The following is a 141350-nucleotide window of genomic DNA, read 5'->3' on the forward strand; positions in this document are numbered from 1 at the left end:
TCCAGGCCGCGCACTACAGTCAAAGAACCCCCCTTTGCATTAAACCCGGTCCCACGCGTGCTCGGCCATGTCGCGCGCCACCAGTGGTTACTGGCAGTGCAGTGCGCGTCTTGGACACGGCGCCGCGCTCTCTGCGCTCACGTATGAAAACACCCCGCCCGCCCTCTCTCCCAAAGAGAGAGAGAGAGAGAGAGGGAGGGAAAAATAGAGGGGGGCGTCCACCCGCGTCTTTCATAGTAACCGAGGCGCGCCGCTCCCTGCCAGACTTCTCAGCCAGGGGCACCGGCGTCTCGCAGCGATCAGCGCCGGAGGTGCGTGCCGCTCACCCCCGCCGCTACGCCGCTCCTTGCAGGCTCCGGTCCGATCGCTTCCACCCTCCACGCCGCCCGCTTTCCGGAGCACAAGGATCTTCCCTGGAAGCTGGATGAATTATTGGAGAGTTGTGAACAAGTGCGAGAAGAAAGCCGAGGCTCGGGATCCGCCTCCGCGCTCCGTCCAGGGCAGAGACGCACAAGTGGACGATAATGGAGGGGACGTCCCTGTACCTCCCTGTGGTTATTATACTGGTGCAATGTAAGTGAGTGTTGGAGTGTTGGATGGACACTATCGATTAGGAACAAGTGACCGTGTCTGTCGTTTGCCTTTTACAACTTCTCTCTAAGGGACGCGGCTTGGGACGAAGATTAGTTAAGTGCTTCCTAATTATTAATTTGATTCCAACCGGATTTCCTGCAATTTATACCAAGCTAATTTAATTAAGGTCTTTCGCTTCGAATGCTTTTAACAAGTTTCATCAAGAGGCTATTATTTAAAATGTTGCTCCATTTTCTAAATAGTGGTCTTAAGATTTCCTTTCATTAAAAACAAATGACCATCTTTTCCCTGAAATCTGAATCTGCAGATTTTTCAAGGTAAATATGCAAAACGTGAAGAAAACCCTTCATTTATTTTTGTCGTGGTGTCTGGTGTTATTCCGCAGTCCCCCGGGCCTACGGTTGAAGCCCTGCTGGGGGAGTGGGCCGTGGCGACTGTGCTGCCAAACGCCCGGCCCCTGCAAGTTGGCCCCTGAAAGTTGTGTTTGGCAGCGTTCCAGCCGGAGGGTGTGGGTGGCACGGTGGTGGCAGGCTTGCGCCCCCCCTTCCTTGCTGGTTTTGGCAATGGAGGTGGCGTATCCGTGCGTGAGGTCAGCGGTTGGATCGCCACCAGAAACTTCCAACTGTTCTCTTTTTTTTGCTCGTGACGAGTTGTTTGTCTGTGACCTGGAGAGTGAAAAAGGTTGGCAACCTGGACACGAGAAAAAAAAAATGTTTTCCTTAAAAAGAATGCAGAGAGGACCCCACCCCTCGAGGACAAGGTGAAATGGGAAGCAGTGCGAGTGTGTTCTCCTGGAGAGCAGCAGCAGCAGTGTGAGATGGATGTGATGAGACGGTGAGAGTGATGCAGATTTCACTCTGTTGTCCACATTTTGCCATGTGTCAGGTCACAAGTTCAGAGGTGTGTGTGTGTGTGTGTGTGTGTGTTGGCTGTGGACAACCTAACACTGATCACTCATTGTCTGGCACACTGATGGGTGTCAACAGAGCAGCTTCTACTCTGCCTCAGCTTTATGCTGGACCCCCTGCGGAGTGTATTGTTTCAAAAAAAGCAAACCAGGAGGAAATGTTTTGGGTGCGTCTGTCTGAAACCCACCACTCCCCCCCCCCCCCCCCCCCATTGCAACCTCCCACTTGCACATCGCGTCTGCCCGGGACAGCTGTTGCTCACAGGGTTACAGTCATACAGAGAGGCTTTGTTTCAAATGGAGAACACACACACACACACACACACATAGAGTGAGAGTCCTCCCTGTTTTGAATTTTTCCTTCTGTACCCCCACAGCCTTGAAATGTCCACATGCCCCCTTATCTATATCACACAGCCACACCGGATATGTCTTCTGGAACCCTCCCCTTCATTTTTTTTATTGTTAATTTGAATAAGTGCCTCTATCAATACCGCCGCCGCGCTTTTGACCTCGACACAGTCCCCGCCCAACCTAGCCCCCCCCCCCTCCCTCCGCTCGCCTAACGAGAGAGAAAAGGCTCCGTGCCAAGAAGCGAAAGCGTGCCATCTCTTTATTCCTTCCACTCAGGCGAGAGGGTGGCTGTCCCTCTGAGTTTGAGCGGTCCCAGTCATTGGTTGATGTCGACGCCATGCACAGCGTGCGCGCGCGTTTGTCTGTTTCGGCGCTTTTGTCTGGACGCTTGCGTGCTTCAGAGCCACAACAGGCCCTTCGCCAGAGCACTTGGAGTCCTTTGGCGGTAATTTCAAGTGACACCAGACCCCTGAAGCACCGGAGCACGCACGTTTTTTTACGAAAGTCCACAAAAAGCAATTATCCGACACCTCGTTCAGGGTGGCATGCGTAACGCTGGTTCCCTCAAACGCCGGGCGAACAGTCCTGGGCTTCGTCCCCGTTCCGCTAACTGGCCCCGGTCCAAACGGGCGCACTTTGCAGGCTACGGGCCAGATCGCGGTCCGGTCTAGAAGCGGAGCGCCTCCGACCCCCTCGGGCCACTTTATCACACGCGGCTTTTGCTGGCTGTACTCGGGTGGCAGGAAATGGGGGCAAATCGATTGGGAGGCGATCTACTCAGCATGGCACATAGCGCTTGATTACTTATCCAGGCCAGAAACTCTGAAGAGACGTCCAGCACGCACTTGATCAACTTCTGCCCCCCCAACCCCTTAAAAAAAAAACCTGTCTTTGAGGAGGCCTCGGACCAATGGCCTCTGTTTGTCTTCAATTTAGCGAACCACACCCGTTAACGCCACCCCGCCATGCAGTTGTGACATGATCCGAGCGGGCCATGTGCTCGTAGTCCGCCTCAACGCCTTCGCCCGTTAATTGAGGCCATCGAAGGCGACAGCGTTTGGTGGTAGCGGAGCGCAGTGAGGACCTCACACCCGGAGCTCCTCTTCGCTCACGCCCCCCCCCCCCCACACTTCCCCGCATTTCCTCTCCCCTCGAAGAGAGCACCCTTCAAGTCGGCGGCAGGCCCCGTCTCACACTATGTGACAAGAGCATCTCCCATTCACGGGCAACACTGTCGCCGAGGATCTCCCTCGCCTTCAATCCCACTCTCTTATTCATACTTCTGCCCCCCCCCCCCCCCCCCTCTCCCTTCAGCCAACCGCCACCCCCAGCCTCACCCTGCACCACTCCACTTCATTTGTATTCTATTCTTAGGACCGCTCATCTCTCCTTTGTCGCTCGTCCCCCCCCGTCCCCGTCCCTTTTCTTTTAATCGAATTGTGTCGTCCTTCTTCGTCTCGTGGCTCATCTTTTAGTGAGACGATGCTCCTCGGAGGGTGACGGGGGTACGGGAGCCAAGGCCGGGACGATAATCCCGTTACACTGTCGCAAGTCAACACGCACCGGGGGGGGGAAGCGAATGGGGAAGCGGGAGCGTCTGGAGGGATAAGTGGGCCGCTTTAATTCACTTAGCTGAAAGTAAGTGAGGCTGGTGTAAATTGAGCCAACTTCAGGCAAGAAGCTTTTTTGGGGGAAAAAAAACAAAACAACTTGTGAATGCTTTATGCCGCATTTGGCAGATGACATTATTATTGTATACGCTGTTTTTTTATTTAAAGGCCCTTAAAATAGCCGTAAATACGAGCAAGTTGGTTCTTTTCCCCACTTCCTGCCCTTTGTCTCGGCTCGCCCTTCATCCTCCTGTTTGACCCCCCCCCCCCCCTCACGGGAAACCGAAAAGCTTTTGCAGCGGATCGTAATCCAGTGACAATCACAGGAAGGGACTGACGGACAGGAAACTGCTCAGTCATTTCTCAATGCGTGTCTTTAAAGTGTACATCTGGGACATTTTAATCTGTATGCGTCACGCTATTGGACAATGACAGGAAACGAGTGTGCGTTTGTCTTTTCATGCAGGTTTTTTTTTTCCAGGAATATGTCGAGGTGAAATCTTCGGTGGACTAAATTACATGTTTTTCACTGAATTAGAACCCTGGAGGCCAGTTTCACATTCATTATGTAATTTTAGAAATGCATGGCCTTCACTCTAAGAATCCTTTCCCCCTTTTTACCAAAGTCTCAGACTTGTGGGAGATGTTCTAGATGGAGAGAGGGCCGGTTGCATGTCTCCAGCCCAGGTAATCCTCACCCTCGTTTGAACGTCAAAACCTGTATTCAGCAACGGGATGACCAGGGAATAAGCCGTCCCGTAAACCAATCAGGCACCGCTTCCTCTTCGGACGCCGGGCCTCGGGCGCCGCGGGGGGAAACAAACAGGGGGGACGGTGCGCTGCCGGCCCTCTCGGCTAATACTCCTCATTCATCGGGTTAATCTGGGTGACCTTGTCCCAACTTGGTAAACATGCGACGTGCTGCTCCTTAACCCCCACTGGATTAATGCGGAGGAGGCAATAATCCTACCCGTACACCTTAGGGCTTGCGGAGAAAGACTCCGGCTTCCTCGGAGAGGTCGACCAAAAGGCAGCCGTGGAGCCCCCCCCGCCCCGTCGCAGTTGGGCGGGCGATGTGCCGCGCTCTACCCGCTTCACCTTGCCCCCTATTGGGCGACTAGCGGTATTGCTCTGTGAAATGCTCTGACCCCTCTCTGACTCCCTCTTCTTCTTCTTCTTCTTCTACTTCTTCTTCTTCTCCCACCTCCAGGTTCCCCCTCCTTTCCCGTTACCGTGTCGACCGACAGACACAAGGTGGAGGTGCACGAGTTCTTAGGTGAGACCCCCAGGAGCCTGCAGCTTCATCACAGTCTTTCTGATGGAATAAACCATGAGGCTAAAGATAGCAGTTCAAAATGCCACTGACTGACAGCTTCGCTATCGCGTCATAAATATCTCATCGGTTCCCCCCCTTTTTTTTCTTTTTTTTGTCTCCACCAGACGCGGTGCTGTCCTGCACGTTCCGCACGGAGAAGGACCAGAACCCGCGCATCGAGTGGAAGAAGAAGGGGAAGGACGTGTCTTTTGTCTACTTTGAAGGACACTTCAGAGGTGAGAAAGTGGCCTCTTACTTCCCCCCCCCCCCCCAAGTGACGAAGAGGGCATTTGCTGTAATCAGCTCGCGGTAGCAGCTGAAAAGCACCAGCTGGACACTGTGAGATGGGAGCAATAAACTCTAAGAGATTTTTAAGCTGTTCCATGTGTCGATAGTGTCGAGGCATACAATGCCCCCGTCCTTGATCCCTGGATGTGGGCTTACTGGCTTACAATAAATAATAAAACGTACAATTATCTCCTGCCTCCCAGCAGACGTTTCTAGGCTCTGTCCCGAGATGTAAATGTACCCTGAAGCCTCCAAGTTCTGTTCACTGCAGCGTAAAGGTTCCCTGGGGTCCGGGTTCTGGGATGCAGGGCGCTTTGAGGGTCCTAACCGAGGAACTTCTTCGCTAAATGAAAACATTAACATCCCACATGACAATACTTGAGTTTCCATCACAAAAACCAAAATCTTCTATTTTCTTGAACAAGAATATGAGTGTTGTTTAGAAAAAGCCGTCGTAATGATCTTATATAAACCCTTTTCCCCCACCCCTCACAGGTCCCTTCGAGGACCGCGCTACCATCGAGGGGGCCACCGTCACGCTGAAGAGGGTGACCCAGGACGACGCCGGGGAGTACCGCTGTGAGATCAGCGCCCCCCTCGATGCCGTCAACCTGGGCGAGACCAACGTCACCCTCAAAGTCCTGGGTAGGACGGAAGGAGAGCCGCAGGGCCCCGTCGGTTCGGCTCTCCCTGCCTTTTCGCTGACGCTGTCTCTGATTCCCGTCCCGTCCCCCCAGTGCCCCCACAAACCCCGTCCTGCGAAATCCCCAGCGCGGCGGTGACGGGCTCAGTTGTGCAGCTGCTCTGCAGGGACCAGAAGAGCATCCCGCCCGCCACGTACTCCTGGTTCAAGGACAACCTGCCCATCTACCAGCCTCGCCACGCCAACGCCACCTACCTGATCGACTCCCACACAGGAGTCCTGGTGAGGGGGCGTGGAGAGCGCGTGTGTGTGTGTGTGTGTGTGTGTGTGTGTGTGTGTGTGTGTGTGTGTGTGTGTGTGTGTGTGTAGCGAAGAAAGTATTCCATTGGAGGAGTATAATTCAGCTCAATCATGCTCTCTTCTTCTTCCCTCTTCTGCAGGAGTTCAAGGCCGTGGTCAAAGAGGACACCGGCCGATACAGCTGCCTGGCCTCGAACGGAGTGGGATCGCCCAAGATGTGCGAGGGCAAGCACATGACGATAGGTGTGTGTGTGTGTGTGTGTGTGTGCGTGTACATCTCGCTGCCTCTTTCCCACACGGAGGAAGTCAGTGTGTTCGGTGGGGAGGGAAGGCCGAGGTCGTAAAAGCAACACCTTTCATCTCAATCTTTGTCTCCACCCCCCCCCCCTCCCCAGAGGACGTCAACGTCTCGGCTGTGGTGGCGGCGGTGCTGGTGGTCTGCCTGGTCGTGGTGGTCTGCGGATGCGGGGGGTACCTCTTGCACCGCAGTGGTTTCTTCAGCCGTGAGTGTCTTTTCAAAATGTTTTGATTTGTTTTTTGTATTTTTTAAATTTGTATCAACGCGTGCACGGTCCGTGCATCAACTCGTCCCAACCCGTGACATTCTGTGCGTTCTCTCCCACATGCTCCTCCCTCATCCATCGGCAGGCCACAGGGGAAGGTAAGAGCTGCGTGATTGTGTTAACATTGATGTGATCAAACACAAGCTAATACCCGACACTCTTCAGATTGAGGAGGAGGAGGAGGAGGAGGAGGGCGGCGGCCTTATTGTCTTTGTGCTGAGTCAGGGCTGTGCAGGGTGACAGCTGTGTGTGTGTGTGTATTTCAACTCTTTCAACTCACATGGTGATTTTGGTGCCTGCAGAAAAAAAAAACACCTGAAACGTTTTTTTTCCTGTTGTTTCTTTTTTTCATTTCATTTCTTCTTGTATCTTTTTTATTGATCACCTCTCCCCGCCAGATGTACATCTGTTTTAATCATGTCAAAACAGAGAGACAGAGGATCTCAAAATGCAGAGACTTGAATGGAGGGGGGGGGGATAATTGGTGCAACGTAATTATGGATTCATTACAGCAGGGGGGTATATTGGCAGTGGGAATAATTTAATGCAATTAAACTGATTGGGTAGTCGGACACGGATCATTGAGGCGCCGTTGCATTCACACACCGGAGCGGGCCGGAGGGCGCTTTGACGGTTGACCGGTTTATCGTCAAAGGCAGAAGACCGCAGAGACGTGCGCGCGCGCGCGTCCTCGTACGACTGGCCCTAATTCGCTGGACTCGCGTGTTACACTTGATTACCGCGCGCGTTGTTTTGCTGGCGAGACATCGCGGGGCTTCTGTCCTCGGAGCTGATGCAAAAGCTCTTTGTCTCGGGTTAAAGTCTGACGCTTATCCCGCTGAGCTAACTGGAGCTGTCAGTGACTACTTTCCTATTTATAGAGCCGGCTCCTTCACGAAGACCCAAAGGCGATATGACACGAGATCGGATGCGCCCGATAGTTAACAAAACCACTCATGGCTGCCTTCTTTACAGAACAATGCTGAGACAGTTTTTAAAGGATCTAAAACCACAGTGACAATTTCCCTTAAAAGCTACTCAGTTATGGAGTTATCGCGAGATGTGTGGAAGAAAGCACCGATTAGGCATGTCTCCCCTTAGTAAACAAGGGTTTTGGCTCTTGTTTGCCTCCACAGCTGTGAGAGAGGTTGTGGAGTCACGTGACTGGCTCACCACTTGACCCTTGAACCTCCCCTGCATCCCGATTGGTCGCATGCCAGTGTGAGGTTTTTTTTTGTCGCCATGACACAGAGTTGTGTGCATCATTTCTGTATGCCGAATGTCTCCATACAGGACAACATAAAAACATGCAACAACTCCAAATGTATTTGTATATTTGGTTCACCTGTCTTTCCCTAACCGGATACTAGCTCATGAATAGACACAGACATCAATACAGAAATGATGTGCACAAGCACTTTGCACAGGAGTTGTGCATGGTGTGCAGTGTCAATCCAAAATGCACCCCCCTATTGTTAACCCTGTTTAAAGCCAATACGCCGCCCCCCCCCTCGCAGGTCATTTTGGATCTCCCAGTGTCACGGTGCAGCCCACATCAGCAGCCAAACCCTGCACAGAACCGAGGACACGTGAGTGCGACACGCACTGAAGCAACAAATAGCCGCCATCATTCAAATCGTATACGCGCCTGGGTAACCTGCTAAGTGGGGGGCGAAAACTTTGATACTTGGACCGATACCATATAAAAATACCTCTTTTGGAACAAATGCATATAAAGTGTTTTGTGAGCTATAAACTGATTAACGGGTACCTTGATGAGTGCATTGTTCATTCTGAAGTCTGAGTTTCACCAGTTGAATAGGAAAAAGCGCATTGATTTGAAGCTCATTCCTCAAACCTTCTCACCACTCTGGAGAATCCAGATTGTTGTCAATTCACAATATTTCCGAATTAATGAATTCCGCAACATGCAACTTGTAAATGGAAAAACGCATCCCTCTAAGTCCCTTTTCCGAAGAAAAATGTCACGCTGTTCCTTTACAGTTTTAGCAGTTACATTTTACAATAAGCTTTGTTTTGTTTCTTTGTAACATTCAAATTATTTTAGCTCCATAAGCAGACCAGCATGCCGCCTCACCGAACGACATGTCACGCCGTGTCCTCTCTCCTCCTCGCTTCATACAAACCCAGGAATTCAGAGTCCCCCCCCCCGGGAGGTTTGCCATGTACTGTACGAAGTGCATTATTCATGCGGGGCAAGAAATGACTCAGGATGCAGCTGTCCGCCTCCAGTGTCTCCTCTTCTCTGTGACTGTGTCAACCTGTCCAGTGTGCTTACCCCGTGTCTCTGTCTTTCAGATCCAATGTCAACTACGTCCCTCCGCCCCAAGAAGTAAGTGTTTCTCCACCCCCCACCCCCCCCCCCCCCATATTATACTCTGAGTAGTCACATGAGCAAAGCGCGGGCTGTTCATACTTACCTAATCGATGATGCTCTGTTCATGATTGAAATATCAAGGGGAGGGGGGGGGGGGGGGCATAATGCTGAAACCAGTGAAGTCCACACTAATACTACGTGTGTGTGTGTGTGTGTGTGTGTGTGTGTGTGTGTGTGTGTGTGTGTGTGTGTGTGTGTGTGTGTGTGTGTGTGTGTGTGTGTGTGTGTGTGTGTGTGTGTGTGTGTGTGTGTGTGTGTGTGTGTGTCCCTCCCTCAGCCACAGGATTTCAAACACACCCAGTCCTTCATGCTCTGAGAAGCCGGCCTTCCTTCGAGAATACTTCGACAAGGCGCCAAAAGTGGGACCCTCTCATATTTTTGGTTTTTATCTCTGGACTCTGAGTGAGCTTTCGATCTTGCAACACGCTTTCACCCCCCCCCCCCCCCAACCCCCCTGTGAGTCCCCTTTGACTGAGGGAAGGCGCCTCCTTACTCTGTCAGTGATGTGTTCTTGCTCTTTTGAGATGGAGCTCATTTTCACCGGTGTTCTGCTCCCCTCTGGTGGTCAGATGTTGAAAATCCAATCAATGTGTTAATGAATGATGCAGGGACTAGTGGAGTTTTCTGCTCCCCCCCCACCCCCCATCGTCCTCACAACCTTTAGTTTTCTTTTACCAAAGACCGACTGTTTAATTTAAGGGATTTAGAACATTAATACCACTCAAATATTTACCTCAGCATCTGCCAATGTTTTGTGACCCAACCCCCCCCCCCCCAGTGATCCATACGGCAACATAAAACCATTGATGTATTATGTATTACATTCATTGAAAGCATTCCGAGAGGAAGCCACTCCAGCCAATTCTATTGAGACCAACCCCATTCCACCCTAATGTGCCTGCATGGTCTTTTATACACACACACACACACGCACACACATATATATACATATATATATATATATACCTTGTGCCTTTTTAATTTGTCATATTTATCTATGGATCACACTTTTTTGTAAAGAATTGCCTTACTTTGTCTCTGTCTTTCTATTTTTGTGCCACTGTTTATTAATGTTAATCAAACTGGAAAGTCTGTTTCTCGACACTGTGTGAATGGGTTGTTCAGAGTTTTATTTGAATGGTGTATATGTAATAAAATGTTTTTCTATTCTACAACCTACTGGCTGTTATTGTACTTAGTAGGATATTATTGTTGTACCTAGAATTGAGTCTTTCTAACCCCCCAAAACTCTTTCCTACCTCATCCAAACTCCCCAGTCCTCCTCTCCCCTTCTTCCAGGGGACTTTGTCAACTATTTAACCAAAAAAATAGCTGACATATGCTCCTCTTTCTCAAACCCATCTCCTACTACTTGTGTCCCACCGACTTCACCTCCATCGCCCTCGCTTCCCTCTTTCACCCCCCTGTCTCCTAACCAAGTTCTTACCTTAGTAACCTCTGCCCGTCCGACCCCCTGCTCTCTTGACCCCATTCAATCCCATATTCTACAGTCTCTCCTGACCTTCTTCCTTTCCTCACCTGTCTCAATAACAACCCTCCGTTATCTGGCTTTAACCCACTCCTGAAGAAACCCATCTGAAGAAAACAACTACAGATTGTCTCTCTTCCCCTTTTGCCCAAAACTCTCCAACCTGCTCTCTTTAACCAACTGATCTTCTTGGTGTCTCAGAGCAACTCCACACTGCCAGAGCCGCCTCTCTCTCCTCTGTCCTCATCCTCCTGGACCTTTCTGCTGAATTTGACACAGGAAGCCACCAGATCCTTATTTCTTCTCTTCAGGATATTGGTGTCACAGGCTCTGCTCTCTCCCTTCTCTCATCCTAACTTGGAAACGGTCTGTGTCGGAACCTTGTCCTCTTACTACTGGAGTTCCTCAGAGCTCCCACCTGGGCCCCCTCCTCTCTCTACACCAACTTTCTCGGCTCTGTCATTCGCTCACATGGTTTCTCCTACCACAGCTATGCCGATGGCACCCAACTAATTCTCTCCTTCCTTCACTCGGACACTCAGGTGGCAGCAGGGATCTCTGCCTGTCTGACTGACATCTCTCAGTGGATGTTTGCTCACAATCTGAAAATAGACTGAAATAATTCTCTTTCCGGGGGAAAGATTCTCCAACCCATGACCTGACTGTTAACTTTGGCAACTCTGTGTTAACGCCCACTCTTACTGCTATAGGAACCTCGGCGTGACACTCAGACAGCCAACTCTCCCTGACTGCCAACATCACAGCGACAATACGATCCTGTAGGTCCACGCTCTACAACATCAGGAGAATACGAGCCCTTCTCACTCGGAAGGAGGCGCAGGTACTGATTCAGGCTCTTGTTATCTCCTGCCTTGACAAATGTAACTCTCTCCTGGCAGGTCTCCCTGCTGCCGCCATTCGACCTCTGCAGCTCATTGGTGCTCACGTACCATGCTGTGAATGGATCGCGTCCAGGCTACATCCAGGACATGGTGAAACCCTACATCCCAACCCGCACTCTCTGCTCTGCATCTGCCAAGCTGCTTGTTCCTCCCTCACTGAGAGAAAAGCACTCGGCAAGATCGCAACTCTTTGCTGTCCTGGCTCCTAAATGGTGGAATGAGCTCTCTGATGACATCAGGACGACAGAGAGCCTTTACATCTTCCACCGCAAACTAAAGACACACATCTTCAGACAAAAATCACTAACAAATCGTAGGACTTAAATTGAACTTATGGCTCTTTTTTATAGCAAGTTGTAAATCTGCTTATTTGGTGAAATTGCACTTGTTTCTTGTTCTTTTGAGTTTGTATCCCTATGATTGAAATGCACTTATTGTAAATGTGAATGACATGTAATTTGATCTTTTGTATCTACACAGTGTTGTTGAATGTGAAGACAGGTGCTTGTATTTGTCTCATTTTTTTTAGATGTGTGGCTTCGATGAATGAATCTGGGAAAAAGTTCTAAAAGACAAACAGAATCTCTGAGGAAGGATATTTTTTCCATGACCAGGTACTTTTTAATTTTGAATATTGAAAGCATACAATAATACTTTCCAAATGATGTGGCGTCTACCTCCACTATGCACAAAATGTATGATACTATAGGATATGGTCAATATGGCCTTTTACTCTGAAAACACTTTGTCAAAAGAGCTCATTTTCCTCTACGCAGATGGAACCTGCAACAGTCAAATGACGGACTGTAATTTAGTTTTTCTGTGTCACGGTCCTCTTATAGAGAAGAATGTGTGGCTGCCACAGGGAGGCTCAAGCATGAGTATGATTAAGCATTAATTGTGTAGTATTTTTGAAAAAATGTTCAATGTGGAGTATGGAGCATGTTGAAAAAAGTTGTTAAAAAATGCCATAGTATATATATATGATATATTATATTATATATATATTGACCTTACATATATTTTTTAATAATAATTTTTTACCTATTATTTAAAAAAAATCTTTTCTTTTTTGACCCTACATATTTTGACTTTTTTCACAATATTTTTTTCCCATGACATGACTGGAATGATCTTAGATGGAGCAACCTACACGTCCCTGTCACTAATGCCAAATGCCCCAAATTTCTGTACTTTAAACCTTATCTGGTTTCAACCCTCAAGGGACATGGTGGCTCTTCCTAAATCCTTTTTTAGTTTTGGGTAACTGACATTTATAAAAAATCATAATGGGATATTGCCCCAGAGACGGATTGGTGCATCTTGGAGGATCAACCATGTACTCATCCTTCCTGCATTGGTAAAGGCACAATTGAGTTGAACTTTAACTTTAACAGAGAATTGGAGGGTGGATGCACTAAAAAGGCCAGACCTGTGGACAACTTTAAGGTTGGCTACGTAGCATGGCTAATAAGTGCTAAAAGGCTAAAGCAAAGCAATTAACATCAAATTCAATTAATCATCATTCAAAAGATTCTTCATCATTCTTGACAATGCCATCATAACCAAGTGAACACGCCTTGTGTTTCTGCATAACCCCCAGGGTACACTTCTCTGAAACAACCAGTGGGGACAATGCCCCCACTACTACCTCCGCGGTAGTGTGCTCAAGACTTGGCAGGAGCGGGATTTGAACCCACTGGCGGTGCGCACAGAGGCTTCTGGGCTCTAGCTTGCACCCCTACACTACCAGTCCTGGTCACATTTTGGCAACTTTGATTCTCCTATTTAACCTTGAGCGTGTGAGTTAAACCTCAAAATTCTTTTTAAATGCTATTTCCACATCTGGGCTTGAACCCACAACCTTCAAGTGCAGTGCAGGGGCTTATGTCAGCAGCTCTTCCGCTGCACTACTTCACCACACACTAACCAACCCTCTGTTTGTTGTATTTAACCTTGAGATTGCTACTCAAACCTGAAGTAAAGCCAAAGGCTCAAACCCAAGACTGGGCTTGAACCCACAACCTACAGGGTAAGGACAGTAGCTCCTCTGCTCTTGTGCTGCACTACCTCACCATACACAAATTACATTTTTGTTTCTCGTATTTAACCTTGAGACTGCTACTTAAACCTCAAAACTCTTTCAAAGCAGAAGTGATGTCTGCATGAAGGGGCATGAACCCACAACCTCAGAGAGCAGGTTGGAGCCTGCAGCCCTTCAGTTGTTCCCTTGTGCTATTCAAGCACATGCCTCATTGTGTCCATTTCTCATATTAGACCTTGGGATTGTTTACTAAACCTCAAAACTGTTTCAAAGTTTACAGTTTGAAGCCCTGACTGCAACCAAACCCTCCTTCTGAGAGAGCAGGTTTGAACTGAGGATCCTCCACACTTCAGCCTTCCTGCTATCTCCCTGCACTGTTCCACCACACACCTGTTGGTGCTTTTGAATCCAACCTCAATTCTCATAGATTCTCAGGCTGGAATCCACAACCGTTCCATACCGTTATAATAGAATTGCAGGTCAAGTAAAGTCATATAATGGCATTTCTAATAAAGCCCTAGTTGATTTCACTACTTTTATGCTGTGATGCCCGCGTGTGAATTGAGAGGATCCATACTGACCAGTCTGAGGGTCCTCCTCAGCTGAGTGGAGAATAAATCCCAGAAGAAATAAACACATTTGACACACGGCACCTTGAGGAGAGAGAATCAAATCCCAAATGTGGATCAGGAAGGTCAGCTTTGATTCCACTAGAGACACCAGAACTCACGATGATTCACAGTGTCACCGTTTGTTTAATTTAAAATTAGGGCCGGGACTTTAGCGCGTTAATTACGATTGATTAATTACAATGTGAATTAAGATTAATTAATTACACAAAAAATAACACATTAAACATTTTTTACACTTATTTTTTGCACCGTGGAACATTTCTCACTGGATGAGTTTCGGAGGACAGATTATACTGGAGCACCAACTAGCGTTCATGACTTCAGACAACAAACCACAGTGAACATGAACGAAGAAGCTGACGAGACTGTGTCGGTTGGCCTCGTGAATGGGACATTTTATTAAAAAAAAAAACGGATGGAAGCGTCGATAAGAGCGTGGTTGTGTGCAAGCTATGCAACAAGGAATTTACATTGAGCCTCACTGCACCACTGCACCAGATGACTTGTTTAAGGACCAGGGGAACTAAGACCACGTCTGAAAAAATAACCAATGTTCTGAATGTACTTGAAAGTATTGGTCTAGTTTACAGAAGGTCTACTTACCTATAGGCTACCTGAATTTCTGAAAGTACTATATTTCTAAATATGCTATTGCTACACTGGAATTGGTTGAACAAAAATAAAAATCCATGTGAAAAAAATGACTTCACTGTTCTCAGGTCAAATATTTATGCAATTAAAATGCGATTAATTTCAATTAATTAATTACAAAGCCTCTAATTAGATTAATATTTTTAATCGAGTCCCGGCCCTACTAAATATCCTTATATTATGCAGAATTTGGGAAAACCTGAAGACTCCTCCATAGTTCCCACATATCAAGTCAGAGAAGGTGTGTACTGTAATCAGAGCTTCACCTCGCTTTATTGACATTTTGTTGTTGCCTTCAATGCATTTCCACCGCTCCATACAGCGCTCATCCAACAGCATGCAACTTACTACTGCTAATGACAGCCTGTATATCGTGGTTTAATCCATTAGCTTTTTATTAAATACAACATATTTGTGACATGTAGGAGATATACAACATGGACAGCATTCACTTGGCCAGTTCCTCAAATTTGGGCTCTGGAAAAAACACAAAAAGTGAACCGTTGGTGATAGTTGGTCATTTCATGAGAACAGAAACATAACGGCAGTACGAGACAATACCATAACGTGACATTAGATACAACAATCTAAACTACAGCAGTAAAGTAGCAACTACTGAGATCTAGATTCAATAATACAGAAAAACTGCTTCCAGAACCAATATCAAAAACAGAATGGAAAAAAACACCCTGCTTTGACAAGTGTCACTATCCATGCACTATTTATAGACACAGACAATGCCCCTCTCTAGTGGAAAAGGAATACATATACATATTCATGAGCGAGAACTGTTCTATCGTGTGTAAGCAAAAAATCTCAGTTACGTCCAATTAAGCACATTATTATTTATTATTATCTCAATTCCAAAGCTGTGCCAGATCACTATTCAGGCTATTAAATGCAAACTCTTTTATTATCCATCAGTCTGCATTATAACAGTTAGTGAACACACTGTCTGGGTCACAAGAACACACAGTACACACTAAAACTGACCTGTGAATTTAATATCAGGAAACTTGGCCATGTCTCCCCCGCCGTAGAGCCTCTGCAGCTTGGTTACCTCATCAGACAGGTTCTTCTGGTAATCTGCTCCGCCATCCACAATGCCCCCGGAAGACCTGTGGAGCAAAGGCACCAAATTATAACAAATGATGAGATGAGTGATATGATATGATATGATAGTGAGATGCGAATCCGAAAGCATTAAGGACTGCAATCCAATTGCATGCCGAAAAGTAGCTTTTGTTATTGCTTGAGGCTATTTGAAGTTAATAACCCACAGAAGACTAAACTCTGGGGCATCTATCTTGTAAGGATGCAGGTATTTTAAAATTCTGGGCAGATACCAATATCTAAAATGTTTGTACAATGCAAATTATTATTTTTAGTTTTTGTTGTTGTTCATGTTTGGTTGGTCAACTGACTGCAGCTCGAGCTGCACGGTAAGAAGGGAAATCTGAGTGCAGCATCATCCCTTGCTAGAACAGTGCATGGCAACCGTTGTCATGCAGGAGTCTCCAGCTAGTGGCTTCTCTGATGAATCAGCAGCTGGTTGCTGCTGACCAAGACCAGCAGCAAATTACCAACACAAAAGATAAAATCGGCCACTGGGGGATAGGGCCATGATAGCCAACATAGCAAACATTAGCCAAGATATGTTCGACATGCACAATGACAGTTGGGAAATTTCACATTGGTGACGTTCAACGGAAAAAAAGTGTTTTGTTTCATATCATCGACTGACTTGCTCTTAGTTGTGTAGTCCCGAATCTTGTCCAGGAACAGTTTCTGGACCGGGTCGAGCTCCTTGGTCCGGTTGAAAAGGACCGCAGACAGGCCGATGTTCCTGCGCAGGGTCACGCTCACGGCGGAGCGGAGCACAGAGGACAGCTGGAATAAACGATGGAGTGCCATCTGAAAGGAGATTTTAAGAAAAAAAAGCCCACCGGGGAAAAGAAAACGGTTAGCTAACGTTAGCTACATTAGGAAATACCTGCCAGCATAGCATGTGAAGGGAGGGGGTGAAAACTAAAGTTATACAGTAAGACAATCATTTTAATGAGCGAAATTAATCCTACAAGGCAGACATTCCCTATTAAACGTCTACCGTCACACAATAGGACGTTGGTTAGCTGGAGCAATTCAACATTAGCACTAGCATTGCTAACGTTCGATAGCTGCTGTCGTACCTAGCTAGTTGGCGGAATGACTTTGAATTGGCTATCAACGTCACATTACTTATCAAGTACCCTCTTGTATTGTTACTTATAACATTTGTACAACTACTGAGTTGTCGCAACACCATATTTCAAAGTCGTTTTGCAGTGAAGCTACTAGCTAAAGCTGAGTGCTGATAGCTTCGATTACGCTTGACGGTAGGTCAACTCACGTTAACGCTAAGCACATGCTAATGCTAACAGACTAAGAAAGCTTTAGTGTTCAAGTGTCCTGCGGTGTCCATAGTGCTGCAGAAAGTCATGGAAACGTAATACTCAGTAAAGATAACGACATCTTTTCGTCAGTATGTGCAGTTCTGACAAACGGGGCAGAGTTAAACGTCTAATAGCATTTAAAACACTGAGACGTTACTCACCTTGGGTTTGACACTTTCAGTACAGGATCCAAATGTGGATTACCGCGGTGGATTGTGGGAAAGTTGTAGTGTTCGCGGACGTCAACATGGTGCCCCTTTGCGCAGCACTGCGCATATTTAGGTTGACCTTACATTTCACCAAACGATCCCAAATCGATCAATGTAAAATATACCGATTAACATCTTTAAATTAAATAGGTTTACATCATCTGTTGCTGTTTGACTTGAGATAACCAGAAGGGCTTTATTTATTGGGGCTTTATTAAACAGTGAAAAGCATAATTTCCCTTTTATAAAGCAATTGTTATAATTATCTCAGACCTGTTACTTCTACCGTGTGTCATTTCCTTTGTGCCTTGCTCAGGGGCAGGAGGCGATAGTAAAGTAGATTGCAGTCCTTTCCCCTGATCAGAAGAAGGGGGGCGTGGGCCATCTCAAACATGTGTTGGGGGGGGGGGGGGGGGGGGGGGGGGGGGACAGGGGTCAGACATGTGTTTGGGGGGTGGGGACAGGGGGAGGTCAGACAAACATGGGTCAGAAAGCTCTCTGATGTGTCATTGAGCAATACACTAAATACTTGCCAGTGTGCAGTTTCTATCAAAGACTGACTGAAAATGTTCCTTTAAAAAAAGTGTCCCATTAATATATTTAGTTATTTATAACCAGGAATCAAGACACAAAATTAACAAATAAAACCAGATGCACAAAAATAGAACGTTTCTATTGGCCATACCACAAAGACAGCATTTGTATGTACATTCAAAACTTTATTATGGAATACAGTGTAGAAAGCGTTTTCCAGTCAATGCAAATGGCCTGCACAATAGTACACAATGGAAAACAAAACCAATATTTAACCCACAGAAAAAAAAGATAGAAAGAAAATCCTGCTTCCTCTTCTACTCTACTGCCCTCTGTTGGGCTTCTAATGAGCACAATCTGAAAACCAAGGACCCACCCCACTGTAGCCTCCATATGACCACCATTTCATCACAGATGTTAATGTATTAACAGAGTGGGAGGCGACTGTATGATGATGTCATGTTGAGCTGGCAACAAACCTTGAACTTGAGCTGACTGAATGAAGACGAACGGGAGACCAACATTTCCTCCCTGCTCTCACATTCTTGCCTCCGACCTGCTCTCTAGCTCTCTTCACGGTGAAAGCCTACCATCTACATACATGCGACGGTGCATTGCCTCTGAGGAGTCAAGTGTGCGTCGATGGCGGAGAGGTGAGCAGCATGCCTGGAAGGTAAGGAAGGCAAAAGGAGGGAGGGGAAAGGAGGTGCTCGGGAGTGAAAATCCATTATAAACACAAGCTGGCTGGCCATCCGTCCGGAACTGCAAGTCATTCCTCTCTACCTTGCCTTCTTTCTTTCTTTCCTCCTCATCCTCCTCTTATGGCTCCACTCGCTTTACCAGCAAAATGATTGCCAAACCCCAAAAAATAGACTGCGTCGGCTTACAACTGGACTAACCACCAGACTGAAAAAATGACAGAGCACACACACGCAAAAATAACTCAAACCCATCCCCCATGTCTGATACCTTTCTTCTCTTTAGCCATCGCGCTCCCTGTAACCGTCACCCCACCAACATGCCCCTTTCCAGAACACAAAGTATAATAAAATCAACAAAAAGCATAAAGTAATATATTTATATATAAGGGGTTGATTTCGGATAGCCCCTGTGCATGAGGATTTTTAACACAATATATTTCAGTGGATGAGAATATACACAAACAGATGAAGCCAGCCCCCCTTGTGTAGCTCCTGATTAAAATGTAAAGAAAAGACATGAGAAACACACTTAAATTCCAAAATCACAGATCTCTTTTAAATGTGTATTTTACATGATATCAAAGCAGAGCCCGTTCATCTAGATTTATATATATTTTTCATTGTTTGAAGTCACGTGATCACGAGAAGATACTAAATGTACAATCTTGCTAGAATGACAATCGATACGTGGGAGGTTCTCAAGAGAGAGCAGAGTTAAGATCTTTGTTTTTTGTATTTTTTTTCCAAATCCTGTTGTCATTGATGTCATGCACTACATAGGAACAGCTAAGACTTCAGCATTACTTGAGTAACATTACACGCAATTTAAAAAAAGGACTTTACATCGGTTTCATTTTTTTTTCTTCTTCTCGGTTTTCATTCTTTTTTGAAAAACAAAACTGGAAACGAAAAGAGAAAAAACAACTCAAATAAAAAACAGCTCATTCAGAATACATAATTATCATCGTTGTCGTCATCAACATATTCATTATCATCAGCTTCTCCACATATCCTTAGGAGCTGTTTGTGACTTAACACATTCCAGCCATCGTAAAAATGCATAAAGAAAGAGGATGGAGGAGATGGAGGAAGAGGAGGAGGAGAGGAGAGAGGGGAGGAGGAGGGGATACTCCAGTGTAGACTGTCGAGTGAGTGCAGTAGCGGGGCAGTTAGTGGGGAAACACTGCACCTCATTTAGAACGATGATGATATTGCCCGATTTGATTTTAAATGCTAATTCTCAACCACTTTTTCTAAACGAGGCCCAGGGTCGCCTAAAATCTCACTGATCAGTGGTCAGATTTTTCTTCACAAATCCACACCTAAAACCGTCCCACGTCAAAAAGACAAAAAAAAACCTGGTAATACACTGGCCCTGAATCAGCGTGGAGAGAAAGCGTGCCCCCCCCCCCCCCCCCCCTCCCCAAAGAGAGGGCTGGTTTTGGTGCGCAGGGCGGGGCCTTTACGCTTTCCATTCAACAGCGGCCACCAGGCGGAGCGACGTGCAAACACATCTTTCTTTTAATCATATCAATGCGTGTGGCTCCGGTAAACTGAACGGGCAGGGTGCAAGCGGGCTCGACCACGGCGTGACCGCCCAGGCAGAAATGAAAGAAAACCACGGCTACAGTCGCTCAATGATCTAAGCCCCACTGGCTTTGTGGAGACGGGGGGGGTGGGGAGGGATCAGGGGGGTTTGGGGAAGAAAAGGGAGGGGAGGTGTCTGATGTGTGGGAGCGAATGTCTGTGTGTGCGTGCGTGTGTGTCTCTTCTATGTGTGCCGTGTACACGAGACATTCCTCTCAGTTCTGCATCTGCTCGAAGAACTTGTAGGTCGGGTTCTCGTAACCGTTCTGCTGCATCTTGGACAGGTGGCGCTCCTCTGGGGTGACGGCAGCGTCCACCTGGAGGGGAGCCAGAGAGAGGGTTGGGGGGGGGGGGGTTAAACACACACGCACACGCCACCCATGTGGTGTTCCCATATGTAAAGACAATCTACATTTTACGACCCTTTTTAATGCTTGATTGATAAATTGATAATTGATCAAAATAAAGAAACACTGCTGCCATAACCACTGTATTCTTTTCAATCAAACTGCCAATGAAATTTCTGGATTGATAAATTAGTTCATTAAGTTCCCTGGCATTAATCCGATCACATTTACTTGGCTACTTGCAGAGTGTACAGCACCATGTCAGCCTGACATTTTAAAGCCCTCTTTCAGACTTTGAGAACTCCTACACACCCGATGCATACCTCACGAATGCACACATTCAATACTGAAAGGCAGCTTGCACTGACAAGTGCATGAATGTGCACAGCATCACCCCCACACACCAGATTGACTGGCGTCTGGAACAGATTGCTCACAGCGCACGAACCAACACAAAACACACAGGTCAGCTGCTCCTCACCTCGATGACTCCGTGGTGGATGGAGGTGTACTGCTTCTTCCTCAGCATGACCAAGGTGATGACGATCACGGTCGCTATGACGACGCCCCCAACCATCAGGCCGATGATGGCGCCCTTGTTGGAGCCCACGTCCTCCGCGAAAAAGACCTGCAGGGAGTTGAAGGACAGATCGTTTCGCAACTCGGTCACATGGACACCATGTGCTATTGTGTCGTTGGGTATCACTGGAGGAGGAGAACGCTGCTGGCATTCAGTTACAGCCCGTTCATGTCAACTCAAACCATTTTTGGGGTGCGCGCTGTGCATAATTACCAGTACATTTCCTAACATGTACCTGTTGTGAAGGGGGCACTAATGCTGGAAAAGAACGGCTGGGGAACAAAGATGGAACACATTAACATGACCTAGGGGTCATTTCCTGCTGCTGCATTTTGCACGCCACAAAGCAACTAGGATGCAGTGTGACTCTGCTCCGACCCAATACCAAGACACTTCAAGATTGAAAAATCAAATGAAGGCTTTAGCTCCTCCGTCACTCATTACGCTGCTCCATGGAAATCGTTTGTTTCACGCAGGTCCAAAATGAAATAGAGAAGCAAACAGCTTCATGAAAGAGGAAAAAAACTCCTGATTATCCCCACCTTTGCTGACGCCAGCGACGGAAACCTGAACCACCACTAAACTGCAGATAATCTTTGAAAAACAACTCTCGACTTGGAAACACTGTCACCGCTGATCGTGTCAAACACTGCAGTGAGTGTGGACTTAATTTCAAGCTGGAGCGTCTCCTCCAGATAAACCCTGCGGAACGCTGATTGTGGTTACGTGTATATCAAATTTCAGGAGTTGACTCAAGGAGGCAGCCTCACACACTGGCTGCTCGTTGTTAATGCAATAAACGTGATATGTAATAAAATGTAGGGATTAAAGAGATTACGGCGTTTAGGTAAGAGGAATAAGGTACGCGGATTTGGATTTGACAGAAGACGGATTGAGGTTTTTGTGCTGGTATTACAATGCTGGATGGGATTAATGGATGAATGCAGAACTGGGTTAAAGATCAGGGATTTCTCAGCACCTGTGGGCACCCAGAAAAATACACACACACACACACACACCTAACTTTGATCACAGGACATTGGAATTCAGGGAGGAGCAGAAGTGTGACGCACGCATTATCGCGGTTGTCTCCATGGACCCATGTCTCCATGGCGACAACCTTGGGAGTTTACCCCGAGGACAAAGCTGACACATTTACCAGACGGTGCCGGTGTCTGTACTTTTGGCAAAAAGAGGGCAGGGTGCAAGCTTGCGAGGGTCAGTAAATTCCCCTTCATGCGTGTATGTCTCGCTCTCGGTTTAGTCTGCAGATACAAGTGGATCAGTGGATGTCAAATGAGCTGCTCTCGGGGGTTTCTCTACCAGTTTCTGGTGGTGAACTTCGTATTCGGTGCTCTGCCTGTTCTCGGTCTCCATCCGCAGCTTAGGTACGGCGTCCATCTTCATTCCGGTCACTGGCAAGGAGAGGAAAGAGGCCATCTATTATGGATGGTGGTGACACTCTGCTGCTTTCTACTTCTCAAACTTTAACAGCGACATGAGTTGAATACAGCACAAATATCGCACGGCTTCAACAGCACGGCGCTCGTGTACCTTCGAGTCAAACAACCACTGCCGGCGACTTAATGGAGGTCAAGTAGAGTTTGCCATGTGCAAACAATGGCGGAGAGATGGAATAAAAATACTGTGATGGTATAAGTATACTTATAACATGTTCCCATGATTGTTAGTAGCCCAGAAAATGATTTATTTACTTAAGAGTTAATAATTAAAAATCACCTTTCAGTGCATTTATAAGCCATCAAGCAGCAACACCCTCCATGGGCATTCCTGAATACATATATATTGATTTGTCGTTGATATGATGATGATGAGGTGATATTCTGGAACGTTTTGGACAATAGTACCAACCTGGCCGTGTAGGAATGCCTCTGTCAAGACTGGGGCGAGAGTCCACTGGCTCAACTGGAGAGAAAGAGAGCGAGAGAGAAAGTGGAAAAAAAATAAAAAAATCAGTGTTGTTTTTTTTTAATCCCCTTTTGACCCAAATGTAAGCGACAACCCGGTGCTCCAGTAAGTACCCTGGTTCTCAGTGTTGGGCTGGTTGAAGCTCTCGGGGTGGATGAAGCCAACTCCTCCCAGGCCGAGTGTGTCCTCGCGGGGCAGCAGGTCAGTCTGGCCGTCCCCAAACTCCTGGTTGGGCATCAGGGCGTCGTTGCCGTAGCTCACTCTCACATCCGTCTGAAGGTTGGCCAGCTGCTGGGCCATCTCTGTCTGCTCCCTCTGCAGAAGCTCTGGACGGGGGCAGGGAGGAAGGAAGGGAGGAGGGGGGGGGGGATCAGCGAGCATTTCAGAAATGAAAATGGAAAGAGGCAAGGAAGGAAGTTTCACTTCATTTGCCAAACATCTTTCACCTTGTTACTTTTGACATAACATGCTCCTAAAAAACACGTTAAACAAAAGAATCATTTCTATGAGTGTTTTCTTTTTCTCTATAAAAGAACCCAATGAACTGTTACTTTATCGGGAGCGACAGACAGCCTCAAAGAAATGTTATGGAACACTGTGCTTTTTCTTCTGTGTGTGTTTTGCCGGAGCAGCAGACTGAAAGTCTCCGAGACAGAGACACAGATGGCTGCGTGACGCACGCAACTCCAACAACCTGAAAACCCACGGAAACCATAGCAAAGGCTGGCACACGAGGGAGGGACGGAGGGGCTTTATCCACCCGGAAAACACTTCTTTTGACTCTGAATAGAAGAATAAGGCCAGATCGCTCCAACGCCCTTATCAACACACACACACATTTCTGGGGGAGTTGGAATTTAGAGCATTCAATGTGTCCTTCTCACGCCAGGGTCAACAGTAACATTGATCTCCTCCACACCTCTAACACAACCTTTCCCTCTTTCTCAGTTGCACTTAAGTTTCCGCTATATATCGGATTCTATGTTTGCGCAACGCGTTTGAGTGAAAGCCGAGGCAAACTCACCGACTTGGTCCTGGATGTCGTCGGCCACACCAGGCACCTTGTAGAGAAGTCCCAGGGACTGGTTCATGCGCTCCTCGATGACACGCAGGTGGGTCAGCACCTTTTATAAAATGCACAAAGTAAATACAAAAGCTGCATCCGCCTCTCTGCAAGGCACCAGCCCGCAAAATGACGTAATTCCCGAGTGAAATGTTGTTGCTACCTGAGGTCTGATCTGCGCGGCCTTCTTGGGATCCACCATGCGCACATGTTCAAAGTGTTTGAGGGTGTGCTGCCGGTCCTTCTGCTCTGCACGCACGTACTTCTTCAACAGGCTGAAGACGTGGCGGGGCTGCAAGAGACGATGACAGAGGGTTATGAGCCAAGGAAGGTTACTTAGTCAAGTTACTCCATACATTATTACCGTCTAGAGAGACCATTGTTTACACAGCGGCACAACAAAGGACAAACTAAACGGAACACAAACCTAATATTTAGGTTGTTTGTTTTTAAGCAAGTCAGATTCTAGAGAAATATCTCCCTCAAACTCAAAACCCCTCTGATCATCTGCATCGGCTACGGGAGAGGAAGCCACAGCTGAAGCTTGTGGTCAGCGTACCCTGGGGAGGTCCTGCTGCAGCGCCGTCAGGTAGCTCTCCAGAGCCAGGCGGCGGCGGTCGTTCAGCAGAGCCTCCACCCGAGCCATGTGGGTCTCCACCAGCTGCTGCCGCTCGCTGGCCGCCTCCTGTTCCAGGGCCTCCACCTTCTCCTGGAAACGCTGCGCACATTGCAATATAATGGGTATGTAACAAAAAACTAAAACTAAAACTAAAAGAAAAGGGGCACAGACCACGGTAGACACATCTCCTGTGGGCGGACCTCTTACCTGGATGACGGCCTTCTTGTCAGCACGGGGAAGGTTCTTAGCTTCCCTCTCGGCCTCCTCCCACTCTCTCATCACCTGGGTGCAACAAGGTAAGTGCAACGGGTCAATTTATGTTAACCGTTGCACAACAGGCGATGTTACACAATCCGTAGCTCTTTGTGGCGCGAGTGTTTTCAGAGCTGTCTAAATAAAAAAGGCCCTTCCGGTTTTTGGAGAAAAATAACTTTTTTTTTTATTGAGAGTGTTGAAATAGGAGCGTGTCTGCTTTTTGAATCACGGGGGGAATCACGCCGTGAGTCAAAATGCAGTGTGATAAAAAAGTCCCGAATTAACAGTTTCTGTTCCTTGTTTTGATCAGCTTTGTCCTTTCTGACTCACTGGGTAAATTCCTCAGTTCAACCTGGAGCTTTACCAAACACACATGACCAAGACAAGATGCGTAAGGATGAGGTCAACGGTGTGAGGTCAGATGATGCTGTGGCTGTTGCTACCCGCAAATAAAGAGAAGAGCAGTGCACAAAAAGCTAGCGCTCTATCGCCACTAGGTTCTTATTGCTCCTTATTGTTTCTACTTGACACACCGTCTCTCCTTTCCATATTCAAGTCATGAGGGGAAAACATCTTTGTTCTCACTCTCAACAAGAAACTTTTTTTCCTTTGTTCTCCCTCGTTAGCATCCGTTTCTGTAACGGCTGTGACTGCTGATGAGCTTTCAGTGTACTGAATCTATTCCCTTCCCCCTCTCCGTCAATACCTGGGACATCCTCTCGCGGTGCTTGGCCTCCAGGCTCTCTTTGGCCTTCTGGAAGTGGGCGTGTTCATTTTCATCAGCAGGCGTCTCCAGGTAGTGGTCCACGGCGTCGGGGGAGCTGGGCTTGGCTGTGGGTACTGCATGAAAAGGGAGAGAAAGGGGGAGGCCAGAGGATGAAAAGGCTTCCTCTTTTTGCTACGCAGGGCTCAAACGGGGTTAACTGGGTTAGCGTGAGATCGGGGCAGAAGGAAGACAAGATAGCAGCTGTAGCTGGAAGCCAGCACCCTTCAAAAAGCAGACAAATGAAGCCACAGTCTTTTGTGGAAGAGGGACAAAACCCATCTCTCACTTATGTAACTTCATTCAGAGCGTGACGCGGCTTTCATGCCAAGAACACCGGGCCCGGAATGTATCCTCTGGGCCCAAAAGCACAGACTGGATTTTAGTCGACTTACCAGCCGCAAAATAGAAAATGGACCACATAAAGCGTGAAACCTGGATTCAAATCCGTGGAAAGTTGATTAGCTTCCACAAGTATGCTATCAAAAGTGGTAGGTGCTATATGTGATTCTGTGTGTGTGTGCGTGCGCGCTTGCATGCGTGAAGGTCGCACGTCCGTGGAAATCGGTTATGTCTGAGCGCATGACCGCACAAGACACAAAAACAACGGAGACATGTTATTCTCTCTGACCCGAGCAGAGAGCTTTGTAAGCCTCTTGAAAGCCTTTAAAAAAGGATCCGTTCTCCCCAATTAAGATTTCTCACTCTACCTCTGGTGGGATCATGCATAGCGTTTGGGTTTCATCATTGTGTATTTAGAGATGTCTGTGTCTACTTTAGTTAGTTTAGTTCACTACTCTTGTCCTCGTCTCTCCGGACAATCCCCTTAACACACTGTAAATTGTTTTTCATTAAGACCTAATTCTCTGGCGTAAAGTAATAAAAATTGACAGAGATAGCGGAGAGTTACGCTAATGGGAAAAACGCTGCTTTAATTCTGCAAACTGTACTTAAACCTATAATTCATGCGTTCCTTTCAGCAGGACTTTCCCCGAAGGCCACCTCTAAGAATAGTGATCGCTCTCATTAAAGAGAAGAAACACTCGATCAAACTCTTGTAGACAAACCAAGACACAACATCTCTTCCCAAATGAAGATGACTTTGATTATTACTATAATTATAATAAGCGTTTTGTTCACCAATTTAAAACAATACCAATGGCACTGAGGCTGTGAATGACACCGGCAAGCTCAAAGTGTGAGTGGGTGTTTGTTTTTTGGGGGGCTGGTGTTATGTCGCGGGGGAAAATGAGACTCTGCGGCACTTTCTCGCCTCCGTTTCACTCAGCAGAGCAGAAATCCCACACCGAAACGCACACTGTCCCGCCTAAACACGCACCGTGGATAAAATTAGATCACAATACAGGGAGATGGAGATAACATGACTCCATTTTGCTGCAGGGTAAATGCCGTACTTCCCTACTGAGACGCACACATATATAACACAAGGTCACTGAACCTTACGCAACACTAAAATCAGCATCAGAGCCAAATACTCAACCTGCCTTCTGCTCTCCATCCACAACACACAACCCCCCCCCCCCCCCCCCCCCAATGCACGCACGCACAGACTCACTGCCATAACATTTAAAAATCCAGATAAAACATAGGTCGCCAATCCAAGACGGAGCAATAACTTTAGGTCTAATCTCTTTACTTTGGACCGAACGATCACGTCTTACTCATCAGTGAGAGGCGAGAAATACTATTTTTATTTGTCTTTGAGAAATACCTAAAGGCCAAATACAGCAACACGGTGTGAAAACACTCATTTTCAGCACCACTGCAGATAATCAATCAACACAGTGATGTAGACGGCAGGTATGCAGCACCGTGGGGAAGCATCCGTGTATTTTCCTTGGCGCTTCCTTGAAGGTTTTGCATTTTTTAAATTGCTTCAGGGTAATTTGACATCTGACTGAAGTGAATGTAATAAATTAACCAGAACCTATATTTCTGAAGTAACAGTGCTTACATTATGTAAGAAAGCCTGCAGCACGTCAGAGATGAAAGGGACTATGTGCAGCGAGGTGAGGATTATCGCCAAATAATTCCCGCCTGGTTGGGTTTAAAGCTCCTATTCAAGTTAAAGAAATATTAAAATGCATGCCCATGAAATGACTGTAATCATCGAAATGACATGCGGATGCTGCAGGACAACAACGGTGTTCGCATGGCTAGAAAAATCTTTGACTCTTTAAAGCAAACGGTCCATGAAAATGAATCCTCAGTATCAAAGCGCTGTAGTCGCAGTGTAGAGCTTTCACAAATATGTTCTAATAGAAATCAATCAATTCAATTCACTCTCAAATATCAAAACCTCGTCACTGAGGATTAATGGGAAGCCACGTTTGAGCTAAAGGGATTAAAAAGAAGTCCTGTATCCAAACATGTCTCTGACGCTCTAAACAGATGTAGGTCGAGTGGTCCAAAGTGAAATGCATTCCCAAAGAGAAGGATAGAAGGATACCAGCAACAAGCCGAGCAGAGTGTGACAGTGAAGGAGAAAAGGCAAAGTACAGAGGATCATGTTGGAGACTTTTAAGAGATCTACAAGGGATTAGTCTGTTTTTAGTGCAAAGACATTTACATTTAGGTTGTAGACACAGAGAGGCGGGGAAAAGGTTAGCCGGGAATGAAGCCGACAGGTTGGGAGCGTCTGGGAGAGAAGCACGCACACCGAGCAAGAAACCGCAGAGCGTCCGGTGGCCAGTGGACGGCGAGTAAAAGCGAGGGTTAGAGACACAACCGGCGGCCCGGCCGGGCTTTTGGCCGCGAGACTTACTGACGCTGCTGCAGACAGACAGGCAGTACTCCTCGGAGTCAAAGTTATTCCTGTTGCCTCCGCAGCCGCCGTAGATAAACTGAACACAGCGACCCTCCTGGTGGTCAAAGAACCAGCGGGACAGCATGGCCCGGCAAGGACCGGTCTCCGCATTGGCCCAGCACACATCTTGGAGGACAAACACATATACAAACACACTTTGTCATCTCTCATGAAGCAGTAAGGGGCCACTAAAGCTCACCATACTCCATGCAAGCGCCTCATTGTTTTGTCGAGGTAAGTATCACTTTAAGTCCAAGGACGCGTCAAAATCCAAAGCTTTGTGTCACATACAGTGATGTGAGAGAAAAGCAGGGTTCACATGTACACATGTAACACTAAAACGAAAAAAACAAAGCCCTCTCCGCCAAGCTCTGAAATGATGGATGAGCGCAGTGAGAAAAATGACATACGGGAAATTGGTGGGGAGTTCAATTGTGTTAAGCAAAGCATAAAAATAATAGTGAGAAGCATGTTTTATACGTTGTACTACTCAGCTTTTTCCACACTTATCTGAAAGAAACATGTCAAATTATAGTGACAATTTACCACAAAATGAAATATAATTTTTTTTTTTTCTAGTGCTATTCACTTTGATAAGTCGGTTTTCTCTCAGATATAATGACACTATATTGTACTTGGCTTGTGCTGCTCAAATTGCCAAAAAATACATTAAAAACAAGCTCAATAACTCATGACCCACTTATTCAAAATAACTGCTGACTAACTTGTTTCATATATGAACTAGTTTCTCTTGACTGAACTACACCCACATAACACATCACTGCACGCTAGTAACAATCTACATTGATTAATAGCACAAGAGGTAACCGGATTTTTTTTAAATTTAATTTACGGCTATACCGTCCCTTTGAAAAGGAAATGGCAACGGTTTTTTAATAACCTCTATGATAAGTAAAAGGTAGGATGAGATTTATTTTTAACAAAAGATGAGAACAAGAATTAGAGACACACGTCAGATATGTTCCTCACCCCTCACAACCTCTTCCACTGACTCAGTAGTGGTGGTAGTGGTGGTGGTTGTCATGGCGACATTGGTGGTGGGCTCGTCGGCGTCATCGTTGTCGTCGAGCCTGTCGACAATATCGTCGTCATCTCCCTCATCAACCTCTTCCTCCTCCTCTTCCTCCTCTTCCTCAACCACCTCTTCATCCTCTTCTCCGTCTCCATCTTGGTCGTTATCCAGCACATCCTCCTCCTCCTCCTCCTCCTCTTCCTCGTCATTTTCCTCAGCCACCACCTCTTCCTCCTCCTCCTCCTCCTCTACCACAGATGGTCTGGCTTCCTCTTGCTGCTCCGCTGGCTCTGGCTCTGGCTCCCGGACCATACTGGGAGGGAAGCAGCGATGGTGAGAAAAGGGGATGGAAGGGGTGGAGGGGGTGGAAAGGGGGGAGAAATGTAGGTAAGGGAGTAAGGTGACATATGGAGAGAACAAGAACAAATGGTGGAAGGGGGGGTGAAGGAGAGAGAAGGATGAGGAAATAAGGAAGGTAAAGTTGATAAATGTGAAGGAAGAAAGAAAAAAGACTTTAAATTACAACAGACCTGCACTTTACTTCCAAGGAAAGTCATATATCCTCATGGCAGAGGTTGGAAATGAAAGTGGCAGCATCTCTGATCATCTGAGCGCGGAGGCATTACTCCCCCGCTGCCTTGCCCTCATTTATCCGTGCATGCGCCTGTGTGTGCGTATGAGCGTACCTGTTGTCAGAGTAATCCGTCTCCGCCCCGCCCCACCACACGTCGGAGTCATCGGCGTCCCGCTCGGCGCTGTCGGCTTCCCGCTCCGCCTCGGCGGGACAGCACACAAACTCCACGCCGCGGAAACGGTCGATGCCGCACGGCAACAGCATCCCGTAGTCGTGGAGATTCATGGTGCGGTCTCCGCAGGACTACGCGGACACAGACATGGGGCGGCTCAGTGAGGGTTCCTGATGAGCGTCGCGGCGGCGTTGGGATAGGCGTGTACTCACCTCCTTGGCCACGGTGTGCCAGTGCAGGTGGCTCTCACACTGGTCCATACGCTCCTGGTGCAGGAACCTGCACTTGTCGGGAACGAGCAGGGCATCACTTACAAACTCTCCCACTGCGAAAAAACAAACAAATACATCCATGTTCATAATTCATACACATTGGGCAGCTTTAGCCTCGGCCCTCCTCATTTGACTGAAGATCCATTTCTACCAATGTCTCCTATAAATCATATCTGACTCCTTAACTCCCAACTCCTTTTGTTGCCATGGTAACTTTGACCTGTTCAGTCTCTGCTAAATATTGAACATTTGCTTCCCAGAAAGGCTCCCACGCGCGCATCGAAAAGGGCGAATATGTAACCCATGTGTGGGACTCACCCAGGCAGCGGTAGGGCACCACGATGTGGGTGTGACTGCGGCACTGCTTGCGCCCCTTCTTGCACCAGTTCTGGATGCTGATTGGCTGGTTGGCCTCCACCACATTGGTAATCTGGAGCTCCGGGTACACCTATGCACAGAGCATTATGCGTATATATCAAAACGGACAGAGCTAAAGGAAGGTATAGTTTATAGTTGTCCCCAAATATTTCGCTGCCTTATTTCAGGAAGGTTTTTTTTTTTTTTTGCAGCAGCAGCAGCAGCAGCATTTTAGTGCTTGGCAGACTTGAGTGTGTTTACCTTCACGTTCATTTCAGCCAATGCATGACATCTGCCTCTGCACAGTATTCACAGTTGACGTGTCAACCTTCGCCATAACACCCCCCTCCCACGTTTCCTCTCCTCTCGTGCTTCTCCAAATGCAGAGGAAAATAAAATAAAATTTCCAGTGTTCTTGGTTTTGTTTGGTTTTATTCGGCTTTGGGCAGGAAAACGCTGAGGTTCGATCTAGTTCGATCTTTTTTCTTTTTGGTATGTGAAGAAAAAATAGTGCAACAATTTGGACCTACGGCTGATCCAGTGAGCAGCAGTTTGTCATCACTGGATTTGTTGTCGGCGGCAGCAACGGGGGACTTATCTTCCTTTTAGTCCAACTCACATGCTTCTCTGAGAAATCTTATTACGCATAACTTCTGCTAATCACTCAACCCCCTCTATTTCATTTTTTCTTACACAAATTCATCAACAGCCTTCAGTACACTACTGGAGTATTGAATATGGCCTTGTGGTGGGAGGTTTTCTTTGGCTGAACGACTCCAAGGGTCACTGTGTTGCATTTTGTTGGTTAGCTTCACGCTGCCTAATTAAAAGCCATCCGGGGCATTTAAAGTTAAGTCACGTGGACTTAAGCAGCTTGTTGATTTGAGCCGCGTTTCAGCATCATGTCATCCCTGCCAAATTGGGGATTTTGGTGAATAAAAACAGATCCGCCTACATCCCACACTGCCCACTCATGATGGACTTCTGCACGCTTATGTCCTCTCAAACCAGCAACAACAAATTCCTCCACTGTAATATCCTCAGCAGGTGGAGCAGATTTTAATTGGGACAGAAAGCCATGCATTGTTTTGTTAGCACCTCTTTTTGAAAATGATATTCACTTTCCTTAAGTGTCAGTCTTTTATTTATATATATACATATAAATTATATTTTATCTTGCTTGTTGCACTGCTACCCGCTCAATCAACCATCTGAATATGCTCAGAGACTTCATTGCTAAAACGTAGTCCAAATGAAATAAGGTGACTATATAAGTTTATTATCTAGGCTTATTGCACACTCAAAACAAAATAAACACAGGGTTATTACAGTTTAAGTAGTCCATATATTACAGATGTAATATATGTGGCCGAGGCAGGTCATTCCCAAAAAACTATTCGAGGTGGTGTGGGAGGAATTGACCTCTGTCAACCATACTGCCACATAGAAAGACACAATGTCAAGGTCTGTTCAATACTATCTGACGTTCACCTTTTGAGCTTGTTACTATTATTCATGCCATAAAAGATCCACATCAGGGTTAACGGGTGGATTAATACGATGATGTAATATTGCACTTCATTAATTCCACTGGGGGGGAAACACACTGATGTACCACTCCCAGCACTTTACCTCCTGGCAGTACTGCAGGATGCCCTCCTTGGTGCCAATGCAGCTCTTGGTGCCCGAGGGGTCCGGCTCCCACTTGCCGCTCTGCACGTTGATGTGCATGTTGAGTTTGCCGCAAAACATGGCCACTTGGGGCTCCGCCAACAGCCCCATGGAAACATCTGTAGGCACCTAGGGGTGGGGGAGAGACAGGCGAGGGAGAGATTTAATGAGACGTGGCGCTCATTCTTGAGCACTTGCGCAGAAACATGCAAGATGGATGCAATTAAATTTCATTACTCAGAGTGGGTTGAGGGGGGGGGGGGGGGGGGTGGGTGAGGAGATTAGGGTATTGGATGAAAAGGAAGATGCGGAAAGCTGGTTTAAGATGAAATGAGCGGGGGAGAGATAGAGGAGGGGGAAGAAGAAGAAGAAGAAGAAGAGGAAAGCCAAAGATGGGGGGTGAGCTAAAGGAGTGTTGGAACAAATTCTCCTCCCCCGATTCTTTTTACATTGTTGGTTTCATTTCTGTGCTGCTCTAATTAAACTCTTAACAGTGCGGGCATCGATTTCAAGGCCTCTTTGCGTGTTTACAATTGGGAGTGGTCACGTGTGCAAAAGATCTCACTGAAAATTGATGGGGGAACAAAGCAACAAAAAAAAGAATATGCACACCAAAAAAAATCAATAGCGTTGGGGGAATAAATTGCCTGAAACAACAACACACCCGGAGCGATCTAATACGCTTGGTTGTTCATGATGTCCACGCGCAGGCACACAAAGCCGCTCCACCTTCCTGTGCAATACCATTTATGGAAATGAGAGGCCATCTCTGTGCCCATGCTGGCTTTTGCATAGACGGTACAGTGTTTACATAACCCTCGGTTGATTCATTTTGGGCTTATTTCTCTCCGGCAGTGCAGCAAAACAGAAAGCAAGTTGGCTGGAGGCAGAGAAAGCCCACCGTTGGCACAAATCCATTTATTTTTGTGTTAATATCTGTATTGGTTTGTGCATCCGCATGCGTGCGTGTGTGTGTGTGTGTGTGTGGGGGGGGGCATTGCTGTGGTGGCTTTGCGTTTCTGTAGGAGAGGAGGTGCAGACAAACCACTGAATGTCTGCATTGTACTGGCAAATGAGCTAGAACAAAACGGGAGGGAATACAGGAGGGGGGGGGGCGAAAAGAGAAGGAGAGAGAGGGAGGGTGGAGACGGCCCGTCGCCATTGTGCGCTCTCTAATCTTGTTAATGGTTTTGAAGGCCCTGGCAGGCAAACAAATGTTGTTTTGTGAGACAGATAGCATATTTTCTCCTCCAGACTTGATTCTCTCCCAGCAGCCGGGGGCATAAAGTCCTTTTCCAATATGAGAGCAGCTCGGAGTAGTGGGAGAAGGGGCAATCGATTTATATCAATTTGAAGCTGAAAACTCAAATGTTTGGATCGATTTAGCAGGCATGTATCTGTTGTACCGGGAGAAAGATGAACTTTACCAGCTTTCATTGTTACATTTAAGGAGATTGACAGAATTGATACACTTGGCAGAAGAAGACGAGACAGCTTTTTCTGGCCCTCGTGCTTTTTAGAGTGCACTTAATATTTTGTACAGCTTCAGTAAGTGGAACCGTAATAGTCGATGGGGGTTGCAAAATATGCAAAATATCAATTATATTCACTAAAAGAATCTTTTCCTGTCAATCAAGTTGACAAATGTTCAAAAAAGTGTGAATTACCTCTGACAGTAGCTCTTTCTCTGGAGACAACGTTCATCAATCTGCTTCTAAGAGCTAATGATTCACATGTTGTCATGTTCTCATGAGAAATTGTTATATTTATCCAGCATCACTAAATGCAGGCTCTACTTAAGAGTGGTCATGTATAAACGTAAAGTTATGTAACAAAGCAGATTATTTAAGTCAGTTGTATCGGTACAAATGGAAGTTACAAAGCTCACAGATCAGCGCACACGTCCGCGGGTCATGAATGCACCTGCAGAGTTCAAAGGGCAACACGCCGCGGCAGCAAGGAAATTGGTAAATCCCTCCTCAGCCCCAACACATGGCAACTTAACACCGGTGGCAATCAGGGTTGACACCGGGCCATCTGCCCTGCAGCGGGTTATTTAGGGGTTTTGCAGCTCGATTCCCACACTGCCATCTGTGCGAGTGTGAGGAGCCCCCCGACGGGGGAGCGGATCAAATCCCTTCCTGCTCGTTAACAGTTAAACCCAAAAGGGGCAAAGTGGGAGCAGGAAAGTTTTCAAATAATCTTTCAAAAAAAAAAAAAAAAAAAGACGTGTGTGTCATCTTTTAATGAATTAACTCTCCGGGTGCCCGGTTTCATTTTGACCGTATCCGCTCCCCCTCTGGCCTCTCCCCGTCGCCTACTGAAAGAGATAAACAGACTTCCTCTTTGCTTGAGGCAAAGGTAGTTCAATCTGAGCCGACATTCAAATTCTTTGTGTCATCATCTCGGCTGGCAAATCCTATCTTTGCCAATCGCTCCCTCTTTTCCTTCCTGCCTCTCAGCCTCTCCAATGCTATCTCTCCACCGCTCTGTCTTCTTCTGAAGGAGGAGGAGGAGGGGGGGGTGGGGGTGTCAGCCAAGCCTTCGCTGCAAGCTTATAAATCAGAGTCCCAGTGTGATGGCGGAGGCAGGAGATGGAGGAGAAAGCGAGGGCGAAGAACAATAACCACGAATGCGAGAACAGGGAAAGATTGGAGAGGAAATGCTTTCGGAATGAGCCTTCGGGCCCCGAGCACAGGGTCAAGCGATCTGGGGAAACGGAAGAGTTGTGGGAGTCGAGGGCCAGGAACAAAGAGCGAGGCCGATGCAAAGTCACGGCTCGAAAGGGGAAACTATTGGTGGACACCACTGGTCTGTGGACTATGTCAACAGGTGCCAAAAGATTCAGCCGACAGATTGACTAAAAAGAAAAGCAGAGAGACAAATGGGGAGACGCGTTGACATGCCAGAGCTGTAGGTAATATGTATATATTGTTAAGAGGAGACACCGGGCTCTCCCTCCAAGCTCGGGCTCGGGCTCACAATTCTGCCAGTCCACCAGCCGGTCATCCTGCAGGGAGGGGAAGGAGCGCTAATCTGGGCACTGGGGATTAGGACGGCAGCCCAGTCGGGAAAAATATCCCTTCGGTCCCAATCTGGCATGATAGCCATCAGCGGAGCGAAATAAGGGGAGCGCGGAGGGTGACGCTCCACCAAATTGAGCCTCAAGTCAATTTTAAGTCAGCAGAACGCGCCGGGCCCCGCTTCTTCTCCCCCAGCACAAGTGATGCAAATAAAATACAGGGCCATCAGAAACGCGTGGGATGAAAAAAAACAATAGGTCGCAGTGGAGAACCACGCCACTGGGCCCGCCGAGACATACGGGACGACAACATTAAGTCGCAAATAGCCCATGTCCACGCTGTTAAGGCTCGGCATGCTACGCTGCGTTTTAAACTGCACAACGCGTTCAATGTCCTCATCGAGGTTGAAATGGAATTAGTTTTACCCAGAGGGAGGCTCATGAAGGAAAACAGATAAAGCCACAATCTAATAATGCAATGCAATGACACACAAGTCTGCGGTGAAGTGCCGCAATTTGATGGAACCGTCCTCCCACGGACGACTTTGTTACACCCCGATTCAAATCACAGGTCCACAGCTGGAAACCTTGATCCAGATTAAATCCAGAAAAACCTCAAACACACGCAAACGGGCTCCTTGCCTAATCACGTTGAGGCCGAGGGTCACACGGTGGGACTTAGAAGGATTGCTCTGTTTTGTTATGAGATTTCACACTCAATTGAAGGGCCCAATAAAGTGGTTCGGACAAGTTGGGGAAACTGACTAGCAGGAAATGTGTGAGCAAAGTCAGGAAAACTATTTGCTGTGCTGACTTTTAAATAAATATTTATCTGGTAAAATAGATGGGATCGACTCCAAAATTCACTATATAACTGAATCAATCCAGAACTGTAGCCATTTCTAAAAAAAGAAAGACATTTATAGAACCCCAATAACTAAACACTCTTAAGAGGGTGAGGGGGAAGTCATAAAATATGACGGCAGACATTTAAAGCGTTATTAAAAACCTCAACAGAATCCTCCTTACTCGTCTCCTGCCTCGTATAACCTCAAAGCTTCCAGATCTCAGAAAAGACTCTGGCATTAATAAGAATAATAAATGAACCCCTTACAAGCTTGTCCCCCAATTGACTTTGGGAGGAAACACAAATTAGCTACCAACTCAAAATATCAAGCCATAAAAAAAAGAAAGAAAGATGTAAAGTCTGAATTTCTGCACCTCGCCTCTCAGAAGCGAGAACATTCTCATCGATCAATGCGCCGTTGGTCGGGAGTTTGTGAGTTATAGCAACTCTTCTTCCCTCTTTTATGCAAATTGTGTCTCAAAGCCATCGTGTACGGGGATGGTAAAATGTGCTGATGTTCGTGAAAGAGCGCGCTCGCAGATGTGATCGCCGGCACTAAAGAGCCAAAAGATAAAGGCAGGGAAGATGCTGATTACCCATTTAGTGTAAATGTGGGGCTTGTCAGCAGGAGAAATATTGCATCACACGCTTCCAAAATGCAAATAAATCCATCACACACACGCACGCACGCACACTCTCACCCAGATACATGCGCAATGTTTGAAGTGTCCCCAATGGGCGGTGGTCCTGCAGTGCTATTAATTGTACAGTCTTATCTCGGTGGTCCAGGCCGGCCCCGGGGGGGTCTTAGATCATCCCTTATCCCACAGGGGGGGGGGGGGGGGGGGGGGTGGGAGGCGCCCCAGAGAGCGAGATGTGTCGCAGGAACCTTTCTGAGCCTCTCTTCCCCCCCCCCCCTCTCTCTCTCGCTTGCTCTCCCTCCTAAAACGCAATGCAAATAAGGCCTTTACTGCGTTGTCACTGGCAGCCTTTACGCGTGTACGAGGCGGGACAACGCGTGGCGACGAACTTCTATTGCCCCGGCTCTGGGTCACGAATCAATCAATCAATCGTGGTGGAACCGAACTGCGGGCTGTTTACAAGACGCGTCGCAGTGGGAATTTGTTTGCTTAGCCTGGGCGGATGTGTGACGGCGGAGTTGGATGGGGCTGGCCTTGTGACAGACATGCTTTGACTGGACTTAAAGTGAGCCTGCAACGCTATCCCAATGGTGTGTGTGTGTGTGTGTGTGTGTGTGTGAGAAGCGGTCTGTGCCGGATGTTTCGGAAGCAGATTTAGAGAGAAGAGGTTTTCACTGATTAGAGGGCAGCCAGATCTTACCCTCCCCCCTCCCATCACACTCCCTGCCGGAGAAAAAAAAGCTAAATTACAGAGTGAATGGAACACCCGAAACCAGAGCACCTCCAGCAGAATGCATCTAAGAGCTGTCAGTTTGGGCTTAAAAAGGTCAGACGGGCACAAATTAAACGTTTCCTTCAAGTCAACCGGCGGATCAATGAAGGGATCCCTTCCCCCACTTTGAGAAAATCTGTCCATTGTCTTTTACTTTCCTTACTCGGAGCTCATCCCAGCGGTCCCCCGACTCAAACGTTTTCAGCGAGTTTGTCTGAAGAATTCTCTTCATTCATATTCAACGCGTTTAAACGTTTGTCCCGGGATTGGAATTACCATCCTAGACAAATCTCTTTGGAATCTGATTAGTAGTGTGTAGGGAAAAATAGCTACAACTTATGCCCATTTCATTTCTCAAGACGTGATGGAGGGACTCTTGGTTTCCTTGGTTATAATCGCCATGGATACGGAGCCTGCTCTTCACACCCTGGGGGGAGACTGCCTGTTATAACCTCCCCCCCGTTGTCGCTGTGGCTACACCATTATCCACCTGGGAGGAGGAATTTCACAGTGATCCCACTATGAACTGGAGCTATAAAACAGCTCAACGGTGGATTTAGATATCCCACTAAAACAGTTGCTGTACCCCGACTTTGTCCTCTTTTGTACAGAGTTTGCTTCGTCGTAGCATCTTAAAACAAAAGAAATCCAACATCTGGAGTGAGAGCATTTAAACATGAGGCTTGATGCCACGTTTACAGCCGCTAAAGTTTATTTACGGCTGAATATGAGCTCATTTGTGGTGCTACAAGGAGTCCCACTGAATCAGGGCCCTAGGGTGCTGATAGACTGTGTTCCTTCTCCAGAGAGAGATGGCAGGCAGACTAGAAACACATTCAGTATTTCCCAACACCGACGTGAGAGATCAATCCATCACGTAATATGACAGAAATTCAATTCTAAATGAAATGCCTGAATGCTAAACTTATGAGGAAATGATGATTAATACCAGCTTAACAAGAAGGGAGACGTCTACTTCGTAGGGACTTGGGTTCTTACACAGCTTACTGTCGGTTTCAACATCAGGGATTTTCCAAACAGTGGCTTCCTACCGGACTGACTCGCTGCCGTCGACTGGAACAACACAGGAAGTCCGCCTCTTTGGCCGGGGCCAAACAGGAAACCGATCCAGAATTAGCGGGGCGGGGGTCAATGAGGAACATCCATTTTCTGACTCAAACCTCCATCTCACACGCACACCCACACACACCTTGCATTTCAAGCAAGTGTTCCAATTTCACACCTGTACTCCAAGAGGACTCGTCATCCACGGTTGATGGCGTGTCGCTCGACGCAAAGAGGAACCAGTTACAGAAACCCTCTGAACTGTGACGCTCAAGCTGAGGGCACATCAGTAACACGCCACATGGATGACACAGCGTTTCCAGGAGGGGGTTTGGGGGGGGAGAAGCCGGAGTGAGGAATCGCTCGGGTGGAAAATGGCGATAGGAGGGAGTGGGGGAGGAATGGAGGGAGAACATTGGGAATAACACACAGCCGCCTAATTATAGAGCCAGTACCAGGCACCTGGGGAAGGGCTCCGACGCCATGGCAGCACCGAACCATCGGGGACGGCGCGCAGAGACACGGGAGGAGGCGAGTAAAGGCGTAAGATCATTTCTGTTAGTGGAGGGATGTAACCCCTCACGGTAGTGAAACCAAGAGAGATTCATCACTTTTGCAAGAAACCCGGAGCTGGAGATTCACTGAAATAATGAGTCGGCAAACCTCTGCAAGAATGGGAGATGCAGCAGCGGTTTGTCAGTGCGCCCCCCCGTGTCATGGAAAGGATAAGCGCCTCGAAATGCTGGGAGGATGGAAAACGAGACCACGGAGAGTCTAGCTCCACTGTGGTTCCAGGAGATATTCATATGGTGGAAGAAATGCTTGGTGTCGGTTTTGACGGAAATGCTTGGTCGTCTCATATTAAACTGTTAAAAGGCATCATCTTGAAACAAGTGCCTGTCTGAATCCGCTCAGATAATAATACTTAATCTAACCTCTAATACCCCTGGTCATGTTTGATGGCTATCCTATTTTCATTTCCATTACTGTTCTTTGACCTTTCGCGTAGAACATCCACAGCATCTGGCACACGTCTGGACTTCACAGCGGCTGCCAAATACATGCTCTTTTTGAAACGCGCCTTGGAAATTCAACTCAGATTTGTATTCAATTCACAAGAACTATAACCATGAACATATCGGATGTCATTTACAAAATTGGAACATTTAGTTTTTAAGGGGATACAGCATCAGTATCTTAATAAGGAAGATCCTGTCTGGATATACATTAAATCCTCCATTTTTGACTGAAGCCTTTTTATTGACAGTCAACAGGCAGGTAGTAAACACAAGAAGGGGGCAGACATCACCAATTTGACCACAGAGACGCTTTGTCTAACCCACTTTGCTGCGAGCCGGGCTCCTTTAGGACACAAGCCGGCGGCCAGGCGCAGCCCGCACAAATTGATTCAGACACCGCCGAGTGGCGTGCGGCTCCGGGTCGCAGCGCGTGCCCTCGAACATGTGACATGTCCTCCCATTCCGGCTGCAGCGCCACGCGGCCAATCCGTTTGTTGTAAACCATGGGGAAACACTGAATGTTTCGGGCCTGGTTTAGAAATCGCAGCCTCTGGGCGGCGTCTCAGTGGAAGGTCCACGAATGGCAGAGACACCCTTTAGATGGAGGCCATGTGTGGAGGAATAATGTGTGTGTGCGTGGGTGTGTGCGAAGCTTCCTCGCTGACGAGGTGTAACCACAATGCTGTTGCCACGAACCTAGGAGCGTGCGTCTCGGATTCGGCACTGCCGATATTTACAGACGCCGTGAGGGAGACTGGCTCCAACGTGCGAGGAGGGCGTGTTCCCTTGGCGATGGCTACACGCTTGCCCTGGCAGAGGTAATTACGAACCAACAAACAAGACAGGGTGGAGTGAGATACCTCGAGCGCCCTCGCTGTGAACTCGAAAAGTTCTCCGAGGAGGCTTCTTATGCCGCCAGGGTCTCGTTGGATCCAATCTCACCTCCTGGCATTCCTGCACAGTAAGTCATTCAGAGGCCAGGTTACGCCGCACAAAGCCGGCCTTTGAGCCGCGCCGCGGCCTGTTACCGGTGAAAGCAGCGCTGCCGGATTCCGATCATGCTTTGAAATGGTGGGTAGGATGGGGGGGCGGGGGGGGGGGGGGGGGTCACCTTTCTGTCGGGGGAAAAAAAACACTATGGACGTGCAAGGACAACGGGAGCGGGAGGACGGGAAAGCAGCGCATCGGTCGGCGCTCGCCCCGTGATTCACGTCACTGCCAGAGAAACGCGTCCAAAAAAAGGACAACGGAGCGCCGTTTCCAGGCACCATGGCAACCAAAACAACAGCATCAAAAAGGTCAGGAATTCTTTTCTCCGGGACGGGCGGAGGGGGAGACACTAAAGCTGCGGTGTCATTGCTGTTGTTGACACAACCAAGATGGACAATGTGCCCTGTTTGAACAAGGACTTTTTTTTTTTTTTTTTTTTACAGACTCTTTTCGGGCTGGTTGCGAGGTTTTATTTTTTCTTTTAAATAAAAAATGATGAAGAAACAATGGCCGTGGAGCACTGAAGACAAACTCCTTCACATTACTTTTCAATAACGTTTAGTGAGATGAGGAGAGCGACAGACTGACTGATCTAGAGACTGGAAGGACAGGCGCCTTTTCTTCTGACTGCAGAGTTATGTGGAGTTATTTGTCTGGTTTGAAAGATGTATTTTTTGTTAGTTGAGTTCTGAGAGCAAAGGGAATCTTGTTTAAATGGCTCATTTTGTAAAAACCGCCATCTAAAAACCCCAAAGGTATTCAATTCAGCCTTGAGAAACCAAGGCCAGATTACCTCGTTTTAGAATCTGAAAGCAGCAAGTTTGGCCATTTTGCACTTTTTAAATGTACTTAATTTAATGAATATTCAAATCTGAATGGCTTGTTTTGCCCCACCAAAGTACTAATATCCAAAGATACTGATATATTCACATTGGAGAACCGCAGAAGCCCTTATTGGTTAAAGAAAACAACACATATCTCAATTAAATAACCCCAAATATTGATTTTCTAACAGATAAATTAAGGGATTCATTTAGCTGTGGATATGGTATTAAGAAAATGTCCAAAAGGAGCTGAGCCGCCCCTGGGTTTGACAAGATAAAAATCAAAAGCATAAATCAGGTTTTGGTTAACTACCAGGTCAGTAAACCAATAGAAAAAAATACATCCAGATATTGAAAAAAAAATCATTATTCAGGACATTTGCCTCAGGTGACCCTAATTTCAGCACATCTCACAGACTGCAGTGTGTGTGTGTGTGTGTGTGCGCGCACACAAACAGGCGTCCGGCACCCACCCAAGAGGCGTTTTTTAAGGTTTCGCTAACACACAAAAAGGCTGGCATCCAAACTCCCACGCTCCACACTTCCCGCGAGCCAGTGTGTTTGTGGAGGCCGTAAACAAGCCCCCGCCGACGAGATCAAAACACGCATATCTTTAGCAAATGGTCCCATGCCCCGAGCCCGATCCCACTGAACTGGGAAGCCACTCGTCTTGTTGCGGCACTTCTCCCTTTTGAAAACGCGTTGTGTGGACGCTCCTGAACTGGGCAAAAAAAAAAAAAAAAAACGGGCAAAGCCTCGGCTCTGCTGGGTGAGCGGGAGGAACCTTTTTCATCAAAAGCGCACCCATCACGGGCCGCCACGTATCCCCTGGATCATCTGGAGGAGAAACGAGAGCGGAAAACAGCGAAAAAACCTCCTGAGGTGGAAAAGAAGCTATTGTATGGCACCATCGATCCATTTCAAGTTATTCATCCTGTGTGTGTCTGCATGCTATGATTGTGTAACCGCTGGATTACAGGAATGTGTCACTTCCCTCACACGGGAGGCCTGGCTGAGAGATACATGGAATGGATGGGGAAAAAACTGCAAATCCCCAAATTTTCAAAATGGAGTGTATCATATGGAAATAATGTTAACTGTTGTAAAATGTTGAGAAAATGACAATCAAGTGATATGTCTGCACATGTTGCTCGAGTCTGATAAATCACTGCAATTTGTTTTTCTACATTTCACGGACGTATCACTACGAGATCAAGTGACTGACGGGTTAAAAATAGCTATTTTTGCACCGCATACTCAAAAAGCGATATTCTTGGCAGAGACGCCTAAATAAATGCATGAGATGGGATTTTTTCTTTTGGTAAAAAAAAAAGAAAGATACGGGGTCCGCTGCACAGACACTGATAGAGAAGAGGTCGTGTGTACAATAATGACCACGATCACACCAAACTCTATAGGGGGGGGGGGGGGGGGGGGTTGAGAGAAAGCTTGAAAAGGGAAACGACAATCAAAGCTTCCCACTTTCCTGACCCTCTCTAAATGCTGCAGTGCACCGCCGCCATCTTACTTCTCTTTTCTCTCCACCATCTGACTGAAATATGACGGAGATCGTTCGTAATGTTCGGGGAGGAGGGGTCCTTTTTTTCCATAGGATGCGGTCATCTTCACGGGTTCATTTGACGCCGTTAAGCAACAGAATCGGGCGTCGGGTTGTGATCGTGAAGCAGCGAGATGTCTTCCCGATTTAGTTTTATTCCCTCAAAAAACACGCCCACTCCCATAGAATCTGCCCCTGGGGGTACGGGAAACGAGACAATACGCGTTTCGTGGGATCCTCACTTTAAACGGCATACAAATTAGGCCGAATGACCACGAAATCATTCTTCCAGTAGGACAGTAGGTGTTACTCGGGGATGTACTTTGTTAACAAACACCGATTGCTTGCGTTTTAGATTTTTAGACGGGAGGAAAACGCCACTTTTACGAATATATCAAACAATGGAAAAGGAGACCTAAAACATGTGCCTGACATTCTCGCCTCGATGCATCAGTCACAACAGGCTTAAAGGGACTGCCCGAAACGGAACACGGAAAAAACACGTTTGCAAAATAAACCTTTTGTTCCTAACTTGTACTCCCAGATATGCTTGTTACTAATAAAAAGCAGTGCCAAACACTAATAAATTATCGATATATTGTACGTGGTGTTGTAAAACACAGTGAGTCGTTTAGAAATACCCAAGAAATCACAATATGTCAAGCTGGACATGCTTTTACGCAACACTTCCGGTTAAGACAATAGAGTCCGTGGTTATGCTTTTATTTCCCTAATCTATATACAATGAATGCACTGTATATAGTTAAGCAGTTCGGTCAAGTAGAATAAAAATAAATTATCCTCAAATCTTTCGGTTAATAAATGTAACAACCAGCTAAACTTTAGCTCCGCCGTGGAGGACCGCCCGGCTTCCGGTCTCGCTGCGGTAGTTCCCTCCGGCTTGACGCAGCTCGACAGCGACAATATGGTGGAAATACTTCCCAAAAAAACGGACGGGGTTATTTTTCCTCACCTCGGCAGCCAGAGCTGAAGCCGCCGCAGCCAGCAGCAGCATTAGTAGAGCCACTCGTTCCGCCATCTCGTTTCGCTGACACGACGCCCGTGAAAAGGCAGCGTTTGGCCGGGGCGGTCTGAACGTTTTCGCGTCGGGGTGTTGAGGAGCCGCTGTGTTCGGCGCCGGTGACTCCCGTGTTGTGTGGTCGATACCGAGGCTGCACAGCTGCTGAGCAACGGATCACCTGACCACGGCGGAGCGGGGAGCGGGGATCGGGGGGGCGCGCGCGAGCAGAGTATGCGCATACGCTGTTTGTCCCTCACGCGCACACAGGGAAAAAAAGAAATACCCCAGATTCTAATCAGCTTTTATTCACAACACAGTAGGTGAAAACATTACAAAGAAAGGCATGAAATCATTAACCCTCGTTACGATTAAATCATTCAGTCATGTATGGGCACAGGGAGGTCGATTCAATTCAACTATAACCTTTTTTTAACTGATATTAAAATAACGTATGCTTTAGTGTAGAATAATTTGACAAAAGGCAACCCCCTACTCCTCCCCCCACCTTAAATGCACATGATGTGACCCTCATCTCACCTTCACATTGTTTCAAGCAATAACCCCCTGCCCCCCTCCCACCACAACAACAATAGACTGTAACCACTCAGTCCCTTGAATGCCAGTTCAATGGCAATGTGTCCATGTCTTTGCCCCCCCCCCCCTCCCCCTGAAAAGTTTCATTACAGCTTCAAATGTATGACCCTTTCCCTAAAAGCCACACTGTGTATGCTGGAAAGACTTCTGCCCTTCAGGGGGGTGACGTTCGCCCCTCGCCGTGCTGGTCTTGGTGTTGTTGGGCAGTCCTTATTTGGACCAGGCCGCAGCAGAAATGGACATTCACACACCTTGCAGGCACGGAGATGGGATTTCTGCCTCGCTGAACAATATTGCACTGGGCCACCCTGAAATTGTTTTTAACCCCCCGCCCCACCCCCTTCTACTCGCAACCATTGCAGGCTGGGAAAAGTCCTTTTAAACTGGCCGGTGGATTGTCCGTGCTGCAGAGCTTCACTTGTGGGTGCAGCCCGGGTACGGAGGAGGCGGCGAGGAGTGGGCCGGTCGTGGCTGAGTTGGGGTGTAAGGCGGAGGGTGGGGGTACATCTCGTGGTCGTAGGTGTATGGAGGTGGAGGACCTGAGGTCGAGAGAGAGCATTTAATACAAGTTTAGCGGGTAGATTGAAAGAAGAGGGAGGAAGACGGCCCCCTCATTTACGAACAGTTGGATGGGACCGTTGCACCCTCTAACGGTTAAAAGGTAACACTGCACCCTGTGGAGGAAGATGCTTTGATTTAAAAAAAAGATTTAAAATACCAAAACAAAAGACTCCTTTGATTGAACACAATGCATCCGCCTCATCAAGGGAAATTGCATTATTCACTAAAATGTCAAAGCAGCAGAGAAGAAAGAAAAGACAAATGCAGTCAGCCGAGACTGACTCCCGACCAAAGCTTGCATCAGCAAAACCTCACATATATGACACAATTATTCTTAGTAACCTCAACGTGGTAAAGCGCATGATGAAACTGTGCAGGTTGAGAAAACAGCACGGTTGATATATATTACATAAAAAAACCAATAACTGCAAAGTCATGGAAAAAACAAAAGCCCCATACATACTTTATCAGGACAAATAATTAATATGCCTGTAGCTACACGGAGGCGCTCATGTCGCACGGCTCAGTGTGTTGGAGCGCCACGTTTATGAAACGTGATCAGAGCTGCGGAAGGGGGGGGGGGCAGAGCGAAGAGTGCCGGCCCAGCACAGCAGGAAGGCGATACACGGGGAGAGGCCGACACCTAATGAATATGTGATGAGCGCCCAAAACAAGCAAGGGAGTGTGGCACAGAGGACAGGCTCTGATGTACCTGAGAAGTACAACGCGGAGAGGCGCCAGGGGGGATTCTAGTGGGAAAGGGAGCCGTGTGAAGCCCTTCCTTTATTCTAAAAAAGAATCAGCGCCCTCTTTGTGTTGCTCCGCAGGAATTTTGCTTGAGGCTGAGGTGGATCCCGTAACACAGTGCTCCTATTCCTCTTTTCATGGACAGGAGAGGAGGTGTCACACGGAGAAATGGACGACTTTGGTTAACCGTTGCGTAGGCCCTAAAAAGCAAGATGGGGCCACTATGTGTGATGTATGTGATAATCTAGCAAAGATTGTCCAGCCGTTTTTTTATTGGTGTCAATAAATGTGTCTGTTTTTTAAAGGGTGTGTGATGAATTGGTACTACATTTTTATAACTAATGCTTTAGGAAAGATTTAAGCATAAAGATACTAGCAATTATAAATTAATACGGACAACTTTTATTGTGAAACATTTTTAAGTGTATGTGAGATGGCTACGTCTGCACTATTTTCCCACCTTTCTCCACCTCTTCATAATTTAAAGGGGTTTTATTCTATATTTCAATGAAAAGATATTGTAGAACTGTCAAACTTTAAAAGAGTTTTGAAGTGGTAGAAAAAGCCTTGGTATTGTAATTAATCATTTATGAAACTTGATGAATCTGTGTGGCTTTAAAAAGTATGTGTGTGACCTCTGTATACTGACCTGGGTAGCTCTGGGTCACGGTGTTGATGTATGAGGTGCGGAACACGCCGACCCGTGCCCCCCGGCCGTTCTTCATGCACATGCACACGCACAGGAAGAGGGCCGCCACCGCCCCCATCAAAAACACCACGCCGAACACGATGCCGGAGATGGCCGTGCCCCTGGAGCGCACACGGATAAACACACACACACACACACTGAGAGGAAGCAGCTGTCTCAAACAGACTTTGAAGGTGCTGGCATGGAGCTAGACCACAGCTTCTGCCTCAACAATCTGACGTGTGTGAGCATATTCGTACAAATATACCATTTCACATGCTTTATTTTGAAAGAGGAGTCTGCAATGTGTTTTAAGAGCTGGAGCAGCAATGCGGAATGAGGGCAAGCAGGGGGTCAAAGGTCAGATCCTCTGACATGTTTAAAAACAGCTGGTGTGGATCAGTCTTCATGTCCCATTCGGGCCAGAACTCGGAACCTTTAGACGCGTGTATGCAGATAGGCGTGTGTGTGTGTGTGTGTGTGTGTGTGTGTAACTCACGAGAGGACGTCCCCGACGTAGGCGTAGTAGGAGCAGCAGAAAGGCGGCGATCCGCCACAGCAGTACTCCATGCAGCCGTCACACCGGGCTTCACTGCCGCCTGCGACAGACAGGATTAAAAGAAGTTTGTTATGTTCGTGAGTGAAATTTAAAAAAAAGAAACGGATGAAAGGTGGCCGTGAAAACACAACAGTGATGACATCACCGTCATATTTGTAATAAGTGGTTAGTGTCCGGCTTGAATTGTCTTTTTCATGTTTTATTTGATTTTTTCAAACATTTTCCCAAAGATGACAAATGATAAAACCGTTCATGAATTAAACCACAACATCACACAACCTCAGCCTAGATATCTACCTTCTGAAGGCCGGATCTTAAAAGCGCGAGGACAAACCTTTTGTTTGGGCAGAACCGGAGAAACCACTTGTTCACTTAAAAAAAGAAGCAATCCATACATGGGGAGGAGGGAGGCGAACACAGGAGCTAAAATGGGGTTGTGTTCCTTTTGGGTCACAAACACAAATTCAAGTGGGAGCTTTTGGCAACACCCCCAAAGCCCTTTTGCTGAGGTTTACGCTGTATTATAAGGCCGGAAGGGTCTCTGGTTGAATCCCCCAATTTAACCATCGCACGTAACGAACCCATCGCATCTGCGTTTAGCATACATGGCATTTGCAGGGTCGGTTATGCACTTTTTGTCTGTGTGTGTGTGATTAAGGGAGTTGATTACCACCACCACCCGTTCCCCCTCTTCCATAAAAGCCTCCATATTGGTAATATCCAATTTGACCATTTGAAACGTGACCTGAATCTGATGAATCTGATTGGACAATGACAGATAATATGTCTAGAACACTGAAAACTACTTTTGCTGTGATAGAATTTGTTGAACCCCCCACCCTCTTTCTCCCAGTTGCCCAAATCGCCCCTATACACCATCCGCCCCTGCTTTTGAGTATCCCTATTTTTGAAATGCACTCATTGTAAGTTGCTTTGGATAAAAGCATCAACTAAATGACATGTAATGTAATATACAGTATATTTATACAATACCAGTCAAAGTTTTGGACAAATGTTCCCATTTAATTTAGTGAGAAAGTGTGTCTAAACCTTTGACTGCATATTTATGTCAAGTTATATGGCCAAGACGTTATTCCGCTATTTTAACCCAAACCATCATGTTTTCCTGAACCCAACCAGGTAGTTTGGTTGTCTGAACATAATAAAGTGGTCCAATTTCACAACATTAACCACATGTTCGTTACTGTTTTCTCAAGAATTTTTTCTTTTATAATCATCAGTTTAAATGTTTGAGAAGGAGAAGAAAAACAAGCTCCAACCAATAGATCTTAGAACAGCGGAACGCTGTTTACAACATTCCATGCACTTCAAATAGAATGTGGAACACGGAATTACTAAAGGAAGCTATGATTTAGATCATTTAGGATCAGCAGTCAACGCAGACAGCTGAACTTAAGGACGTAAGGAAGATGGCATCCCAGCATCCACACCCCCGAGGACTGGAAAGCTTGATCGAGTGTATGGCCAGAGATACAATCTGCGCACAACCTGCCGATGTCCCGAAACATTTGGCGCAGTATGGGTCTGATCTCATCAAGAAAGGAGGAAAAACGAATCCAATTGAAAAAGTATTTCGATACCAAGAAACTCGCGGTAAGATGCTGTTTAAATATATAAAAGATTATGTTTAGGTAATTATTTTTGATGTTTAGAATCGAATAATTTCACAAAGTGAGAAACATTTATGAAGATGAACCATGGTTTAAAGGTCGTTGTTAAAAATGTAATGCTATTAATAATTCCTTCGATGGTGCTTGGTATCTAAGTACTAACATGTACTTAAGGACTTGTACTTATTGCTAAATCTCGTGTACTCATTTTATGTTTCTGAAATCCGTTTTTCTCTTCTCAGATTTGAAATATTTTGCTCGGAATAAGCAAGCACCATTGATTAGGGGTAAAGTACCTCTTACCCCTGTTGTTGCTGAGAAGACACAGAAAACAACATCCCAAAAGTCAGCACCTAAAGTTCCAGCAGATGTGCCCACAACATCCAGGAATAAAGTACCTATTGGCACAAGGGGGAAGCCAGAAAATGCCAGCATTGTGTTACCACAAAAAAAGAAAGAATGCAGTGTACCAAGGCCAGAAAAACCCAAGGAAGAAACCAAACCAAGCCCTAAGACGAGACCACCACTTTTAATACCAGCCCAAAGTCAAAGGAAAGGAACCATTGAAAATGTCAAGAAAACACCGGATCCATGGACACAGAAAACAACACCGAGGAAGGCACCACCTAAAGTTCCAGCAAACGTATCTGTGCCCCCTAAACCCAGAAAGCCTTTACCAACTGGCACGGGGGGGAAGCCCGAAAATACCAGCAACAGGTCTCTACAGAAACCAAGAGAATCCAGTGTACCAAGGCCAGAAAGACCCAAAGCAAAGGAAGAAAGCAAACCAAGCCCAAAGATAAGACCCCCACTTTTAACACCAGCTAAAAGTCAAAAGAAAGGAAAAGGAGCGACTGAAGATGTCAAGAAAACCCTGGAAACACGGCCTCCGATAATTCCCCAGTCTGCCCCAAAAGTTCCAGCTGTCAATCCCCCTTCACGACGCCCGACTCTGCGACAACAAGCAGCAACAGGAACAAGTCTTTTACCACCATTTCCACAGAAGAAAGCCATAGGTAGCCAACAGCAGAAAACAATGACAAAAAAATCGGTACCAATTGCTCAAGTCAAACCAGAGTGGAATGACTGCACAACGCTGCCGGGAAACAGCATGAGGAGAATGAGGACTCCAGCTATTGCAACAAAAATCACACCCAACCAGCAATGCCCTCGTTGCCCTCATTTGGTGCAAGTTATTCAAATCGTGAGCGTCAGGCGCCGCATCTTGCTTTCCTCACCGCAAGTGTAAGGTAGGTATCACAAAAAGTAGTCACATTCTATGGGTTTTGTGTGAGACAATATTCACTCTTCATGCTTCATTTTGTAATAAAACGATAGGTTGCGGTTCCCGTGGTAACTCGGACACGGGCTGAAGTCTCGGTTTTTCTCACACAGGTGAACAGTACTGGACGATGAGGGGAGCCACTTGACGGCGCAGACGGACATCTCCCTCTCCCCCCTTTTATCCCTCTCTCTATCCCCTCTCCCCCCCCCTTATCTGTCCCCCTTTCTTTCTCCCTTTTTCATGATGTATTTATTATGTATGTATATGGATCGTCGTGTAAATAGGTAATATATATATATATATATAAAAAAATTAAATAAAAATTAAATAAATAAATTATATATATATATATATATATATATATATATATATATATATATATAAATATAAATATATAAATATAAATAAGTGTAAGGTAGGTATCACAAAAAGTAGTCACATTCTATGGGTTTTGTGTGACACAATATTCACTCTTCATGCTTCATTTTGTAATAAAACGATTTGCGGTTTCCGTGGTAACTTGGACACGGGCTGAAGTTGGTGAACAGGTGAACAGTACTGGACGATGAGTGGAGCCACTCGACGGCGCAGACGGACATCTCCCTCTCCCCCCTTTTATCCCTCTCTCTATCCCCTCTCCCCCCCCTTATCTGTCCCCCTTTCTTTCTCCCTTTTTCATGATGTATTTATTATGTATGTATATGGATTGTCGTGTAAATAGGTAATATATATATATATATATAAATAAATAAATATATATATATATATAAATATATATAAAAAATAAATAAATAAATAAATATAAATAAATAAATATAAATATATAAATAAATATATATTAATGGACAAACAATCAGTCCATTTTACCTGTGGGTTTTCCCCTTATTGGGTTTCCCACATTAAAAAAAAAACTCCTCCGTGAATCGCCACCTTAACGTGGTGGAGGAGTTTGAGTGGCTCAGTGATCCTGTGATCTGTGTTGTCTCTGTGGCTCGATCCCCTTGTCGAGCGGTCCAAAGACAACATGTCTCAGGGGAGAGTCCAGACTAAGAGCGATTCAAAAACACATGTATATACGTTTACATATATGTATGCATATATATATATGCCTATATATGTGCCTATACGCTTACTGTTGCATGTCTGACGTCAGTGTCTGTTTCTCCAAGGTGATTCAACCTGATTGTGAGCAGCTGGGATGTGCAAGCAGTATAAGAGCGCATGGTGGCTGGCTCCCAGGGGTCGCTGGTTTCCCTAGCCAGCGTTCGCAAACCATGGATATACATATCTCCTATTTGCTTGTACCTTAGGTTTTGTTACTTTATTTAAATAAATATATTTTTATATCTGCTTTGCACCCGTTTTTTGTCATCTCCTTTGAGCTGGGTCATGACAACATACATACATACATATAGTGGCGGCTGGTGAATTTTATTGTAGGGGGGGCTAAATAAAGATTATCTTTTTTCACATACAAACAAAGCATTCTGGTGCATTCTGACAAAATAATAAAGACAAAATAGAACATTTTCTTACAAAGGCCAATGGGGCCAAGGAAAAAGGTTTAACTTAATTTATTTGCCTTGTAGAATTTAGTAAGTGTAAGTGCAAATACATCAATAGAAATTGGGAATTATACACAAGTTAACATTCTAACAAGTTAACAGAATGTGATTCTAAAATAGGTGAGTGTGTTACGGCCAATCTCAGTACACTCGTCTCAACCTGCTGCCGTGACACGGTTCTTTCTCCGTTTTTGTTTGTTTCCCATGGTAATCCAGAGCATGCACATACCAAATGAAGGACACTGCAAAGAAAACAAGCTCTGTGCATGTGTGTGTCTGTGTGTCTTAGTTAGATCTGCTTTCCATCAGCAGTCACTCACTCAAATGATATGCGCCTGGAGGTCACGTTGTAGTAGAGGAGTCAATGCCTTTTAATTAGTGCAGGAAGTGTGGGGATGCATTGGAGAAACAGAACGGTGCACACATTTAAGCTGCAGAAAAGTCTATCAAATTAAAATCCATATCTTGTGTTGACTTTTTGGTTGTGATTTGAAAGACAGAAAACATTTGTTTCGGATAAGGGCAAGTTTAATAGATGTTTCCTTCATAAGTGCAAGTTTAATGGATGTTCCCTTTATATTATAGGCCCCACTGAACCCACTTTTTAGATTTTAAACCACACCCCAGCCGAAAAGCGGCGATATTTCCATGTAAATGCACACAGGAGGTCCCACCAGCAGAACTCTGCGTGGGTGGTCCTCGGGGGGTACCGGGTCCTGTCTCTCCACACTTCGAGACAATTGCACCACGTCCTTCCACCCCCACCCCTCTACTAGCACACACACACACACACACACAGCTAGTCCCCCCTCCAGCACACTATAACGCAGACCTGGCTTAGTTTTTTATGTTTTTGCTTTGGGCGTAATTTAAAAAAAAACAACAACACCACCATCTATAGTTGTTCTTTCCTAAACGTGATTTAAAGAAAGGAATCAGTACACATCTGGAGTAGGTATTTTACACAGCATAAAGCAGCGGCAGATTACAAACATCTGGCTGGAATAGCGAACGGTTGAACGACTCACCGGCGAGTAAACAAAGCAGCAAAGAGTTCCTCAGCAACTTCCATCGCAGCGCCAGCGTCCCCTTCCTCCTTCTCCTCATCATCCCCCAAAGGGTTTCCATGACCCTTCTCCCCCGCGCGCCCACTTTCCGCGGATCGTTTTTTTTTGGGGGAGGCAAAAGACGCGTCTTTTCCGTCACCTATCTGGCTGCCCCGAGGAGCATTGTCCCCCCCCTGAAGACATCAACCGATCGCTCGTTAGGATTTTTGCGGTATTTTCATATTCTCCCAAACCGAAGAGCCCCGTTTCTCTCTCCACGTGTGCGCGTCTTTCCTGCCGATGTTCCGTTCTGTTTCCACACCTCTGTGAGTGTCTGCTGAGGCTTTTATTCCCCCCCCCCCCTCCCCCTTCCCTGCCCTTCGGCGCCCGTTTGCTCAAATTACCCTGTTGAGTTTACACAGAGGAAGGAAGGCGCGGGGGGGGGGGGGGGGGGGTCAAAATATCATAATAACTGTACCAGTGTATATTATTTTGAAATAATTCAAATACTTTAAATACTTTGATATTTGACAGAATTTCGTAGGAATGGTCATAATACAATACAAAAATACATTGTAATAATGGTAATGGTAATGTAATGGTAATGGTAATGTGGCGCTTTTAATGTGGCGCTTTTAATTTGAAGGGACAATTTAAGGTTTTCCGGTTTGAATCTAGATATACGTCATGGTAAGACCCTCTATAAGGGTTTCTACGTCATGTGCGCAAGTTCCCTGCTGCTTCGCGTGCTTGCTGACACGTCACGCCTCTCCGCCCCTTCCTCCCCCTCCTCCCCCTATCACACCTCTACTATTTCCAGGGAACAAATGAAAACGAGCTGACCTACCTTCCAGCTAAAATGCTTACATTTGCCCTGGAGCCATTATGTCAGGGATTTGGAGAGGTGAAAACCTTTAATAACTAGAAAATGCATTTCCTGCTGAAAATGCGTTGGAATGCATAGAGATGAAATTAATTTAAAAATGAGAAAAACTGAAATGAACTTGAAAGAATTGCAAAAAAATTGCAGAATTGCAGAAATCGAAGAGGCTTATATACATTTGAAAAAATACAGAAATAATTTTATGTCAACATATAACCAGGTGCTTCTGATCTACCATTCCAAAATGAAAGCCTCTCAAAATACCATTCATGAGCTGTATGGTTTCCTTCAAAATCTTTCACAAAACTACTTTTGGTCAATTTCAGGTTATAAGGTAACTAAAAATAGTTACACAGTTATTCCACTTCAGGCACCAGGGTGGGACTTGGTGATAACCAGGACATTCTGTTGCACCAGTCCAAAATAAAAGCCTCTCAAAATACCATACATGAGCCAATTTCCTTCAAAATCTATCACCAGACTACATTTGGTCATTTTCTGATTAGGTTTAGAAGGAAACAATCAATACTTTCATCACCATTCCACGTCAGGTTGATAGTACACATCCCCAAGGTACCATCCCAAAATTAAAGCCTCTCAAAATACCATACATGACCCAACTTCCTTCGAAATCATTCAAAAGGTGTTTTTTGTAAATTGCTCCCTACGCACATAGTTTAATATTTCTTGCGAAGTTAATCAGCCCATATCTCATCAAAACAATGAGTTATCAGCACCATTTTAATATATCAAGGGCACATTGAACCGATAATGATCCACCGAAGGTTTCGTGACAATCAAATTGCCAAAAATGTGTTTTCACAAAATTCAAAATGGCGGAAAATCTAGTTTTGCATTTGCATACCATGATTGACTTTTTTGTAGAGCATGTCGAAGAGCACCTGCTGTGCCAACTTTCAAGTTGATCGGACATCGGGGGCGGAAACTTGCCTAGTGTGGTCCTTTTAATTTATTTTTAGAGGGCGCTATAGACATTTCATTATACCCAAATGTGAGACCCAAAACTATCACATATTTTAACAGTCCAGATATCCATGCCAAATTTAACAACTTTTTGAATATGATAAAGGCCCCAAACAGGCCAGCAGTTTGTGAGAATAATAAAAATAATAATTCCTTGAAATACAATAGGTTCCTCTACGACTAGTCATAGCGAGGATCCTAATTACCACTCTGAAAAGGCCCATGGTAGGCTGTGAACATTAACTACAGTTAAAGAGTAATGAGAAATGAGAAAGTGTAAAGAGTAAATAGATATTGAAGCATTTGGCCTTTATGGAGAATGCCCTTTTTCCTTTATTTCAGTTTTGAACAAACCTTTATGGGAAGCCAAGGGTGACAAAAGGATGGAGATAATTTAGCTCTTTGAAATGCCACCCACATTGAGTAGCCATGATATATGATGCCTTCCAGATGTTCCTCTCCCAGGAAGTGTTGCCGAGACGGGACAAAAAAAACAAGCAGGTATAACAAAGTTTCATTGAAGGCCTACGTTTTAAGACATTTCAGTGTGTGTTTGTTTTTGTCAATTGCAAAGTCAGCAAAACGTCAGCTCACATCCTGACCCATGCCAGTTGTTTAGATTATCAGACTATGGTGAAACATTGTGCCATTACGCAGATTACACAAGTGGGACAATCTTCTTCTTCACCATTTATGATCACGGTATAATGGGATCCTTTGTGCTACAGTTGAAGCCTTTTCGATGCGCAAGATCCTTTACCTCTGGGCCCAAGAGGAATAGACTCATGGGCTTTGGCTTTTAGCGATGGTGCGAAGGCGCTTTCTGCAGAGGGATTGGCTCATCATATTGGATGACATGTATAAAACCCTCCCATCTAGTGGACGAATATGTGTGTGTGGAAATCAGTGCACTGTCCAACATCAAACTGACAAACCACTCTGAAGGCAAAGATTCAGAAATCAATGTGATACTTTATTCATGAACCTAGGACCATATATATATATATGAAAAACACTGTATAAATACTCTATATATTCTACTCCCTTCTGTGATCTCAAAAACAAATTAAAAATAAAATTAAAAAAGCCACATGATTATATTTAACAGGCTGTACAAAAATAAATAGTTTGAATATTCTGTACAAAAGTAAAAGACTTGATAGAAAGAAAACCGATGTGCCTTCGCAGAAGGCAGGAGAGACTTACTTATGAAGTAGTAGCAGGAGACAAGTCTCTCTTTAGGTCTCCACACACAAGCGCGCACACACACACACAAGCACACACACAAACACACTCCTCTTTGGTCTTTGAAGAGCTCCCTCATTGAAGACTGTAGACAAGGGCAAGATATGGCTAAAGGACAAAGTACAACGTACTGAGGCATTTAGAGACAACTGGGTGTTACAATGTGCCGCTGGCAAAAACAAAGATGAAGTGCTACAGGTTTGTGATAAATAAACCGTCTTGAACATAAACACTATGACTATTAGCTATTTTATTTTCCATACCTGATGGGTAGAGTAAGTAGAATATGAGCTAATCTCTTTCATTTGTTTCTATATATAATCTGCAATAACATTCTCTATCCCAATCCCGTATGTGTTTGTCCAGCCCAGCTTGGACAAACATCACATACAAGCAATTAATAATATGACACACACACACACACACACAGTCTCACACTCACTCACGCACCCACACGCACACGCACATACTTGTGACATTGGCACGGTAAGCAACATGCTCCTTTAGGAAATCAGGAATGCCCATGCTCTCTCTCTTTCCCCCTAAAGGAAGGCATAATGTGCCACTGTTGAGCTTGTGCCAGACAGGGGGCGAGCTGAAATCGATCTTCATCGCTTCGCTTAGGAGGCATGGCTGCTGTGGACCAACGTCTGGCCCCAAACTGGATTGGGGGAATGGGTACTAATTGGCTTCTACTAGCACAGTCGTTGTGGACCCACAGTGGGACTGTTAGACCACCTGGAACCCACGAAAGCCACTTGCTTCGGATGTAAACACTCTTTCCTCGCCTCTTTTGCGAGGCGATGGCGGTCAGGTATGTACCTGGAGTCTTTCTGAAAGCTGAGCGTATGAAAGGAGGCTTCATTGGAGAGACCTCCTTAACAAGCAGTCTGGTTGCACAGTTCCAACAGGGGTTTCGGCCGGTCTTTAGGGTCACAGCTTTCGTGGGTCAGTGTGCGCCCGTCGTGGCCGATGCAGCGCAGTTGTCGCTTGCGGAAACCTCGGCCGCAGTTTTTGGAGCACGCTGACCATTCTCCGAGAAGCCAGTAGGGACAGGACTGGGTGCCGCAGGACCGGGAGGCCAGGGGGCGCAGCTCCTCCGGGCAGTCTCTGGACAAGCGTCCCTGGGGATCCAGGCAAACCACCTCTCTCTGCTGTATACCTCCGCCACAGGTCTGGGAGCACAGACCCCACTCCCTCAGGGTCCACTCGGCTCCGCCCACCTCCCGGATGGCATTGATGGAATGGCGCCGGCCTCCGTTGCTGTTGGAGACGGACGCAGCATTGCTGGGTCTCGGGGCGAAATAGCTGTACTTAACCCGGGGCCTCGGGGCTTCCCCCACGGAAAGCACCTGGATGGTGATGGGTTCGGGGAGCGGGGCGAAGCTTCGGATGCGCTCCAGGGTGGCGGAGGAGCCGCTGTAACGCAACAGGGCGCCTCGCAAGGCGATGTCGTTCTCTAGGGTCATCAGCTTGTATTCGCCATTCAACAAATAGGTTCCGTCCTGGCGGCGCACCGCCAGGTAGCTGTTGTCCTGACGACCGTTGCCTGGGGTGCGCTGCTTGACGTCCAGGTGGGTGGCACCAGCAGGGATGGTAACGACATCCTGGTAACCGGGCCTGAAGGCAAGACACATGGAGGTGAGACTGATTTGTAAGAATGATCACACTGACGAGTCAGTGTATATACGGTAGTTTTGAAGAAATGTACGTGTGTATGTACCTGGCACGCTCCAGAGCGCCAGACACTTTCTTGCAGGTAGATCCGTCTCCTCCACACACGGCGCACTTATCGAAGCGCCGGCTGGAGCCGATGACGCGATCGCATCCTGCCTTGACACACTGGCCTTGAACACAGACGGAGGTGGAGTCTGGGCTGCAGGGCGTTCCGTCAGCCACCTGTGGGCAGCAGAGGAACGCAAATGCAACTTAAGAGCTGTGGCTAGTAAGACGGTTATGTAAGCGTCATGGCAGGAGGTTAAAGTCTTCATTCAACCTAAGGTTCTGCACAATTGATCAAGCTGTTTCGAAATAAACTAAAACATTCAGAAAGAATAAATACACAGTTTCTCAATCGAGCCACTCTCACCTTAGATTTTAGTACAAAGTAGTACCCAGTGCCCTTGGCCCGGCACATCAGCTTGCAGCGGTCTTTGGGTGAAACTCCAGCATATCTGGGCACCCACTCGACACCCTCACCTGAACCCAGTGACACTTGGGCTGTCATGTCATTGTGGGCGAGGCACTGTTCCTCGCGGAATGACAGGCCTGAGAAAGAAAAACATACGGGTCAGATTCACTGCTTGTTCGGCCTGACCCGCAGGCTAACTTTCACACCGATGTGCAATGCACATCAAAACGTGGCATCTTCCTGGGAACGACTGCAGCATGTGGTGGGAAGATGTTTTTACATTTTTTTATGACATCAAGAGGAGTGCTTGGAACCTTTTTTAATGTTATTCGAGATTACTGCAGTGACAAAAGGGGTTGTACCGTTGGTCTCAGGGCAGGTGTCCGTGCTACAGGAGCGGTACTGGATCCTCTTGCCCTCACAGTACTTGCCCCCGTTCTTGGGTAACGGGTTTTCGCAGGAACGAAAGGAATACTGCACCCCTCCACCGCAGGTCCGAGAGCAGTCTCCCCAGGGACCCCACACTCCCCAGCCACCATTGACAGGAGTCTGAAAGCAACAGGGGGCATGAGCAATTATTATTGTGTACTTAGCTAGAATCAGATCTGCACGCTATGGTGTAAAACTTATGAACCACTTTTGATTTTTACAGTGTTCTTCTTTTTTTGGAAGTGTTGAAGCTGGTTCCTACCTGGTGTTTGGCGGCTTGGCTCTTACTGAGACAGTGTCCGGCCAGGCAGTAGCTGTCGTGCCCGCATGTTGTTCCGTCGGCCCAGGGGAAGTTCTTTGTCTGACATACCAGCAAATTGTTGGATGTGGTCACGGTGCACCACAGAGCCGCGCACACGGTGCTCAGGTCTGTGCAGTGCTGGGAGTCATCGCCGAAGGTGAGCCGACACTGGTGGTCGGCGTCGTACACGGTGCCGGGCAGCGGCTGGGGGAGCGCCTGAGGTTTGACTGGTTTGTCCAGCAGGCACTGGCCATAGCCGTTGTCCAGGAAGGTGGTGATCATGAGGGCGGAGCAGGGGGACCACGGCTGCTGCTGGTCCAGGTCGGACAGGGTAGAGGCCATCATGTGGGAGCCCCAGTGGGCCCCGTTTACTCCGGAGCACAGATGGGCATCATCGTGAGGCATGTTGAAGACGTGGCCTAGAAGGACAGACACAGACGTTCAGCGGTCACCTCTTGCAAAAGGGGCACACGCAATGATCGATACGATGTTACAATTCTACTTACCCAGTTCATGTGCCACTGTGAATGCCGCTTGAAGCCCATCGTCCTCGATGATTGAGCAGCTTCGGTCCGGGTCACACACGGTGCCGACATCTGCCATGCCTAGAGTGTCGCAAGAGTGGGCCCCACAAAGGTCCTAGACGGAGAAAAACCAATGTGTGAATACTCTTGAACGCTACTCTTCCTCTTTGTCTGTCTCTCATTCTCCCGACCTCAAACTTACCGTTCTGGTGAAGAGCACAGCGGTGTCATAATGCTCAGGGTGGCGGTCGCTGGGTGGGTTGTGCTGCCGCTGCCACTGGCAGAACTCGCGGAGGGTCATGGCAGCGTTTGAAGACACCGGAGGGCCTCGCTCCTCCTCGTACACCACCAGCAGCTTCACCACCGCCAGGCTGATGGAGTTGTGGATGCTAGGGTGGCGGTAGAGGCGGGACGCCACTGCCATAATGGTCAGAAGGTAGGGCTTGAGCCCGGCGCCGTGGAACTCAGCCATGGATTGGTCGGCCACAAGCATGATCTCCATGTAGCGAGGGGTGGAAACAAAGCGCCGGGTTCTGTGATGTTCTGAGGGGAGAGAAGAGAGACACAAGGGAGGTCAGACCACACTAGATGGAGGTCATGTGAGCAGATATCAGATTTCAGTCCCGACTCCCCTGCAAAGACATTTGTTCATTATAATAGAAATTATTAAGTTTTTTTCCAGAACTGTCTACACAGTGCAACACCCGACCAGTGTTCTGAATAGGATGCGACAAAAGCTATTTTCATTCAGAAGTGTGGAGCCTACAGAGAGAGCTCCGTGCATGCCTGGAGGAGCCAGCTTCCGTGACTCAGCGTTACACCACCATTGGCTCCTCCTCCTCAAGGTCCACATTCCTAAAATGACCTTCTCTGGTGGAAATTTATGCGAAGGGGGGAAAATCCTCTATTAGGAAAAAATGTCTGCCGAGGCGAGTTGTACCAGGAGGCGAGTTCGCGCGACTCAGCACTGCCGGGCTCTGCCTGGCCCCAACCCCGCTGCTCTCCTCCCCTTCCTCCGCCACTCCCCCTCCTTCTCATTCCCCTCCTGCAGAAGTTCGCAACCCTCCCTCCTCCTCTCCCTTCTTCATCTCTGGTTATGCGTAGACGGCGCTGCCAGAAAGGCAGCCGGGTCCGATGCGCATGCCGTGATTCTTGGCACACAGCAGTTCGGGCAGTTTGTTAAACTACAGCTAACGACTTATATAAGAAATATGTATACATTACATGGGTCGAGTGTATCACCTTTTCAGTGTGTACTGCCACTTTTACGGATGCTGGTCAAATATTTGAGTTTACTATAATCTGAAGCGATTCGCAATGCGTAAAATGCGCAAATACCTCTGCAGCCTTACCTGTCTGGTCTGGGTTAGCGGTTGCTTGCTGGTCTTCTTTATCCAGATTCTTTGGCACCTTCTCCTCGTCCTCGTTGACCCCACACTTGGAGCTCCCCTCCTCAGCCAAAACTGCCCGATCTCTCCGGCGGATCACGTGGACATCCTTCTCGGTGCCCGTGAAGTCACTCGAGTTCTGAGGCTGGATAAAATACTCTTCCCCCCGAAAATAGAATCCGCCCCGGAGTCCGTGGCACAGGTTAAGTGCAGCGGCAGAGTGTTCCTCTCCGTTAACCGTACCAGAAAAGAAACAACCCGACTCGGCGCCGCTCTTGGGTTCCCGTGTCGGGTCGGTATCAGGGCTCCCCACAATGTGGAAGACAAAACCGGGCGCCAAGAAAGTCTGGTCGGGTTCTAGCTGCAAGACCAGCTCTTTGCCAAATACGTCCAATCGGTACTCCCTCATCTCCGCCTCCTTCTCTTTCTCCTCCGCAGAGAGAGTCCGCCACGGTTCGGTTTCGCTGTCAGACCGAGCCATCGGGTCTAGTCTGACCGGCACTACGGTGCTCTCCTCCCACGAGCTATGCGCCGCGCCGACGCACAGAGTGGCGATTAAACCAATGGAAAGGTGTAAAAACCTCATCTTTCAACTGTGAAATCCGACAAGTGGAAAGACAAATTGATAAAGTCTCTTAAATGAAATCCTTTAAAAGATTTTCCACTACAAGCTAGAAACCGCAAGCATCTGAGCTTCCACAAATCTGTCCTCAAAATTACGCACACGCATAGAAATCTAAAAAATGATCAAATCCAGTGCAAAACTCGGTTAAAGTTATGTACAGGTCTGATTTATTTGAAAAAAGAAACCTCCTTTCAATTAATTAAAATGAAAGCTGGATCTCGGTGGTAAATCCAACAGGTTCCTTCTCTCTCTCCAAAGCTCAGCAGATGTCTCAGTTTAGCTCTATTTGAATTCGTGGCAGGCTTTTCCTCCGCTGACCCGTTTAGTCTGTTCTCTGCTCTTGCCTTGCAGTCAGAACAGAGCAGGTCCCTCCTATATATCCCCCTGCCTCGGGACCACCCCTTTCCCGAGGGCCCTTTGATGTGAGAGGGGCCAAGTCCCGTGCGCAACGAAAACGCACCAACCTGGAGCGGTGCCATGACCATCAACATTGCAGAGGATAGAGATCTTTGGGCAGAGAAACATTTTCTTCTTCAAATTAGTCTTTCACAATCATGTACGAGTACAGCCATAACCCACAAATAATATTTCTCAGTATATTAATATGTGTTCCGATTCAGGTCTAAGATAATTTTGCCCAAAGCTCCCGTGTAACATTATTGCACATTTAATGAATCAGTGAGCAACATGCCTTTTATTGAACTGCCCATTCCAACATCAATCAGGGTGACAGGCAGCGGAGGCTGATGTAGGGCAGTGTTGTAGTGTGAGTGCAACTGGAGAATGGAGATGGCTGCAGGTCCGTGAGTCTTACTCACCTCTTCCGTGCCAAGCCGGCTATGGTACGCCGTGGCCGGGTTCGGGGGCTCAGAGAGGGGCCGCTGAGGTCTTAAGGTAGAGCGGTCCTCCCAGCCCGCTGCCTCTGCGCTCAAACCAGGGCAGGCAGAGCCCCTGTCCTCCGGCTTCCTGCCCCCACCTGTGGTGACTGGTCCTCCTCTCCAACGGACAGTTTACACTAGAGTTTTATTAAGAATAAAAGTTAGGAATAACTGCGAAGCCGCAATACAAGAATCTGAAGAAACGACATACAAGTGAAACGCAATTCAAAGCGGTGAAAACACTGTTAACAATCAGACTATTTAGGGAAAGTGAACTAAATTATTCCCTCAATATTTTAATGAGGTGTCAAAATAATTAAAATATATGAATACATGTTACGGCTCTGTTTTTTGTTTGTTTTAAACATTAACAAATGTTATAACTCCAAGTGATTTGTCAAAAGCTGTGACTCACTGGAGCAAACCTCACAGATCAGTCTCAGAAGGGACAGATTACTGCAGTCCACCTTAAAACCAACAGGTCATAAAAAGGGAACAGTTGTAATTTCATAATGTCCCACAAGATGGCAGGCACGAGTTTTGGAAATCCCCCACACTGCTGGATTGATTTTCCATGACTAAATGGACCAGTCACAGCTTTGGCCAGCAGGGGGCACCTTTTCCATCACATCTGGGAGCCTGTGAAGGTGGAGCCCGTGAGCCACTTCCCCGAAGGAGGCAGCACTGCCGCAGCGATGTATTGTGGTGACAATGGTTCTCCCGCTTGCTAATCCCGGGTCAGAGCTGCAACTTAATGACATGAACAGTTTTAGGTGTCATTTGAATGTAGTGGCGCTGGACACTATCTTCTTTTTTCTGTTGAATTTAATCCGTGGACCGACACTGATGAAAAGAGGTGATTAAGATTGACATCTGTCCACATCCGGATGACTTTTATTCACAGGGATTAATGGTTTACCACTGATTAACCACTAGGATCCAAAACCTCAGAGGAATTGCTATTCAGTTTTGTAAAAGCATGTTGGCCATGAATGTTAAGGTAACAATAAACGTGCTGTCATTAAATAAAACGGTGCAGGATGCATCCTTCTGCTACTGGTAATATACAGTATATACAGTATATTTGTCCAGTGGTGGATTTAGTGAAGTACTGTGGTTTTTGCATGAGGAATTACTTCATTGTGTATTTTCATCCTCTACATTTAAGACAGGCATATTGCACCTCTTACTCCACTGACAGATGTAGTGACTTTAACAGATTAGTATTATATGATAATCTTGAGGTTGTTTAGATTCATTTAAATGCTGCTTGCACGTTGAATCATCAATTATATCAATCAAATGCAAACAACAGTCTTTAAGGGGCCAATGTTCTTTATATAACATATATTGCTATTGTTTAGGTCTGTACACAGCAAAATCCTTAGAGTTAATTTTCCGGTGTAAGTGTTGAGTTGAAATCACACTGCAAAAAGTTGATTCAACTGTCAATTGTACGAAAGAGCTGGAGTCATTATCCAGTGTCAAGATTCATTTGCAACACTTAGTAGAGTTAAATTAACTCTTTGATGGGATTGAAATGTAACTGCACAGTGTCACACTTCTGGGTATCAGGCTTAACTCCATGTAATATGGCACAAGGATTGGTGAGGATGCGCCAGGAACCACAGGGTTGTTAGTTTGAACCCTAGCTTACCCATGTTCCATGTCAAAGTGTCCCTGAGAAATACATCTAACCCCTAATGGCTCTGTGGGCTAAAATGTAAACTCCATGTGCTAAAAATGCAACACAAGTTGCTTTTGATAAAAGCATCAGCTAAATGACGTTGTATTCAACACTGAGCAGATATATTTTGACACTTATTCTGAGTTAAATTGTTAACAGAGTGTTGATTTAACACTGACAAGATTGGCACAATATAAACACCAGCTTAGAGTTAAAATTGAAATTTGCTGTGTACTTACGTTATGTTCAATGGTTTTCTTTCTTACCAAAAAGAAGAATATTATTTAGAATATTATTTTTTGATTACTTCTTCCACCAGTGCTTCTGGCCACATAGTGACAATAATAACATGTGGATAAGGATAGTGAGGAATTTGCAATATTCAAAACACATGTACTACAAATAAAACATATTGATGCATTTGCAATATGAACAACACAGACGCGAAAATATTTAAATATATAGATTTTATGTACATATATTCATGTGGATGACTAGAAAAGAAACACTATATTCTCACAAAGGAATGATTCTGCAGAGTCATTTTCTTAAGTCAAATAATAATTTGATACAAAATTACTAAAATAAATAAAACTCATCTTATTGTTTTCTTTATTCACACACACACCAGTTGTACACACAATAAATTACAAGTTCAGTGCTGTGTTTTCTTTCCCCACTGGAAGAGTCAGAGTAGATTGTATGTGTGTGTGTGTGTGTGTGTGTGTGTGTCAGGGTTTCTGAAACCATTAAATGCTTTTGGAACTGATGGGTTATTTCTCTATGCCTGTATGTGTGTGTTTCTGTGTAAATATGCTTGAATTACTAACATGTATATGAAAGATCTACTCTTTGTACAAAAATATCTACATTGTGTAAATAAATGTGAATGTGTGAGGCAAGAAGAGAGAACGGAGGGTGAGTGGTATGTTGACCCGGGTCATGTACTTTCGGAAGACCTTCCTTACAGTTGTGTTTTTTTCCAGCACAGGTGCCAGATGGGGAGGCTTGCCACACAGGAAAATGTAATGTAAACAATTATAGGCAGGTATGTATTTAAGTACATTTGATATGTAATGTATGTTGCATACACTCTTAATGTGTCCTTAAATAACCAAATCAAAGGATGATATTGTGAGATTTGGTGCAGGATATTCAGGACTAAGTTCCCCAAAAATAACCACAAAAGTAAATCTCCTCACTTACACCTACTGGTAAATTGTTGTTGTTTTTCTACTTGGTAAAAAAATACATTTTACATTTAGATTAACTTTCCTGAGAGTAAGAAAAGATTGACACCACACTCATATATGTCTGTTCAATATGAAGCTAGAGCCAGGAGTGTTAGTTTAGCACGAAATGGGCAAATTGTTGTTATTACGCTCTGTTTGTCGCTCTGATTAAGCAAACTATATTGAGCTGTATTAGGAGATTGTAGTTGCTGTTTTTTTTTCATTCTTTTGGGCACAAACCCTTTCCCTTGGCTACAAGCATTAATGCTGACCTAGGCTAACTATTTCCAGGCTCTAGTCTAAGGAATGAGCATGGTATCACTCTTCAGATCTATTTCTTAGCGAGAAAATTAATCAAGTATACTTTGTCACACAGTTTCTTTAGAACAGCTGCAATATCAATTTCCACAACCAGGGTCCCAGAGCATCTGCGCTATTTCTTTAGCAGGAAGTACCTACACGTGATTGATTGACGGTGAAGTCTGTGGATTGTCTGAAGTGAATGGGTGAGTGACAATATGTAGTGTAAAAGCACTTTGAGTGGTTGGAAGACTAGAAAATACAGGTACGGTCCAGTTACCATTAAGCATTGTTTTTTCATTAAATGGTAAATGCCATTTTTAGAAAGCAGTTATAAAGGTGAATGCTGTTTATCAACTGGGGGCTTCCTCGATTCTGTGTATTTTGGGTCAACTGACCCTTTAAACCATCTACTCTGTGGCACATTCTGAATGTTTTTTGAAATTTGACAAACACCACCCATCAGAGTTCGAAACAGATAAAACAATAATTTGCAAATGCAGAATGTAAAGTAGTAAAACAGAGAATGAGAAATGAAAAGACAAAAAAGTAAATTGCATAAAGACATTATTGACGGCATTAGTATCGCCATCGCTGTCGTTGCGAGTATCAGGGGCTCACATTGTCACACTAAACAGATAAACAGACCAAAAAACGGATATTCGGCGCCACGACAAAACAAGATGGCCGCTATCCTTCCAGCACCAGCATAAAGTCTGATCCAAACGGAACCAAGTGAGGAAGCCTCAAGAGGGCACATGTTCACGGTACATGTTGGGTGTGCTTTAAACACAGGCCTGGATGAATGTGCACTGAACACACACACACACACACACACACTATGAACACAACGACGCACACACATCCGCACGCAAAAAACAATCAGGCCTGGCCCCCGAACCTGTGAGTCATCTTTAGCCTCCATAAAGTTAAGGAGTGTCAAGGTTAATGCGCCCCTTTGTCAATTGTTGTGGAGTTTGTCGCCGGGGGGGGGGGGGGGGGGGTGGCGGCGTATGCGTCCATCCCCTCACACCATGCTAGTGTCAAGTCAACGCTGCGCAGGTGACTTGTGTCCTCGGGGGGAGGACTTGTGGAACTTGAGCCATTCATTCTTGCTCACCAGTAAGGACAACGAACTGGTCAATTTGCCCATCTTGATCTGCCAGTTTTTCCGTTGGATAGATCAGTCGTATAAAGACACAGAACTCTTACAGTTGGGGAATATGGGTAGCCCCGATTGCCTGTCAATAACACATTCCGGCCTGGGTCATGAAAGTATTTACAGGATGACAAAGACCAGAAGGTATAGGGACCCCACTGTTTTAGTTATAGTGCTGCAAGGATGCACTCAAATTGGTCAATGAAATAAACATCCTGAGCAGTTACTGATTTCACAGGCAGACATGAGGACTTCCGGTGCTTCCCATTGATGGGCATCTTGTCTCGGACACACTGACATGGCAAAAGACAAAAAGTCCACATTCCCACAGTGATTAGAAAAGCAAAAAAAAAAAAAAAACAGGCATGCCAATACAGGGCAACACACGCTGGGCCTCCAAGGGCCAGAGGCTGAAGTAAAGACAATCATCTACTGTCCATGTGGAAATGACATGCAATTTAAGTCGTTAGCTTCGCCACGGCGTTACTTGCAACTATCACAGAGTCCAACATCTGCATAGCTACTATGATTCCAGACATTCTTCGTCTGGGGTCGGGTCGGGTACATCCACGACAATCTGTCTCTGGGTATCTGGTCCACGCGTTTTCAGCCAACAGACACAGTTCTGTTTAAGGTTCTTAAATGGATCGGTCCAGAGTCCCACATCCAGCACTTGAGACCCTTTTATCAGATGTACACATTGAACTCCTTCCGCTTCAACATTTCTTCACCAGACAGTGTCTGAAGGCAGAGGGCCGTGCCCCTAACGTGCAGCCTTTGGACAGTTTCCCATCCTGGTCCTTGCACTGCACAGTCCGGCTCTGCCAGCCGGTGTCACAAGTCCTGGAGCACGTCATCCAGGAGCCCGTCACCCAACGGGGCCCGGGAGCTGGGGTGGAGGGACCCGGAGTTGTCAGCGGCCCCGGGACCAGGACGGAGGGAGCGGAGGAAGTTGTAGTGGTGGTCCTGCCGGTTATGGTGGTGGTTGTGGTGGTTGTGCTAGAGACTCTGGTGGTGCTCTGACCAGGGGTCGACTTCAGGTGTTGGACGAGCAGAGGGGAGGGCTGCTGTGGGGCTGTCCGCTTGGGCGTGAAAAAGCTGTAGCGGACATCCAGAGGCTTTTTGGAGTCTGTCGCTAGAATCTGGACCACCAGGGCCTCCCGGAGGGCCCCGGGACCCATGCTGTGAAGCCACTCGTCCCGCTGGCTCCAGCCGCTGTAGTTGAGCACAGAACCGTTGAGCGGGATGATCGTCTCGGAGGTGGAGATCATGAACTTTCCGTTCAGGAGGTACTCATTGTTGGGCCGGCGGAGGGCCAGGTAGGCGGTGTAGCGGGTCTGGTCCTTGGCCTTGTGCTGGCGAACCTTGACGTGGGTGGAGCCTGCAGGGATCTTCACCACGTCAGTGTAGCCTTTGCTGTTTGGCAACATAGAAAATGAAAGGAATTATTATTATTTCCCAAATGTAGTTATGGATTCTTATTCTTATCTTTGGCCGTTTTTAATGTTTCAATCAATGTTCTTAATTGTTATTGTTATGCCAATTGTAATAATGATCACCCTGAAGACCTCTGTTTCCCTTACCTCTTCTTGGTGAAATTGCCCACGATGCGTATGCATCCTGTGCTGTCCCCTCCACAAATTCCGCACTTGTCAAACTGGAGCTTGGAGCCGATGATGCCGTCGCAGCCGGTCCGTACACACTTCCCCCTCACGCACACCGAGCTGCTGTACGGGCGACACTCTGTGCCGTCTACCACCTGAAGAAGAGCCGACACAGAATTATTTCTCCCATTCCCATTAAAAGGTCCACTGTGTAGGGTCATAGGATCTTTAATCAGAAGTTTATTAGAAAATAATTGCCTAAAATGAAGAATAATTGTGTTTTGTCAGCTTAGATTGAGCCCTTCTTATCTATATAGCCATACACTGCAATCTTCCTTTCTTTCACAAATGACTCACCCTCTGGGAGAACACCACGTAGTATCCTGTCCCTTTTGCTCTGCAGGTCAACTTGCACACGTCCTTGGGGAGGACTCCGGCGTACTTGGGCACCCACTCAACAAACGTCTTCACCCCTTTCGGATCCGTCTGGGGACCGTTGCGCACCTCACATTGCTCCAGCCGGAAACTCTTATCTAGAGAACGGTTCCGTTAGCAGAAGTGAAGAAATGAAGAGCCAAATTATGAATACAGAGAACAGTGCCTTGTGCTACTTTAAACCACGCACGCGTCCTATGGGCTGTCCCACTCACTTGATGTCGGACACGGTGTGACATTGCAGGACCGATAAACGGCTCTCTTTCCCACACAGTAGCGGCCGTTGTTACGCGGCGGCGGGTTGTTGCACAGGCGCTGGGCGAACTGCAACCCGCCTCCGCAAGTCCTGGAGCATCCACCCCAAGGACCCCAGGAACTCCAGCTGCCGTGGTTGGACGCCTGGCAGACGGAGGAGAGGAGAGGGGAAGATGAACGAGGAATTAAGAATTGGGGGAATCGAGGGGAGGAGAGATCAGAGAGTAGAGAAGGATGAAGGGGGAAAAAAGTGTCAATAAAAAAAAAAGAGAGGACGATTAATGCCTATTAGGCATGCTGGTGGTTTTTGCTTGCCAAGCCACGCGTCAAGAGAGATATGTGGTTGAGAAAAATGTGGCATTTGTTGTTGTGGTGTAGAAGAGAGACAGACAGAAAGTGAAGGAGGCCATGCCAATGTGATGAAGCATCTCGTTAAGACAGCATGACTGGATCCGTGGTGCAGGTCACATGCTTCCCACGAGGAACGTTCTGAAGGTAACGTCCTTATTTTTGTGTTTTTCTAAGCAGCGCTCCATGAGTCATTGGTGATATAAAAAAAAAAAAGACTGGATAAGTAGCATTTAACATTTTATGACACCGAGTCGATTTTATAACTCGGCAAAGCTGTCGAGTGGAGTAGTACTTTCCACAGTGAAAGACACTTAATCAGCTATCCTAATACAAGTAACATACTTAGAGGTTAAAAGATTTTACAAAGCAGCAAACTGGTCGTCAAGGCAGGCATTGAAAAGTCTGAACTTGATCCCTGTCCACACACACGGCCGTCTGCCAAGGATCGAGTCGGATCTGACAAATGCCATGTGACAAACACACACAAAAGAAAACATTTTCTTCCTATTCTTTTTGACTTTCCCCCTCTGACACATACGCAAACACACACACACAGCGTCGCCGGCCTGCCAAGAGCGGATTTGGTCCTTGAACTCATCAAGGCCAAATTCAATTTACATCTACTCCAGCCAGGCCAAGAAAACAAATAGCACAGCTGAGCGGTGGCATAAATACTGCAGACCACACAGCAAAACCCCCTGTGACACTCGTCCTTCTCATTACCCCCTTTTAGGTCTCCCTCAGACGGTTCCATGTGGACTTTGAGTGCATCAGCTTTTGGCCGCCTCCACCGTCCTCCGCATCCCGATTCCCACTCACCGAGTAGTGCTTCTTGCGGGTCTTGTCCACGCACTTCCCCTGCAGGCAGATGCGTCCCTTCCCGCACGGCGTTCCCTCCACGGCCGGCAGCTTCTTGGTCAGACACACCATCTGGCCCTGGCGGATCACGGCGCACCACAGGCGCGAGCACACGTCCATGCCCGGGCAGACGGTGTACTCGGGGCCAAAGGCCAGGCGGCACTGACGGACGGCGTCGTAGCTCTGGCCCGGGAGCTCCTCGGGGCCGAGCAGGGGCTGGCGGGGAGGGTCCAGCAGGCACTCGGCTGTGGCAGGAAAGAGTTGGAGGAACTCATTAAAAAAAAAGAAAAAGGGGCTCTGTAATCTGCATACTCTTGCTTTGGCGTTTGTGTATGATTTTTTTTTTCACAAGTGAGGCCTGTGCAACATACCACTCATAAAAATGCCAGAGCAGCAGAAGTCACAGTAGACAATAATATGCTGTTACATGAATTGCGCCGAGAGCAATGGAATTTTTCTGACAGGGCGCCAACAGATGAAGCTCTGCAGCCGTGGAGATTGACACCTTTGATCATAATCAGAATCAGCTTTATTGGCCATGTATGCCACGTATGGAATTTGACTCCCTTGTTTTCCACATACTGTTCAGCTCATCTGAGCTACTCAGCCACACTTTTTAAAACCGTGGTGGCATTTTAAAAAATGACTCTCCATGAGCACATCAAAGCTCTGTTGGGTAGTAAAAGCAACACTCACCGTTGCCGTCGTCGAAGAAGTCCGTGATGGTGGCCGAGGTGCAGCGGCTCCAGGGTTTGGAGGCGTCGATGGAGGTGAGGATGGAGGACATGAGCCGCTTGTCGCTGTTCACGCCGAAGCGCTCCTCGCAGAACTTGGAGTCGTCGTGCGACAGACCCAGCAGGTGACCTGAGGGATGCACGGAGTTCAGGAGAGACGAGGGCGTGTTCCCGGACCAAGAGCTTGGCTAAGCGGGTCAGAGATTACTCATCAGCATGAGCGACGTGCATGGCATGCCCTGGCGTGTGCCTATCTTTGTTTGTGTGTGTGTGTGTGTGTGTGTGTGTGCCTACCTATCTCATGCGCCACGGTAAACGCGGCGTGCAGCCCGTCGTCCTCGATGACGGCGCAGCTCCTCTCCGGGGAGCAGATGGTGCCGACGTCGGCCATGCCGAGGGTGTCGCAAGAGTGGTGGCCGCAGAGGTCCTGGACAAAGGGAGCGCTGTTAGTTTACCTTGGGGTTAGGGTCACTTTTGAACACATGGCCTGTCGCAAAATAGTTACACGTGCCACAAATGCCGAAATGAATATGAGCGAAAAAACTCATCCTACTTGATGCGACAGAAACTCAATGGGCGGATATTGGCCGCTTTGATGGCCCGACTCCCTCAGGCATTGGATCGTTGGTTCCAAAAATCCCTTGCCACTACACATCCCATGATTCATGCTTCTGAGAGTCCAGTGCTGGCACTCGGTAAAATAAGTCAGAGGCGGCATATTCGAGTCATTTTCTGTGTATTTTACAATGAGAAACTCTTTTTCTCCCAACTGCTTTTTAACACCTTTACCCGCCTCGGCCTCCACCACCTCTCCGACCGCCACATCGGTTTCTAGAGTGCACGGCATCGATCGCTTCTGTTGATTCCCACACATGTCCATGCACATGAGGCCTCTTGGGGGGACATTGATCAGCTAATGGTTCCACCACATCGCAGCCCGGGGCACTGATGCACATATCCAAACGTGCACCCCGCGCTCGGTCTCTCTCTGTCTCTCTCTCTCTCTCTCCTGTGGAGAGGATGAATCGTCACGCTAAGTGGTGCTGACAGGCCTGCTGGCTCTGGAGAGGCTGTTTACTGTGTTGCCGGCTGCTCAGGTTTGAAACAAACTGCCTTGTGTTCTGCCCTCACGCTCACATACACATGACTGACTGGGTGGGACCACCTCTCTCTCTCTCTCTCTTTCACAAACACACACATGACTAAAGAAGGTACATGTAAGTAAATGGTTGCATATAAATACATCGCATGTGCAACAGACACAAATAGGCGGACAGAAATCAGAAAGACAGTGTGTGCTTCTGCCAAGTGACTGCTGGATACACAAGAGGCCAACAAAGCTGCATGCAAGGAAGTTTCTCTTGACTTTTTCCTAGTGCAGAAAAGCTACGGCCAACTACGGAAGGAGGCCTCCATTTCATTTATTTATTCATTCAAAAAAAAAACAGTGGGAGGATAAAAAGTAGAAAAATGTCAATATCCCCAGAGAAATGAAATGATGACGCGTGGAAAACACCAGGCACGACCCCAAAACTCACATCCCTATCTACGCATAGTTTACCTCTCCTAAAAAGAGAGAGGAAGAGAGAAATAAGCATGGTAATCAGACGCTCGGGAGGGAGGATGCCGGATATGAAAGAGAAGAACTTAGAGAACAAGGAGTTACAGAAATATTGGCAAAAATAACATGAGAGCAGGTGGCAAGCTGGTTATGAAGGTCACGAAGCGATCAGAGCCGTGTGTGGGTGTGTAATAAGACCACTTGCAATCTAAGCCAAGGCTTGTGTTAAGCAAACAGCCAGCCAGACCCAGACATCCACTCAAACCTCTCGTGCAGAGTGAGTTTAGCCCCCTCTGTGTGGTGAAAACGCCCAGCAGGCCGATCGCAATGGACCTGCTGATCAAAAGCAACAGAAGAACTAAGGGGTGAGGGGGAGGACGGGGTTGAACTCTCTGGCCAGTCGCGTATACCGACGGAGCCTGGGCGTCGAGGTTTTTCGGGATCCGAGAGCGCTGTCTGCACGTTGTCAACATGCACCAGACGAAGTGTAGCACGTGTGAAATCTCGGGAGGAGTTAAAAACAAATAGAGGGACGAGCTGCGATGGGGGCGAGGGCTGGGAAATGTACACTTTAATGCACGGAGACACGTAAACACACGGAGGAGGTGTAGGACAAGCGCACAGTTAAGGGAGGAGTCCAAACTACACACTGTCACAAGGTGGTGTTTCACACACCTGTGGAGATGGATTGAAGTGTGTGTAGCTGCACACTGGGTCCCTGCAAGCTTTTATGGTTTATCCATGAATCCATTTAATTTGCATTTTGGCAGGTGAGATATTCCTGTCAATGATGTTGTTCTTTTGACCGTGGAATCATCAGCTCAAAGTGTATTGCTGTATTTCTTTTTCTCCAACCGCATGTTGATCCAAGACGTTTCTGGTACAGAAAATAGTCACAGAAATCAAACAGAATTGATGACTTGAAGCTTGACATCTAGACTCTCGGATGAGACCACGGCTATCACAACGATGGGGGGTCCTGTATTCAGTGTGAATCAATCACAGTCTGCTAAATGCACTTGATTCTAAAATGAAGTGCCACATTTGGCTTCCGTTATTTAGCACCCCAAGTGTCTACAAGTCCATCTAAAGATCAGAGCTAATGCTGCGGCATCAGATAGCAGCGTTGAACACAAACGAGTGTGTAAATCCCTCTCCGGTGTCTCCGCAGCCATCTCCGGCCAACTTACAGTGGGGCTTTTGTCCGCTCTAAGAGCTCACAACAAGCCAACACAGCCATGCACGGCACTTCATGTTCCCACATACACAGACACGCACCCGGAACAGTCGCAGTTCCCCCCCCCCCCCCCCACCACCACCCCCACCCCTCCTCAATGTGCCCCGTTGTTTTGTTCCGGTGCTGCTATGTGTGGAACTGGGTGACACCACCGTACGGGTCAGCTCACCGCGGGTACGGTGCGTTGGAGTAATTGGACCTGGCCACAAAGAGACAAGTTCCCTCCAGCCCTGGGCTCCCTTGCCGAACCCCCACCACCCACACCCACCCTCCCTCCCTCCTCCTTCTCTCATATGGGAACAATGGACAGCCCTGACTTCACAGCCCCAGTCTTCAATGAGCTTCGGTTCTAGTTCCCTACTTTATAGTGGCTCCAAATGGTTATTTATTTTCACGGAATACTTGACAACTCCGGCGTATTAGGCCGTTTCCTGTAACACGTCTGAACTATGACATAAGTTCCAGAGAAAGTCACAAGAAAGTCACTTGAAAAAATGTTTTTGGCGAAACGGAGCGAGGCACCGCAGGCAAACAATCTCTAATTACTCTATCCTGTTTATAAAAATGACCGACCTAACTGGGGAGCCACAGTTAGGTCGGAGAAAGAAAATACGCCCGTCCTCCCGCAGGGTTTAGCTGTGAGCCCACCTCAGATGTCGGATTGTTCAAATGACCAACGTGGTAATGTGAAGGTAACCTAAAGCACTCAGCTGCAACACGGCCTCCTGAAAATAGCTTTTTATAGCCAGGGTCTAAAGGTCAAAATTAAAGTGGCTGCTCTGTTTGGCTTACTAAGGTCGCGACCCCGAGGTGGGAATCAGGGCCCCGCCTCGTACGGTTCCTCGGAGGAGGCCTCTCGTGTCAACAGGTGACATCTACAGTATGACCCCCCCCCCACAAGTTCAATTGTGAAGAGGAGATGTGTGTGAGTGAAGGTCTGTAGACAGGTTTGTGAATAATGGAAGCGCTGTGACAGTTGAGACCCCGCCTTCTTATGACCATTTGTATGATAGAGGGTTGTACAGCACAGTACAATTGGACCACTTGGAGATGAAAAGGTATCAAATCAAGTGGATTGGGTTTTTTTTTAGGGTGAAAAAGAGTATTTAAATAGGATCAAAGCCAAATAAGAACAGATAGGAATCTGTTGTCATGTTTCATTAGATCCAGGTCCAGCATGACTCCCTGCCTTCCCGTCCCTCGTGGAGGTCTCTGGGTAGCTGCTTTCATGCCCTCCTGACCCCTCCAAACCAAACCACCGGAAGATAACTCGATCTACGGCCTGGACTCGGTCAGTCTTGCCTGTGCGGGTGTGTCGGCAACGGGGTCATTAAGCAGCCACGGGGAGGTTGGCGACCTCAGGTATGCGAAAGCCAAAGCATGGCCGCGCCAACAGGGATCGGGACGCTCCCAGACGATATCAGGGTAACACCCCTGCTCCTCGCTTTCTCCAGCCAAGGGCCACGACAAGACCTCGCATGAGCCGAACACGCCACGACCCGAGGAGAGCTGAGCTGCAATGCAAGAATGCAATGCCGACCCGCCGCTGCCTTGCGGTTCCTCGAACTGGCAGGGAGGGGCGCGGGAGGAGAGGGGAGAGGACCGGCACGAGAGAGACAGGATGCACGAGTGTGGTCTGGGGGAAACGTGGGGCTTCTCGCCGGGTTGATGAGTTTGTTTTTTCTGACACCCTCGAGCGGCCGACGGACGGTGGAAAAGTAGCTGGGGAAAAAATGTGCAGACTGGAGTGATAAGACAGGGGGGGAGGAAAGAATGGGGGGGGGGGGGGGGGGAGGGAACTGCAAGGCTTGGATGACTACCTAATTAACTGCAGTTTCGAGGGAGTTTTAGAGACATTTCTGCAATGCATCCGGCAGCTGATTTCAAACCCCCTGCCCCGGGAAGAATGTGCGTGCACGCCCACGGACACGCGCCTCACATCACAGACTTGGCGGCCTTCGGGCTGTCAGGGGACTGGGAGAGGGAGGCTGGAGACAGAAGAGCATGCCTAGAATAACACCAGGCAAAGGAAATAGTTGTTTTGTTTTTTTTTATCCGTGGACTTTTACGCATGACAGATTCAGCGAAAAAGAAGCCCGGAGGCAGTAAAAAAAAAAAAGCCAACCGAGAAGGGCTGGATTCATGTGGGAGTATGCTTGTGCAGTCCTCATTTCTGGTCATGGACTGTGATGCAAATGTGGGCATGTGGTTCGCGGTGGGCCAAAACAAACCGCGTTGCCGTTATGTGACAACGTTAGTGTGTGTCAGCTGTTTTTCACTCAGATATACACAATGAGTCCAGTGCTCAGCTACAGCCCCTGACGTCACACGGCATTGACGGCGGAGCGGGTGCGTTTCGGTGGAGTTTTTTTGTTTACCTGCCTGGTGAAGAGGATGGCGGCGTCGTGGTGCTGATGGTGGTCGTCGTCCAGCTGGTTCTGCTGGTTCTGCCACTTACAGAAGCTCTTGAGCGTGGCCGCCGCGTTCTTGGACACGTCCAGGCCCTTCTCCTTCTCGGTGACCACGGCCACTCTCACCACCGACAGCCGGATGGGGTTCTCGATGCTCGCGTGGCCGTACAGCTTGGAGGCGATGGCGGCGAGTGTGAGCAGGTAGTGGTTTAAGTCCTTGCCGTATTTCTGGACCATGGTCTCGTCAGCCACCAGGAGCAGCTCCACGTGCCTGGCGCGAGAGACCGACCGCTTGCTCCGCGCGCCGTGCTCCAGGGCAGCCGCTCTGGCAAGCCGGCTCCACCGCGTCCGCTCACGCGCGCTCCCCTCTCCGTCCCGTCTCCCCTTCCCGCGACCCCTGACCCGGCGCCTCCCCGCCGCGTCCCCGCGTCCTTTGCGCCCGTCGCGCGTGCCGCAGCTCTCGCGCCCCTCGCGCATGGCCTCGAAGCTAAAACTCTCGCGCGTAAACACGTGGAGCGCGCTCTCTGCGTCCTTGTCCTGCAGCGCGCGCATGTCGTGCTCCTGTCCCTTCGCCCTGATGATGGGCGCGATGGTGTAGCGCGCGTGGTCCACAGCGAAGAAGCCCTCGAGACCCCCGCGGCAGAGGTTAAAGACGGCCAGGGACTCAGGGTTAGAGTCGACTGTACCGCGGTACACGCACTCCCGCTGCATTGTCGCGTGGCTGTCCCCCATCATAGCGAGCACATACTGGGGGCTGAAATGATGCGACAGCACCAACTCGTCCCTCTCCAAGTCCAGCTGAAACCTGCTCCCATCCAGATACACCAGGTAGCCCACCTTCCCTCCTCCGTGGTAAATCCGGTCAATGGTACGCAGGACCCCGTCTGTCCTCCGGGCAGGTGTGAGAAGCGACCCGTTCGCAGGTGGAAGATAGAAACCCTGGAAAGTGGAAAGCCCGGCTCCCAGCTCCAACTCCACGACGCACAGCAACAGTAGCCGAAACCAGAGCATACCCTCGGCCTGAGCACCAAAGATCCGCGCCATTGTTCATTCCAACTCAAAGCACACCTATGGATCCCTAAAACAAAGAGACAACTTTAAGTGCGGGTTCCTCCAAAAAGCGCATCCTCCCGGTGTCCAAATTCGGCACGAAAAAGCGCATAGTCGTAACCAGAAGGCAAGCAAGCAGAGGGAATTGAGGAGAGGACAAAAAGGAAAGAAAAAGAAAAAGAGCAGCAGAAATGAACTGTGTGCAGGCTGGAGAGCACTGAACTGAACTTGGAGAACAAAAACACAAAGTTTGCTCTTAATAGGACCCGCAGAGGAAAAGTCCTGCCCCCTTTGCGCTCAATCACCACTACTCCACCCCCCCTCTTCTCTCTCTCTCTCTCTCGATCTCTCTCTCCCCCCCTCCCTCCCTCTCTTCCTCAAATCAGAGTGAAGTCAAGTGCTGGAGGAGAGGAGGGAAACCTAAACAATGCTGTCACTGGAGTATTTCCCATTGCCTCAGCAAAGAAGATGAGACTGTTAAGTCCATCAAAATCGGGGGAAAAATGCACCAAAACCTCACCCCTTCCGTTGAGGGATAAATCCTAATTGGTGACATCGCCCCCTTCTCGTTAACTTCATTATATCAACATCACTTGTAGCCATATATAAAAAAAAATGAAAAAAAGTTGCCACTCCCAGCATCAACACCATTTATTGCAACCATTAAACACCAGCCGTGTTATTTTTACACTTTTACCACTTTGACTCCTTTAATAATTGAAGCTTGGAAGTCTAACATAACTCGACTGGTGAGTTGCAGCAAACTGGAGGGGAATGGATAATTTATGGCTGTTCCCCGGACAAGAGTTGTGGCAGTTTGCCGCTCCCGATGTGGGACATTTAATGCGAGCATGGATTTACATTAGATGCTGTGCTTGTGTATAAGAGAGTGAAATAAACTGTGTGTGTGTGTGTGTGTGTGTGTGTGTGTGTGTGAGAAAGAGAGTTTGGCAGATGTGCGACTGTCCTGCTGTGGGATCTGTTTTGATTATTCATTGTACCTTTCGGGAAGTGTGTTTGGCGGTGCCAGTGGGATGTCATACTTGTGTGCCGAGAGGGATTTTGCCGTGCATACCTCATGGGGCTGAAGTCTAACACCCCCCCCCTTCCGCCCCCCCACACACTCCAAAAATTCCATGACACTGGTCATTTGTTGAGTCACCTGCTATTACCTCTGTACACCACAGCCAGCGGGGGAGTTCAGTTGTGTGTCTGAGTCCTGAGAGGGTGGCCTGTATGTGTGGATACACACAGAGAAACCCCCCCACCCCCCCCGAGAGCAGATACCCGCCCATCTCGTCATCACCCCTGCTGCTAATCTAAAGCCCCTTACAACTGAGTGGTGTGGGTAGCGTGGCCTGGCGCTTTGCGAGGACGCAGCCAAGGAGTGGGCGTGACAGCATCCGGGGGGGGGGGGGGGGGGGGGGAAGCAGGACACCGTGTGCTGCCAATGTAAGCCTCTGCCCCCCCCCCTCTGTCCAAACCCACCATGGTATGGTCCACGCACAAAACATCTCACATCGAGGATGCACTCTGTATTCAAATAAGCGTCCAGAGGAAAATTGACAGTGGTACCACAGAAGGCCTGCATGGCTGGGGGGGGGCTTTGGGCCCCTTCGAAAATCTCTACTATCCAGTGTCTCGAGCTGAACATCACGTCCAAAACCAACTGTTATGCAACGCACCTCCCACCACCCGTCTCTTTTTCCTCTCTGTCCTCACGTCTCTCGTCTTCCAACTCCCCCATCGCCTCACCCCCCGCTGCCGGCTGCATCTCCTTCACACCAAACTGTCAAGCGTATTACCTCCAGGAAAAGAAGAAAAAAAAAAAACTGCTTTGAAAGACAGGGCGACCTCGAGCGGTGTCTGTGTGAGGATGTTTGATCAGGACGGAGTTACGTCAAGTAGGACACTCTGCACTTGTGCACAAGTGTATGTTGCGTTTGTCCTCGTGTGTATGCACAGAAAAGATTGTCGATGCATGTGTTGAAATGTCCTGCAGCTGCAAAACGGTGGCGCTGAGCAAAAATTAGGCAATTTTCGAGAGCGTCTCTGAATGATAACACTAAAACGACACACACTCTGAATCACATCCCTACTCTGTCCCTCTCACCCTCCCTCTCCCCTCTCTCCTCTTCTCTAATACTCAGCCCATTGGATCGTTTTTAATCCCTATCATCTAAAACACGAGATGTATGCCAAAGCAACCGTATGCACATAAAGCGCCCCCCGTTATCCACCCACACACACACACACACACACACACACACACACTCTATCCCGGATCACGCGTGTGAAGGGGGCTGCATACAGTATTGAGCATCACAAAAACAAGTTGTGCGTTTGTGTGTGAACCTGCGTGCCGAGCCACGTGTGTGTGTGTGTGTGTGGGACCGGCCCACTTCCTACGGTGGCTGGGAGGGAAATCCAATACGGTTAATCGACAGGCCGAGCCTTTTACATAACCGCCATGCTCTCTCTAAGTGGTGGTGTCAAAATCCCCTGCCCCCTCCTGCAGAGTAACTCGCCTGACTCCCTCTCCTCCTCTGCGCACACACACAGACACACACACACACCACTCTGGTGCTCCATCTCTCCCTCAGTCCTTCTCTTCTATCCCCTTCATGGGTGTTAAACCTGTAATTCCCATTAGGATGAAAACGCTTGTGTTTGATGTTGTGTAGGATGTTCTTGTGTTCGTTGAGCGGTGTGTGTGTGAGTGTGTGTGTTTACTCTCTCATTCTCTTCCATCCCTCCATCATTTCTTCTTTTTGTAGAAACCAGGTGTGTGCTTAGCATCGGTTACCATGGCGCAGAGGGAGGGAGAAACATCCCCTGCAGCTATATGCTCCACCAGGTTTATCCTGTTCAGGGGACCACACACACACACACACACACACACATCTACACGCACAGGTGGCATCTCACTTTTGTCTTTTGCAAGAAATGAACACAAAGTCAACAGAAACTCCTTTATCCACAATATAAATATATATCCATATAAAAAAAGAAAAAAATGATGGATTATTAAAAAAAGAGGCACGTAAATACAGCTGTAAACAGAGAGCAGATGGGCTATAAATTAATTTCGCAGTTTCAAGTTTGTTAATGGATTCATCTTTGAACATGTTAAACCTCCAACAGTCACTCAAGACATCGCCTATTACTGCATGTTACACTTAAACATACTCTCATTAAAACAAAATCCAGTTAATCCTTTCAGGTCTACAATAAAAATAATTAAAATGATGGTTTTGTCAACAAAGTAGCAGCAATACTTGTACTAGTACTTGCGGAGTCCGACCCTACGATTGCGTTTCACTCAGCTGGATAGATCAGTTATTTTTGGTACAGTACAAAGAGGTTTGATTCTTTAATCCGTCAAGAAAACTTGCATTTGAGATGAGAGGCTCCCAAAAAAAAAAACCAGTCCCCCCCCCCCCCCCCCCCCGCTTACTTTTAGAGGAGTAAAACAGCTGAAAACAGTTACTTGACATATCAATAATTTAAGCCATGATGCCATGCATGATGCATTGGCAGTAAAATAACCTCTCGCGTTACACGTTCTGAGGGGGAGGCCCGCTTTGAAGCACTCGGGCTCCGTGATATGGCGATCACAGATGGTAAAACACGCACACGTCCAGACAAATCACTGTATGAAGACACACGTCTGACTCACGGAGTCATCGGAGGACAGCGGCTCCCGGAACCTGTTCAGTGAAAGGTCAAGGAGAAGCGTGCAGTGATCTCTCACAGAGAGTAGAGTGAAGGGCCAGAAGTTATTTACCCCCCACCCCCCCCCCCCCCCTGCGCCTTGGCTACCTACATGGGGCTTTTATCACATGGTCCGCACGCACAGGGATGAGACTAGTCCATTAAAGAAAAGACTTGAAGCAGAGGAGGAGCATCTGTGAGGGTCGTCGGGGAAGCCAACTCTTGTAACCGGTAACATGCAGACGGGGGTAAAGTCAGCTGCGTCACCCCCCCCCCCCCGCCCACCAAGGGATCGAGGAGTCGAGCTTGCACCTCCTCCCAGAGCGAGCTTGCCCCCCCCCCCCCCCCCCAACCCCCGCCGTCACGCATCATCGGGTCATACGGTCCTGGATGAAGTCCGGGGTCTGCTCCTTCGGCTTCTCGGTCAGGGGCAGCGCGGTGCTGTAGGGGAGCGCCAGGGATGGGCCTTTGGCGGGGCTGCACAGACGTTGGAAGCGCTGTGTGGGGGGGGTTGAAAAAAAGTTTGTTGATTGTTTTGGTTTATCACCACTATTTATGACCGCGTGCTTAATGTTGCTTCGGTGCATCATCAGCGGCCCGCAGGTGACCAATGAATGAGAGGTGTTACCTGCGGCAGGGTCCCCGGGGTGCTCGCCAGGGCGTAGAGCGCCCAGACGGGAAGTAGGGAGACGGAGGAGAAGGTGAGGAGCCAGCCCACCGCCGTGGCCCAGGCCGGCGCGACCAGGCCTTTGCCCAGGCTCAACGGAGACCAGCTCACCAGGGAGAACACAAAGGTGGCCTGTGGGCGCCAACAGGGAGGACCGGGTCACAGGGGGGGATACCACAACAATCGGAGGCACCGCACACCGCACACAGGTCAGGTGCGAGGGGTCACTCACCGTGCACACGGCGGGGGTCAAGTACTTCCAGCACAGCTTGAAGACGGGCAGCGGGCGGTGGCCGGTCATGTCCTTGATGTTGCCGTTGAAGCGCTCGGCTCCTGTGGCCAAAACAAGAACAACTTCACCACGACTGGTTGTGGTCTGCTGTGCGATGGGTTTCTTTACTTCAGTTGGAGCAACTTACTTGGAAGTGGAAAAGATTTGAATAAGAAAAGAGTATTAAACCAAATAGTAGTTCAACACAGTAAGCAGCTCTCAAAGATCTAATAGATGGAATTGCACTTTCTTTTTCCATCCCTGTGTAATGTAATGGAAATAAGCATTTAATCATAGCCTGATAGAATGCCTACTTCCTCGACTTAAATCTACTTTAGAGATGATGCTATGTCACTACAGTTTCTGATGTTGAATGGGAAAACTTATAAATAAGACCAAAGAATGAATGTGATGTGGAAATTATACAAGAAAAAAACAGGACGGTAGAAGTCGGTGTCCCTTTTCTAAAACAACCCAGCCCTGCCGCAGCAATCAGCAGAGGAGTGTTAGTTTATGTAAGAGTGATTCTAAAACTGTCGAACCCCCCCAGTCATAAAGAGGGGGAAAGGTGTACGGGAGTCCTGACCGCTGGGTTGCCCGGCCCACAAAAAAGAAAAATAATAATAACTTATGCTCCGCTCACCTCCTGCTGGGAAAGCCATAAAGACAGGATTCATATTCATATATAACAACACACACTAACACACACTAACACACTGCTCTCATCTTTGATTTTTTTCCCCGATTACAAAGTGTTGTATTTGTGCTGCTGAACGTACGTTGCACATCTCACTCTTTTAGACAAACAGTGTTTTTGGAAAGGCTCCAGAGCCCCGGGTCGGGCTGGGATAGGGCCTCCCCGGGGCTGCCAGACTGAGACGAGAGAGGCGACGGGGCCCGAGGGATGATTTAGGGTCTGGAGGAGACAGACAGGGGCCTGGCCGGGAGCCAGTCTCCATACAACAGTGGGTTGCTGAAGCCATGTTGACATACTGTCTACTGACTCTAACTGGAATGTGTGTTAATCGGATTATAGGAACTACTTTTCATTAGTTTAATTAATGGCACTATTCGATCTTTATATTTAATGTGTGTACTGACTGCCATCAAACTAAGATTTATTTAGCCTATTGTCACACTAATGGGCTCCCAACAGAACTTAATTAAATTCTGTGATGGAATGAGCTGGTAGGCCATTTTTTAAATATGAAATAAGTCCACAATTAAAAGGAACTTGGGCATTCAGTGGGAATGTAGAGGAGAGGAGAGAAAGAAAGTAAAGCATATTAGAAAATCAAAGGAAAATAAAAAATAAAATGATTGTAGGGAGAGGATAGAAAGAAGAGAAAAGAACATGAACAAAGGACATTGAGTGAGAGTACAGGAAAAGGAAAGGAGGTAAGGAAAGCTATGGAAAAGAGAAGGTGGTGAGAAGATGACGAAAGCAAAACAAATTAAAATGAAACATGAAATGGGGGTACAGGAGAAAAGTACGACAGGAAAGAAATGGAGGGGCAATGGAAGTCCGATGGAAGGAAGGAGAGAGGACGGGCATGGGACAAAAGAATAGGAAGGGTGACGGGGAGGAGGGATTTGTACCGTAGACCCATCCGATGGCGATGGACTGGAAGATGGAGAGAAGCAGCAGGCTGGCTCCACTGCAGGAGAAATGGTCGTAGATCTGGAACACATACAGACCACCCTGCGCGGTGGTGGACACACACACAAAAAAGGAAGAACAACATCATTCATCATCATGAGAAAAAAATTAAAAAACACATTAAAGAGTAGAGCATTACGTGCACCTCCTGCCCAAAACCGTCCCGAGTTTGACCTACCGGCGTGACCATGACCAGTCCCACCAGGAAGCAGACCACACAGACGAGCAGCAGCAGCAGCTCCCTGCGCTGGCCTCGGCGGATCAGGTGAGGGTACAGGTCAGTCACCGACGTCATCAGGGCCTCCAGGCTCACGAACTGGGTGACGGAGGGGAGGCGGGGTCAGTTTTAAAGCCACCACGAGGAATTCATCAAAGTGGATGCATGTGTGTGTGTGTGTGTTTGTCTGTACCTGGGTGTCCAGCCCCAGCATGATGATCATGAGGAAGAAGCAGACGGCCCAGAGCTGGGGGAAAGGCATCATGGATACAGCCCTCGGGTAGGCGATGAAGGCCAGGCCGGGCCCTGAGAGGAGCAACCAAAAGACACATGAAAGTAAATTATAAGAATCATACATAAAATGTACGACAGAGGCAAGATTTAACCAATGTAAACAAAACACATTTTGACAAATGTATGGTCAGGGAAATAAGGTCATGCTGTGTATTTTGTTTTCAATACAATAAAGGTTTCTAGAAAGAGGCTGGTCATCTTCTACATTCATCAACTTCAACCCATTCTTTACGACTGAAGGTGTAAATCTCTTTTGCATATATTTAATAACCTTTAGAAAAAAACGTATACTGTATTTTATCAACCGTAGGTATAGAGCTTGTGGAGCTTTGTGGCACCGAGGAGGCAGTGGGAAGGACAAATTCAGTATCAGTTTGGCTCAATGGGGTTTGTTGACTACGAAGAACTAACCACTTCCCCTTCCCGTTCCCGTTTCACCTGACTGCGCCACGGCGCCTATGTCCACGCCCTGCTCTTCGGCCATGAAGCCCAGCACGGAGAAGATGGCGAAACCCGCCAGGAAACTGGTGGTGCTGTTCAGGAGGCAGAGGAGGAAAGAGTCCCTGCGGGGCCACACCAACAAAACACACTCAAATTAGCGCCAAATACTTAACGAAATGCATGCAGAAAGGATTCAAGTTGCCTGTGGATCTTGGACCTTGAATTGCGGCGCTCGGGCTTGTTAGTGTACGCACAGGACGAGAGCTGTGTGTGTGTGTGTGTGTGTGTGTGTGCGGTGGGAGTCCTAGAGTGTGGGAAACACTGCAGCGAGGGCCGCTCTCTAAGGTGTGGCTCTATCAGTGTGTTTTCTCTGTCCATTCCAGCCGTTCCCTACGGGAGCCGCCTGGCTAGCCGGAGCATACGTTTTACATTTCAGCAGATGAGGTCCGTATGACGCGAGGAGGAGGAGGAGGAGGAGGACGGGGAATGCGACGAAGGCTCTCACCTATAGCAGTCGTTGTCGTATTTGTTGTAACTGCCGAGTGCTGTGAGACTTCCCAAGCCGATCCCGTACGAGAAAAAGATCTGGGTGCCCGCATCCATCCATACCTGTAGAGTGAAAGCGAGGGAAGGTTTTATTAAAAGCCATAATAACGTCTCTGCAACTGCCCCTGAAGGGCGCGTGCCGTCGTACCTGCGGGTCCGCCAGGCGCGCGGGGTCGGGCTTCAGGTAGTAGATAATGCCCTGGGTGGCTCCGGGCAGGGTGGCACCGCGCACCAGCAGCACAAACAGCATGACATATGGGAAGGTGGCTGTCAGGTACACCACCTAGAATGTACACATGGTGGAGGAGGAGGGGGGAGGGGTGGGGGGGTTGTGGTTAAGGACCGGCACAGGGGCAGAGAAAACAGCAGGGACGCACAAGCTGACGTACCAAAGGAGGGAGCCCTGGAAAGCGGCAGCCGCACAACAAACACATCAGACAAGAAATAATAAAAATCGCCACGGTGGCCAGTGCCTTGTTCCTTTTGCCAACGGAACGAAAGGAGGCACAGAGCAACGTCTGTGTTCAGGCTCGAGCTTTTGCCACCGCGCAGGGACTTTACCACCTCTGGTCACGTGGCTCCACTGAGCGAGAGAGACGCTGCTGCTTTTTGGACCTCAGTGTGATGAATGTTTTTTTTGTTTTTTTTTAGTCTGACACCGGGGGGGGGGGGGGGGGGACTCTGGCCTTTAATATTAACACTGTGTCTTTTAAGAGGACAATCCTGCTTTGGAGACAACGGATTCAGCAAATTGGCTGCAATGACATGAACCTCTTTTTGTGTGTATTTTGGCAAATCCACACCATATATCATATGGTGAATTAGCTATTAGCAGTACCGTCTGTAATTTATTCATGGAAGTACAGGTCACTAACTATTCCTGAATTACTTTTCGCGATGATTATTATGTGGCTTTTTGGACTTTGATGCACCGGACACCACGCTTTCTTTTGGAGGGGAAACCCATCACGTTCAGTGCGTCCCATGCTCACCTTTCCGGTGGACTTCACGCCCTTCCAGACGCAGAAGTAACAGACGATCCAAACGGCGGCGAGGCACAGAGCCAACTTCCAGCTGACCGGACCCAGCTCGTCTAAACTGCTGGAGAGACGGAGCACCTCGCGCCTACACGGACAAACAGACACACACACACATTGCTGTTCATGTAAAAAAAAAATAACAAAAAAGCCAGAACCCAAGAAACCGCACTCACTCCCAAAACTCCACGACGGGGGATGTGGCGTTCGCGAGTACGCTGCTCCCATTGGCCGTTTGGTTGTAATGGTCGAACAGGACACACGCCTCTGCGGGGAGAAGACAACACATGTGACATCTTGCCCCGCGTGGGGTCGAACCGCGTCGATGGCCGGGCCGGCGAACTCCGCCGCTACTGACCGGTGTTCCACGTGTTGTTACAGTGCGACCAGGGCAGCACCGCCTGGAAGCTGTAGCACAGGTAGAACACAGCCCACGCCAGGATGACGATGTAGTACACGCAGCCGTGCAGGATCATCACCTGGCTGGCATAGCCGAGACCTGCAGGGAGGAAGGGGGCGGGGGAAAGGGGGGGACAAGACGCTGGATGTGAGGCGCGATGACAAACAAAACAAATTCTATTATCAGATCAAAGTCGCTTGGATTTTCAGATGAGAGCGATCCACTCATGCAGGCACTCGACTCGCGGCCCACCTCAAGGACATCTCCGTTGGGAGTGAATGACGGTCTTGTGAGGCCTCGAGTGGAGTTGTTTGCCGACACAAACGCCTGTTTGTGGAGTCCTATAATGATATTCAGGCTTACGTCTGATGATGAAATGCACTCGATTGTGCAAAACCAGTGAGGAATTCCCGCAGGAGGCACGTGGTTTGTTCGAGATATGTAGAGCACAAAAAATGAACGCCGTTTCTCCGTGTTTCATTTAGACTCAGAAAGTAGACCCGTCCCAGACAACCTAAGGGTTCACAGTGGTTTACCAGCAGATCAACAACTGACTTGTTACAGAGAAATGTAAAAATTTGGCAAATATGTTTTTCCTAATCTGGTCGATTAGTCCTCTAATCCATGATATATTCTTAAAGTGACAACAGGCAGATTTTATAACTGTCTTGATATGGCTATTCAGGTTGAGCTCCGAATCATTGATAATTGAAGCTCAATGCTGACTTACAATCGTTCAGCCGTGTTACCAAAAACAATTACTTCTGTTTTATCTTTGTTGAACTGAAGAAAGTTTCGGCACATCCATTTGTTCAATGTATTTACCTAGCCCTTGATTTGTCGTTAATTGTACCCATAATGGCTCTTATCTATAGCAACTTGTAAATCGACTTATTTAATGAAATCACACTTTCTTGTTTGTATCCTTATGGTTGAAAAGCACTTAATGCAAGTCGCTTTGGATAAAAGCGTCAGCTAAATGACATGTAATGTAATGAATTGTTGTCCCCTGGTGATATAGTTATAGATTAGGGGTTTTATCTGCATAACTGTAATAACAGTGCTGTTTTCCATTAAATGATGAACATAAGGGGGCCCAGTATTGAACCTTGGGGAACACCACATCATTTTCTTCAGCTCTGCTGTGCAATTAGCTACAGTACGTATTCTTGACTGAGATGCAGGAGAGGGCTGGTGTAGAGGGAAAAAACGTCTGTGAATAGTTCACTGGTGCTTTCAGTGATGTAATGCTTTTTCACAACCTTGATCTGGACATTTGTGTGCATGGAGATTGCACTTTCAAAGAAATGGTAGAAATGATCAGAGAGTGCAACATGAGTCACAACAACCTTGGAAATGTTTAGACCTTTGGTGATGATAAGGTCAAGAGTGTGCTCTCTGTTGTGCGTGGGTCCTGTCTCATACTGAGTCAGATCATAGTTATCAAGGCCACCACATAGTTCTAATCAACCCCAACAATAAAAAAAGAGTAATATTTAATAAAGGTTTTAGACAACAGTTCACTAAACTTAAAAGAAGTTGATGCTCTTGTTTTGCTCATGAAACTGAAGTTAGGCAGTGCTGATTCAATAAGAACAGCTGCACTGAGTTTTCAGTTAAAGTCCAATATGTGCCTGACTATAATAATAATTTTCCTGGCACATAGCTGACATTTAATAAAGCCTAGTTTGATCAGGACAGGAATTGAGGAGAACTGCATACAGGGCCCTGACTTTTCCTGGAGAAAATCCTTGTCATTATCCATGTAGCCTGGACCCAGAATATATCAATTATTACCTTTATCAGCTAGAGGAGACAAGAGATATTTAGCGAGACCTATGGGAAGTGGGGGCGGGGAAGGGCGCCTTCGAGGAGGGCGTATAGGAGAGCAAGTAGGGCGTGGAGTGAGTTTGGTTCCCACAATGACCATTTCTTTTATGTAAGTCAGTGAACTTCATGCCCTGGAGGATGGGGGAGGAAGAGTATGAAAGAGGAATGGGACCTGGATGGAGTTTTAAGGGTGCAAGTGGGAGGCAAGAACGCCTCCTCTCGGAGTGAGTGGTCATCAGAGGCGGTCCCTGATGTCGGAGACTCCACCTCTTGGGGGCATCATTCCAATAAGATCTCTTTGGTGGTGCTCTGTGGTTATCTCTTGTTTAGACTCCTCTCTAGTCTCTTGTCCTTGGCAATGGGAACAGACGGGTGACGCAGGTGGAGAAATAAGTTAGAGGTTAACCTTTTACTCCCGACTCGTTCAGGCAAACTCCATCTGCCTTGAAAAGATGTCTGTGCTCCCAAAAAAGGATGAAATGTACTGAGTGATCAATACATGGCGTGACAGACATTTGTTGAGTGCAAACAGCCTGCTAAATCTTTCATGTTCTCCTGTGACTGGTGTGAGAGGAACTTCAGACTTTTTGTTGACAAATCACAGCTTCCAGTATGAACAACGATGTTTCTCATCTTGGGTATAGTCAGCCACGATGTCCAGGATCTTCTCTCTCATGTCAGAGAACGTATAGTTCAGAAAGCAGAGTATTGCTGCCCCGTCGCTCCGACACCTTTAACACCAACAATCAGTGTCTGATGCCCAGGCATCAGCTTGCCACGGGAGTTAATATTTACCTTTAGTTTTTCACCCTGCTTTGAGGAGACAGTTCATCTAGGTTAGTTAGTAGGCTTGGTTGTTCTGGAGTTGTTTACTCTTCTCGGCTGTCCTTGGCTGTGTCCTCCAGAGTGTAGGGCCGAGGACGAGGAGTTCTGCCTCTGAGGTAGAGCAGGCCGGCCAGTTGCATCACAAATCCCAGGGCGCTAGGCCCTGCCTGTTAGTCGCCCTCCCACGTCCTGGGGGTATGATATACTCATCGGCTTTGCACCGAGCGAGTTCCAAGGAGGACTACCAACTGAAGATTGATTAACTACTACATTGCCCTCCTGCCTCTTGGTAGGCCTGGTGGTCCTGGATAGGAACACGTGGTGTCCACAAGACAGGGCCGTCAGCAAAACCACCGGCAACACCCGCGTTGCACGTATGTGCAAATGCGCAGGCCAATAATTGGGATGTTAAAAAAAATGAAGGAAAATACATACGCATATCCTGTTTACAATGTGTTTCCCAGGTGGTCCAGCTTTGCTACAGCCTGCACACCAAATGGACCAAGAGGTGGTTTCTGACCTATTCTAATTCAGTTCTACTTTGATGCTATTTTGCACTCCACTGCATTTGAGGGATTTTAGTACTAATTCTATTCACAATGAGTGTATGAAATACAATGCATTGTAATTTAGTAGATGAAACTGCTTAACTGAATCAAAGATGATTCAAATTGTCTATTCAATCCTTTATCTAATTTGCCATCATATAAAACCATTAACCATTAGTTTGTAGGTTTTAGGTCAATATCAAGGGTTAAAGGTATGTAAGGTACGTCCAGGGCAAAAGTTGTTATCATCCCTCCCTAATACAAGAATTAATAAAACCAACGTGTAACTCTAATAATATGCAACAATCCCACACAACATTGCCATAACGTGGTGTACAGAAGAAATGATCACACAAGCCTACCTCCAAATAATGGACAGATGGTCCTCCAGGCGCTGACTCCTCCCAAGCTGGTGTACTGTCCCAGCGATGTCTCCAGGAGGAATAGGGGGACGCCACACAGCACCAGGAACAACAGGTAGGGTATAAAGAACACACCTGGGTACACACACACACACAGACACACGCAAGGTGCTGTCCTTGTGAAGACCTTTACTGATTACATTCAAGCTAATAGCTAACATTGAAATAGCTTTTATCCCATCTTAAATAAAATCAGAACCCTACAACCAAGTAATTGTAAAAAAAAGTTTTAAAATTGCGTTGATTATATTAACCTTAGATTTGAAAAAAAGTCCACAATCGGACCTGACAATTTTTTGACATCATAGTCATAATGATCTAACAAACACCTTGCAAATGTCATCCCTAGTAACAGGTGTGGTGGGGGTGGGTGGGGGAGGGGTATAAGGGATCCAAGGGAGAGGAGGAAGAAAAAGAGGCAGAATTTACAGAATGACACCTCTTCCCACTTTAAAGTTGACACTCTCCAAACATGCGTTACCTCCTCCATTCTTGTAGCAGAGGTAGGGGAACCTCCAGACGTTGCCCAGGCCGATGATCTGCCCCGCCACGGCCAGGAGGAACTCGGCCTTGCTCGCCCACTGTCCCCTGGCATGAAGGCCGTCCTTGGAGGCTACCTTGCCGTTGGGGAGGCTCCCGTGGTTGAGTTTACTCAGCAGCGGGTCTCCGTGCTGCGGGGGCAGCTGCTCGGCCATCACTGGTTATGGCAGAGGCGACACAAACACACCCCTGAAAAGAGAGGCAAACACCAGCGATAAGAAGGACAACGTCAACGCCGTGTGTAAACACATGGGAAGCTGACCGACAGCAGCGGGGGCCGGGCGACAACAACTCGGGTGTCCGTTGGGTTGACCGCCTCACTTATCTGTCATGTGTGTCTCATGACGGACTAAGCTGGGCGTGTGTCCTTTATCTCGACCCCGCAGCCCACTCAAGGACCACGATTGACAATTTTCCACTTGTGTACGACACGTTTGTATGTTTAATGAGAAACAAGCAACATTTTGACATGACACAGTTGTAGCAGCGCATACATCTTGAAATGAATGTTGCTGCATTGTGCAACACTTACTGAAACTGTAGTCAAAACATCTGTTTGTAAAGAGGTTTATTGTCAATCAATTCTGTTTTTAATTGACGTTACTTTACCCAGATGAATATGTATTTATAATATTGTATAAGTTTTATTGTACCATGTTTTTCTTCTAGAATATCAGTAATGGTTCCAAATGGACCTTTGTTTGTTGTCCAACTAAGTCAGTTGGTATCGTTTGTTTTCACACTTTTTAAATTTGATTTCCATTACAGATGCAGTGGTTGCCGAGGATTGTTCCGATTATTCATACTATGACTATTATTATTATGAAAGCACGGTGACCTCATTCACGCGCTCTTCCCTTCCACAGCCATGTGGACACAAATCAAAAAAAAAAAAAAAAACAACGACCAAAGGTCACCGTGTGTCCGCCTCCCTTTTCTAATTGACCTTTATCCCGACGCAATGAGTTACAATAATTATGACATAATATCAACAAATGTGGTAATTCACCGGTTCCCCCGTCCCCCCGAATAGCGGAATACACATGTAACAGTTCCACCGGTCCGCTGATATTATCCGCGCGGATGTGAACAAGGGAGGCGTGTAGAAGCCCAATAACCAACGCTCTCTTACGGACGTGTTTCAGTTAAAAGATGTCCACCTGAAGCTTCGTCCTCGCTCGCTTCCCTCGGATGAAAGTACAAAATGCAGAGAATTCGACATTACGTTGCCTACCTCTATTTCCTGTAGTTGTGCAACGCGCCGGCACCCCCGCACGCGGACGCTGAAATGGTTTGTTCCGAGCGAGGGGGCTCTGTGAGAGGCTGCCGGGCCGCGCTCCTGAACAGCAAGAGGCAATGATTGGGTGCAGCGCAGAGCGTGGGTTCTTTGCCGGTGTAGGTTATTCAATGGTAACGCTTATGAAACCGTGTTTTACGAAACCATGCGAACAGATCCACCGGATCGATAGATAAGTATAGAGATCTGAGGGAATATAAGAAGATGGATTGCACTTGACACCTCATCCAGCTTGTACCTGAATATGAACATAAACATTACAATGGAGTACAACATTTTGAAAAATAAATAAGTCAAAATTCGCAGATATCACACATATGTAACTACTTCTTTGTTTTGTTCTTTAAAACCCATCTTTTTTGCTGATTTTTCTCTTTTTATTTATCTCAAGTTCTCTATTGTGGACTGGAACTGGTCCTGTAAATGGTCTCTTAACTATTTAGGCCACCTCGAGCAGCTCTCAGCACATTTAATGGGCTATGTCATTGCCTTTGCTCATTCAGCTGAGCATTTATTGCCATAGTAAAAGAAGTCCAGGCTCCATCTAGCACTCGGCTCCAAGGACTTCATTCAGAAAATGACATTCCAATGCATAGACATATTAGGTTTTATTAGGGGGTGTATAAATCACATGCAAAGGTGCTCATTGCACTGAGACTTTTTGATAAATGCACACATGCGTACCTGTGTTTCAGCGAGTAGGAATAACATGTCAGGGGCTTATTCATTGTATTCTACACTGCATGTGGGCCTTAAGTCTCTACATCTTAATGTTACACACTACAGCAGGAGGACTAAACAAGTGGCCACTGTTACAGTCTGTAACATTTGAACTCCATTCACATACTGCGTGCATGTCATCTCCCAAAATGCAGACCCATTGCCTCCTGGGGGCCAAATAAAATGCCTGCGTTGAAGGCCCTTTAATACAGTCCCCATTCTTCTGTCCCGACAAACCCGTGGCCCCCTGTAAATATGGTGCCGCGGCCTGTAACTCAGACCAGGCATTTGGCCGTACGATTTACGGCGATTAAAAAAAAAATAGTGTCTGGCATTCACGGCGAGGGGCAATGCGCGGCTGATTCTACAGTCGCGCGCATTGTGAAACCCTGATCGTAGCGTTGCGCGCATTGTGAAACCCTTCGGCGCCGCGTCCATCCTGTTGTATAACAGCTAGGTTTCGAAAATCTTTCAACAGGAAACAACATTACAGCACAGGGAATGTTGCAAATGTTCACCTTTGATCACGGCATACTTTTGGTTATGGTTATTCTGCTCCTTCCTACGACCTCTGTATAACGGACAAAAAACGTATGCAAGCGGTATGCAAGCGTGTTAAAAGATTTGTGGGTATTGATGTCGCTAAATGACAGTTTCTGTCTTCCGCCCACTGACTGCACGTGTGGTGGTCAGTTAACAAGATCATGTGACAAGCGGGAGGTCTCGGGTTCGCGCTGTCCAATCCCACCCAATGGCAGGTGAAAATGTATTCATTTGGACGCTTAGACGAGTGACTAGAATTCTTTTGTAATATGATGTTGTTGAGATAACAACATGGAATGAATTAAAGGACAATGCAAATTAAGTTTGACAGCCTAATATTGAATTGAGTGGAAAAATGACAGACATTCTTGAGGCAGGTCAGAGGTCAGTGTCAATACAATGTAGCTAACCTTTAAGCCAACTTTGAGTACCTCAACACCACAAATATATGACAACATAACATCGATTTGATTGCAGTTTGCCAAATATCAGAGCAAAAAGGTTAGTGTAATTTGATATTTGTAGGATAATTTGACCTTTTTTATGCACACAGACCAAACCCATTCATCGGCTGCCTCGATCTTCAGGTCAAACACACGGTGAGATATTTTAAGTGGTCTTCGTGCCTTGTATGAACCCTTTGAAAGAGGAGTGCCCAATGTGGTCAACATCAGACCTTGAATTCCTTACCTCCTTGCCATACTCTAGTTCCCATGTCCTAAATAGGTAAACATTCCTGTGGCTTTACCCCCTTCCTCTTGAACCTATGTGAAAAACATACCTTGTAAAAGAGGAGTCTCTTAAATATAACCTCTACCCTTATGTCCACACTGTACAGGGCTCCCCTGAGGCTTGTGGTAGGCCAGATATTTGGTGCTGATAATCTTTCCTAGTGATTTTATGGGAATGTTTGGAGGGGCAATCCCCTACATGAGTCTTTTAACCACATTGGATAGTCCCGGGATGTGTTAGTGCTGCTTTCAGAGATTTGTGGGGCTTCACTGGATATGTAAGGTCATTTTTAAAAAGCTCAGTACCCCCATCCCCCTCAAATCCTTACTGTGACATTGTCAAACACAATATCAGCCGACATGTCGGTATGATTCTGTGGGGAAATAGGTTTTCCCCTCTGGACTAAGCCAAGCGAATAAGCATATTTCTTATAGGCAAAAGAAAGGAAAAAAACATACTTCCGATAGCCATTAATCTAAGACCAAACAGAGAATCACAGCATGCTTCAAACAACTTCTGAAACTGCAACACACAAAATACATCCAAAATAGGATCTTGAAAAAGCATGACGACAGACTTGTTTCCAGACAACCGGGCACAAAGCTGTGACAAAAACATCTGGAGTAAAACCAATAAAGTGGGATTTAAGTATGGGATAAAATCATGCAAAACGAATTAACGTAAAAAGATCCGTCAGCCTAATAGGACTGTGCTGGTGCCGTACTTACCACTGTTCACGTGGATTGTCACCACGCCGTCAACGCAGCCCCTAAATAACACACAGGAACTAAGACCCTGTTTGTCCTGATCTTTTAACAACAGAGTTGCGCGCACCTTGTCCCTGCATCGCCCATCTAGCATTTGCCGGAGATGAAACTCTGAGCAGGCAAAACAACCCCCCTGGATTCCCGCTGCTCACTGAGCCTGAAGCTGTGGACTAAAGGATCATGGGAGTCTCAATCGCGTTTCATAATTTACTGTACAACATGAACACTGGTGGCTTTGTGCGAACCCGGCAAAGTTGACCAAAACCGACCAAAATCTTTCTCTGCCGGTGTGACGGCTGGATTCAACGCGGTTGTGACGGCGACAAGTTCTACTCGCTGCAAACAGGGTGTGTGGAAGTAGGCAACTCAGCTGTACAGTAAATACGACCATCTCATGTGGCTGAAGTTTCCAGACCTTCACACTCTGGAGCCTGGGGTTGCCCCAGGGAGGAATGCAGCGCTGGATTATCTCAAAACATCAAATAATAAGCACCCCCCCCTCCGTAACCACTGACAGGAAACACAAAGACTCCTGTTTTTCATCAGAGAGCAGGATAAAAGGCATGAACAAAGCCCCCATGGAATCTCATTTCAAAGGCAAGTTGATGCATTAACTGGATGCATGCTGCTGTGTCAGACCTATGAAAATAATAATTTGATTAGTGACTAGTACCCCCACCTACCTCCATCGCCACGCACAAGGCGACACAGTGGGGTACCTGCAATGTAGTCAGAGCATCACAGGCCATTGCGTCCATATCCTGAGTTGACCATTTCACTACTGTGTCCTTTGCCGACTCGGGCTGCCCTCGGATGTGAGGTTTTGCATTCCACGGCCAGCCCCTTCATACACTTGGACGCCTGGAGACTTGATGGAGGTTAAGGGCCTCGGTCAAGGGGCTCTGAGGGCCACACTGCCCCACTGGGGATTTGCTGCAGGGGCCCTTTAATTCTCCAACGAGAACGAGAACACGGAAGGGTGCGGCCTTAAAGGGTGGCCAGACGTAGACCTTTTGGGAAATAACCACAACGTTTTTCTGGTGTGATCCAGCGTTGTTGATGAGAGAAACTGAGCAACAAGTGAGGGGGAGGGTTTGTTAAAAATCACCAAGGTCACGTCCTCTGTACTGTATAAGGGTATGTGGGTATTTTAACGACACACGGTGGAGTTTGTGTTCTGCAGTTAAAACCAAATACTTTAACCATTGCAGTGCACACTGCTGGTTATCGCTAGTGCACTTTATTTTAAACTTTTTATATTTAATCTTCTTTTTATCCTTTATCCCTAGCCCATAGCCTTCCATTTTATTTTACTCTTTATGTTGTAAATCTGTAAATTGAACATGCCATTTTCTTCGAACTATGTTTTTTGTCTTGTTGTCCATGGTCTCATCTGAATATCAGCACAAACTGGTACGGAATTGGTATTATGTCAACAACTTACATCCGATTGGAGCGGTGACATGAATGAGCTCAGGCCAGGATTCTGCAGCGCAAGCACAATGCCTAAACCAACAGTGACCCGCACGAGTGAGTGATGACATAATATTTCCATAGTGAGAAATTGTCACGAATGCAAAACCCTGGCAGCCGGCCTCCTGCCATTGTACCAGCTCATTTGCTCACGGCTACAGTTGATACACCGGCATCAGGTGACTGCGGTGGAACTCCGGCTCTCGTGACTCTTCAGTGCAGTCGGAGGAAAACCATGGGCCCTCGTGGAGTTTTTTTTTTTGGTTATTCAGTTAAAGCCTCCTGCCAAAATCTCACGATGACTGAGTACCTGGATTAGCCCTGTGGCCGGATCACACCAAAGGGTTGGAAACATCTGCTGTCCAATTTGGCAGGCAGTACAAAGGCCACGCGGCTACACAGGGGCCGTGGATAATACACGAGTGCCGGAGCACGGATGACAGGGAGGTGAAGTAGGTGAATGAATGACATAGTTTATAGTAGTGTAGAAACCGAAAGTGTACGACAGTCATGTGCTGCAGCTGATCGACACTAAAACTGGAACTAAAACCACAACAATTATTGTACCTCCAGCTCTTCCTAGGATCCTAGGACGCATTTTGCAGCGTCATGGTGATGAGGGCTTAAAAGCCGGAGCGCACGGAAGTCATGCAGCCAACAGCAGACGGCAGTGGAAGGAGTGGAATGTGTGGGAGGATGGATCAATCTATCAGTACTATCTTATGAGCTATTACAGTAATGGGTATCAGCGATTTATTTATTGGTGAATAAGTCAAAAGGATCTTTAAAACATCTTTAGCGGTGGAGGGAAACACACACACACACACACACACACACACACACACACACACACACACACACACACACACACACACACACACACACACACACACACACACACACACACACACACACACACACACACACACACACACACATAGTTTAACCTTACCGGTAGAGACGTGAAACTGCTGTCTTTGATTTCTTCTCAAGTGTTGGATCAAGTCGGGTCGGCAACAGAAATAAAAAGGAGGGGAAAAAAAAAGAAAAATGCAAGTCAGGTGGGAGGAGCAGAACATTTGAGGATACAGAACAAATCACAGGTGTGTTGGATGAAGCAGGAGGAGCTATTGTTGCAATGATGAGCTCCCAGACCGGTACCAAGTGTGGCCACAGCAATTGCATTTCCTTTCTATCGCGGTCCGAGGCTTTGATTCTGCTACGATCTGCCCTGACGTCCACATAAAGGCGGAAAATCGGCCCTTTCAGGTTCATTATCTCGTGAGGATGTATGTTTTGTTCATTTTCCTATTTTCAGTAAGCCAATGCCAACATGCTGCAGGTTATGTTCACCAGGTGTCTCACTGTGCCTCCTGTCCAGTGAGCAAAATTCCAACGCTATCGTGCAAGGGGTCTCTACATGCCGTCCTCTATCATGAGGCAGGAGGGACGGAGACAATAGCTGACATTACAGTGCATAACACAGAGAGACGGACACAGAGAGAGAACTTCAAAAGATAAAGTGAGGGAACATTCCTTGGTCTCTCTTCATGAAGGCATCCACATCATCCCATGTGGTTGCCACCCTGTCATTTACTGTCCTGTTGTTCCAGACTATTGCGACATGTTGAGGATCACGATTGAGCTTTATGATCTCAACATATACGTTCAGGGTGTGATCATGTTGAGACAGGTTTTTCACTTCTGCGTACCAACGAAAGGCACATACGTTATGGAAACTGGGAGGAACGCGATGGTATGAGGGGAAAAAGGATCTCCTGATCCTGGATTAGTGGTTCTATTGGCGTAACAGAAAATCCTCAAACCTATTAATCACCATGATAGACTTGTCCGTTAGCCGGTGCTGCTTCAAGCCTTTTGGCTTCTCGAGCTGGAGAGCAATGGGGAGCTCTGTGTGTGTGTGTATGTGTGTGCGTGCATTGTAGAACCCTGAATAACTGCTGCGAGTTCCTCAGAAGAGAGGTCGACCAATAGAAGCCAAACTTGATTGACAAGACAGAGATATTCCAAAAGGCAGCTTTCCATTGCGCTCCGCGTCCGACGTCCCCCCCCCCTTCTCCCTCTGGTTGCATAGCCAATTTTCCATTGTCTTAATTCTCCCATGGCCTCATTTCGAATTCAGTTTTAACTTCACAGGTACTGTTAAAGTGCAGGACGAACAACACCATCTTGTATTATTTCTGAAGCAGAAGTATTTTCTGGAGTGCATGTCAAACTTGTTTTTTCTTGCAGTGTCAGGCCGTACTGGGACACTCTCCCACTAATAATGCTTCCACTTTTGGTGTCTAGGACCACATCATGTAACCCTTGCTGGCCCTTGGTACACTGTGTTGTCTGGCCACGTTGTCTGGCCAGACAACACACACCACTCAGTGGTACACTCAGTTATTTTTACATTGTCCCGATGGTAGACTTTTGTGCAACGCAGAAACACACGTCCCAGAGGAAAGTATTTCCTAAACTTTCTCAAGGAGCTTGCGGTGGCGGGGCGTGGTTGGCTCAGCTGCAGAGGGGGAGTGGTTCAGGGGAACGGTGCCGGTAGGTAATGAGCGCAGCTGAAAGGCATATTGACTGATTGGCGCTCAGGGCCGAGGAGCGGACTGACAGCGGGCAGACCACCGGGCAGCGGAAAAGAATCTCGAAATAAAGTCTGTTGCCAACTCGACCAGTGTGTCCATAACGAAAGAACCAGCGCAGACAACTGCCACGGAGCTCTAATGCTTCACATGACGACAATTTCTTGCAAAGATTGCTTCAGTTGGAAAATTGCTCCTCTTTGTGTCTGCTGTTATATTTCAGGGGTTGTAATTTGCAGTTGTGTCGGACAGCCTTGTTTAGCAGCTGTTATTTTGAGATGCCGTTGTGTGCTGCTTGACGTATTGTGGATTCCAGCCCAATGTTTGGGTCCCTTAGTTCCTTGGTGTACCCCATGGAATAGAAAAACAACTACACGATGGCTTACATTTTGCCTGGGGAGCAATAAAGGGGTTAGGTGTCTTGCTCAGGGTCACTTTGTCATGACACACAGAGCAGCCGGGATTTCCATGCGCCACCATCGTCCATATTATCCTGCATCGGCCCTTTGTTCCATTCTGTCTGGTCATTTTGGGTCACGGAGATGGAATGAGGATGGTCAGCCAGTGATGTAGAAACTATTTGGCACAGTGCTATTGTGACAGAGGCAGAGGGAAGGGAAAGTATGCAGAGAAAACGGTTATGGACACTGTAGTAAGTGTATACTGTACGTGACTGGTTGGTAAGACAAACTAAACACTGCTACGGTTTATGGACACGTCGTCATCTACCGTGGAGGATCTGAGTCCTAGTTGCCTTTTTGCTGTGTCATGCTGATGTGGGTCTAAAGCCCGAGCACAAAGGCCTCATGCAGCCACCACGACAGACAGAAGCCGGCGTAGCTATAAGGCGGGCAATCGTCGTCATGGGGCGCCGGAAAAACAAGTTAGAACGCCAACAGTCAAAGCAAATAAGTTCATTAGCAATGATGCGTTGGTTTTTGGGTGTGTGCCCCGCTGAGGTAGAGTGAGGTAGTCACATAATACATACCTTCTGGGTAATCCTTATTTCACACCAGCCTGGAACGAGATGGATCATTTCTTCTTTTTTGATGATGTCATACGTGATGGGTAGATATGGCTCAAGTTGAGATTTCAAATAAATAAAATCATCAGCAGGGACATTTTTGTGTGATTAAGAAAAGTACACCCTTTGCTCGCAGGTGGGAAAGCATTTTACGCGTGTAGCTCCAAGAATTTTGGGTAGTTTAAAATGCCTCACGTTTTTTCTTTATCTGATGGCTTAGTCTGACACACACAGCCAGAGTGAGCGGCAGACAGGAACCCGAGGGCTTACGGGGTGATTTTTGGAGTGAGTCCAACAGACACTCACCACTTTTGAACTCCAAACACAAACATACCAACAACGCAGGAATGTGCAGCCTATAGGGGGATCTTCTGTCCTTACTTGTATGACAAGGTGTTTCTCTGTGTGCCGTATGAGATTTCTAGTTATAACCCGTACATTTTCCTCGCATCGCACTGTGTTTGGATGCAATTAAAGATGTCCTAAGCCACTTTTTAAACTCTTGGTCCTCTGACAGACCTCAGTAGGGGTGGTGGCAGATGTACCGCTTGACAGGTTTTGGGCGACCTTGGGTCTGTGATTTCTATTGTTCAAGAAATAGATCTAACGAAACAGCCACCAATCGCTGGTCTTATGCAAGTACGGGGAAAGATTTTAACTGTGTGTCCCTCAGAAACCATGAATGACGGCTGTCGCCATAATGAGGAGGTCATACATCAGAATTGCTCAAGGTGAAATATTTAAAAGCCGTCATCAGAGGCAACAAGAGATTCTAAGATTCTTCCATTACAACAGTCACCCTTCAACAACCACTTATTTGGTGGAGTAGCCGGTGCGGAGTTCCTGTCTCCTAATGACCCAATTGGATTCCTGAGTGGTAAACCAAGGGGCCGCGATCAACGTCTGCAGTCCTCCAGGCAGCTCACATTCTTTTGGGAAAACTCTGCGGATTGCAAGGAGAGCTGAGGAGACGGGCGGATAGAGGCGTAATGGAATGAGGCATGTGTTTATGTTTCTTTGGCAAGGGCAAAGCTGGCTTTTTACACTGCATGTTGGACATTTCTAATCCCTTCCATAGTTTATCGACTCTGCAGCGCAAACGTCCTGTCAAGACTTAGCTGGACAGGAGATCTACGATATGCTCATAAGTCAAAGCAGAAAAACAGTCAGTGGAAACTTTTTTTAAGACCCGAGGGAGAGTCCACTTCTGTGGTCCAAATCTATGCTTATAACTTCACTCTCCTCTGCTGGGGAGCATATAAAAGCCTTTGTGTGGTTTCTGTGCTTTTGCTCTGATCCCATACTAGTGACATGAGCGGTTCGCTTTGAAATTAGCTACGTGATCAAAAAGCAACCCTCTGCGTGCCATCTGCGTGACAAAACTCTTGCGCGGAGAAAACTTCACGCTGCTTAAGTTCTCCTCAGACATCAAGGAAGCAATACAGGAAACTCTCTGGCTGTACTCTGACACTTCATCATCAGCGTCATGACACGTCGAACCGATCACAGTGAATGAGCGAATTAATTAAGAGTAACAAAGGGAAGGGGGAAGGAAAAGAGGATGCACAGAAAACGACCTATGTCCTCGCACATGCATGAGGACATACTTTATAAATCAACAAGTATTTCTACTCTAATCAAGTATAAGAGTAGAAATGACTCATTTAGGCTTTTGGGGGAACTTGGTAGGCCGTTGCCCTGGCTCAAAGGCACCCTGTGCCATGCAATGAAGTCAACGAAGTCTTCACACCTTTCATGTCAGAGAATGAGCATTCAACCTGTATGTTAGGTCTTGTTTATTATTCTTCTGGATTTAAAAAATAGGTAATACTAGAGAGATTAAGGCTGTAGATTTAAGGAAATAAACACTCTTCTACGTGTTTTGACAGGCCGGCACATACGCGCTGACTTAGTGCTCTTGCCTACGGCTCTTTGCAGGTTTCGCTAGATTTACAGTTGCCCCTGCAGGCTTTTCACGATCCTTCCCCTTGTGATGAATTGGCTCAAGACACAATAGGAACCCGCTGTCCCCAGACAGATCTCTCTCTTCAAAGTGATGGAGCTCTTCCAGACCAGTAAAAAACAGCTTTTGGGAAGTTCTAGTTTAGATTTGGCACCCTCTTGAGAGAAGATATGTGCACAGAGTCTTCTTTTCAATACACTGTGACGCTGTGACCACGAATCAATCAAAAGAAGAGCGAGAAGTGTCCTTGCATGGCTGATTTGCCTCGTTGAACTCGATAAAAGACAGTCCTTACTTGACCTTGGACGGCATCCCAATGCTCAAGGCTCTTGCCAAATGATTTTCTTCTTCTCTTGACCTTAAAGGCCTTTTTGCTATCTAAGCTGTTAATAGCCCGCCTTAAAAGGAAGAAGCGGTTTTACTCCAAACGAGGCTCCTAATTACAGCCGTAATAGTGGCTATAGTTCAACTTAGAACATGTTCAGTTTAAACACGCAGCAGCTCAAACAAGTTAGTCCAACTATTTGTGGCAACCAGTGATTTTGTGGTATGCTGCCCTGGGAGGAGAAAATAAAAGATAGAAGGTTAGAGAGAGAGGGATAAAAGAAAGAAAAAGTAAAAATACATGCATATAAATCCGTCTGGAATGCCGTGTTGGAGAATGCATGACGGAAAAACAATGGAATCGTACCCTGCTGGGAACACAGGAGCTTAGGAGACAGACACCCAGACAGCGGTAGGAGATAGCGGATAAACTTCCCACAAAAATGATGCTTAACCCTGGCAGACAACAAGAAAAATCCCACAGACGCCTTGAGTTACCATAAGAATGTATGGTATAATGTGACTGAAATATGAACCTGCAACAACAGTGACATGAAAACAATAGCTGAACATAAAGGGTCACACCTTGAGTAATGTATTTGGGTTGTTTTATTTTATGTAATTTTGACGCTGAATGGAAATTTGTTTTTGGTGCTCACTACTTTGAAAAGTTCCATTGACTTAACGCAGACTGTTTTTGATTACATGCCGTTTGATGCTTTTTAGGGAGTCCATTCGTGCTTTCGTCTCCCCCTTCCTCTTCCTCCACTGCTGGTGTTGCCCCGAACGCCGCAGAGCTCCTTTCCTCTGGGAGGATGTTCGACAGGAAATGGAACTGGCCCGGGCATCCCTCGCGGGGGTTTCGGGCAGCCAACCTATACCAAAGGCGTGCCAGCTTACGGCTCGGGCCAAGACCACCGTGAGAAAATCTGTCTTCTACATCCTCTGGGAAATGAAGACTGGGCCTGCCCTTCCCCTGCTTTGGTCTCAGACAAAATATTTTTAAAAAGGGTGGAAAAAAAGAGCACCACTATACCTCCGAGCAACGTATCGCTGAGGTGCAGCAAGTTGCAGAGCGAAGGGCGAGGTCAACGACGGAAGAAGACGTTGTGTGACTTTGTCGGGCTCCTTTTGGACCGAACTCGCAGGCGGCGCCGGTCCAACACTTCAAGTGCAAATTCTTGCACATGTGTTGGAGGCGTTTGCTTGCCCCACTTTAAGCTCAAGGTGGTGCTGCAAAAGGACACCTGCTGCTGTTGCTCAGTGAGGTGTGCAGCCATCCCATTAAAGCAGCTCGCCTGTCACTGAAAAACAACCTATCGCCATCTCGTTACACACCCTTAAGCAGCAGGCTGTGATGAACTGTGGAGGACGTCTTTCGCTTTATCTTCAAGAGAACTCAAAATGTCCGTGTCATAAAATAAGACAAAAGTTGGCAGAAGTTGGTCAAACCCTTTGTAGGTTTACTGTTTAATTTGGCTAATAAACAGTTTCACTATATGATTCTTGTGTGTGTGTGTGTAGGTGTGTGCGTGTATTTTACCTTTGTGAGATGCGTCTGCGTTTATTTCCGAGTACGAGTTCAGAATTTGACATAAGATCCTCCAAAAAAGTCTGCAGCCGCACTGCCGGGTAGCCTGCACATGCATCACCTGACGAACCATGTGACCAGTAAGCTCCTGTGTTTAACATCGACGCGCAGACACACACACAGGTCTCAGGTCATTGCTACGGTGGAAAAGTTTCCTTGTATATCCTGTTTGTCAGCGCGCTGTAAATATGAGTGAAGGGTGCATGTATGTGTGTTAAACTGCTGCTTTTTTTTGGAACACACTAACACAGACCACCAACATCCCTTAAAGGTGGTATGTGGGGTATGAGGGGGTATGAGGGAGCAGAGGGAACGGTTATCATCCCCCTCTTTTATTCTTGTTTTTTTTTTTTTCCTTGAACAACCTGACACATGCATTTTAAGAAAAACTTGCAAAAGGTAAATCTATAGCATGTTTAATAAAAAAGCAGCTTCTAAATAAGTCAATAAAAGGTTTTTCTCAAGTGGAAGATTTGAATATATAATATATATATGAAAATATATATTGACCTATATATATATATATGAATGAATCAGCAATCATGAACATAATGAATGAACTCATAACTGCCTCCGATTTCTGAAAAGTCAACACTTCCTTGTTGATCTGTTTGAGCAGCCAAGCATGAGTGAATGTGCACACATTGTGACGATCGTATTGTTGTCCCCTTCCTGTAGGTGGGAGTCCACCCTCGCACACCTGCATCATCCACACCTCCAACGCAGGGCTTCCTTTGGGCAGACCTCTTTTGGGGGACGAATGGTGACGGAGTAACACGCGGGACCTATCAGCTGCCTATCCATGGGCAGCAGGGCCGGACCGGTGAGTGCTGGGTTGAGGTCTGGAGGGTGTGGGACGAGGAAGCGGAAAGCTTCCAGGCAGCCAGGAAGCTCTTTATGCGGTCACACACACACACACACGCACACTCATGAAAACATACTGTTGCGCGTTGCTCTTCTACCAGACAACGGGAGCAGCTTCCTCTTTCACACACACACACAACGAGCCAATATCAATACGCAGACATTTTTGATCTGCGTTGGGTTGTAAGCACAGCCATAGGAAGCTTGGAATTCTCCATTTGGCAATTTGTTTTGATAAAAACAGGGCCCCACCGGATGTGAAACCTCATGAATAAAAGCTCCCATAAATTGCAGAAGCTGCAGAAGTCTCCTAGCGGATTTCACTTTTGCATTTAAAGAAACACAATGTTGAATAAATCTGGTCAATCCCACTAGGGGAAGTGAACCTTTTAGTCATAGCCTTCAGCATGCCACCCAATATTAATCATTTTGAACAAATTAGTAGTAGACTCATGAATGAGGACTTACAGCATTCAAAATTACCATTTATCAGTTCAAACCGACCAGAATCCCTCTCTGGCCGGCCTTCTACCTAATTACATTCAACGCCATTAAATGCGCATATATTACATTATCTGCATCCAGATCGAAGCCATGACGGTGACTGACACGGAGATGTCACGTAGGTGGTTTCAGTACAAGGGTCTCAAACTGCGCCCTGTCTAAAGTTGGAATGGAAGGAACTTGAGCTCCTCAAGGTCAAAGACATCCTCTTGCATTATGTTGTCTTGTTGTCCATTGTCGAACTGTCTGCTGTCATGCACCAACCGCCAAGTCAAATTCCTTGTACGTCTGACATATTATGGTAAAAAATGTTTCCTGATACCGGATCCTGAAAGAGAATATCTTTGAAACAATCAGCTGTTCCCCAGTCCCATGAAGCTCGATGAATGCCTTTGTATCTAAAGTTCGTATCGCTGTGTATGTGCGCTTGGAGTTCATACGCAACAGGATTTACGAAGCCTCGCCACTACTAAGCCTCTAGCCCCCCAGAGCACCTGCTGTCAATAAAACAAAGGATTAACAGGGGGTCCCTGCTTTGGACCGCCACCAGAGCTGCTCCCACCCAGGACGTCCCAAGAATGCTTTTCATTCTCGTCCAGCCAGGATAATATGTGCAGACACAAAGCAATATCTGATAGCTGCCCCGATCTCTCCTCTTTTAAAAACAATATTTTCTCTCTTTTTTCCGAATCCTGTCCATTCTGTCCCCTCCTTTCCACTTCCCAAACCAGACACCGCATCTGTTGATATGGAGGAAACGTCTCTCTGGTGAGATGCCGCCAGCCGCCCCGACTGTCCTCTCATTTTCCTCCCTCGCTTTTCTATTTCGCCTGGCCAGGTCAGAGACAAAAGGCGCGTACTTTCATCCTCAACTCGTCTCATTCTTTTTCTCTCTCTCTCTCTCTCCCTCCCATGCCAGAAAACACCCAGCTCGCATTATCCACGGGCCGCTTCTTCATTTCCTACACCCATCATGTCATGGCCCCACGTTTAAAAGCATGGCATGTATATATATTCATGAAAATATACATTCAAATGTGGTGTTGATGCTGAAACGACAGACAAAAAAAGGCTTGGCGTCAGATAACACTGACCAATGCCATTCCCAATCATTTCCCTACGACATCACTTTGCCTAAAGAGGAAGTGTGGTAATTCCCCTTCTCTTTTTATCAAGGTACGGTTTGTTTGCTGAAGACGAAACAAGGAGTTTTTCTGCATTCATCAACCTACCGTTAACATCATGGTGGGCTGAGGTGATTCTGGCCTTTTTTTAATGCATTTCAGTTTTATAACCCTTAAAGCAAACACTCCCGGTGAAATTCTATATTAAAAGTAAACAAAATAATTATTTTTATCATTTAGACACTTTAAAATAGCTCAACTATATTGCATTTCCAAAATGACCATCGATACCCAGGTGTGGTACTAAAGGGGCTTTGAACTCACTCTTTGAGTCTTGCTCTGCAGAATTTTTTTTCACGCTCATTAAAAAAAGGCCCAGCTGTGTTTCGATACAGTCACAGCGCAGTCCTCCATACGCCGTGGCTTTAGTCTGGCAGATTGTTTTTGTAGAAATTTGAATGAGGGGTGATGAGGGGTTGTGGGAGGAGGCCTTTGAAAGCAGCAACCATTCATAATCACATTTAATAGCAGGGAGTCTGACATGGGCAGAGAAAGTCCAGCCGTGTTGATCTTTAATGGGCAGCTCTGCGATGGTTCATTGTCTCCCACGGAGATAGGATCTGTGAGAACCTCCCAGCGACGTCAGCCGGCTGGCTGCAGAGATAAGCCTGCACGCTGACCCCTGCGCGCGATCTTCAGCGTCACCCTAAAAGCTCAATTAAAATTCTTGAAGCACTTCCTGCCATCAGTTGTGTCTTAAGCTTGACGAGCTAGAAAAGCCGAAGAAATTCTTTCAAGAGCATGTATCAGATATCAATATTCAAAAACCGGGATTGCACGGGAGGAGAGAGCATGAGCGCACGTCCATTAAAATCAAAAAGTGCGTGTGACTAATATTTAACCAGTGCGGACAGACAGCCACGACCCCTCTCATCCGATTCAGCTCGACTTCGGGACCCTCCCCATCGCCATTGTTGCCCTATTTATGTCTCCCTCCAATTAGACATCTGGAGGCAATCTCCGAGTTTGTGTGTCTTTGTGTGGGTGTGCGTTTCAAAAAGCTGACAGTGGAGTTTTCGGGCGGCGCGGGGGTTGGGGGCGGCCAACAGAGTTGGAAGGCGGATAAAGCCGGCAAAGAAGCGTCTTTGGCGGCCGCGCGGTGAGTCGGGTCGGTTCGCGTTTGAAGGAGAGCGATGAAAGCCCGGGGAGAACACTTTGCTACTTAGTGGTCAACTGGAGGTGATTTACGCCGCGCGTTTTTTCCCGTCGTGGCCTCCTCCTCTTTGAGGCGTGCGTGCGGCCTTCGACGGTCCGCTCGCTCGGTCACACACACACACACACACACAAAGTGCATGAATTCATTTTTTACTGCATTACCGCGTGTTAATGTCCGCTGCGGGTGCCAGACCGTCGCTCTCAGCGCCGGGATTGCGTAAGCGAGGGCCAGAGGGAGGGCGCCAGAGTGCGAGGGGCCAGAGGGCCGGGGGGGGGGGGGGGGGGGGGGGGGGGGCAGCGGCCGCAGCTGTTCGCATGCCGTCATCCTGGAAGCAACCATGACCTCACTGCGGCTCTGCCTCGCTATGAGCGTGAACTTTGCACCTCGCAGTTTAACACTCGTATCTGTGGACACGTTGTCCCGGGTTGGCTTGTTTTTTCTTTTAATTGTCTCCTCCCGGGCGCCTCTTATAAAACGAGTCCCACCGGAATGACTCGGCGCGGACACACTTGTGCTATCACGTTGAGTCATGTATGTTGTATTGATGACTTGTGATAGCCTCACTGTGCCAGATGGGTGGTTCCATTCCTTCACACACAAGAGGCAAAAATATTATTGAATTCCTCCTACGGCAGTAGCTGGACCTTATTTCTCTACCAAATATCTGTGACAAATCCATTTGAACCGCTGATGCAACTCTTGATGGATAATGTCTTGTGCAGCATATCATCGGGGGGGGGGCGGGGAGTACCTCACCGTTGCCTCGCACTCCTCTCCACCCTAGCGGCTGCGATCTGCTTATCTTCACCTCCCCTTAAAACGTTTTCAGATTCTCCCCAGCTTCCCAGGATTGCTTTCCCACAGCGCTGATGCCCTCCCCCTCCCTCCCTCCCTCCTCCCCGGACGAATGATTAGCTCGAAGCGCCAGCTTGTGGTCCTTCTCGATCGAACCCGCCGCTGCGTTCGGGGGATCTTCGCGGTGCGCTCGCCGGACGCCCGTCTATCAGCCGGTTAACCGCCTGGACTCTGGTTGTTTATTGTGCGTTAAGAGGGAATTCCTACAAAGGTGTGAGATCCTTCACATGAAAGGGACACGCGGGTAAAAAGTCAACTCGGCTCCGGGCGTCCGTCACGTGAGGCGGGCTCCTGTGCGGCGGGCTCCTGTGCGGCCCTGAGTGTTTACTCAAGCATTCTTTGCATTTTCAAAAGGGCTCAAACATGATACGGACCAAAACACGTGGGTGGGGTTCAAGCTGATAATACGACATGGCCGGATTCAACCGAAAGGGAGGCCGGAGGGGGGGGGGGGGCACTTCTTGTTGTTGAGTGTCTGGGTCTCACGGTCACTGACCTCTGGGGGTGAGGGGTCAAGTGCTGTCTGGCTGGCTGGCTGGCTCACAGTACAGTGGACACTTGTGACAAGTGCTTGAAGGGATCGGGGGGGGGGGGGGGGCTCTTTGTCGCATCTATCAACGTACTCTTAAGTGCGTGTCGACAAAGATTGATGACAGGAAGTCGGTGGATGACATCGGCAAACTGTCACCAACCGCCCCTGCCCCCCCCCCCCCCTCCCGTTAAAGGGCCCGGTGTGCTCCGACACGCGGACACACTGACAGCCTGAAACAGCCGCGCGGGAGAACCCACCGACTGGCCTAAAAGGGCAGATAGCTTTTCGGAGAAGTAGGTCAGTGCCGGGGGGGGGGGGATGCGGGGGCGGGGCGCAGATTTGGCAACAACAAAACGGCAATTAAGACTACCGCTAATAATACATTTAAAGGGGCGTTACAACACTAATGCTGTCCCCAAATGACTGTTTAATGGGATCAACAGCAAAGTAAAAGCAGAAGCGTGTCCCTTGTGATGAATCCAAATGTATGACTGCAGCATAATTTCACTTTGAGTCATTGCCCACCCCCCCGCCGCCTCGCCCTTCGCACAGCATCCTGTTTACTATTGAATATCTGGTGTCAGCTGGTTGGACTTCCAGCTTGTCCCTGAGTCATCCCTTGACCTGAGTAACGGATCTCAGGATGAAAGCTCCACGCCGCTTTGTGTCAAAGAGCATCAGCCGTACGTCACACGGAGTCTCTGAGCCGGGAGGTGTCATGCGGGGGGATATTATTCCACGCAACAGCATTGAAAATTCTGTAAAAATAAGGCCACGCCCAACTATGTTGATAGGTCCTCGGATGAATAAAGGATGTGGCCGAGTAATCAGTAAAGAAAAGCAAATCTACCAAACTGGACATTAACGATATCATTTTCCAATAGGTTTTCATCTAGGATGCCGCTATTAGATAGAAGTGAAGGTGGGAACACAGACCGTTGCACCTGGAGGAGCGAGAGGCAACAAAAACAACAACAACACGGGTTTGAGAATGCAGTCACAGGTAAACACACAAAAAAGGGACACTTTTTTTTTCTTCTAGGAAAGTTGCAAAAACAACACGTGTTTGAGCGCCTGGTGTACAGCTATGTAGCACATGCTCGGGAAGGAACGCTCAAGTCTGACAGGACACACACTGCAAGGTGGAAAATGTGAGAAATCCCCACACGCTGTTGAATCTTACCTATTTTAAACAGGGAGGGAGAGGGAGAAGGTGTTATGAAATCTGTCATGCCTCATGGAGTCAATCCCTTCGCCTGTGGATGCTCTGGTGATACACTGTGAAACGGTGTGAGCTGCTTTGACAACAGCAGGAGTTTGTATATATCGCTGTGGCTCGGGATCGCCCAAGAGAGGGGTGAGGGGTGAGGGGTGGGTGGGTGAGTGGGGGGGGGGGGGGGGGGGGGTTACAGCATAACTGCTAGAGTGCAAACTATTCGCGGTTTACCGTCTCACTCCCTTTTCTCCATTCGTCTCCGTCTGTCATTCCCTCTTCTCGCCCCCCCCCCCCCTTCCCCCTTCTTTTTCCATGCTTGTTTTTGGTGAAAGTGCTCGTTTTCCTCTCCTCTCCTGATGCGTCTCATCCTTTGCAGCGGAACACGAGCGGAGAAGTCAACCCCCCCCCCCCTGAAAACTCTCTCCTTGTGCCCTTCTCCCCGGTACTTTTCCCCTCGCCTCTCCCGCCTTTCACTTTCACCTCCATCCCCTCGACTTGGACTTCTCCGGAGCCAGATTTCTGTCCATTTTTCCTGTGCAGCAGGAAATCTAATCACGCAGGGAGTGTCTGAAACATACTGTTCGGGGCGAGAGGTTAGCTGCGGCCAGGCAGGCACCGGTAAAAAACCTTCACAAGAGGGAAAACATGGAAGAGGTGTGGATGCGTTTACACTGGACACCCTTTTGTTTATGTAAGGGAAGACACACAAAAGGGCCACAATTTTACTTTTCTCAGCCCCCCGCCTCATGCGATTCGGCTCTGTGGCGCGCGATGATAAAGGAGCATTTTGTTTGGTTGTTTTTCCCGTCACTGCGATAATCTTCATCACGGAGATTTGGGGCGTGAAGCAAATCGACAAAACGATTGCATTGGACTTATGAGTGAACAGAAGTACCTACCATCTACCATGCAAACCCCCCATTATTCCTTTTCCCATTGCTTTTGGTGTCCCCCTAAATAAATGGTTTAGACTGAGGGCTCCTGACTCAATGGTCAGGATCCTGCCATGGACTTGTGCCATGGAAAAGAACGGCAGGTGCCGGTGGTCGGATCCTCTGTCAGAACGGCACAAGCCGATCTCAGTTGGGTATTCAGTGTGTTAAGTAATATTTTGTTGCTGGGGAGAATTGAGCACACTGCTGGATAAATGAGTTGAGTTACAGATCAATAACTGTTTGCTGATTTTTTTATTATGTTGCGACCCCATTTTTTGGAGTTTTCTTCAAGAATTAAAAGGTATCACGCAGTGAGTTCTTGATAAATAAATCATCATTTCGTGAGAGAAGCAACCCTTTAACACAAGAACAGGGCACATGGAGTGGGAATTTCCCTCAGCCTCTGCTGCTTTGATTTGAATCTTTTTTTATTAACATAGAAATGTCCAAAACTCTGAAATTAAAAGCAAGAATTAACTCAACCAAATAAATAGATAACCTTGCCATCATAACAGGATTTCCCGTGTCTGATTCATATGTGCATTTGTTCTCTGTCGCTCTCTGTGTCCATCTTGCACGTATCCATGTATGTGTGGGTGTCTTTTAGCCCCTATCTACCTCTTGTCAGGGATTCCTCCCTGTCTGTCAGCAAAGCCCCATTAATTATTACGAATGAGGGATATCACACAGAATCTTCTCTGTCAGCGCCTTTTGATGAAGCCTTTACGTGTTTGGGGGGCGGACAGATTTGTAATATCCAAAAGTACATCCAACACAAACATGACCTTCTATAGATAGCAAACAAACCCATTACAGCCCCAGGGTCAACGCGATGTTGCGTATTTATATCCTCTTTACCACGTCTTACGCGACACGCTCAGTTGCCATTAAACGTCTCTCAGTTGATGGAAAATGAGAGGAGAGTGATGAGAGAGTGATTAGGTGAATGAGAAAGATCCACCGGCGGTCCTCTCTGCCTCCAATTTGTTCTCCAAACACGACGGCCAGATGGAGGAAAAGACAAAAAACAGAGGGGTGGAGAGAGGAAAAGTTAGACTGGGGGGAGTGATTGCAATTATGAAAAGAATAATCACGGATGGTGTCGTCATTCCGGTTGATTACTGGAACTCATGACATCACCAGATTTCAGTTTTCTTTGGAGGGATTTGGGAGCAAAGAAATTGTCCTGGCACGATGGTTTTATCTCGACCTCGAAAAAAGTACTGTGATAATCGCAAGATTTCTTTGTATTCAACTTTTCAAAAAAAAAAGATTGTGCCGGTGCTTCCATCCGAACTGACATTGTCTCACTTTCAAACAATCCCAGAACCAGCAATCTTCCCACTTAAAGCTTGGCCTCCCTGACCTTCTCCTTGATGACAAAACCAACATGAATATGCAGGAAAACTCCCTGCATGAGGAGGTCTGCAGACACATGTACACACAGACACAAAGTTTATAAACCGTGGCCATGGCTGGCACCAGATGATGTCGGCGTGTGTGTGTGTGTGTGTGTGTGTGTGTGTGTGATGGGGTAACACCAGACTAATCCTTTGGGGCGAGCTGTGAGTCTCAATGTGAAACATGAGTGATGTCGGGCTACTGCTGTATTCTCAGTAAAAGCCTGGGAAAAAGTGAGTGTCCCGGTGCAGAAATGTGTGTTTTCTTGCCTGTGTGCGTCTTCAGGGTGGTTCTGGGATTTGAGACCACCTCTCATCCGTCTACTGGCTGCACAGTGGGGGAGTCTTAAGACACAACAAAAAGGTTCAAACTGAGAACCCGCTGACGGTGCTTTTGGTGCAGAGCTGCTCGCTCTAGTGGGTGTGGGTATACACAGGTCCTCTCGTGTGTAACGGACGAATCCGAGCTTTCTCCAGCCAAACGTGTCTACTGCAAATGATGTTTAGAACCAACCACCGTAAAAGGTAAGGACAGGAAGTCTGATGCACTGAGAGCCAACAGATACTTGGTTGGATGGCAAGACTGAGACCACGGTCTTATCTGGGTGGTGGGGTTAGGGTTCAGGGTTAGGGTTCAGGCCTGCTCCTCCGCAACCAAACAGCCAATTAGTGGCATCAGTTCAAAGGGCACCTGCTGCTCAAGCCCCGTCACATCTCCGTATGACATTATAGAAATGGAAGGCTAAAGCTAACGGTTTCTTAGCTTAGCAAAAAGTCAGAAAACCGAACCCGTACTCCATGCTAAGCTATGCTAACAGGCGGCAGGCTTTGTGGTTCCTCTAGATGTGGAACTGCTGCTTCAGCGGCCCAGTCCGCGGTAGCGTAGCTCTCTCCCTCACCGTTACTAATCACTCCCAAAAACATTACTGGCCGTATTAGGTTTCATTTCAAATGGGTTTCCTGATGCAGGAAAATAGTAAAAGAATGACATTTAAAGGAGACAGGGGTTATTACCGACACGTCGTATTTTGTTTCTAATGGTCGGGTGCGCCTCCTCTTTCTGGAAACTTGATTGACAGCCGCAGTATCAATCAGAAGAAGGATATTATTCCAGGATCAATCAGCAAAAGGATGTTATTCTAGTGTTTTAAGTGACTTCAATTTAACTCCTCTCAGCCCGCGTGGCGGCCTTCCTGTAGGCCAGGGGTGAGCTGAGGGCCGACGGCAGTGCGTCTCGAGAGGTGGGGGGGGGGGGTTTCCATAGGAGTAAAAGGCTTCATATCCAGCCTACAGCAGCTGGTCTCTCACTTAACCCTTAACTTAACTTAACCCTTTGACTCACTCAGACCCAAACGTTCCGTACGGCATCTCCTCTGGAACGGTCTGTAGTTTAGAAACTTCCTTGGATTCGTCAATTGGATTTGAACTTGTCAATTGAAAGCAGAAAGTTACAGACGAATACTTTCTGTCGTCCCTCAGTTTTTTCATTACCTTTTCATTATTTCGGTCTCCGTTGTATCTCGGCCTCAAACCGCACGGCCATGTGTCCGTCCTGCCGGGCTTTGAGCTGCGAATCCCCATCGACGTGGCTGACTTGACATTCCAACCCTCCCTCTTTCCAACTTTCCCAGAGCACACTGCACTGCACGTATTTTCATTAGCGGGCAGCAGTGCACCGCTTATTGTTCCACATACACCACATGCACATGTTGTTTATTTTCTATGTCAGGAATAGAGCCCAGGTAGTGACACAGTCTTTTTTTTTCTTTACTTTTTTCTCCAATGTAATCTTTTAAACATATGACTGCAAACTGAACTCAAATTGGCGGCGCATGGATTGGATTTCTTGGACAGCCATGACGGGATCAGGGGTCTGCGTCTGAGGAAAAGAGGCAGCAGCTGGATAAACAGGGAGGGGGTCGGGGGGGGGTGATCCCGCGTCTGATTGATGGCTCCTCTGCTCGCGTATCCCTTAATCAGCACGCGGCTGACTCACTCCCTCGCGTGGGATCGACTGACTGTCAGTGTCTTCATTAGCCGCACCTATGCTTATGCTGCTGGGGGGGGGGGGGGGGGCATATTTGTTTGGTTGAATGTGCAATTTTAACCAGCTTTTACATTAATCAATGACCATGTTTTTATTTCTTTGTTATGTCTAAAGCCAACTATGTTTTTAATTTCTGTACCTGGTTACAGACAGGAAAAGGTAATGCTACACAACAGTTTTTATTTGATGTTGTTCGTAAATCCGTTGCAGCTGGCTATCAAACCTCAATACTTTGGTTGGTGAGCATTTAATAATATTGAAAAATAAAACCAAATATACCAGTAGACTGATGATGATAAAGTGATGACAGGGGGGCTCAATGTGGACCCACGATTCCTTGGGGCTAGATTAATATGGCTCTTAAAGCCCAACTATTTACAATTCCAGCATTACTACATTTGTTAGTTATCCAAAATATCAGTTCTCCAAAACACTTTATCCAAGGTATTTATTTAATACACCAATCTGCAGGAAATTCGTAGCTGAAGTTGATTCCATTTCAATTCCACTGACCATAATAAACTTGACCGGGGACACAAATGGCATCTTTAAACTGCGCCAAACCCGGTTCTTAACTACCCCAAATCTCCACATTAAAAACCACATCTTTGGCGTTACGTGAATGCCCCTCTGTTAGCGTTTTCCACTCCTTCCTCCCAGAGCCGGCTCACCCTTTGTCCTCCCTGAAATTTTGGGAAACATTCCAGAAAGGTCAAAACATTCACTCACGATTACATAACTTTCCATGGCCCGACCTCAACCATTGCCCGGACCCAACCATCCTAGCTCTTTGAACTTCATTTGGAGTCAGTCTTCAATGGGTTTTTACCCACACCGGAGTGTATTTTAACTTTTAAACGACTTTTTTCTCCTTTATAGAAGGCCGACATCCTCCTGAGGTGTGAGAGCTCAGGCCTTAGTTTCTTTACTAGCGAGAACCCTGGAGTTGTCACCACTTCAGCAAAGTTCACATGGACACAACGTGCTGCGGCCCGCCCAAACGTGAATTTAAACGCGCCTGATATTTGCCCTGCTGCTGACCATTCTCTGCTATTTTTCTTACGGCGCGTTTACGGCGAGACTCCTGTGGAATCCGGCGCTCCTCTGGCCGCCGAGGAACGCTCCGACAGCCAAGAAGCTTCCATATTTAACAGTGAGCTACCGTCGAGTTGCGTGTGTGTGTTAAAACGGGGGCTCGACGCTGGCATTACACAACCTCACAACTCTCCGTCTCACACACACACACACACACGCGCGCTCACAAACAGGCTGAGGGCACCCACAGCTGTTAATAGGCCGATTTTGTTTTCTCACCCTGGTATCACAAGTATTAAGCGAGGAAGCAGGACCTCTAAACCTGCAGGGAGGAGACTTCACATTATAGCAGGAAATCTACAGCAGATTAATCAATTGTTATTATTACATGTCATTTAGCTGACGCTTTTATCCAAAGCGACTTACATTGCATTATAACCGATGCATTACATTGTAATGTAATTGTTCATCTCAACTGTAACTAATCTGTAGATGTTGCCTGATTGCACTCAGGTGCCAGCCCATATAGGTTACACACTTGCATATGCATTTAGGAGGCATGTAGAGGTTTCCTGACAAAGGCGTTTGCAGCCTCTGCCCACAGAGTCTCCGTTGCCCATGGCGCTCTTAAGCCACATCCTGTGAGACAGGACGTTGACTCTGCACAGGAAATGACCCTGATTGATTGTTCCCCGTTAACAGAGGGAGAAGCAGTCGGAGGTGGAGGAAGAGGCGGGTGAAAACGAGGCAATATGCACAATGGGTGTTAGTGTGCGAGGTGTGCGCTGTGCATGGCCCAGGGGAATGTGTGCATTCCAGCCAATGGGAGTACATACTGGAAATGTGCCTCCCATTGCTACTGTATTATGCTACATCATTTGTTCTCAGATGTTTAAAAAGCCTCAAAAGGTTTAGAGTTTAGCCTACACGCTCGGCCTGATTGTTTCTTACTATTTTAAACACAGAAAACCCATATACAGACAAACGTTATTAGAAAGCAAAGGATGAGGGCCATTCAGCATTGGCAAACATCTGCACTCTCAAAGTGCTAGTTTTTTGATGGTCCAGTTGCATCCAAGGTGACTGCAACTACATTTGACTTAAAGCGTTCTTGCATCATAATCCACCTCTCAGATTTTCATACGTATGCTAACATCTCTGAACTATATTTCCTACACATGGTTTTCCCCCACACAGGATCCGGCTGTCACAGTAAGTTTTCCACGTTCCGTTGCCAGGCTCGAAAGTGTTCAGAACCACTGTGAGAACTGAAAAGGATACTGCAGTGACTAATGACTGAGGTTCGCTAAGGGGAGCGCCTGCGTGTGTGTGTGAGTGTATGTAACCTAATGTGGTTCTAATGGGCGGCCTCTCGCGGGAATAAGCCAACTCAAGCAGGTGCGTTAAACAGAAACATTTCTTCCATCAGCCCCTTCCAGACAGCTGACTTTGGCTGCACACAGGACGCAATTGGTAAATGACAAAATGGGAAGGTTCTGATTCACCACATTGTTCTCCTGAGAGCTTTGCAAGACGCAAAAGACGTCACATTTTTACATTCATTGTGTGATTTTGTTTGTTTTACTGTTGGTTGGTTGTCAGAGCCCTGTTCAAAACATCTGGGATGAATCGCCACTTAACACATGATGCCACAGAGGTCGAGGTCTGCTTAGGCCAAACAAAATGTTGACTTAACCTCAGCCTTTGACGTGCACGTTGTCTGACCTTGACTTCGTCGTTTGACCTTTGATCTTTAGCTGCTAGGAACAAAGCAGATCGATTGGACACGGCCCGCGCTCGACTGTCATGAATAAAGGCCCCTTAAAAAAAGAGGCCGCTCATCCATATCTGACCCACACGGTGTCCACACATTATTCCAAACTAGTTAACTAACTTCTTGCTCTCCTCGCCAAATAACAGAATTATACAGTATGTATGAATTGTGTGCATGAGCTGCATGTAGTCGGACTTCTAGGTGGGTGAAGAATATCGACCCTGCTTTTGCATTTCTCTTGGGACGCCCACACACTGTGGACACGGCATTAATCTTGTGGCGCACTTATGTATTAAGTTGGTCCCACCGCTGTGAGAGCAGTTTTTGCAGGATGATCTCACTCCTGGTGCATGACTTTGAAACACCCGGCTCAAAGCCGGCGGTTAAATACCAAGGTGATGTGGAAAGTCCTGAGGTGTCAAGGCCTTTAAGGTTTCACTTATATGTCCTGACACCAATTAAACGGGTACAAACCATAATGTCAACAGAAAGAGCTTCACCCACGCTTGCTTTCAGGTTCCTGTGAAATGTAAAAGTTAAAGTTAGACACTTACACAAGTTTTAATGTGGCATTAAAATGCAAAAGCTTATGGTATCTGTGACCTTATAAAACTAGATGTCTGTTCTTTTTCTGACACTGAACATGAAGCATTGGCAATAAAGTTTTATATTTTATTGGAGTGTTTAATAATTTATAGAAGACTACAGTCTGGCATGCAGGCCGACTTTTTCAAAGAGAAATATGTTTTCGCTTTTCCCTCGACTGACCTCTGAGAGAGAGCTTGACTGACATGTGGTGCATCCAATCGCTTGCCACGCATTTTCTTGGAAAAGAGCCTCTCTTTCTAAACGGTTTCAAATGATGGCTTCTCAGATGTGAAACCAACCGTCTGACAACTAATGTTGCTTTTGAAATGATTCAACCAGTTAGCCTTTCATTTCCATCGATTTTAAATTGCTGCTTTGTCTTCTTGCTAAACCTTTAGTAGTCATTTGTGATCAAACAAAATAATCATAATTGGTCTTGCATACCCTGAAGTACATTATATATCATCTTCTTTGCTATTTTATTGTACTTCGCAAGTACTGTTATAAAAAGTCAAAGTAATAGCCTTCAGCTTGGGACTTTGGCGTATGTTTTTTCCATCTGCATTTTCTTTTCTAGAAATGATGGGACAATACCTTCTGGGCTGAGCACTTAGTAGACTTCCCAACTTGTTAAAAACACATCTTGGCAAAAAAATACACTATTCTAATGAAAACTTAAATCTTTCCCAGGGGATTCAGAGTAATAAATTCTCCACCAAGCCCCCCGTAACTAAAGATGATGTATGTACAATAGCAGAGGAAGCAAAATACAAACCATGTGTTTTGCCGTGTATATCTCGGTCAGCACGAGGTCAAATTTCACTGTTCATCCTCAGAGGAGAAAGAAAGACTCCCTCTGCCATTCTATCGCTCAGTGATGCCATCCGACTCAATCGTTGTATTTGACATGAATAAACCGCCGAAACAGACTTTCACAAACAGCTGTCCAGTGTCGGATCCCTTGGGGCAAAATACTTGCACGGTGAGGCGTAGCTGGTAATAGACTGTTGGGGGAAATAAACACAGCATTTTTAATGGCCTGGCACCACTGAGCTAAAGATTAGAAAGAGTAACCCGCACACACACAGAATGAGCTTTACAACCATCAGACACCAGGAGTCATCAAATGTACGTGGGACCACCAGCCCACCGACACCAAACCTTGCGTAAACAAAACAAGAAGATCTCCATCATAAAATGTCTGCATGCTAACAACCAAAAGTACCATGGCTAATATTGTTAACATTTAGGTTGCAATCTAAGTTCAAAGGTGATAATTCTGAGTCTGTATTGCTGATGAATGACTATTTCAAGACCCTGTGTCTTACTTTGGGTGTCAGTCAATCCTGCTATTTAATTATTAAGCTGTCTGGATTCATATATAAATATTGTCAAATTAAGATTAGATGGCTTTTCTAACAAAAAAACTGATTCCAGGCTGAAGGGAGCTTTTCCCAAAAATTTTGCAGGATAAGTGTCTCAGCTAATCCGTCACCCTGCGTCTTCATGTGTATTTGATCCAATAAACCAGACCAATTTAAGAGTGAGAAATTTTTTTACTCCTCAGCCCTTTCCATCTGCTCCATTTCAAACCGATGCCGTCAAAAGCCCCTCACCTGCAGCTCGGCCTGGGAGCGTTTCTGTGGTTTGTTCCTGACATTCACAAAGCATTCCCTGGCTCATCGTCGGGGAAATTACACCCGGCGGTTTGTTGTGTTAATAGATCTCGTGGAGCCGTTTCTCGAGGGGGGCGCAAACTGTGTGGTCCCGACGCTTCAGCTCTTCTTGTCAGGTGTGGGCCGCGGCGCTGTTTGTTAACTTTTCTGACCCGTACGCGCTCATGTTTCCTCGAGGAATGTAACGCGGTGATTCCCTGTGATTTCGATGAAGCGCCGACCGCGATTGTTGCCACCGATGAGCGATGTTCCCGTAACGGCGTTGCGAGTCGTGGGAGAAAAAAAAAAAAAAAGAGGTTTTAATGGGCAATTACTGCAATTAATGACGTCAGCCCCTCCCTTGTTCTGTGGGTAGAAACGGCCGTGTTGTAGCTTACTCAACTGAACTTGATATAATGCACTTAGGCTAACAAGCTAATGCACCAGAGTATTGTCAGAAGTGGTTAGTATTAGCTGTTGAAGATAGAGAATTACAGAAGAACAAGCTGGCTGCGTGAGCATTTTTTGTCCCCGTTTACTCTCATTTTGTGCTTTTACCCACATTTTCAGGCCAGGAGACAAGGCTTGTTAACCAATTGGAAGGAGACACTTCAGAGACATCAGACAAAAGAACCCTTGAATTCTTTGTAAGAGCCTTTTAGGCTTTAAGATAAGATTATTTTCCTTTTTTATTCATGTATTTGTACGAGTAGCAAAAGGCCCCCAGTTTCTCCGTTGGGCTTTAGTAACATAAAGGTGGCTCTGTCATTCAGAGTTGTTTTTAAGCCACTACACTATGGCAGTGGTGACATGTTCACCCCAGGGGACTGTGGAATAAATATGTCCTTTCATGGCAACATGTCAGCCGTGGCTGAAAAGTCTTTTTTTAGTATATAAACTTTCCTTCAGGAAAGCCAAATCAAAGTCAAAACACGTTGTTAGGTCTTTTTGAATATTTAACACTGTGGTGCATTGGTTGGACCGTGCGATCGATGCAGCCAATCAGTATTTCGGGTCTGCTAAATGTAATAAAAAGGGATATTGCGCCATGTGTAAATCCCCTACGGACGTGACCCACCAACAAATCAACTGCATAAAAGTCTGAAGATCCCGGCGTTTGCGCCAGCCGCCATGACAAACTTAAAAAGGTTTTTTCCATTTGGCCCTAGAGTGACAATTTAATATCTGTGTGCGCGCGCTTGCCCAATTGTCTGAACGGTGGGGAAGGGGTGGCATGGAAGTACCAGGAAGAGCAATTAGCCTTTTATGAGAGGAACTGAATTTCAAGTCGTCACACTATTAACGTGGAGCATTTCATGGGCGTAGACCTTCAGAGGACCAAAAGCTGCTCCACAAGGGAGAGAGAGAGAGACAGCCTGTACACAGGAAGAGCCCTATTATAATTGAATGCCCCCTGTAAATGACCTAAATAAGTAGCCTGTTTACAGGGTCCAGGTTGGCATCCCGGCGGCTGCAAAACAGACTGCTCGTAAACTGCAGCATCATTAACAAGCCAGCCAGTTAACATGGACAGCGTTGTTGTCTATTGGGTTGAGTGTATTTTTATCCTGGCAAAGTGTCCGGGGCCTGAGAATAGACTTGCAACCTGTCCCGGGTGTTTCCCGGCCTCCTGCCCAGTGCATGCTGGGATACCGCCACTGGCACCCCCAAAATAGGAACAAGGGAAGGAACTAGGTAAATGAGGCATGGGAGGAAAGTGTATACTGATGTCAATAAATCTTTACCCCTCTGGTACATTTCCTACAAAAAAGAGCTGGCTGTAGTGGGAACTTTGTGTCATTCACAATGAGACCAAGACTTGAGACATGATAACCTTATCAAGAGACATCTGACCATCTAATCGTGCACTGTATGATAAGTTACAATGTACTGGCAGATAACATAGTTCACAATAAGCCAGCTTATAATATATCCATTTGTAAGAAAAAGAAGAAAATATCCAAAATATCCATTTTATCTAAAAGGTGAAAGTATGAAAGTATACTTAGTGATCGAAACCACAAAGCAGCACATGAACCACGTTTTTTCATCCCCGTGTTGTTTTTATATTTCGTCCCTGACACTGATCTGAGGGCAGCTGGCGGGTTGACGCGCGAATCTAAAGCACCGCAGGAAGACATCTGGTGAGCACGAAGGAGCGGAGCAGCGTTACATGAGGAGAAGCTTTTACCCTCAAAGCAACCGGAGCGCTCAGCTGACACCGGCCCTCGCTGCGAGCTTGTGTTTTCACGATTATGATCTTAAGCTGCTTTTATAAACATACCTCCCCAAAGTGTTTTCCCTTGCGCGCCCAGAATCACTTTCATCGTTGTTTGATCTGCTTTTGTCCCCTTTTTTAATTCCCCTTTCTGTGCTCAACTATGTGACGGCTAACGTTTGGAGTGGACACATTAAAACAGATATGAATCACCCTCAGAGGATTACAAGCACAAAGCTGGGAGGTCATAGCTTGGGTTACTTCATCTTTATTTTTCATGACGTGGTTTTAGCACATGATAGTATTGGCTTATGAATAATAAAAATAAACCATTTGTGCATGTGTGAAATAATGGATAACAAAGCAGGGGGCCTAATATTGATCCTCGTGGGACACCTTTAGTAGCCATTGGTGGACGGGATTTCAAACCATCATTGACCACCAAGAAGATATGAAGGATATGTGATGAAAGCAATATCAGAGGCTGCAATTTGTGCTGATTGTTGTTGAGTCATTGAAGAAATCATTACAGTAATGAACCGCATCAAACCTTCAGGCACAATCTCTCCAACGTCAACCAACCCAGTGCCTCAAAGATGAACACAACTTTAACTTTATTAATGCTGTAATCACTGCAAGCACTCCAAGGGTTACTAGGATTAGATATTCTGGCAGAAAACGAATGACGTGTGGTCAGTGAATATGCTACTGCTACATTTAGGACTACTTGCCAGACTCAAAAACAATTTGTCACTATTTTAATAGAAAACACAAAGCGCCTGTTACGAATTAGTTCTTTATCATCTGGAAGCCAGGATTGGTTGGGTGTGAGCGTCAAAACATGAAAAGCAACTTAAAATCGTGATAACACAGTCCGGGAGCTGATCTTTACGGTTTACTGTGCAACTGGAAGGTGCTTGTTGTGAACAAACCTCACTTAGTAGAAACGGTTGTTATAAGTATCTTATTCCAGCTGGTCACACAGCTCTGGGTGGATAGGGAAAAGAATCTGGAGTTACAAAACAAATGATTAGATTGAGTTTTAAGCTCAGAGGACAAAAACACTTTTTTTACTCTTACATAATCAACATTGAGCAAAGTACATCGTAAAGTGTAAAATGTGAGTAAACTCACAAGGGGAGGAGAGTTAGATGATGTCATTTCCTCACCAGCACGAACACATGTCACATTCATCTTGTGGCGCTACTGAAGAACAAACCTAAGCCGAAGAAAAGTGGAGGTGGAACTCTAAGCATAGTTCTTGCGGGTCAATAACCTGCTTTCCACTACATACGGAGTGCTTTCTGGGACCGCTCTGTCCTCCCGCTTCTCCATCCATGTCCGTGTTTGCCTCCACGTGACCCCGAGTTACGACTGCACTCAAGATTCGTACTTGTGTTTATTTTGTATTCGAGTGCTGTCGTAACGGCTCTGGAGGCTGGGGACCAGCGGGACCCTCAGACCCTCTCACTCTCCCGTCTCTACGACAGCAGAGTTTCACCGAGAAGCGACGCAAAAGGCGGGAAAAGGTTCGGGAGACCCGGACACGGTGCAGACCGCCGCCGGGCTGTGAACCCGGGCCAAGGCCAGATGTTGGGGTGTGGAACAGCGGCCTGCGGCCGTGCCTGTGGCTGGCTGCACTAGCTGACCCGTTCCTTGGCGTGTATCTGCCTAAAGTACGATCACATGCACAGTCCTTCTTCCTGCATTGTGTTGAGAGAGAGAGTGGCGGCCGCTACCGATGACCGAGTGCACACATGGACACAAGAAAGGACTTGGCGGGTGAGGAAAATGTTTTCAGAGCATATGGACCAGCATGCACATTCGGGAGCGTGTGTGTGTCTGTGTGCACACGGTGTGCTGTAAGTCAACCGGCTCCCCCTCGGACTTCCACAGAGTGTTTTTGCAGCTGCACCAAGCCGTCCCCCTCATCCCCCTCCACCTCCTTCCCTAAATCACACTTCAGGTGCTCTTCATTTTCTTTCTCTACTTCCTATTCTCTCCTCCTCCTCCTCCTCCATCTTCTTTGTTCTCCTTTCTCTCAATTCAGTCCTGTTGGACTGTCCACCGCTGTTCTAGTCACATTCTTTGAATTAATGGCCACTAGAGAATGAATGACAATCCCACTTGGCTAGACAGGCCACTGACCCCCTCATTAACTCGCCGCCCATTGGTCGTTGCTACAGCAACGGTCAAATTGAGTGGATTTACCAACTTCCTGCTTGCTAAGCCAAACAGTAATTTGAGGGGTGTGTTTTTGGAGGTACAACCTTCGCATAAGTGTGTGTTATGCTGGTTATGCATGCATAACCAGTCTTTTCTATGTTCTAAGTATGTTTTCCCTTTAAGCCTCAACACACTTTGGCAGAATAATTCACAAATGAAGAAGAATCAGAGATATGGGAATATTTCTTTAATACCCCTAAACTCTAAATTAGAAGAGTTGACTATAGGCATGCCTTTCAGAATAAGAGGTTTCCTGGAAACTTCAACTTTTTAACAAAATGTGTCTTACATTTTCTAAAGCACTAAAGGTTATAGTAAAAGGTTCTGGTTTCATCTCCTCTTTTAGGCGGAATGATGAGCCAGGATAGCAGTGAACACCCTCTGGTACTTTGTTTGGACAAGTAAAGGCTTCTTTTGCCTCTGTGAGACGCAGCATGTTGTCAAAACCAGGGTAAAATAAGGAGGGATTAAAACAACAAACGCACAAAAATGAAGAGGTGTTGAGGGAGATGGAGGTGACGGCTTCATGCTGAGGATTCATTTTATTTTTAGTACCACCCTGAATCAGAGCCACACTCTGGAGTCTTCTGCTGGATTACGAAAAAAAACAAAGAGACAACGTTACTCGATCAAAACAAAACTTCACAAGTTTCTTTCCAGCTGCTCATAAGCGTTCACCCCTCAAACCCCTATAGCCTGCCAAAAACCACATGGCACTGATTGACGAAACCAGAGCGTGAAAGAGGCTGCCGTGTGGTGCTAAAGTCAAAGCATTCTGCATTCCTGACAAGGGCGGAACGCATCCAAACTGGGCCGAAACGCAGAGGGGACGACGGCAGCACTGTAGTCACTCAAACCTGCCCTACCCAGACTGCACACACACACACACACACACACGCATTGGGATGCAAAAATGCACATTCCCATATCAAGACTATTTTTTTTGTTTGGTCTGAACAAACGTTCTTTTTTAAAGACTTGAACGGATTGCTTTTCGTGGAAGTCTTTGTTTCAGTAATGAAATTACAGAAAACAAAGCCATGCTAAAACTCCCTAAAACCCAATTAGGTGAATCACAGAAAGAAAAACATTGGCTTGAAACAAATTCTTGAAACAAGATTTGATTTGGAATTAAATAGAAACAGCCCATTCTCCGTGTTTCACATGCCTTAATACCAAACACAATATTAGATTAAGTGAATTGTTAGGATGCCAGCTTCAATGTGTCTCTCTTTTTCCAGCCGCCCCTCCATTCAGAAAGTACCGGCCGGATTCCAAAAAGGTCCCTCTCCTGCCTTCAGGCATTTTTTTGTTTTTTTTCCAGGCTAGAATGGACCAATTAAAGCCCTTGACCTGGGTGAGCTGACCTGCTGGTGACCACAGCTGGCGGTGAGGAGCTCCAGGGAGGCCTCTGCCCGCATTTACCATGCTTGGGTGGGGCACAGCTGGGGACTGATGGTCGGAGGGGTGTCTTGCCAAAACAGCATTCAAGTTTTTTAGAAACTGGTGGCTGAAGGGAATGGTGGTATGTATGTATGTATGCACGCAAGTATGGAGACCATCATCTAAACCAAAGTGTCTGAATTCTTGAACACGGACTGTGGAATCTTAAAATGTAACCCTGGTGATGTCATGCTGATCACGTCTGCTGCTCGACTGGCTTCAGCGTGACAGAGTGCTGTGTGACAGACAGGGTTTTGACACACAAACACTTTCCAGGTAAGGAGCTCTGTTGAATTGCATTGTGGGAAATGTAGTATGGCATTTTAGGAGCCTGACCTGAATATGTGTAACTCCACTCTGTTATGATAATGACTTTTCTTTCAAAAGCTCTCTCTTGTAATCCCACCAACTTTCTAAAAGGGAAATGGGTAAATAATGGGATTAGCCTTTTTAGTTTAGCCAACTAAAACCTTTCAATACTGTACGAAAGTCAGACACGCTGAATGTCCATCCATCATGCTGACCGCCACACCTTAAAAAGGATAAATACACATTTTTCCGAATCAATAATTACAGGCCTGAGGGAGACAAAAAAGTAGAAACACTGCTGAATTATGAACAAAATGATCTATTTGGACAGCCAAGTATTTAAGGACATACATAAACAGCATGTGTGGACAGAAGATGCATAACCATTTATGTTGACAAGGGCGGCTGTCAAGTGTCAAAGTAAAAGTTCTGGAGTGTGCAGCCAAGTCACACTCCGTTACGGAAAAAAAGTCTATTTCTAGGAACGGCCGTTTCTGTTCAGCCCAGATGGAAGCCTCGACACTCGAGCACCGCGTTCGTAGAAATGCGATATTGATTCCTGCCGTCTTTGTATGGTCCAGTCAATCAGACCTGAGCATAAATGCGTCAAAGGAGGCGTGAGCCACTTCGTTCCATTGCAACATGCACCGCACGCGGACGTATCACACACTGTATTGCATGCAGAAGAATGCTATTGGCTCAGAGGTAACAGCAACAACCGAGATCTTTGAGCAGCTGCTTTTCCTGTGGTTTTGGCAAAGACGGAGAAGTGGAGCAAAACACAAAAGCTCTATTTTTCCTCAATTTCTTCTTTCTAATCTCTGTTGCCCGCTCCCAATCCAGCCAAAATCCCACGGATTCCCTTTGGAACCGTCTCTAATGCATTTTCCTGATACAGAGAAAGGCGATAGATTCTGACCGTTGATATTTCTTCATTAAAAAGTAGTCCGCCGCGGAGGACTTATCGGTTTCGGTGTGCAGACGGTAAATCTCTGTGTGTTTCCAACTTAAATATGTGTATTCAGCACACAGAGGAAGTGCAGGTCCATAAGGGTTTTAACCGGTACCCACCCTGCGGTGTCCAGTCTGGCATGTTACACGCAGCGGGGATCTCATTCAGGTGTCGCAGCCCACTAACTGCAGGATAAACACATATGCTGGCAAGTGTAGACTTGCTGTACTGCAAAGCATTTGCATGTTTTTGTGGAGCATGTATCCGGCCCCATGGTGTAGACTGAAGATGGTCCCCAAGCTGCTTGGGGGTCAGATTTTTTTTTGATGATTAGGCCAATACCCAATGGTTGAGATTACGTTACCATTTCCAGCAACAGTACACGGTTACAAGTGAAAAAGAGTCAACTAGCAGGTATTATAGCGATTTGTCATACCAAACCAAAATAGGCTGTAGCAGCAAAACTGAGAAATTGGATGAGGGGGATTTCTACATCTTGAAAATTCCATGTTATTCTTTGAAAGAGGAAGAATGTGTCATTTTGTCGATGAGAACTTCTTCTGCTGCCATGGCAGCCTCCAAAGTGCACCAGTACAACCAATAAACAGATGTTTAGGACATCACAAAGCAAAACTAAACAAATCCACCTCTCCCCTTGCTTACAAAATGGTAGCGGTACTGTACGCTTCCTTGACCTGACCACTTCCTGATGTTTAAGTCTGGAGCTGGCCCTGTGGCTCCTTTGACCATTTCACGCACAGTATACTGTAATGTTGAAGGTAAACGGAAAATGAGGAGATTCGTATGAAAAGAAACACATGCACACACGTGATGAATGTCGTCCATACTGTGATTTGTAAGTAGGTTGACAGCTCAGCAGAATTCAATAAAAAGCAAGTGATACACACACATAAATATAGCTAATTTCTGATGTAAGATCAGGACAATAGAAATATTCAATTAAGGGAACAGATGTCGGTTTTGACGCAAGCGGCTGTACAACCATGTCAACATGTTTGTTCTTTGGCAGGATCCAGAGACTGTGGTGTTTCAAACTTTTTTACAAAAGCTAAATTGATTTATTTTGTCTTTCCTTAAATGCTGTTTACCACTTGCCCTGCTGTGGAAGCTTTAGGAAACTATTTTTCCAATGTTGTTCTCTTAAGAGAAGACGCTCTGGTCCTACAAAGGGGACGTTCCTGAAAGGAAGTTATTTTTCCAACAGTAAAGCAGTAAAAACATTTCACGGCAGAAAAGTATTTACGGAAGGTGATGATTAAAGGCCAAGTCACATTTTCTCCCACATGTATTTCCCCCAGACAGGAGGCATTTAGTCAGTGACCACAGGGCCATACTGCACAGACGAGGCAGAGTCCTGATCCCAAGCTGTATTTCATCACCTATTCGAGGTACCTCATGGAAAGCTTTGCTGTAACTCAACACTCTGGGCGGTGGCCAAGTGTTGTTTTACCTGAAGACTCAAGTGTCAGCGAGCATCACTCTTTGACACCGTCTACGTGATACTGCATAGTTAAATGTGAAATGTACCCGAGAGGACAAAATGCCGTAAAATACAGATCAATCAGCTGGATATGATGGGTATAAGCATTTGAGGGGTCCTTGTATGTGTATCTTTTTTTTAACAGATTCTTTCTCTCCTTGCCATCATGCAGCACCGTTAAAAATCCTCATTAAAACCGCTGCCAACTGTGCAATCACCCATTCAGGATATCAGCTTCTCGGTGGGGTTGTAGAAAACCACACACACAATATTGTCCCACTGACCCACTCTGTAGCCCCTGTGTGTGTGTGTGTGTGTGTGTGTGTGTGTGTGTCTGGGGAACAGTACAGCACAGCAGATAAGAGACCAGGCCTGGGCCTCCCTTAAAGACACGTATGCAATAATCCATTCACCACTTCGCTTGTGAAAATGTTCGTCCTGTGGAAGTACTCAGACCAAGCCACTGCCACACGGGGTGGAAAACGTAGCGTTCTTTTAACAAAATCCTGAAAAAGGCTGCTGCAGGCATGTGTTTTTCATCAGGACGTGCACGTGAAGGCATTCCTGCCCTTTCTACGCCCCCTGTTGTGTCCGTTCAACAGAGCACAGAAGATTTTAAGCGTGCCGTGCTTACTTGCTCTCGGACACAAACAAAAAAAATAATGCAATTCGGTGGACAAAAGGCAGAACCAGTGGCGCGTGAGATGAGTCGAATGGGATCCCTTTCTCCAGCCGTTCTCATTTCATCGTCACATGCACGGCGCTGAATCAGATTTAATTTTGTGATTCTGTGGTGCCTCAGGTAGCACATGTGCGCCGGGGCTTTCAGGCCTTCAGTTCATCCAGTGGTCGATCTGAAACTTGCTCCCTGTGAGAATGAGCATATTTTATTTACATTAATCAGAAACAAGTGTTGTTGGAAACTTTTTCACCCAAAGAGGAGGATGATCTCAAACAAATTCAATATGCAAACACCGTTGACACCAGCTGGATCGAGGATTAGTCGATCTTCCCTCATCTCTCTGGTATCCTTAAAGCTCAAATTGATCCCAGACTGGCTGGGTGAGTAAACAAGCACGAATCCGTATCATCACTTTATGGGATCTATTGGTATTTAAGTTCCAACAGAGTCAAATGCTTTGAGCACATTTTAGGCCTAAAGAGTGCAGGGCATGCTAACAAGTGCTGGTGTACAGTAAAGGAAAGTCAAGTTATCCTTAGTGATAAAAATGGTAATGCTAACTATTTGTTGGCCATCTGCGAGCAGCAAAAAAAAAGAGAAAACATCATATGTCACCTTTACCCAAAATCAAAAAACAAAAAATAACAAAAATAATTCCTGAAAGCCCTGATAAAGTTTGGAAACTCGATCGAAGCGCCGAGCACCTGACGACAACAAAAACTCACTGCGGCAATAGAGAAAAGATAAATAAATATTCGAATTCTCACGCTGCTCTCTTCCACTTGTTGATGCCCGGTGAGAAAAGCTTGGGATTGTTCCAACAACAACAACAACAACCAACCGTGTCCTCTGGGAACGTCGCATGGGGAGAGGAGGTGAGGACAGTGATTGGATTGTTTGGAATGCATCACGCCAAACACACACATGCCAATCTTCCACTCTGTGTGTGTGGGTGTTCAAAAATTAAGAAAAGCCACCTGGGCCTTCAAAGAGGTAAATTTCACTCCGTATAAATATTGAGAAAAACACATCATCAGATGTATATATATACACACACACACACACACACACACACACACACACACACACCCTACAAGTCATATTTTCCTCTTAGCATACTTTCCATGGTTTTTTTCTGATGACATAAACCAATTCAAAAGGTCCATGTGTTGTGGGCTTTTCACCAACCCATTAGTCTCTCATATGTCATTACCCAGCCCGCCCCCCTACACAAATGGACACAAAAAAAGGAATGTAATCCTGCGGATTCATTTAGTCACGTTGAAAACAACAAAATACGGAACTCAGCTCCTCCGAAGCTCTTGTCGCACTTTGCGTTCACTCCTTCAGTTATTTCGGAGAAAAAAGCAACACTTAAAACATTATAAGTCTTACAGGAATGTGTTCTTCCTTTCGGCGGCAGCCAAAGCGCCTCGTAATCCCACTCACGTCCTGTCCGATCCATCAGTCAATTACGGGGGAGGGGGGGGGGAACCACTCAAAGTCAACCTGGAAACGTAAACAAGCCAATTAGGAAGGAAAATTCCCAGAAAGCTTTGCATCACAACAGGCTGTGGCCCAGTCCTGACCTGCGAGCAGCCAGACGACGGCTGTCTGGTGTACGTTTGTAGATGTGTGTTTGTGCACGGGTCATGTGTGAGGGGGTCTGCAGACGGATGGGTGTCTGCTCGGGGCCTGAGGAGGCCGAGATACTCGGATCCGTCCTCGTGACCGCTGGGCAGACATTTAGATGACTCTCTCAGCCGGAACCCATGGGAATTACATCGGAAATGTGCGGTCTGTCTCCTGAGTGTTTTCACAGAACTTCAACAAGTCACCCCCCCGTCACAGTTGGACCATCTGGGCAAATTTGACAAATTGATGTGCTGAAACCAACTCGACAAAATAACGGACGCGTTGCACGCATCGCGTTCCCTGCGGACGTCTGATGAACAACTATCAGCAGAGACATCACTCAAACACCGCTCTCACCACCGCGGCCGCTCCGCCCCGATTTCTGTCCGTGCACCAGTGTTTCCCCCCCGACGGCGTGCGAGCACCAGAGCCGTAGCGCAGATGGAGGTGTGCAGCCAACCGGTCCATGACCGGCCTGTCATGTGCTGTAATCACAACCTTCTGGCCCGAGAAGGGTGGAGGTACAGGGAGATGGTGAAATAGCAAAGAGGGAGGGCATTGGTTTGGACTCGTTTAATATTCCCCATGTGCTCTCGTGTACTTTAAACCACACAGTCCACGCGCTCTGGCCCACTTGCCACGCAAACAGTCGGAAATGATGGTCTGAGAGGTATGAGGGAGGGAGGGATTGCATGGCTCTCACGCACATGCGACAGAAAACCTCCCGTGGAACCAAACGTACAGGCCGGTGGTTTCTGGTGGCGCGAAGCCAAACCCTTTTAGAGTAAGGACTTTTAAAGAAGAACAAAGGCGCAAGGTGACATGATGGACTGGCTGTGGGCAGAGAGAACCAAGTCAGAACCAACCCTAGAGTTAGCCAGACACAGAGACACACTAGTGTGCACATGGGACACTCCCTGCTCCGACACAATAAGCGAGGCACCTCGTGACCTGCAGCTGAGGTGAAAGCCGTAAATACTGATATCACTGCCATTTGAGTGGAGACAAACCAACCGAGCCTCCGAGATGGGGGGGGCAACAATGTCACAGAGGTCACATGCGGGAGCAGAAGCAGCGTGACACAAATTAGGCCCTTTGAGTAATGACACACATCCACAGGATAACCATGTGGAGTTGCTGTGTTTTGGAGGCTTTTTTTTTTTCGGGGGCCTCATTGTGCGCCACATGAAGCTCGCCAACTGGTTGATTCAGTGCGTATGAGATCATTGGGAAAAACAGGGATGTTTGAGCTGCTCATCACTAATCCAACATCAGGACATTTAATAATACTTATACAACAAGGGTGGACGGCAAGTTTCCCACCCACTAAACATCTGGAGTGGAAGCAAGGTCTGTGGAATGTGTTGATACCCTCAGAGAAAGAATTCTTGCCAGAAAAACCTGAGGCCTGCTCCGGATCATCCAGGGTCATTGACTGAAATGCGCGGTGCCCCCTCCCCCCCTCCCTCCCTCCCTCCTTCCTTCCCCACACTGCACCCATCAGGTGCATTAGCTGACAGATTGACGTAGCAGACAGACCTCTTAGCGCGCAGCTGGAAACACCGAAAAACAAAGCAAAGTGCGGCTCTCTGTCACTTTCTAACATGCCGGGGCGACCCACCTGGGCTCCCCTCCTGCTCCGAGCGCACGGGAGGGAGAGCGGTGCGGCGCTGAGAGATTTTTGGGAAGGCGAGGCTCGACGCGAAAGATGAAGCGGTGACGGCCGATCGAGGCAGCAAGTGAGGAAGGAAAAAAGGGGGAGAAGAGAGGGAAGGATTTTTGGTAAATGAAGTCCTGGTAGATGTGTGAGGGAGATCCGGTTTTGCCGCAAAAAAGCGGGCCTCTCTCGGCCCGCCTTCAGCCGTGTGTCTGTCACTAAACTTTGAAATTAAAATAATACATTATGGTAATGTGTTCAATGCTGTTTAAAATAATCTCTGTATATCTCTGGATGTGCGTGACTGTCCTGTTCCCAGAATACACAAAAGATGCACATAATTTAAGCCTTCCGGACAAATTGTGTTTCTGATGTTGGTGCAATCTCCATCTGATTTTCTCCCTACATGGTATAACAAGCTATGCAAAATATTCAACTTTATACACAGGTTTGAATTTCTCTCTCAAAATATCAGCTTTTACTTGCGACAATATTAATCACTAAAAATTCCAGCTTAATTAATGCCAAATCTGATCTGATCTGTTATATATGTCATCACATTTTTTACATTACTCCCCGTTACCACACTCTCCGTTAGTTGTCAATCCTTTGAAGGCTCAACATATTGATTTGTCGTCGGGTTAAAGCAGCACATTAGGGAGAGATCTCGGGTTTCCGAAGCTGTCACAAGTCTGAATCATTCATGTAAACACAAGTTGTGTCCGTGCATGTTGCATTGCAAATAGAAGTCATCACTGACTGAAGTACAACAAAACACATTGTCAACGTTTTCACACGTTTTTCCTTCTTCGCACATTCTGCTCCGCCCACAAAGAGTGTTTCAACGGCGTCAGCTGTGATGTCCACAAGTATCAGTCTAGTGGAACAAAAAATAAAATAACAACAAAAGAAACCCCCTTTAGCCCGAGGCAGATCCGGCAGAGCTTAGTGAGCTTTGTGAGTGTTTGCCATAACGTCACCGAGATCAAATCCCGGAGAGAGCCTTTTACTCCTTTTGTGTCTTCGTCATGTTACAGCAGGCTCTCCAGTTACAGGCGTACAGAAAGAGCTTGAGGAATTCGACGGCAGACATATTTCAAAAGTGAAAATCACGTTTTAGTGGAGGCCCGGGTCAACGCCACGGGCCCTTGTGAAGGGTGCCGACCTCTCGGGCATCTTATCAGTTCTTAAAAGGTCTCCATGCTGGGGAGGGCTTAAGGGAAATCTTGGATTTGAGCCTAAAATGGGAGTCGTAACAGTGATGGGAGAGCAGACGTAAGGGAATGCTAGTAAACCAGCACAATGCCCAGTATGGGGATGGAAGAAGGTTAATGCCGATATAAAAAAAAAAGATCTAAAAGGCTTCGTTGTGTCAGCGGTGGTACGAGTGACCTGTTCGAGATTCCATGGGTCTGCTCCCTGCCAATATAAAGTCAAACACATTACCCCGCTCATGAAACAACGACCGGTTAAACAACCAGAGCAGCTTAATTAGTCAGGTACTTTTCCACCCTGTCTCAAGTTTAGTCCAAACCACATACTTAGTCCCCAGATGCATATTACGTCCCCTCCATTTCAACGTGACGTGGCACCCAACAAGACATCCCAAGCACGCAGACTGATTTCACATCGGATGATCGGCCAACTAGAGCAATGACCAGTGTTTGAACTTTAGCCCCAGTCTGCAATAATCCGATATTCATCAACATCGACTAATGGAATGGAAAATACGATGAGTGCGCGGTGAGCCGGAGCGGCCGCGTGTGTTCCCGAGACTCCTTTGAATGGTGAAACGCTTTAGCTGTGAAAAAAATATATATATATAAAAAGGTGCAGGAACGAGAGCCTAACGACTCTGGACTTTCTTTCAGCCTCCCACCTGCTCTTGGGTCACACACACACACACACACACATTTCCCTTCCTGGACCTCATGCTCTTTGATCCTGGGCCCGTCTGCTGGTATGACTTGGCACATCTGGCCCCGTGCCCCTGCTGCCCTCCTGCTGCGCTTTTCCCCCCACGAGGACGGGAGGGAGGGAGGGATGAAGGGAGTGAGAAAAAGGAAAGGAAAGGAAAGGAAAGAAGGGAGGGTTGTAACTTTTTGCACCTGCGGAACTCTGGACCTGTCCGGAAGCCAAGTTGTCGATCGCAGCGCTGCGAATTCACCTGGACGAAGCGGAGGATACCTCTCTCTGCCCCCCCCACACACACCCCCACACACCACCCGTCACCATGTCGTGTATGTGTGTCTCCCAGGTCGGCTTCGAATCCGCAGCCACACAACCACAAAAACACTTCAAAGTGGCCTCGCTTCCCAGAGTCCCTTGCTGCTCTGACATCACTTACTGGCTGTTTTCACAGCTGCGGCTCCCTGTGCCAGCGCAGCCCACTCCTCAGGCTGCTGCCCTCTTCCGCCTCAGTGTGCGTGTTCATGTCTCAGGGTCATGTTGGCATGGAGGGGAAGGTGTGCTTGTTGGCACGGCAACAAAAGGACGCTTTTTGTTTTTCGCCCTTCACAGTAAGATGCAGCTGAAGAGCAGAAGTTATCGGCAGATGAGAGATTCATATTAATCTTTCCAGGCAAAGTCGGAGAGCGGCATTCCCATGTGCCCCATGACAACCGGGGAGGAATCATCCCTCCCTGCTGTGTGATGTCAGCTATTGGGTCATCCTTCTCTTGCACGGCGGGGGATTCCCATTATGTCACCGCCTCCCCCTGGCAGAGGGGAAAAGGGGGGGAGACGCCGCCGTTACCGCGTTGCCTCGGCAGACAATGGACACACACAGACCCGGCTGTCACGGCGGGGAAAGGTCGGCATTACTTGGGTGAGGAATGGTTTGGCTCCTCACAACATGGCCTGAAGCGATCCGACGCCGCGGGGCGGCGGCGGCGGCGGACTCTGAGACACGGTATTATGCTTGAGGCCTGAGTGGCGGGCCTGGGTGGAGTGGCGCCTCTTGATGGTCGGCCACAATGCACAATGATGAGCTTTCACGAGTCTTTGGACAACTCTGACACTATGAGACTCTCTGTGGGCTGCTGTGGGCCCGAGATGATGTTGTGTGGATGATGAGTGGGGTCAAAAGTGAAGGACCAAAGGAAGTATGTAGCCTCCTTTTCTTTCTATCCATGTCCCTGTCTTTTCTTTATGTCTCTATGTTAAGAGCTCCCCCTATAGGCCAGTGATGGAAAAAAAGAAACTTTCCCATTAGACAATGTGGTAGACATCTGTTATTTTTTAACACTGCTGTTAAACAACAGATAACATCAGTTTATCACTTTAGCGACATCAAAAAATAATTGATTGTGCTCGTGTTCCAGCTCCCTGGCGACTGACTCGTTTGGAAGAATCCAAGCTATAGGTGTCCGCTGAAAAGACAGTTTGGTGATCGGATACTTCAGTTCCACTGCTGCACCTGAGCATATCCGGCCTTATTGCAGCTGCAAAGCATTGGCAGACGAAAGACGGTGGAAAAACGCACACCGAGTTCTGCAGAGTGGAAGTCTGTCAGCGGGCCAGCGAGGCACAGGAAGTCCACCTCGGAGTTTGGTCAGAAGTGAGATAAAAACTTGGATTCTGTCCAGTTTGCACGACTCCACAGGGAGATTAATAACAAAACCATGTTTCTGTCTGCCAATGGCTTCTTCTCTTTAATCGTCTCCTGTCTTTTCATCCTCCCCTGTTCTGGACAACAGTATTGTTGACGCAAATGCACTCAATGAACCCATTCCCTCTCCAAATAAATCACACTTAAAGAGCCTGCATGTCTCACTAACCGCAAACCCTTCACATACTGCAGCGGTCAGCAGATCCTGGAGGATCTTTTTTGTTGGGGAGCTTGTTGGCTTTGGCTCATGTGCTCATCATGCAGGCCTGGTCACGCACTTAACCATATTTACACAGTGGGCCACCTCATGTTGCGCACGTCAAAGAAAGACCACCCTTTCATGTGAGAGATGTCGACGAAATGAACAAACAAGGCGCAGGTTTCGCATTTACTCGGAGAGACTTTGAACCAAACAAAGGATGAAATAAGTGTGTGATGTCGCAGCTTTTGTTTGCGCAAAATGCGGTTGCGTCATGCAAGGCAGTGCAGATGGAGGGATCATTGCTCTGCTTAGATTTGACAAGCAGTCAGCGTTGTTCTAAGGCATTTGTAGTGTTTGCGTTTTGCCTCACGAGAATTGTTGGAAGAGAGGGAACATGAGACAGTGGGCTGGAGATGGGATCTGCTGCCAACATGTGACTCAAGCAGCGGGTCACACCGGGACAGAAACCAACAGATGCCTCAGAGTTTGCAGTGCTAATTTGTTAAGACATCTACTTGTTGCAAAAGAGGCCCATAAGTTGCCCGGAAAGACAATTAACATGCTGCTCACATCTGGGTGGTGTTGGGACAAGAACAAACAGTCCAGAGCAAAAGCAGACATCAGAGAAGATAGGCGGAGAGAGGAAGAGGCGCCGATAAGCGCTCACACAGGAAGTCTTTTTAATAAGATGTAAGGACGGTCACAGAGCTGGAAACAGCCTGGCTGAGAATGACCAGGAATGAGAGGGAAGTAGCAGCACGGCTCATGGAGACAGCAAGGGACAACCACCACATCAGCAACTTATGTGGGGGAACTTATGGTAGGTGGATCAAGTTGTATTAGAAGTATGATATGATATATGATATTAAGTTTACAGGTATATATGATCCAAATTGACAAATGGAATATGCAAAACCACAAAATGCACAGGAGACAATCAAATCTCCTCCGGTCCCACTTCCTTCCTTCACCAGCACAGTGCAGTCCACCCTCAACCTCCATGCAGAGAGCGCCACCTGCTGAGCAGCGCCGGGGACGCGGCGCTCCGGCGTCGGGCCGCATCTCTTTGCCCGGGCTGCCTCCTGCAGGCCGGTAGATGAGGCGCAGCGGGCCGCCGTACCCGGGGGAAGCCAACGCTGCAGTGCGGGAGAGCAGACACCAGGATGCAGGACGGAGCCCCGCCGCCCCGAAAGTAGGCCAGCCAACAGGGAGCATTCTGTCCCGAGGCCTTGCTTTGCTTTTGCCACTCACTCGGATGTGTGTTTCTCTTATTCTCTATCCCCGACATTTAGCACAACGCAGCTGGAAGTACACGCACATAGGTCAAAGTGGGACTAAAAAGTAAAAACTGATAAGTAACCATGAAGCAGAATGTCACATCCATGTCCACATCAGCACTTTATTCTAGATGTGTAAATATCACACAGCACATCCCACTGAGTCAGCTTTAACCCCGAGGCCTCTCTCCCTCTATATCCTCTGGCATGTCTAGCAGTGCGTATCCCACCTGTAACACACACTCACACAAACACCAATGTAATAGAGATGCCATTGTCTTCTCATACAAGCCAGACTTCAGGATGTACACATCACCATGTGGATTCAAGCATTGGCCAAGGAAATGCTTTTGTGACATGCCTCCTCCCGTTTGTTTTTATTCAATTCCAATTTCTCTTCTTTTTTTTTTTCCCTCCCAAACTTTTGGCGAGCAGCTGCGGCTTTGCGAGTCCCATGCATTCTTCCTTTCATACACGTACATGCAAACGCCAACGCTCGCTCCTTTCTCACTCCTATTCGAATGAGATAAAATTTTAATGACCCTTCTGGGAAAGCCGGGGCATATTCACAGTCACACACACACACACAGTGGTGGCAGGTGGATGTTTGGCCTGACTTTGGGTGGGTGTGAGGCTGTAGGGACTAAAGCAGGACAGATTGGAAAACCACACCCTGGCAGGGACACGAGAGGAAGGCCGCGGCAGCTCGAAAGGCTGAAGAGCTCCAAATGGGAGAAACAGGTGAGCTAGTGTGTGTGTGTGTGTGTGTGTGTGTGTGTGTGTTAGCGGGATTCTTCTTGTGCGAGGTAATGACTGGACAAAAAAGAGAAACGCTGGCTTTAAAGGATGAGTGAGCGCTCCTAAAAAATGGAAAAGGGGCTAATAGTGGATGGAATAAGGGGTCAACGGAAAGTCTCTTTTATATATATATATATATATATATATATATATATATATATATATATATAAATAATCACCCCTCCTTCACCTATCCCACATCCAGCTTTAGCCAAGTTTCTGCTCACAGAGTATCTAAGGTTATACAGGCAGGGCCATACATGCCCAGATATATACATGCGCACAATAGCTCACAGGCCATCAAAGCCCTCATTGTTTTCCCCTCCTTATCACTTTCCCCTCTGCTGTTTTTCCCTTCCTGCGCTCTCTTACCTGCCCTTATCTCCCGTCCCTTTCATCTCGGGAGAGGCCTCCGAGCACCGGGGACAAAGAGGACGCGGGAGGAGGAGGGCCGAGGGAAGAAGGAGCAGCGGCAAGGGGGCACGAGAGGAGAAAGGAGACGAGGAGAAACGGAGAGGACACGGAGACCCGGGCCGTCTTATCGGGGATGACATGCACACAGGGGGGCCATTGTTCGCTGGCTTTGCCGCGGGGGCCCAGTGATCACAGAGGCCGAGACTGACGAACGTGCGCCCCCCCCCCTCCCCTCTTTTCTGCCTAGCTCCTCGTTTCATCTCCTCGTCTCCAGTCGCTCAAAAGGAGCTCTCTTCCTTCTTGTATTTCCGAGCTCCTCCCGTCCCTCATCGACAGGAGATTTCCACAGTAGTGGACGCCGGTCCTGGCCGGCGTCGGGATAAGTGCACACGTTAAGAGCACGGATGGATCCGGGAGAGGGGCGTGGGGGGGGGGATGATTTTCCTCTCACAGCCTGTGTAAAAGGTGATCAAACAACAACAACAACAACAACAAAAACATTTTCCTTACACTGCTGCCGTAGAGAAGAGTGACAACATGACGTGACGGCCGACCCGGAGGAAGACAAGAGGATTTGGGCTGAGAATTTGAAAGAAAACAGCGTCATGCTAAAATAATGTCTGCCTATGTGAATTTCACACAATGCCCCAGTTAAAAGGCTCCACTGTTTTGACATTCGTTGCCATGAGGACGGCGGCGCCTCCCTTCTCATCCACATTCCCAATGTCTGTCACGATGGGCAGGAAGTGGCCTGTGAGGCATATGTGAAGAGTAGATGTCCGATAGCGGTGCTGCGCGCCCCACTTCCCGGCAGCTCCTGACCCCTTTGGGCTGGGACATCGTGACCCTTCACCTCTCCTCCGACAGAACACGCTTTGATCACAGACTGACAGATGAGCCGCAGGTGGGAGTGAAGGGGATTCAGGTTTGAGACGTAAAAGGTGAAGAAGCCGTTTGCTCGGTTTTTCCCTGTGCATTCAATGGGGTGCATTGTTGCCATTTGTTTCCTTCTGAAGCGTGCACTTCTATAACGTATCTAACCTTCACCTCGCCCCTGCTGGCCAGACAAACGAGGGAATCTATAGGAGAAATAAATACCTAAATCTAGATTTAAAGACATTGCACACAAACCAGTGTATTTTGTACCCGGTCACCTCTCCAACCCTTTGATTGACAAGAGGAATGTTGCGGGAAGGCCACATCGGCCACCTGAAAAGATGTAGTTGAGATGTTTGACCTCTGACCCTTGATCCAAGCGAGCAACAGGAACCGTTTTTTTCGCCAACTGGGCCGCACGGTACCCAGCAGTATAGCTGGGCAGCCCCGTCTTAACCCTTTGACCCCGTAGGGGTCGTATGCACTGACAGACACAGATCTCTGCTGTGGTGTCACCTCACCAGGTGAGGCTCTGGCAAATGTCAGAGTAACTGCACACTGCGATAACCCTCCCATAGTGCTCTCTCACTAAGCCTGTGCGCGTGTGTGTGTGTGTGCGCGCGCATGCACACAAACAAGCGTAATTGGCGGTTAGGGATTAAAAGCACGGAGCCATGCGGCATGAGGTCAAAGAGTAAATCCTGGATCGGCTCCGTACAAGAGTTCAGCCAAGCAAGTGATGCGCTTCTACACGTTTATACAATAAAGATAAGCTCAATATCTGCCACTGACTTAGTGTTCCCATTTAAAGCTCTCTGAAGGGATTATGCTGCTCACATGCAGTTTTTTTTTTTTTTTTTTTATAAGCTTCACTGTGAATGTATGCTTAAAAATCTAAACGGTGCTTTGCAGGTTTGATAGAGCGCGGGACCTTTTGTCGGCGCTGTTATTCGCGTTGCTGCGGTTGCACAACAAAACAAAACCATGCCAGTCCAACGTGGAGGGTGGGTCATACAGTTGTTCGCACTAGATCTAGGTTTGTCTGGCAAGCGGGGATGCAAATGCAAAGTGCATTTATTTTTAAAAGTAAAAAAGGGGCGTATGCTGTTGTAGCCTGCTTTTCTCAATGCAGTGTTCTATACTTTGAGTCCATGACTAACTCCACCACACACTCCCTTGAAGCCATGGCAGCCCGAGAGTGGCAGAGGGCCGCTTCAAGTCGTTTTGAGCATGCTGAACTTTAGCACTTCGCCATCGCCTCGGCAGCATGGCTGAGCCGTTGACTCCACGTCGGCGCGGCGACGGGACAATCTGATCCTTTTCGTTTGCATCCAACAATCTATCGGACTGACAAAGGCAACATGCAGTTGTACCCGTGCAGCTGTATGGAGTCTACACTCCAGGTCTGCCCCTTCCCAGAAGTTTCTGGGCATCAACCAGCGGCCCCGTCCGACCGTTTTTACACACCAGCGTTCAGACACACAAGAAAGGGGCAGACGGCGAATGCTGCTTGGTGGATTCTTTTTGAGGCATGTCGACGATTTTCGTGACAAAGTGCTACAGTTGGCGCCGCTCGAACAGCTGCTGCCCAAGGTCATTCTCAATCTGCCAATTGAACGGCCCGGAGTGTTTATTTTTTAACAAGGCACCTTGATGTGACTCCAGGCGTTTTGCGTTGTCGGGCATACTTGTGTCAGGGGAGCTTGCACGTGCATTCGTATGGATACACGTGTTTGTGCCTAACGAAATGGAGGTGTGTGAACACAGCATGGGGGGGGATCTAATGTGTTAGCGGGGGGGTGAACCCACGGGAGCTGCTCTACCTCGACAACGGGTTCAACTTGAAATAATCCAGTAAAAGCAGGGCCTTGTGGTCCCTGTTGACCCCTCTCCCTTGGCCGTTACCTAGATACCAAGCTAATGTTGTCTAACACTGCTGCTCCCATCTGCCCAAAAGTTGGTTGAATTTTCTCAAAGTTTGTAGTACCTGAGCACAGGCTTGCAAACTTAACTAAGTAGAAATTAACAGAACATAAAAATAAAATAAATA

At 47.1% G+C, this 141350-nt stretch overlaps 8 protein-coding genes across 15 annotated transcripts; 2 read left to right on the forward strand and 6 right to left on the reverse strand.

The window, feature by feature from the left end:
- Window positions 1-210: 210 nt before the first annotated feature.
- On the forward strand, window positions 211-12238 carry jam2a (junctional adhesion molecule 2a). Its single transcript, XM_037471204.2, has 10 exons — window positions 211-573; window positions 4676-4741; window positions 4906-5016; window positions 5564-5713; window positions 5806-5993; window positions 6152-6254; window positions 6407-6514; window positions 6660-6672; window positions 8894-8927; window positions 9250-12238. Exons 1-10 carry the CDS (start codon window positions 525-527, stop codon window positions 9286-9288), a joined length of 861 nt encoding a protein of 286 aa, XP_037327101.1. The 5' UTR covers window positions 211-524; the 3' UTR covers window positions 9289-12238.
- Window positions 12239-14944: 2706 nt separating this feature from the next.
- atp5pf (ATP synthase peripheral stalk subunit F6) lies at window positions 14945-17303 on the reverse strand. The gene is made up of 4 exons (XM_037474511.2): window positions 17284-17303; window positions 16435-16604; window positions 15684-15808; window positions 14945-15167 (listed from the first exon to the last, which is right to left on the reverse strand). The coding sequence occupies exons 2-4, from the start codon at window positions 16602-16604 to the stop codon at window positions 15139-15141; spliced, it is 324 nt and encodes a 107-aa protein (XP_037330408.1). The 5' UTR covers window positions 17284-17303; the 3' UTR covers window positions 14945-15138.
- A 726-nt stretch (window positions 17304-18029) lies between these two features.
- On the reverse strand, window positions 18030-44551 carry appa (amyloid beta (A4) precursor protein a). Of its 2 annotated transcripts, XM_037474477.2 has the most exons (17): window positions 44327-44551; window positions 32577-32744; window positions 30906-31035; window positions 30528-30640; window positions 30256-30446; window positions 29527-29882; window positions 28495-28662; window positions 25653-25786; window positions 24899-24973; window positions 24632-24790; window positions 24236-24364; window positions 24034-24133; window positions 23123-23335; window positions 22953-23006; window positions 22404-22495; window positions 20982-21128; window positions 18030-20470 (listed from the first exon to the last, which is right to left on the reverse strand). In XM_037474477.2, exons 1-17 carry the CDS (start codon window positions 44390-44392, stop codon window positions 20369-20371), a joined length of 2397 nt encoding a protein of 798 aa, XP_037330374.2. In that variant the 5' UTR covers window positions 44393-44551; the 3' UTR covers window positions 18030-20368. The 2 variants fall into 2 exon arrangements, with proteins under 2 accessions (XP_037330374.2, XP_037330383.2); XM_037474486.2 differs by lacking the exon at window positions 28495-28662 and having other exon boundaries at window positions 44327-44546.
- Window positions 44552-45039: 488 nt separating this feature from the next.
- On the reverse strand, window positions 45040-53379 carry cyyr1 (cysteine/tyrosine-rich 1). The gene is made up of 4 exons (XM_037474499.2): window positions 53033-53379; window positions 47464-47563; window positions 46926-47086; window positions 45040-45507 (listed from the first exon to the last, which is right to left on the reverse strand). Exons 1-4 carry the CDS (start codon window positions 53130-53132, stop codon window positions 45383-45385), a joined length of 486 nt encoding a protein of 161 aa, XP_037330396.1. The 5' UTR covers window positions 53133-53379; the 3' UTR covers window positions 45040-45382.
- On the forward strand, window positions 48895-50613 carry LOC134126957 (uncharacterized). The gene is made up of 3 exons (XM_062560893.1): window positions 48895-49137; window positions 49397-50404; window positions 50550-50613. Exons 1-2 carry the CDS (start codon window positions 48954-48956, stop codon window positions 50401-50403), a joined length of 1191 nt encoding a protein of 396 aa, XP_062416877.1. The 5' UTR covers window positions 48895-48953; the 3' UTR covers window position 50404; window positions 50550-50613.
- A 2496-nt stretch (window positions 53380-55875) lies between the features above and the next one.
- On the reverse strand, window positions 55876-61922 carry adamts1 (ADAM metallopeptidase with thrombospondin type 1 motif, 1). The gene is made up of 8 exons (XM_037477906.2): window positions 60900-61922; window positions 59750-60090; window positions 59530-59662; window positions 58985-59442; window positions 58656-58842; window positions 58252-58430; window positions 57886-58061; window positions 55876-57782 (listed from the first exon to the last, which is right to left on the reverse strand). Exons 1-8 carry the CDS (start codon window positions 61519-61521, stop codon window positions 57041-57043), a joined length of 2838 nt encoding a protein of 945 aa, XP_037333803.2. The 5' UTR covers window positions 61522-61922; the 3' UTR covers window positions 55876-57040.
- Window positions 61923-64577: 2655 nt separating this feature from the next.
- LOC119215411 (A disintegrin and metalloproteinase with thrombospondin motifs 5) lies at window positions 64578-81293 on the reverse strand. The gene is made up of 9 exons (XM_037467568.2): window positions 80046-81293; window positions 76230-77340; window positions 71348-71480; window positions 71016-71183; window positions 70281-70564; window positions 69071-69254; window positions 68778-68953; window positions 68400-68575; window positions 64578-68232 (listed from the first exon to the last, which is right to left on the reverse strand). Exons 2-9 carry the CDS (start codon window positions 77304-77306, stop codon window positions 67533-67535), a joined length of 2898 nt encoding a protein of 965 aa, XP_037323465.2. The 5' UTR covers window positions 77307-77340; window positions 80046-81293; the 3' UTR covers window positions 64578-67532.
- A 91-nt stretch (window positions 81294-81384) lies between these two features.
- Window positions 81385-110114, reverse strand: LOC119217927 (sodium- and chloride-dependent GABA transporter 2-like). 7 transcript variants are annotated; one of them, XM_062561390.1, is made up of 16 exons: window positions 110034-110114; window positions 97209-97240; window positions 90666-90913; window positions 90125-90259; window positions 86518-86658; window positions 86336-86426; window positions 86115-86247; window positions 85271-85405; window positions 85082-85185; window positions 84574-84698; window positions 84035-84147; window positions 83803-83940; window positions 83564-83666; window positions 81926-82026; window positions 81655-81825; window positions 81385-81523 (listed from the first exon to the last, which is right to left on the reverse strand). In XM_062561390.1, the coding sequence occupies exons 3-16, from the start codon at window positions 90877-90879 to the stop codon at window positions 81395-81397; spliced, it is 1833 nt and encodes a 610-aa protein (XP_062417374.1). In that variant the 5' UTR covers window positions 90880-90913; window positions 97209-97240; window positions 110034-110114; the 3' UTR covers window positions 81385-81394. The 7 variants fall into 7 exon arrangements, with proteins under 7 accessions (XP_062417374.1, XP_037327877.2, XP_037327886.2 ...); XM_037471980.2 differs by lacking the exons at window positions 97209-97240; window positions 110034-110114 and adding an exon at window positions 91857-92427; XM_037471989.2 differs by lacking the exons at window positions 97209-97240; window positions 110034-110114 and adding an exon at window positions 90987-92427.
- Between the last annotated feature and the right edge of the window lie 31236 nt (window positions 110115-141350).

The sequence above is a fragment of the Pungitius pungitius genome, chromosome 3 (genome assembly GCF_949316345.1).
Source record: "Pungitius pungitius chromosome 3, fPunPun2.1, whole genome shotgun sequence".
NCBI lineage: Eukaryota > Metazoa > Chordata > Actinopteri > Perciformes > Gasterosteidae > Pungitius > Pungitius pungitius.

Coding starts and splice junctions, on each gene's coding strand:
- LOC119215411 (XM_037467568.2), bottom strand. CDS start 77,306: ATGGCGCGGATCTTTGGTGCTCAGGCCGAGGGTATGCTCTGGTTTCGG. Junction 71,184..71,347: donor TACCGTGGCGCATGAGATAG/GTAGGCACACAC, acceptor TGCATCCCTCAG/GTCACCTGCTGGGTCTGTCG. Junction 68,233..68,399: donor GGCAATTTCACCAAGAAGAG/GTAAGGGAAACA, acceptor GTTGCCAAACAG/CAAAGGCTACACTGACGTGG.
- appa (XM_037474477.2), bottom strand. CDS start 44,392: ATGGCGGAACGAGTGGCTCTACTAATGCTGCTGCTGGCTGCGGCGGCT. Junction 24,974..25,652: donor ACCGCGAGAGGATGTCCCAG/GTATTGACGGAG, acceptor TGTTGCACCCAG/GTGATGAGAGAGTGGGAGGA. Junction 24,791..24,898: donor ACAAGAAGGCCGTCATCCAG/GTAAGAGGTCCG, acceptor CAATGTGCGCAG/CGTTTCCAGGAGAAGGTGGA.
- cyyr1 (XM_037474499.2), bottom strand. CDS start 53,132: ATGGAAACCCTTTGGGGGATGATGAGGAGAAGGAGGAAGGGGACGCTG. Junction 47,564..53,032: donor GCTGCTTTGTTTACTCGCCG/GTGAGTCGTTCA, acceptor TGTCTGTCGCAG/GCGGCAGTGAAGCCCGGTGT. Junction 47,087..47,463: donor TACGTCGGGGACGTCCTCTC/GTGAGTTACACA, acceptor TGTGCGCTCCAG/GGGCACGGCCATCTCCGGCA.
- jam2a (XM_037471204.2), top strand. CDS start 525: ATGGAGGGGACGTCCCTGTACCTCCCTGTGGTTATTATACTGGTGCAA. Junction 574..4,675: donor GGTTATTATACTGGTGCAAT/GTAAGTGAGTGT, acceptor TCCCACCTCCAG/GTTCCCCCTCCTTTCCCGTT. Junction 6,255..6,406: donor GGGCAAGCACATGACGATAG/GTGTGTGTGTGT, acceptor CCCCCTCCCCAG/AGGACGTCAACGTCTCGGCT.
- LOC134126957 (XM_062560893.1), top strand. CDS start 48,954: ATGGCATCCCAGCATCCACACCCCCGAGGACTGGAAAGCTTGATCGAG. Junction 49,138..49,396: donor TCGATACCAAGAAACTCGCG/GTAAGATGCTGT, acceptor TTCTCTTCTCAG/ATTTGAAATATTTTGCTCGG.
- adamts1 (XM_037477906.2), bottom strand. CDS start 61,521: ATGAGGTTTTTACACCTTTCCATTGGTTTAATCGCCACTCTGTGCGTC. Junction 59,443..59,529: donor CACAGTGGCACATGAACTGG/GTAAGTAGAATT, acceptor CTGTCCTTCTAG/GCCACGTCTTCAACATGCCT. Junction 58,431..58,655: donor CACCTGCCCTGAGACCAACG/GTACAACCCCTT, acceptor TTTCTTTCTCAG/GCCTGTCATTCCGCGAGGAA.
- atp5pf (XM_037474511.2), bottom strand. CDS start 16,604: ATGGCACTCCATCGTTTATTCCAGCTGTCCTCTGTGCTCCGCTCCGCC. Junction 15,809..16,434: donor GACTACACAACTAAGAGCAA/GTCAGTCGATGA, acceptor TTTGCTCCACAG/GTCTTCCGGGGGCATTGTGG. Junction 15,168..15,683: donor TCCTGATATTAAATTCACAG/GTCAGTTTTAGT, acceptor TGTTTTTTCCAG/AGCCCAAATTTGAGGAACTG.
- LOC119217927 (XM_062561390.1), bottom strand. CDS start 90,879: ATGGCCGAGCAGCTGCCCCCGCAGCACGGAGACCCGCTGCTGAGTAAA. Junction 83,667..83,802: donor GACTGGTCATGGTCACGCCG/GTAGGTCAAACT, acceptor ACCACCGCGCAG/GGTGGTCTGTATGTGTTCCA. Junction 82,027..83,563: donor CGCCATCGGATGGGTCTACG/GTACAAATCCCT, acceptor TTTTGGCCACAG/GAGCCGAGCGCTTCAACGGC.